The 144179-nt window shown below is 44.3% G+C and overlaps 5 protein-coding genes across 26 annotated transcripts in view; 1 reads left to right on the top strand and 4 right to left on the bottom strand.

Annotated features, from left to right (window-relative positions):
* LOC127582198 (tubulin beta chain-like) overlaps positions 1 to 5469 on the bottom strand; it is an 11886-nt gene extending 6417 nt beyond the window's left edge. Inside the window, exon 1 of one of the 2 annotated variants that reach the window (XM_052037292.1) lies at positions 5448 to 5469. Coding sequence is in view for 1 of the 2 variants with exons in the window: in XM_052037291.1 (XP_051893251.1) it covers positions 4051 to 4107 (57 nt within the window). In the remaining variant the exon portion in view is untranslated. Of the gene's footprint in view, positions 1 to 4050; positions 4223 to 5447 lie in introns of those variants that run through there. The other variant, XM_052037291.1, reaches the window with a different exon arrangement.
* Positions 5470 to 8972: 3503 nt separating this feature from the next.
* On the bottom strand, positions 8973 to 44834 carry LOC127582195 (tubulin beta chain-like). 5 transcript variants are annotated; one of them, XM_052037283.1, is made up of 5 exons: positions 44746 to 44808; positions 43354 to 43435; positions 14076 to 14186; positions 10408 to 10449; positions 8973 to 10124 (listed from the first exon to the last, which is right to left on the bottom strand). In XM_052037283.1, exons 3-5 carry the CDS (start codon positions 14155 to 14157, stop codon positions 9067 to 9069), a joined length of 1182 nt encoding a protein of 393 aa, XP_051893243.1. In that variant the 5' UTR covers positions 14158 to 14186; positions 43354 to 43435; positions 44746 to 44808; the 3' UTR covers positions 8973 to 9066. The 5 variants fall into 5 exon arrangements, with proteins under 5 accessions (XP_051893243.1, XP_051893240.1, XP_051893242.1 ...); XM_052037280.1 differs by lacking the exon at positions 43354 to 43435 and adding an exon at positions 26658 to 26766 and having other exon boundaries at positions 44746 to 44803; XM_052037282.1 differs by lacking the exon at positions 43354 to 43435 and having other exon boundaries at positions 44746 to 44834.
* A 6415-nt stretch (positions 44835 to 51249) lies between these two features.
* On the bottom strand, positions 51250 to 83308 carry alad (aminolevulinate dehydratase). 7 transcript variants are annotated; one of them, XM_052037299.1, is made up of 13 exons: positions 77297 to 77386; positions 74788 to 74903; positions 71810 to 71951; positions 71539 to 71589; positions 66203 to 66299; positions 64537 to 64672; positions 62630 to 62713; positions 59881 to 59969; positions 58808 to 58863; positions 58120 to 58207; positions 56218 to 56304; positions 54619 to 54748; positions 51250 to 51888 (listed from the first exon to the last, which is right to left on the bottom strand). In XM_052037299.1, the coding sequence occupies exons 3-13, from the start codon at positions 71920 to 71922 to the stop codon at positions 51827 to 51829; spliced, it is 993 nt and encodes a 330-aa protein (XP_051893259.1). In that variant the 5' UTR covers positions 71923 to 71951; positions 74788 to 74903; positions 77297 to 77386; the 3' UTR covers positions 51250 to 51826. The 7 variants fall into 7 exon arrangements, with proteins under 7 accessions (XP_051893259.1, XP_051893262.1, XP_051893261.1 ...); XM_052037302.1 differs by lacking the exons at positions 74788 to 74903; positions 77297 to 77386 and adding an exon at positions 83245 to 83308; XM_052037301.1 differs by lacking the exons at positions 74788 to 74903; positions 77297 to 77386 and adding an exon at positions 78722 to 78812.
* ndor1 (NADPH dependent diflavin oxidoreductase 1) lies at positions 83016 to 121217 on the bottom strand. Of its 10 annotated transcripts, none has more exons than XM_052037269.1 (17): positions 121130 to 121189; positions 113970 to 114119; positions 112444 to 112494; positions 111564 to 111698; positions 109525 to 109602; positions 108420 to 108517; positions 106093 to 106191; positions 104968 to 105069; positions 100280 to 100489; positions 98555 to 98682; positions 95788 to 96008; positions 94904 to 95011; positions 92957 to 93071; positions 90104 to 90250; positions 87823 to 87941; positions 85630 to 85724; positions 83016 to 83422 (listed from the first exon to the last, which is right to left on the bottom strand). In XM_052037269.1, the coding sequence occupies exons 3-17, from the start codon at positions 112444 to 112446 to the stop codon at positions 83278 to 83280; spliced, it is 1803 nt and encodes a 600-aa protein (XP_051893229.1). In that variant the 5' UTR covers positions 112447 to 112494; positions 113970 to 114119; positions 121130 to 121189; the 3' UTR covers positions 83016 to 83277. The 10 variants fall into 10 exon arrangements, with proteins under 10 accessions (XP_051893229.1, XP_051893235.1, XP_051893233.1 ...); XM_052037275.1 differs by having other exon boundaries at positions 98555 to 98676; XM_052037273.1 differs by having other exon boundaries at positions 112444 to 112490.
* Positions 121218 to 127525, top strand: tmem203 (transmembrane protein 203). 2 transcript variants are annotated; one of them, XM_052037309.1, is made up of 3 exons: positions 121244 to 121369; positions 121890 to 121962; positions 125703 to 127525. In XM_052037309.1, exon 3 carries the CDS (start codon positions 125828 to 125830, stop codon positions 126236 to 126238), a length of 411 nt encoding a protein of 136 aa, XP_051893269.1. In that variant the 5' UTR covers positions 121244 to 121369; positions 121890 to 121962; positions 125703 to 125827; the 3' UTR covers positions 126239 to 127525. The 2 variants fall into 2 exon arrangements, with proteins under 2 accessions (XP_051893268.1, XP_051893269.1); XM_052037308.1 differs by lacking the exon at positions 121890 to 121962 and having other exon boundaries at positions 121218 to 121369.
* Positions 127526 to 144179: the final 16654 nt, after the last annotated feature.

Here is a 144179-nt window from a genome sequence, read left to right as displayed (position 1 = left end):
TAGGCAATTAATTGCCATAAGTTCTGTTGATAGTACACACTACAACCTCAGTGTGCCAACAGCACTGATAATGAATAGATACCAATCAATCAAGATCTGTCTTGCATTGAACTTCTTGAATGCTTTTGGAGCTGCATTCATCCAGGCTAAACAGGAGTATTCCACCACAGTCCTAACTTGTCTCTTGTACTTTGTGGAATGGCTTTGGGCATCAAGCGAGCAATGGAGAATACCTGGCCTCTGACCTGCTCTTTTAGCCATAGTATTCATGTGGCTATCCATACGAATTCTGAACAGTATTAAAGACCTGCCCTCCAGGACTAGTTGCAGGTCTAGTCAAATTATTCTGTAACAATGGCACCTTTCTGACAATGTAAAAAAAGTCAGGAATACCATATTCATGAAGTGGTTTGCCTAGTGCTGCTCCTGGCATACTAAATTACTACGTAACGAACCTACTGTTTTTCCAAAGTGATGGAATTGGCACAAATGTAACTCACCACATCAGCCCAAGCATAATTGTCCAGGTCTTGCAGCATACAGGATTAAGAGCGTTTCAGTTACTGATTTACCAACTGAATCAAACACTGTTCCCTGATCATTGCACATTCTCTCTTCTGCGCCTACACTGGAACAATCATTGATGAAACTGATGACAGGGCCCAATACACTGCCTGAAGAATTCTGCATGAATGTCCTAGGCTGGAATGATTGAACCACAATCACTTTCCTTTGTGCAAGGTATAGACTGATTTTTCATAACTCACTAATTTTACCTCATTTTTGAAATTCAGCTTAGTCTATTTTTGGACGAATGCTCTGATGAGATGTGAAGCCAAGTAGTCCCGGTAAAACACATTCACCGATGCCAAATTTGGGTTATTAGTGAGTGACGCACTGTTAACTACAAGTTCATAACTTTGTTTATGAATGACTGTAGACTGATTAGGAAGTAATTTAGCATGCTAGGAACAGCACTAGGCAAACATGCTCTTTATGAACATGACATACCTGGGTAATTTTTCATTGTCAGAAAGATACCATGCAGTTGCACAGTAATAAAACTATTTGACTAGACCGGCAGTCAGTCCTGGAGAAGTCTTCAGTACTGGCCAAGATACTGTGCAGTCCCTTAGCCTTGTATCCAGCTGTTTCTGGAAATCATGTGAAGTGAATCAAATTGCTCGAAAGACTGGTTCTGTGATGACAAGTGAGCTCAAGAGGACACCAAGATGGATCTTCTGCCTGAAGATAGTGGTTGCAAGGGCTTTCGCATTCATATCCTATTGCCTCACCATTATTACAGATGGAGATATCCTGTTAGTTGTATAATTATCCCCCATTAATCATAAGATGTGTCAGAACTAGAACTTTAATTTAAGTTGAGAGATCATTCAGAGGTCTTTAGAAATTTAACAAACACTTAGTCCTGTGTTGCATCTTCATCAGGTCAGTATTTCATTTTCAATCATACCTGATGCGGCTTCTCACATGCCCTTCTGCATTCTTTGTTGAACTAGCATCAATTTCAGTTTGGAAATATTTGTAGACCAAATGCCAGGTAATAAAGTACATCAATGTGACTGATAATGCACAACACCACATTTGCCAGTTCTGAGTTTAAAAAATTTAAAGACTATTTATTTCAACTTTCCAACATTTATAAAGTGTTGATTTGGTCCCACAGACATGACATATCCAGGGATTATGGAGTAATCTGCCACACTAGCTACATGGTTAGGGTTAGACTATCATGTTGTCTGTGAACCTGGTTTGCTCAATTTAGAATCTAGTTTGCTGCTCCAGAATTCAGTGTCTTAACTACTTTTGACAGCCTATTTATAATCTTTTAAATGTAGGTGTTATGATGTAACCAAATGGCATGTACAACATTGTGTGTTTCAGTTCAATCACATTACAGCAGCTGTGGAGTTGTATACTGTATAGGCCAAACCAGAGGAATCAAAGTGAAACACTAAGGTTTCTGAGTATCCAGTAGCTTTGCCATGAAACTGTTCAGATGACCAGAACCTTCAATATGCACTATTCTCCCATTACCTCTGGATCTCACTCATATACTAGTCATTTAAAAATAAAAATCACTACTAAAATTTGTCAAAACTCATCAACATTTAAAGCTAATGATGGAAGCCACGAGAAGCATTTTGACAAATCCTTGAACTTACAATTGCTACAAAACAAAATGCAAGTTCTGTTACAAAGTCAGCACCAAAGAACCTATTCCACTAGACTCATGTCGACCACCAAATAACCTGCTGGTCCTGATGCAGGAGTTTGACCCAAAATGCCAATAATTCCTTTCCTCCCACAGATGCTACTTGATCTGCCGAGTTCCTCCAGCAGATTTTTGTTGCTCCAGTGTCTGTAGTCTTTAGTCTCTCTCATGCTGACCACATTGACAGCCCAGAATATCCTTCCATTATTTGCTAAATAGCATATGGAACCAGCAAAAAAGTTTTAATGATACCAAAGAGAAACAGGACTGCAGATGCTGGAATCTAGATGAAAAACACTGATGCTGGAGGAACTCAGCAGGCCAGACTCCACATTGTTACCGTGAAGGGCCGAGGCCTGAAGAAGGGTCCTGACCCGAAACACTGACCACCTGCTTTTATCCACAGATGCTGCCTGGCTTGCTGAGTTCCTCCAGCATCATCATGTTTTTAATGATACCAAGTTTGTGTAATGTTGGCTTTTAATAGTAACCAACAACTCAGTAACCCTGCTTGCAAAAACTCTTGCTTGGCTTTCTTGATATCCTCAAAATCATGAACTTAGACAGCAGGAAGCACATTTTGAAATACTGAATATTTACTTGATTACCATGTTGTCATTTGCTCGAGAGAAGTACAAACTCTTCATTAAAACCAAAGATCAAAAGTTTAAAACACTATAAAAACTTAATTTTATTATTGAAATCAATGGGAGGGGAGTTGTGCCATTTCCATCATGGAGAACAGATCATTCATACCACAGCACATTAGTTCACCTATCAAGTTAAAAAAAATTTAAATCAACTAATTAGTGGTAATTGTACTGGGTAGTGGCAGTGAACTGCACCTCTACTGTTGTCAAGCCAAGTCCAGCGATATTCATTGATGGCAGTCAGCTGGCCAGTGACAGCTGGAACTCTACTGGGTCATTGGTAACACCTACATTAAAGCCCATCTCTAACGGCCATAAAGTATCCCAATCAACCTTAATTCCAAAAATCTATCTGAGAAGGCAGTCAGAAGTGCTGTACATCTGTGACTCTTTTCCTCTGGGGAGGGGAGTCTAAATCTAGGACATAGGTTTAAGGTGAGAGCAGGAAGATTTAAAAGGGACCCGAGGGGCAACTTCTTCACACAGAGGGTGGTGGGTATAGGAACGAGCTGCCAGAGGAAGCTGTAGAGGTCAGTACAATTACAAAGTTTAAAAGACTTTTGGATGGGGCCATGGATAGAAAAGGTTTAGAGGGATATGGGCAAACGGGACTAACTGAGATAGACATCTTGGTCGGCACGGACACGTTGGTCCGAAGGGCCTGTTTCCATGCTGTATACGTGACTCCACCCACTTCTGCAGCTCCGACGGATGTGTCTCCGCGCCCGCTGAGGGTTCCCGCCACGTTTCCCAGCCCCACCCCTTTGCTCCGCCTTTCCCCGGCGACGACCCACGGCCGTTGGCCGCACGTGGCGGCCCATGGCAACACGCATGCGCCGCCGCTGACAGCCCCGCCCGCGTACATGCGCAGACGGCACTGAAAGCGCGCGCTTTCTCAACCGTCGCCCAACCGCCGGGCGGGCAACAGCCAACGGTCGCGGGGCCCGGCCCCTCACGGTAACAGTGTGCAGCCAGGTCGGCCCTCGATGAGGATAAGTTCCCCACCCGAACCTGGACGCCACCACGACAGCGGCAGCCAGCACATGGGTGCGCGTCCCTCGCCACCGAGGTGCCTGCAGCCTCTGCCCCAATAACCGCTGGAGGTGCAGCCCCTCATCAACCCCAGTGGGCCAACTTCCTCACCCCCTGAACAGCAGTACAAACCTTAGCTCCAATCTGGTTCCCACATTGGCCTGCCTGAAGATGGACGATCTCCCTCATCCTGCCAAACCTCTCCCAACCAGCACACACTTGGAACAGCACGACCAGACTGAGCGGTCACTGCCCGCGCCCTGATTTATATACCGCCTGCGTCATCACCGGGCATCTAATACACGATTGGTTTGACGTGTGTCAATCAAAGTAAATACCCGCCTACTCCGGGAGAGGCGTGTCTCCATAGGATCACTGCCAATGTCTGTTGGAGTTTCATTGGTTGAGTTCGGGCCAGCGCTGCCCGCCAGGCAGCCCACGTGAGGGGAGGTGCGGCGGGAAAGTTGCGCCGATGGTCTTCGTACAACGGGAACTGGCCACTACTGAAGGAGCTGCAATTAAGAAATAAACTCAGAAAATCCAGCCAGCATCAGTGGAGAGAGTTAACGTGCAGTATGCTAAATCTCCATAAATACTGCCTCGCCAACTAAGTAGTTCCAGCCTTGCTTTTAATTCATAAATGATTACCTGGTTATTAAAATCATATTCTGCACTTGTTCCAATTGTACAGTAAAATGAAATAACAGCAATACCACCTGATTTCAATGGTGTCGCAAGCAGTGTTGTATAGTCGCCCTCAATTCTTATTCAAGTTACAAAGGTGTCTCAGAGTGTGGACTGCAGGGAAAGAGAGCCTAATGGCTGTCACACACACAAACACCTGTACAGTGAGAGCCCACAAATGTTGACAAATATTCCTGTGTGATGTACCGATATCTTAATTATCATGTGTGCAAGAACCAGGCTCTACATCTGTGGGAATCCAACCACAGTATTAAGCATCCCCTCACTATCTGCTGTCTTCACAAGCAGTGTTTTCATAACTAGTGGGCCTGGCATCAGTTACCTCTCATTTGCAGACTACAATTCTATAACTATATTCTATATGATTCTGCTAGAGTTGTGGAAGGATCTAAAGGCAGAAGATTTGAGTGTGGTCATAACAGTCATGGCCATTTGTGAAGCACTGCCACCCAGCCTGAGCTGACAGAGGGAATGATGGCACAAGTCTTTAAGTTATTAAATACCAAATCAGTAATCCAGAGGCCTGGACAAACAAGCTATCACCATGACCGTGACAGTTGTGCAATGTAAATTCATCTTTTTTTAAAAAATCTAGACTATTTAGTTGAAAAAAGCTAGCCTTAAGTAACAGTGACAATAAAACCACTGAATCATTGTACAAGCCCATCCAGTTCAACCTGGATACTGAATTCAGACCCAGCAAAATTGTTCCTAGCACTGTAGACATTACAAAGTTCTCCTCAAAAACATCTGGGGACTGGCATCTAAACTGGAGAGCTGAGCCACAGACTCGTCAAGCAACAGTCTGATAAAGTCATACTCACAGTATCATTCACTTTAGGCGCAGTGCCAGCTTCTTCCATCACAACCCCTGGGTATGGTTTGTTGCTCTGGCAGAACAGAACCACTAGATCAAGGGAGTAGGACTTGTATTCCTCAACCTCGACTTTAGACCATATGACATCAGGTAAAACACGAGCCAGGATACCTCCTCCTGATTACCACCTCCCATCCTTCCTTGATGAATCAGTGCACCTCCTATTGAACAACAGGCAGAAGAAATACAGAGTAACAGGAATACGCCCTAATATGAACATGTCAAAAGCCCTGGTTTGCACAACGGCATATAAAAACTTTGGCTGCTGCTGAACATGTTTATACATTTAGTGCAACACACTGAGTTCTGTATTTTCTTCATCCAACTCAGTTTTTGCACTAATCCCGCACTCATTTTGTATTCTGTATATATCGTTTTTTGCACTATTTGTACTTGCAAATTTTTTTTGTCTGCGTTTATTGTATGTCGTCTGTTCTATGTTGTGTTCTGTTGTGTGAGTCTGGGGGAAACGACATTTTGTTCCTCCGTGTGTTTTACAGCATGTGGGTGAATGACAATAAAGTATAACTTGAACTTGATATAAAACATACTCTGGGTGGGGAACCAAGAATGGCTCAGCAGCATCACCACTAACTGAACTGACTGAGTCATGAAGGAATTCACTGCTAGATTGGTAGGTAGTGAGCAAACAAATGGGATAAACCTACTTGACTTTGTCCTCACCAATCTGTCTATGGCAGATGTACCTGTTCATGACAGCACTGGTAAAAGTGTCCACTGAGCTGTTCTCATGGAGACAAGTTCCTGTCTTCATGCTAAAGGCATCCTCTATCCTGTTGTCATTACAATCATAGCAAATGAGATAGACACAAAACAGATCGAGTGGCTCAAAACTGGCCTTCCATGAGGTGTTGTGGAACATCAGCAGCATTGTACATTCATTTATAAGCTCACATCCCTCAACTCTGTCATCATAGTTATGACAAAGGACCTTCCCTGGTTCATTGAGTGCAGAAAGGTGTGCCAGGAGCCAGGCTTACCCCAAAACACTGTGCTACCTTGCTGAAGCTACAGAGAAAACAGCACACAATAGACAAAGCAAAGCAATCTTAGAACCTTGGATCAGGTCAAAGCTCTGCAGTCCTACCACATCTGATCATGAATGGTGGGAGGAAGGGACTTTGAAAACAACCCCATCCTCAGTGGTAGGGCCCAAAATGGGTGAAAAAGGCTGAAAATTCACAACACATTTAGCCAGAAGTGCTATGTGGATGATAACTTTCAAATTCCTCCCAAGATCCCTATCATCACAAAGCCAGTCTTCAGCCAATTCAATTCAAAAACAGCCAAGAGTGCTAGGTACGACAAAGCCTACAGGACGAGACCACAGCCTGGTTGTAGTACTGAAGACTTGCTCTCCAGACCAAGCCATGCCTTTAATCATGTTACAATACATTTACAATGGTGGTATTTGCCTGATAATATGGAAAGTTGCCCAGGTATCTTGACCAGAAAATAAAATGCTGGAGAAGTCCAATTAGTCTACTCTCAGTAATCAAGTAATAGAAGGTGTCTTCAAAAAGGAAGTATCGAATGGTACTTACTCTCCAATAACCTTCTCACCAACACTAAATTTGGGTTTTGCCAACACCAGGCTCTTCACAACCTTGGTCCAAGCATGATGAAAAGAGCTGAGGTGAAGTGAGGTGAGAGAGACTATCCCGGACATAAGATGGCATTAAATCAAAAGAACACATCAGGAGGTTGATGGAATATTCTCCAGTTCCCCAGATGGTTGCAGCTGCAAGTGCTCTCAAGAAGCTTGACAGCCTCCGAGACACAGCAGCCCACTTGATTAGCACCTCATTCACCAAGCTGTAAATTAATTTTCACCACCACTGGCATCCTGTAGCTACAGTATGTACCATTTACAAAAGGCACTGCAGTGCTCACAGGCTATTTCCATTGCACCTCCTAAAGCCACAACCTGTACCATTGACTGAAGTTCGACGGGAACTCCACCCCCTGCAGCTTCCTTTCTAAGTTTTCATGAACTTTTTGTTGTTGGAACTCACTACCCAACAACACTGTGGATGTACTTCAACATAGAGTGTGTGCAGGAGTTCAAGGCAATGACTCACCACCACCTTCTCAAAGACAACTTGAGATGGGGCAATAAATGTTAGTTTTGCCAGTGACACACTTCTCAATTTTTTTTGAGCTGCAAATGTCTGCCACCACCCCACACAAGATCCTTACCCACAAGGCACTGGTACTCAAAGATATATCAGTGAATAAGGAAAATCTTCTACTAAATAGAAGAAGATTTGGTCCTTGAACAATGGTACTTGAAAAGACAGGACTCTATAAAGGCTACAATTAGTCTAAACACCCAAATTGAGCCAGGGCTTTCAGAAGGACCTCAAGAAAGGAGTGGCCTCTTATGGACCTTTTTTTGCATTTGTGATGCTAGCTGGCAAACAGGAATATTCTTAAATTATTGAAAGTAATTCATTGTCAGAGTATATTGCAGCTTATTGACTCAATGATGATCAAATAATGGTCTACGTTCAGCTTGGAGAAAAAAACAAACTACACAATTTCAATCACTCATGGTCTTCCACAGAAATTAATCCCTTGCGAGCTCTCTTTAACATATCCCATCATAAAGACCATCTTTCACATGAGCTCCTAGCTAAAGCAGGAAAAGGTGAACTGTGTAATATGACCTGGTGCTGTGGATCTATGTTCCTTTGAAAGCTATTTCCAAAAATGGATACTGCCCTCAAAGTCACCAAGATTTATTTTCACCTAGGCAATGTTTAGCTACGAGGAGAAATGTAACCTTCAATGCAGTTGATGATCCCTTAATTGTGACCCATAGTGAAATACTCAAAATCATAATCATATGTGACCTACTGATAAAACATATAGAACACTGGAGTAATGTATCTGAAAACTCACTGACACAATATGAGGCAGCAAAGCAAGCCTACTTGCTCACTTGGGAATGTTCATAGCTAAATTCAGCTACTTCACCTGGTTTAGGAGCTGGGATCCATGTTAAGGGTGACTGCATGTGGTGGACCCCATTCAACAAAATCTGGGCTACATTTATTAGCTTACTTTTGACTTTAATGAATCTGGTTAAAAATATTAGGACAAATATCCAGAAAATGTTTTGAAAGGTTTGTGAGAAAGCCACTCAGTGGCCAAAATATAAAATAGCCAGGTGACGGGGTTACATCGGTGAATTTTGTCTACCATTCTCTTAAGTTAGGTGAGCACTAATGTTAAATATAATTAAAGTACCTCACAAAGCTTTTTTACGTTTTATTGAAATGTCCAATTTGGCCACTGATCATCATCAGGGGATTGAAGATTTCCCATTAGATAACACATTGTGCACAACATTGTGGGTTGAAGGGCCTGTTCCTGTCCTGTACTTGTTCTTTGTTCTAACACAAAACAGGCACCATCTTTGTAAACAACACTTCAAACAAAACTGTACTGCAATTATTTAAATTTATTCCTTTTAAAAGTAGCATTTGATATGAAAACATAAAAGTGCAGAATGGCGATAGACAAAATGCACAATATATAGCTTAATTTTCTTCTCCACCTAATTCTTCTTCTTCAGCCTCCTCTCCAGATGTGGCATCCTGATATTGCTGATACTCAGACACCAGGTCGTTCATATTACTTTCAGCTTCAGTAAATTCAGTCTCTTCCATGCCCTCACCAGTGTACCAATGCAAGAAAGCTTTCCTTCGGAACATGGCAGTAAACTGCTCAGAGATGCGTTTAAACAGCTCTTGGATGGCTGTTGTATTGCCAATGAAGGTGGCAGACATCTTGAGCCCTCGAGGTGGGATGTCACAAACAGCAGTCTTAACATTGTTGGGGATCCACTCCACAAAGTAGGTACTGTTTTTATTCTGTACATTTAACATCTGTTCATCCACCTCTTTCATGGACATACGGCCACGGAAAACAGCAGCAACTGTCAGGTAACGGCCATGTCGAGGGTCACAGGCAGCCATCATGTTTTTAGCATCGAACATCTGTTGGGTGAGCTCAGGTACTGTGAGGGCACGGTACTGCTGGCTACCACGGCTGGTCAAAGGAGTAAAACCTGGCACAAAAAAGTGCAGACGGGGGAAGGGAACCATGTTTACTGCTAGTTTTCGCAAGTCAGCATTCAGCTGCCCTGGGAATCGCAAACAGGTTGTTACACCACTCATGGTAGCTGACACAAGGTGGTTCAAATCACCGTAAGTAGGAGTTGTCAGTTTAAGGGTACGGAAACAGATGTCATAAAGAGCTTCATTATCAATACAGTAAGTTTCATCAGTGTTCTCCACAAGCTGATGGACAGATAGAGTTGCATTATAAGGCTCTACTACAGTGTCTGATACTTTAGGTGAGGGTACAATACTAAAAGTGTTCATGATTCTGTCAGGGTATTCTTCACGGATCTTACTGATAAGGAGTGTACCCATGCCAGCACCGGTACCACCACCCAGTGAGTGGGTGAGCTGAAAGCCTTGGAGACAATCACAACTCTCAGCCTCCTTCCTCACCACATCCAGAACAGAGTCAACCAATTCAGCTCCTTCAGTGTAGTGACCTTTGGCCCAGTTGTTGCCAGCACCACTCTGACCTGTAAGAAATTAGAACACATTAAATTCTTACATCTCTTAGGCAATAGAACAATAAGCCTGTATTTTGTTCTTTGGAAATCTGTTGCAACATTACTGGTATACCAAGTTTAAAGCTGGTGCCTATCTGTATGATCTCACAGGATATCATTCTGAGTAGCATTGGTGACCGTCTTGAATTTTACAAGCATAGATGAGTGTAGTCCTTCTCAATGAACCAAATTTTTGCTATTTTATCAATGACCACAAACATACCTCACAACAATCTTTCCGATGTCTACATACCTGCAGTCCAGGACTTTCTTTTGAATAAACAAAATTCCTTTTCTGTAATTACAAAGACAGGGTTCATCTGATGGAAAAGTTACAAATTAAAGAGGAAGGACAAGGTAATAATGCAGTTTTTAATACAGATAAATGATAAGCAGAGTGTGACAGAAAGTGAAGTGCATAAAGGTAGCAAGTGCAACCGCAAATCTAACATCAAAAATAAGAGTTGTTTGAATATACAAGATATTCATAACACTGCTCAGTCTCTTCCTCATTGAGAGTGCCGGGGTGTGAGGTCACAGACGGTAGATAGGTAATTGGTGAGCATTTGTCTTTAATTTTTAGTAATAACTGTAAAAATCAAAGCTTAATTGTCTTTGAGTGCACATAGCATTTGCAATAGATAGACGAGCTGACAGCAACACATGAGAATGATCTAACAGCTGTTACAGAGACATGTTGCAGGCTGACCAGGACTGGGTGCTCAGTATTTCAGATTATACAATGTTTTAAACAGACAGGTTAAAACAGAAAGGAGGCATGGTATCAGAGCTGTGTTGAGTCATGATATAGGGGCAATGGGTATTAATGTAGGATTGGTTTGGGTTGAAATCATGAATATCAGGGGAAAGACACAGTTGGGTGTAGACAATAGGGTCCCAAAATGTGACCTCTCAATAAGGCAGAGCATAAATGGGGAAATATCTAGGGCATGTTTGAAGGGAACTACAATTATTATGGGAGATTTTAATCCACATACTGATTGGACAGTCAGTAGATGAACAGTGGTAGATATTCAAATGGTTGGCCCATAACACTCATTAGGAATTTATCCCAATTAGAAGAATTGCATGAGAAAGAGGCACAATCTGTGGTTAACAAAGATGTCAAGGATAATGATAAATTGAAAAGTAGGGCATACAAAGTGGCAAGGGCAAACAGTAAGAATTTCTATGTACAGTATATATAAATAGGAAGGCAGCGGCTAAGGTAAGACTGGGAGCTCCAGAGAATGAGTGGTGAATTGATAATGGGAAACAGAGAAAAGGCAGATATGTTGAATCAAAGTTTTGCATCAGTCTTCAAGTTCAAGTTTATTGTCATGGGCATACACACCCAGGGCATAAATGCCATGAAAATTAGTTATTTGCAGCAGCAGCACAGTACATTACAAACGTAAATTACATAAACCTTGTAGGACCCTAAGAAAATAGATGGACTAATTTCAAATAACATGGAGGAATATGTAAAAGTATTAGTGAAACTCATGGGGCTAAAGGCAGTCAAATTGCTGGGACCCAATGGCTTAAACCCAAGGGTTTTAAAGGAAGTGGCTGCAGAAATAGTGGAAATCTTCAAAACTCACCAAGTTCAGGAAGGGTACCAGAAGATGGGAAAACAGCCAATGTGAGTTCCTTGTTCAGAAAGGGAGGAAAACAGAAGGCAAGGAACTATAGACCAGTTAGTTTAATATCTACTGTTGGCAAGATGCTGAAGTCAATATCAAAGAGGAAATAACTAATCATGTAGGAAAGCAGAATATAATCAAACCTAGTCAATGTGGTTTTATAAAAGGTAAATCCTGGTTGACAAATTTGCTCGAATTCTTTGAGGATGTGACAGGGAGAGTTGATAGAGAGGAAGCTGTAGATGTAGTGTGTTTAGATTTCCAAAAGGCATTTAACAGGGTGCCACATGAGATCCTGGTGCATTAGTTAAGAGCCCAAAGTATTGGACAAAGTGCGTCAGCATGGATTGACAACTAGCTGTCACACAGAAAGCAAAGAATTGGAATAAATGGGTCCTTTTCAGGCTGGAGGGATGTAACTAGTGGAGAATCCCAGGGATCGGTTCTTAGCCCTCAGTTGTTTGTTAGTTACATCAAGGACAGAACATAGGGTTTCATAGTCTGCTGATGATACAAAAATAGGTAGAAGGGTATGTTGTGATGAGGACGTTGTGATTCTGCAGGGGTATACAGCTAGATTTAATGATTGGGCAAAAATCTGGCAAATGGAGTTTAATGTGGGGAAGTGTGAGGTTCTGCACTTCAGTTAAGAAGAATTAAAAGGCAGATAAACTGCAAATGAGTGAAGTTCAGAGGGTTCTAGGTGTCTGAGTACATGAGTCATAAAAATTTGTCAAACAGGTCCAACAGGTAGTTAAGAAGGCAAATGACATTTTGGCCTCTATTGTAAAGGGATTGGAATTTAAGAATAAGGAGGTTTTGTTACATTTGCACAGGGTGTTGGTGAGTCCTCACAGTTTTGTCTCCTTAATTAAGGAAGAATGTAGTAGCATTGGAGGTAGTCTGAAGATTAACTGGGCTAATTCCTGGAATGAAAGGGTTGTCCTATCAAGAGGCTAAACAATTTGGGTTGTTATTCCCAGGAGTTTAGAAGAATGAGGCATGACCTTATTCAGACCGATAACATCCTAAGGAGGCTTGACCACGTAGACGTTGAGACGTTTTCAGTAGTGGGAGAGTCACAAACAATGAGATATAGTTACAAAATAAGGGGTTGGCCACTTAAAACTGAGGACCATAGAATTTTTTTCTCTCAGACAGTAGTGAATCTCTGGAATTGTCTGCCCCAAGGGTCTTGGAGGCCAGATCATTAGGTATGTTTGAGGTGGAGATAAATATTTTAATGATCGAGGAATTGAGTGTTATGAGGAACTGGCACATAAGAGGTTGGCATAAGTCAGCCATGATCATATTAAATGGCAGGGCAGGCTTGAAAGATAGAAAGTTGGCTTTTATTACAAGGTGGTTAGAGTACAAGGGTAAAGATCCTTAGTGGGAGTACTGCATCCTCTTTTCTCAGGTCTTGGCTTCTAAGAACAGATACTTGTTTTCATTGAAACATCCCTGTATCCCACCAACAAACCACATAGCTGAGTGCATAATCCAACATTTCTTTGACAGGACAAACTGAAAACCAGACAGTAAGCTAAATGGAAAACCAAGATTTAGTGGGTTTGTGATTGGTTGGATGAGCTCCTCCAAGATCTGCTTTGTTGCAGAGTGCTGTTTAGTTACTATATTTTCTGCACAATGACCAAACAAGGACAACAAACATTTCAGTAATATTCTATTCAGTAGGGAATTGATCTTGAGTCCCAAATTTCCTGCTCAGTCTTTACTTCAATGGTATTAAAATGACACTAACTGAGAATTCTTACTCACCCACCTATACTAGGGGCAATTTAAAATGGCCAATCAACTTACCAACCAGCACGTGTTTGGCATGTGGAAGGAAACTGGAGCACCCAGCTGAAACCCACATGGTCATATGAGAACATGGAAACCTCAAACAGCCAGTGGCCAAAGTCAGAATTGAATCCTATTGCTAGAGCAGCAAGACGGCTATATTACCTGCAGTGCCACTGGGCCTCACTCTCTTAAATGGGACCTAAACATTAAACCAAATGCCTTACTGCCTACATGCAAAAGGTCCAACAACCTTATTTAAAAATTGCAGAAGAGTCCTCAATATCCTAGTGGGTACTTATTATGTTGGTGTAAAGTCACAGCTCATTACTTGACATGCATTTGACGACACAATAATGATACAACTTCTTAAATACTGCATTAGCTGTGAGGTATACATGGATATCTTGAGAACGTCAAAGGCACAATATAAATGCAAGTCCCTTCTTGCTTTATAAACTTTACTTACCAAACACAAAATTATCAGGCCTGAAAATCTGTCCAAAGGGTCCAGACCGAACAGAGTCCATAGTACCAGGTTCCAAATCCATGAGCACAGCACGAGGCACATATTTACCACCTATATCAACAGACTATATGTAAATAACCCATCAAAACTCATATTAAAGTTTAGAAATTTGTTACAGGAAATTCAACCAAAAATCAATTTTTGTTTGCAATTTTATCAAAAAGCCTAACTATTGACTGTAGATTCATGTTGAAGCGTTCCTGCAACCAGCAGGGTACCTCCTGAGCGTTGTTGTCTGAACACCATACCTTGCCATTAGTGCACTGCACTCTATCAGCTAGGTCTGGAATCCTATACTCAGAAAGTGTAACATGAAAATTTAAGATTCTGTTTTAAAAGAAGGAAATCAATCTGTTGATGTTTTAAGCATCTTTGAATGTAGTTATGAAAATAAGATTTATAGAAAGAGTCCAAGAGTCATCTCTCAAAAAGCTGTAGCAGTCTAGGTCTCGCCTGCCATAGGTGCCTCACAGCCACACTATAATCACTGACAATTTTTATGTCTGGAGTAATTCTGGATTGTCTTTGATGATATCAATGACATTAGCCAAACAGCTATGCACAGATGCAGCAACTAGTGCGCAAATGCACTGTTTAGAGATACAGAATACCCAAAGAACTAATGTGGGCCAATTTGGTCCCCTTTCAGTGGGCCAGTTTACCAGAACAAAATGATTTCCACATCCATTATCTAAATAAATCCTTACTCTTCCTTGAAGCTGGAACACCTTCATTTTACCTCTGTCAGTTATCCAGCTATTAGAGACAACTAGTGTAACAGATATTCATTTCCACCCAAGTGGAGATGGTCGGCTGTGCCTGTTTCTGCCTCACCAGGCATACTGGGCATTGGGTTATCATGGCCAACAACTCAAGTCAAGACAGATGCAGTGGCCAAAGAGATCAGTAAAGGCTTGTAATGTCTGTCTGAAGTTCAGTCATCAACAGAAAACCTCCTTGATTCTGGCATTTCAGACCACTAAGGCAGCTATATGAGTATCTATGGAGGAGGCACAGACTAATCAGGATTCTTCCTCAGAGAACCTCAACCACAGACATTCCGAGAGCAACTACATGCTCCATGATGGATGGTAGGTTGGAAACCTGTACTCTAAAGCACAACGTAATGTAATCCTTCACCAAAGTCATATGCACTGCAACCAATGCAACGCATCAACACCCGATTCCATGCAAGCATCATTTTTCCCTGATAAACAGAATTCACCTGGTAATATTTTGCTGTAATGGAGATCGAAATGCAGCATTTGTTCTGGGAATCCCAAAGTAAAAAGTAACGTACAAAGTGCACTGCACTTTCTCTGTAGCTGTGACACTTTACTCTGTACTGTTATTGTTTTTACCTGTACTACATCAATGCACTCTCTACTAACTCAATGTAACTGCACTGTGTAATGAATTGACCTGTACGATTGGTTTGTAAGACAAGTTTATCACTGTACCTAGGTACAAGTGACAATAATAAACCAATACCAATTATAACAATTGTTCATTCCGGTCTGGTGCAAAAAAGGTGGCGCAGTGTTGGATTTCAAAACGAATTAGGGTTAGTACTAGATCCAAATAAGAGAAATATAAAACGGTCAGAAAAAGTAGCAAACAGGTAGCCCGTTACAGGGAACCCGGACCCCATGTTCCTTTCCTTCTCCTTCTGATCCACACAGGTTCTCTTCCCACCCCCCAGCCCCTCATTACCCAGCTTCGTCCCCTCTTCCACCTGGTTCCACCTGCTGGGTCTCCTATCCCCTCCCACTACAGGCTCCATCTGCCCATTACCCGTCCATTATCTGGTTCCACTAATCACCTTCCTTACGTAACAGATTCCAGCATCTTCAGCCTCTCATGTCTCGATTTATCACCTTCCAGCCTCAGTCTCTACCTTCACCCTCCCCTCCCCATGCCAAGACTCAATCAGCTCCTGTTTTTTTTTCTCTCATCATCTGTTTCCACCCATCACCCACCAGCTGCAGTCTCCCACTCCACCACTCTCCCTCCCCCACATGGCTCCATCTGCCCATCACCACCCGGTTCCCCTATCACCTACCAGCCCTTGTCACTCCTCCCCCTACTTCTTTATACAGGCTTTCTCCCCTCTACACTCCAGCTGTAGGGTCTCAACCCAAAACCTTGACTATCCCTTTGCCTTTACAGATTCTATGGAAGTTTATTTGCCAGCAAACCCGAGGATTGGCAGCAGTTTAGAACTCAACAAAGGAGGACAAAAGGATTGATCAGGAGGAGCATGAGAGTAAGCTTGCAGAGAACATAAAAGCTGACTGCAAAAGCTTCTATAGATATGTAAAGAGAAAAAGGATGAGTAAAGACAAAAATAGGTCCTTTACCATCAAAAATTGTGGAATTTATAACAGGGAACAAAGAAATGCCAGACCAATTAAATTCATACTTTGGGTCTGGCCTCACAAAGGAGGACACAAATAACATCCCAGGAATGTTGGGGAACACAGGGTCCAGTGAGAGGCAGGGACTAAATGAAATCAGTCTTAGTAGGGAAATAGTATTAGGGAAACTGATTGGATAAATCTCCTGGATCTGATAGTTTGCACCCTGAGTACTTAAGGAAGTGGCCTTTGAAATAGTGGATGCTTCAGTCATTCTTCAAACCCTGGAACAGTTCCAATCAACTTTAGGATAGTTAATATAATTCCAAAATTTAAAAAAGGCAAAGTGAAAACAAAGAATTTTCGACCTGTCAGCCTGACATCAGTAGAGGGGAAAATGCTAGAGCTTTAAAAAGATGTGATTGCACAGTACTTAGAAAAAAAGTGACAGGATCGGACAGAGTCAACATGGACTTCAGGAAGGGAAATCATGCTTGACAAATCTAAAGGGATTTTCGGAGGACGTAACTAGCAGAATAGATAAGGGAGAACCAGTGGGTCTGATGCATTTGAATATTCAGAAAGCTGTAATAAGGTCTACAAAAGAGATTAGCATGCAAAATTAAGACACATGGGATTGGGGTAAAGTGCTGACATGGACAGAGAACTGGTTGGTCAACAGGAAACAAAGAAACATGTCTGAGTGGCAAGCAGTGACTGGTGAGGTACCGCAGGGATCAGTGCTGGGACCCCAGCTATTTGCATATATAGATATGATCTGGATGAGGGAATTAAATGTAATACCTCCAGGTTTGTGGATAACACAAAGCTGGGCCAAGGCAAGCTTCGAGGAGGATGCAGAGAAACTCCTGGTTGATTTATGGGCAGATACATGGCAAATGCAGTATAATGTGGATGTGTGAGATTATCCACTTTGGTGGCAATAACCAAGGAAGGCAAATAATTATCTCAATAGCAATGGACTGGAAAAGGTGGAGGTGCAATTGGACTTGGATGCCCTCGTGCACCAATCACTTAAAGTAAACGTGCAGATGCTGCAAGCAGTTAAGAAGGTAAATTGCATATTGGGCCTGATAGCAAGAAGATTTGAATATAGGAGTAGGGATGACTTGCTGTAATTATACAGGGCCTTGATGAGACCACACCTCGAGTATTGTGTTTTGGTCTCCTCATGGAGGAAGGATGTTTTGCTATGGAGGGATTTCAGTGAAGGTTCACCAGACTGATTCCTGGGATGGCAGGAATGACGTATCAAGAGAGATTGGGTCAATTAGGCTTATATTCACTAGAGTTTAGAAAATTGAGAGAGGATCTCAGAAAACTACAAAATTCTAAGAAGACTAGATAGGTTAAATGCAGGAATGATGTTCCTGATGGCTGGAGTGTCCAGGATCAGGGGTTACAGTTTAAGGACAAGAGGAAAGCTATTTAAGACTGAGATAAGGAGAACTTACCTCCCAGAGTGCGGTGAACCTGTGGAATTCTCGACCACAGAAAGCAGTTGAAGCCAAATCATTAAATAAATTCAAGGAGTTGGATATTTTTCTTAGGGCTAGAGGGATCAAGAGAAATGCGGAGAAAGCTGGAACAGGATATGGAATTTGGATGATCAACCATGATCATACTGAATGGCAAAGCAAGCTCAAAGAATTGAAGGCCTTCTCCCGGTCTTACTTTCTATATTTCTGTTATTATTCATTGAATCATCACACCTCCCATCCTAATCCCACACTTCACCGAAATCCCACAACTGCTCCTGAAGTTTCTCCCAACCCCATGATCTCTCTCTCACCACACCCAATCCCCTCCCTCTGAGGCCCAGGCATTGATTTCCTGAGTCAGCTGAGACCCACGACGCAAGTGTTAATCATCAACCAGCCCCTTTCTCTCATTACTTCATTTCTCTCCCTGGTTGCGTTCTTCAGCTGGTGATGGTCTCCAGATACCACATTCCCTACTACAGTACAAGAATCTGATGTCTCACCATATCAACCCCTCCAACTCTTATCAAAGGCCCAGCTCCCCAAACCAGCCTCAGGTAGCCCAACCTGACTAGAAAATGTGTAACACTGTTCAATTTTGCCCCATGCCTCAGGTTTCAGGCACAACCAATTTGCAGCTGAGATCCAATGGCTGAAACAGCCAGTAGCATCCCACAGCAATGCTCATTTGGTACATACCTGTAGGTTCACCAGAACTTCCAGACCATAATCTTGAAATGAGAGGCAAGTTATTCAGGGGTGCTATAACAATACAATTTTACATGCAAGGACAGTGGAGGTCTGAAAATCCCTCTACTAACAGATGAGGATGGAGGTGTGGGTCAATGAAAATTTTAAAAAGCAAAATATTGTCAATGCTGGACACTAATAACAGAAAATGTTGGAAATACTCCGTGAGTCAAGTGGCATCTGTGTAAAGTGGAAGAGAGTTAACATGTCAGGTGAATGTTAAATCAAAACTCTGGGCAGTCATGCTTGTGGATCTTAAAGGGGAGGTAGAAGTGGAGCACGATGTGTATAACTGCAGGACTAGGATGTTAGAGGTTGTGTGGGGAAGGACTCCAGGTCATTAGTAGGCTGGGAAATAATGGCTTGATATTTGATGGTAGTGTCATGGTCCAAAGGGAGGTTCGAGGAGGTGCTAGAGAGCTGGCACCAAGCCTCTGCAAGGCAGTAGTGTGTTCTCCAGCAGGTTTAATGGAGTGCTGCAAATTCATGGGACGGAGGTTAGTGAGTGATTAAAGAAAAAAATTGAAATGGCTGATGTCACACCAGGAGTTTGCAATAATCGCGGTTATAAGGCCAGATATAGGCCTCCTAGTAAATCATGAATTCCAGAGATGAGAGAAAATGTTTCAAAATTGGGACTGAATCATTTTTTGTTGGGTTGTGATATTAAGGGATATAGAATCAAGGCTGGAGTTAACCAATGGATCAGTGATGATTGAACTGAGAGGGAGGAGCTCAGGTCTGAATGGGCCATTCCCATCCTGAGGTTTCTGAAAATATGTGTCATCTATAGGAGGGGATGAAATCATACCTGAGATTTAAAGGCGACAATGTTTCAACCAGTTCTCAGAGTGTTTGAAATTTGCTTTTTTCTCTCATGATAATGCATCACTAAAGGCAGTTTGAAAGAAGTGTGTTAGGCAAAGATATTAAAGATTACAAAACCAACCCTGGATAGTTTAATAATGGACCAGCCAGGATCTAAATAAATGGCAGAAAAAGTACTATTGATTTGTCAGCCTCAAGAAATTTCAAATATAAAGTGGAGGAAGTTATATTCAGTTGTACAGAATCTTGACTGGGCCCTATCTGGAGAACTTCATTTAGCTTGTGGTTAAAGATTACAGAATGAGATAGAATTTGCCTCAATGACACTGATAGTAAGAAATCAATACTTTGCAACTATTTGCAACCAGAAGCATCAAGCGACTACCCTGAGATTCCTGCTGTGCCATATGCTAATCTTCACTCCGTTAAGTCTGTTCCTCCAATCTGGAAATTCACCAGGGCCAGCAAAAGCCACAGGCCAGCAGTACTGAAACCATGAGCTTCTGAACTAGCTGCAGTTGTAGTCAATTGCATCCCAATTGGAAAATTGCAGGTATGTCCTGTGCACAAAAAGGACAAATCTAACCAGACCTGCTCCCAAATCATTAGAAAAGTGATGGAAGGAATTGACAATCAATGGCACCCATTCACCAATAATGTGATCATCAAAGTTGACTTTGAATTCCGACAGAACCTCTCATCCTTATTACAGTCAGTACAAACATGGCTTGCCTGTAATAAGATTGTAATGCAATATAATTGGAGCTGATTTCCAAAGATAAGGCAAGAATGGCTCCCCCTGGCACTAAAGAAGAACTTGAGGAAGTGTGGCCAAAATTTGTAGTAAACCTTAAATCACAAGGTATACTTTGTGGAGTCATGCCTTGTCTAAGAAAGGTGGCTATTATCATTGAAGGTCAATTATCTCAGTCCAAGTAATTTTTGCAGGATTTCCTCATGGCAGCATTCTAGGCTCAAGTATATCCAGCTGCTTCATCAATGACCTCCTCTTTGATGTATTGTCAACTGCTGATGATTACACGCAGTTCAGCACAATTTGCAATTCCTCAGGTAATGAAACAATTCATGGTCACATGCAGAAAATAATGGACAACATTTAGGCTTTATTGATATGTGGCAAGTAACAATCACAGCACCCAGGCAATAACCATTTCTAACAAGATGTGTTCAACAACTCAGCAAGGTGTTTTAACAGCACCATCCATACCTGAAACTTCTACCACCTGCCTGGCAGGTTCACAGCAACATATCATATCCACGTTTCTCTCTATCCTGACAGCTACTTACCTCATAGGTAGATACCTTTCTTTAGCACCTTGTGACTACAGATTACCTCCAGGAATGCAGAGTGGCTCAGCAACATTATCACAACACTTCACTCTTCTGCATACCACCACGGAGATGAACAATAAAAGCCATATTGTGGGAATGCCACCAACTCCTATAGCATCTCAGTTTGCACAAGTATCACTGTTCCTTCAAAACTGCAAGATCAAAATCTGGGAACTCACAACCCCACCTTCACAACATAGACTTTAGAAGTTCAAGAAGGCTCATCCCCGCCTTCTCAAGGGAACTTCAAATGGCTATAAACATCACCAAAACCCACATCCAGAGGATGAAGTTAATAAATTACTTTCTTAGATTGTCAAAGCACACAAATTTTTGTACTTGTATTAGATATGACTGAAGATTAAGGAGTTGAATATCCTATGTACTGTGCTGTCTGCATGGTGTGATTGATTCCTAATACCTTGCTTTACCCAAAAGGGTCATTAAACTTCTTTTTGGCACTGGTTGGTTTTACTACAAGGTAGTTGCCTTGAGATTCATTGCCCAGGTTAGCTCCTGTTGGGTATCTCCTCCTTCAGTTGTCTTTGTCAAAAAAAAATCTCTCCTCTGCTCCAATTCCTACAAAAGGAGATGTGCTGCTACTTCTGCAGGTTTGGAGATTCCTTGCCTTCTCGCAAAAGATCTTCAAAGAATTGAATAGTAATATAAACAAAGCCTCTCTAAGCTGTTGCAAACCTTTAAATCCTACACCATGAATTCCCAAACAGAATTATAAGATTCATATGGTTGTCTTTCTGAGTGGCATGAATAAGATTAGAATTAGAAAAAGGCAGAGGTGCTCCAGGGTGAGAATGGAATAATGAAAAGCAAGGAGGTAATGTAAAAAAAAGTTATGTGTTCAATTTCTTGAAAACAGGTTTGGCCGTCAGTAGAGTATTATGTCCAATTCTGTTCACTGCACGATAGGAAGGAAGTGAAGGGCCCAGATATGGTACACAAAAGATTTAGTAGAATGGAGCAGGAAGGCGGACTTCAGTTACATGGATAGATTGGAGAAGCTGGAATTCTTTTTAAAGGTCAAGAAAGTTGACAGGTTGAGAGGAATTCAAAACCATGAAGGGTCTAAATACCACATAAAAAGGAAAGCCACTTCCACCGCAGAACACTGAAAAGCCCAAGTACGTGGATTTTCTTTCCTCGGAATTGAGGATGACTTGCTTTCATTCCATTTCTTTGGATTCCAAGGAGGCCAAGATGGTGCTTGCAGGTTTTGCCACAGTTGGGGTAGTTTGGATGGTGGTGCAGCTCCTGCCATTTTCTATGTGCTCCCAACGATGGACTCTAGGTTTTCAGTGCCTTTCCAAATGCCCCCTTCTCCATTCTGGGCAGGCATGGGCCAGGGATTTCCACAAGTCAATGTGGATATTTCACTTTTCCATGAGTCAATGTCAATATTTCACTTTTTTCAAGAGGCTTTGAGAATATCCTTGACTCACTTCCTTCTGGTAATCTCTTGTGTGTCAAGGCTCAAAACAGTATGTCCATTTTGGGAGTCTGCTGTCAGGCATGCAGAACACATGACCCGACAATCAGAGCCAACTGAGTGTAATCAGGGCTTCAATATTGGTGACTTTGGCCTGGAAAAGGCACTGAAGGTCACTTACTTATTCTGCCAACGGATCCGGAGGATTTTGTGGAGACAGCTTTGGTGTCTTTGAGATACCTACTTGTACATAGTCCATGTTTCAGAAGCTCCAGAAGGCAGTTACAATTGCCACTGCCCAGTAGACCAGGGGCATTGTGCAGGGTTTGAAGTCTTGCTCTTCAAACATTTCCTTAGAAGGCTAAAGGCAGTGCTGGCATATTGAAGGCGATGATGAATATCATCAATGTCCGCTTTGTTGAGAGTTGATTCCCAAGATATGGGAAGTGGTCTTTGGCCTCCCCAGGATCTCATTATGGATCCCTATTGTCAGAGGACAGTGTTCTACAGCTGGGGCAGGTTGGTACTAGTCCTTTGCCTCGTGGAGACGTATTAAGCCCACTCTTTCATAAGGCAATGTTGGTTGAATGGTTTCCCATTTGTCCTGTAACCTAGCTCCACTCCAACAGGAAACTCGTTGGTGGTGAAGATCAGCATTGTGGTGTAAAAAAATCAAAAATATAACCCAGTCTTGCTTGGCACCAGTCTGCACCGAGATTAGGCCTGTTGCAGACCATTGGTTGAGATCTTAGTCTCCATCCCATCACACAGCAGACATAACATGGAGATGAATTTCTGCAGGCAGCTAAATTTGAGAAGGATGCTCCAGAGACATTCTTGATTGATGGAGCCAAAGCCTTTTAGTGAGGACAAAAAGGCCATGTACAGTATAGCAGTTGATGCTGCTCCACACATTTATGTGTTGATGCAGAGTAAAGATCATGCCTGTCGTGCCTCTGGATGGATGGAATTCATGCTACAATTTTTGGAGTAGCTGTACAGCCACTGGGAGGAAGTAGTTAAGGAAAACCCTTGCAAAGACTGTCCCTTTTTCAGATAGCAGGGAGAACCCTCTGTAGTTACTGTAAATCTATTTGTCTCCTTGAAGTTGGTAACAAATATGGCATCTCTGAAGTCCCCTGGTACATCCATTCCCTAGACGTGGGAAATGAGATTGTGAATTTGTGACTGAGAATGCTTCAGAACTTTGGCAGGGGTACTATCTACTCTGGAGGTCTTGAGGACTTTTGGCCTTTTCAATTTTTTTCAGTCACAGTAGGTAGTGAGGGTGGACCTAAAGGCTTGTCTAGGAATGGAAGCAAGAGAGATGCACTTACTGCCTCTCTGTTGTTGATAAACTCAGCTGTGTTCTTGGCTCTAAGCTGAGAGGGCCCTTGTGTGTTTATATCATAGATGGCCTTGACAGTGCTGAAGAACACGTACACTCCAGGTTACCAGTGAATTGCTGGATCTTCTGCACTCTTCCCACCCTCAATGTATTCTTTAGGTCAATGGTTTTCTGTTGAACCTCGGCCCCTAGGAGCCCTGTAATTGCAGTTATTAGTTTCCAGATCTCCTGGTCAATCTTATTAAACTAGTCCTGATGTTTCCTGATAGAGAAGCCAAGAGTCCAAATGCTGCAAAGACTCTGCAGCTCCTGCTGGTAGAGTGTCATCAGGTTGTCTGTGTGGCTCTCTCTGACAACAACTACCTTTGCACGGTTATTGAGACCTTGAATGCTGATTTCCTTCCAGCAAGATTTCTACTGCCACCAGTATTTTCAGGCCACACTGGTGAAAATAACATGAGCAGCTGGTCTGTGATCATTCCAATAGGAATCAGTAGCTGTCATGTCACAGGTGATGCAAACATTCTTGTTATTTGGATTCACAAGAGACTGCAGATGCTGGAATCTGGAGCAACAAACAATCTGCTGGAGGAACTCAGGGGGTCAAGCAGCATCTGTGGGAGACTCTGTTATTTCTTGCTTGGATGATGATCAAATCTAACACTGCCCGAGTCAGGGGTGTTGCCACGAAGTCTTGTGGTTGTGTGGTTGTTTCTCTGATGAAACAGTGTCCAGCTATGGCAAGATTATGCTCCACTCATTTTGTCAGCTTTGGAGTTATCTTTCCCTACTTGCCAATCACGCTTTTCCAAAGGAATGCACTCAGGGAGATCAGTTTGTCTCCCTATGGGATGTGTATCAGGGATTTTTTTTCAGGGTTGGAGTGCAAGTCCTTCCTGGGATGTCCACAGTTTGGGGTATGACCATAGCGTGCTAGTTCCATGTTAGAGTGAGCCAGTGGGTCATGAGACATTCACATTCCACAGGGAGAGGTGCTGAGAAGTCAATCAGGCTCATTCTTGACAGCATTCTTCTTTGCCCCTCCAGAAATTGTTCCCATCATCCTGTTCATTGAGCTGACCATCTGCCTGTTGTGTCACACTCTGGACAGTGTCATCAATGCCAAAACACCTGAGTTCTTAGGTTAAGGTAGCCGGGCAACATTTAGGACTGTCAGTGTTGTGTCTGTCCACAAGGGTCCTGATGGGTGGGATAAACGTTGCACACCAGCAACCACACAAGCTTGATAAATCAATGTCATGACCAAGTGGCAAGAGTGTCCCAGATGACTGAAGACCAAGCTCTGCTGCCTGGACTTTAACACTTCTGCTTAAGCAATCCCTTGGGATTGATGATGACTTACGCCTCTGAGAGTTCTGAGGTGGCTAATGAAGCTAATATGGGAATTGCAGACTCTCCCACGGATGGGACAGATGGTGGCTGAGGGGTATGCAGATGGGTGGTTTGTGAAGAGGTCTGCTCCTTCTGTACCTATGTGGAACCTCTGTATGCTGCCGATACTATTCCAAGTGCTCCATCTTTATTTGGAGCAGCCATGGGCCAGAGATTCCCCGGAGTCAGTAGGGATCTTGCATTTCTCCAAGTTGTTTTAGAGCACATTCTTGAATCTTTTCCTCTGTTTGCCAAGGGTTTCTTCCCGTGACAGAAGTCAGAATAGGACATCTGTGTGGTGTCAGGCATGCAAGCAAAGTGGCCAGCCCAAAGTAGCCAAACGAGTGTAATTAGGGCCTCAATCTCAGGGATGTTGGCCTGAGAGAGGATATTTGTTCTCCAAATGAAATATCTGTAACTCTCACATATTTGGTTAGGATAACAGACTAGAAGCATACATGAACCTGAAGGGTTTTTTTTTGCTTAAACCTATTCTTGAAGCCTCTTGCAAGACAACCCATGTCTGAGATAGAAGCTGTGTAAATAGGTAATCATATTTCTGTAGTTTTAGGATACAAAGGGACATCAGGTTTTGCAAGGTGAATTTTCTACACTTGTAGTGCAAGCTTCAAGGTTGCAATGATATTGGGCTTAGGGGCTCATGCACAGAAAGCAAAGAGTTAATGACGATTGGATCTCCTTTGCTCACACAAAGTCTCAGCAAGGGTCAATTGATCTGGGACCATGCAGCAGGGAGTGGGGGCCCAAGTTCTCTAAATGTGGAGTTAGAATGAGCTCCACATACATGTCAAAGAAACATTCTTCAGTATCAGGTGGTCCTAAAGTCTGATTGTACTGTGTGTCTCACATCAAACTTAACCTGTAATGAAAGCTTCCAATAGACCTAAGGACTCTTACTGCATGTTTATTACTGCCTTACATCCTGATTTACATAGACATCACCAAGTATTTTATTTCTCTACTCACCAGACTGAGGGTGAGAGGGGGCAGGGAAGGAGGCCAATCAGGAATCAAAGACAGAAAACATCCCCAAACTCTTTGCCTTCTGAGGATGGTCTTCCATACTTGCTTGAACTTAGATATACTCTGAGTTGGTTAGTGCTTCCATTCAAACAATAGACAACTAAGCAAATTATCAAAAGGTATTACTTCCCAATTTGCACTACTTACAAAAAGCCCCATAATTTGGGGCTGTTTATGGGTAATGGAAGAGATTTTAATACTCGGCCTCTCTTTTCAAACCGAGTGTTAAGAATAATCTCTGTGAATTTGGAGGCTGTTTGATCGATTCCACAAACCAGGAACTCCTTAGGAAATTATCCTTTCTTGTCCTGAAGTACCAGGTTTGCACCATTTTTATGGGATACAAACTACCAAGTATGCTAGTGGCAGCAGAAATTTTTTAAAAATTCTGAAAAAGCTAGAATGTTAAAAGGTGGGATTGATCACAGAGTGTGACATAGGGAGAAATTACCATTCTTATTCATATTATACAACCTAAAATATGTAAAATATGCCAATTAATACCTGTAGCCTCATTATAATAGACATTAATTCTCTCCAGCTGGAGATCACTGTCTCCATGGTAGGTTCCGGTAGGATCGATGCCATGCTCATCACTGATAACTTCCCAGAACTAAAAAAAGTATAAAGTCATTATTAACATATGTAAATAAGTTAGGCATGTTTAAGAGGACAAGATCTCGTATGCATGGACACCATCATTAATTGGAGATACATTCATCCCAGATCCCTGAGTGATTTTACTGTTTTAAAGTGGTACATTCTTAATAGAGCCCACTTGAACTAATGAAACAATTTGTGTATTCTTCAACTTTGAAATAAAATCTAATAAGCATATGTTAAATATGGTTGAGATACAGTTAGATCAGTATGTTATTAAGTATTTGCTTATCCAGCTGGAATTTCTGATAGGAAACTCAGACCAGAACACTAGCTTCATTAAGCAAAAATCTTTGAGAATAGTCACGGCAGTCTGAAAGGTAAAATAGACTGAAAGGCTTTCTTCATCAAAACTAATTCTTAAAAACCTAGCAACTAAAACATACAACAATGTTATCAACTTTACAGTTACAGACAATGGCAACTGAAAAGAAACTCTTTCTTCCAGGGGAAAAAATATCAAATTCCACTTGAATATACGGGTTAGGGTATGATTAGTGTAAATGGGTCCATGATGATGGCACAGACTCAGTGGGCCAAAGGGCCCCTTTCCATGCTGACACACATGGGAAGCGCTCTTCACTTACTCTCCAGCAATCTGCTCAGTTCACGAGCCATGAGCTCCCAACCTCAGTACACCCATGGAAAAAGAACCAAATTCAATGAGACTCAGGGAAATTCTTCAATGGCTAGAGCCATTCTTGCAGCAAAGAAATATGACTGTAGCCGTTGATGACCAACCATATCAACACACGAACATGACTGTGGGTGTTCCTGAAGGCAACATCCTGCATCCAGTTTTCTTTACCTACTTTATCAATTGCCTTCCATTCATCATAGTCAGAAGTGGGGCTGTTGGCTGATGACTGCAGCATTCAGTCCATTCCTAAATGCAACAGGACCTGTACATAATCCAGGCTCGATGCTGAGTACTATTCATCTCATAAAAGTGCCAGGCATGAACTATCACCAACAAGAGTAAGATATCTCCCCATGAGATTCAATTACATTATCATATTCCTGAACATCAACTTAATCTAAGTGTTGTGGTTACCAAGGCAAGTCAGAGACTTCATATTCTATGGCATTGTTCAGCTTCTAATACCCAAAGTCAATCTATCATCTACAAGGCACAAATCGAGACTGTGATGGAATACTCTCCACTTGCCTGCATATGTCAAGCTGAACAGCATTCAAGACAAAGCAGCCCACCCACATGGAGATTGCTCCAAGTACTTTTCTGAAGGATAAGATCCATAGAATTACTACTTTTTATGACAATTTGTGACAATAAATTCATACCTCAGCTCACAATACACAATTTGAGGATGCTGTTTCTAAAGTTCAGCTTCCAAAGGAAATGATGATCTTGAAATACATACAAAAATGGTCAGGAGGAGACCCAATGTCAATATGATGGTAAGTACCTTATAAGACAGATATCACCATAACATCCACCACAAACACACACCAACCCATGTTATCTCTCCTGGGAGAAACAACATATCAGATTAGAACTTCAACACAATTAGGGGAAAAACCTAGAAAATCCCTCCTTGACCACCTTCAGGTAATTAGAACTGGTTCAGCAGATCAAATGCACCCCTATTTATATTATTGGCAAACGTACACAAAATACAAGGTAATCTCCACCCTAGCACAAATAAACCCAGTTCCTTCCTGGAAGGCTACAGTGAATCAGCATACACTGCCTGATCCCTCATCCACAATCCTCTGAGAAAAAAGATCAAATGGCTACTTCATAATTTAGTTTATCCATTACATAACATGTAAACTAGACCCCTGGCTTATCTAATCTATTTTCTGAAATAACTGGTCTGCAAAAGCATACATCGCTTCCTTACTTTATCAGCCTCATTCAAATCTCCTCTTCTGTTCTTTATCTGCTTTAGTTACAGCTTCACGGCATGATAGTCACAAAACTTCCAAACAAGATGAGGATTTGGAAATGCTTAAAAACAACTGACACTTTGGCCCTCTCATTGGCCCTACGTACTTGTGTTACAAATGAAACTTGTCAAACATGGGTCCTATTCTTCCAACACATTGAGATCTGTTTTGCAATAATATACTAGGCGTTAATAAATTGTTATATAATACACAGGATAACTTGAGGTGGATTTTATATATTAATTATTCTATTCATTCACTTCATTTTTATAATATGCTAATTAGTCAAGTAATTACACTCTGCTGGAATTTTGAGTTATTAAATGGTTAATTTACTACAAAAGATGTCCAATGACAAGATATACACAAATAATCATAGAATCATAGAACAGTACAGCACAATACAGGCCCTTTGGCCCACAATGTTGTGCCGACCTTTAAACCTCACCTAAGACTATCTAACCCCTTCCTCCCACATATCCCTCTATTTTAAATTCCTCCAGATGCCTATCTAGCAATCTCTTGAAATTGACAGATGTATCTGCCTCCACCACCGATAATGATATACAGAGTTCAACTCTAATTACAATATGATTTCAGCTATCCAGCAACGCTTAAGCTCCGAGGAAAGTTGGGCTTTTCTTTTAGTTCAAAAGGTTGCACTGCAACTATGTTTGCCTGGTTTAACATTGAACATGTATAAATGGAAAGCCCAATTCCGATGACACCAGCAATGAAGAGCTAAATAATGAAAATTTTAAACTGCAGTTATGGTCTCTCTCCCACCCTCTCTGCAACTTAAAACCAAGTTGTTTCTCTCCTTCCCAGTTCTGATGTAGAGTCTTTGACCTGAAACATAAAACTGTTTATCTTCCCACAGATGCTGCCTGATCTGCTGAGTGCTTCCAGTGTTTTCTGTTTTTATTTTACTTCCTTCTTCTACATCATGAGGTCCTAAAGTCCTGTGTTGTCATATTCTAGATGTAACCATATGGTTCAAAACTGCTGAAGGTTAATTGGAATTTTACACATTAACTCCGTAATTTTAGCTTGTGAACAACTGGGAGAGCAGGACTTCCAGTCCAGACCTAAATGCCTTTACAATACTCAGGTGGATGTCCCTTGCACTGCCTTCCAGAGTGCGGCCATCACTGGCAAGGCCAGCATTTATCGTCTTTTCCTTTGCTCATTGTTCTTGATACGACTGCTACTTCAAACAACAATTAAGAGTCAACTGTATTGCTGAGTCACAAGTGGAACAGACTGGCAGGTTTTCCTCCCTAAAGGACATCGATGAACCAGTTATATTTTGATTGGAATCTCAAAGCTTCATAGATACTTTTATGGATACCAGCTTTATATTTATAGATTTTTAACCAAGTGTCTGTTTTGCATACATGCAAGTCCATGCAAATGGCAACTTAAACATGCTATTATAGGAATCAGTACCAATTGCTTCAATTTCCCAATGAAACCTGTTCCACATATTGTCCACCCACTCACAGAAATGCTTCTGCAGACAGATTTTCAATTTAACACTCCTTGCTGATCAAATCCCGAGTCATTTTTGATAACTTTTAAGAAGTAACATCTGTTGTTCCATCATCCTTGAACTGGGAGAAAAGTACCTTCAACTTCCTTCTTTACATCCTTATGGGTGCTCTTGAGAGCCTTTCATCAAGTTTGCAAAGCGACAAATAATGTTGACAGTAATCTGAATTTTTTTTTTAACAACCTCACCAGTTTTTTTGCCGAATCAGTTAAGTTGCCCATTTCCAGCTTAGTAAAAATTGAAGCAAAAGAACTGAGCACTTTTGCAGTCAAATTCTATAAAACAATATCTTAACCATCTTGATGTCTTTTCATTCCCAGGTTATGCTTTTTGGAATCAACTGAATCAATTCTGTGCCATTTTCCTTTGTGACTTTAAATTCTCTTCTTTCCTCTCATTGAACCAGGCAGAAATCCCTATTGTTTGGTAGTTTTGCTTTGCATGGGTGTATGGTGGTCCACTGAATTTAGAATCACAATTTGGAGGATCTCCAGAGGGGCTTTACTCTTCCAGCTGTATTCAAACTTCCAGAGTCCACTCTGGCAAGATTTCAAGTGCTTAAATTTGAAAAATTCTGTTGTTTTTAATGACCTCTCCAAATCTTGTTATGTCAAATGCAACGATATCACAGATACTTAATCTTAATACTAACCCTGTAGAAGAGAAATTCAGTTCAGCCTCCAAAGTGAGAGGTGATTCAACTGGAGTTCATCAGCTCCATTACTCAATTAAATCCAGGATGTTTTCTTCTTTTGTTGTCTCCTATACAACTGACAGATATTCCTTCCTGTCTTAACAGTGCAAAGCAGTATTGTGTCTATCAATTTTTAATAAATTGAAATCTCCAGCCTTTAATAGTTGAGCCCTTATGAATTGTCATATCTTCCCACATTCTGTCACCTTCTTCTGTGTATTCTGAAAGTGTACCTGCACTCAAGGAAGCCTGATGGATCACCTGAGCTAGAGATACATAAAAAAAATCACCTCTCACTTTGGAAGCTGAACTGAGTTTCTCTTCTTCAGGGTTAGGCCATTGGCCATGAACAAACTGGCTACCTCTATGCAAAAATACGTGGTCACTTCAATGTCATTCTCTGAAATTTGGACCTAGACACAGATTAAAGTCATTGATTCCTTCTGGAATAAAGGAAGGCACTGAGTCTCTGTCAGAGCCCGAGTTTCCCACTCAGCCAGGAAGTCCAAATTCAGACATTGGAGTATATTGGGATCTTTCCAAGTGGTACATAACAGATGAATATCTTAAGGCAACCCTATTACAGCAAACCACAGCTCAAACAGAGTGGTGCACTATTGGGTAATACTAAAGATTTGCAACCTGGTTTCTTCCATCAGTGGCTCATTCTCCAATGCAATCACAACTATTTCAGCAGACTCTTCCAGAGTAGTCAGCTACACATGCCTGGTCTGGTGGCTGTGGCTGTTGCAGAGACCACCTCTTACTGAAAGAGGTAATTAAAGTCTGGGGCACACTGAATAATGGTGAACATAAATTAATGTCATCAGACGCATTCATTACCCACATGCCTTGCTGCCATATCCATCCAGCGTGTACCAGAGGGAACCAGTCACTGATCTCTTGCTCCTGACTCCGATAGGTGTACAGTGGAAGCTTAAATATGTGGAGTTATTCCATCTGATCACATATCCTGTCTGGAGTGCAGTAAACTGGATTTTTAAAATTTAAGATGGCTAAACTTTTGTGAGATAAGGATATGAAAAATAACAAAGTGGGCACAGATCAATTATTTAATACAGAATTATTAATTCCACTATTTATGGCGCCATCTGGTTAATAGATTAATGAAGCCAGTTAGATGGAGAGGAAACAAAGGGACATGTTGAGGCTGTGAAATTCAGGTCAGAGCTGTTCTGGAGACCTGAAACCTACAAGAGAATGCCAAAAATGTCTGCAGATCAGTCAGTGTCTGTGGGAAGGGAAAAAGTGAGTTATTTGAGTTACACTTGGATAACCTCACAGCAGAATTGATCAATTCTGATAGTAACAGAAAAAGCAAGTTATCTAAAATTGCTGAATTTGGTATTAAGCCCAAAAGGCTGCCAATTGTCTGCTGTTTCTATGCTGACAATCTTTGCCTCAAAACTTTAATAATCTCTTGGAAATTCCCATTGTCATTCCATTCTGCAAAGTCTTTCCAAATAAGCTACTGAGTACTCCCTTCCCTTTTCCTCAGCCTTTCACCAAAAGGTGCACAGTTATTTCAAGATCATGGTGTTTTTTTTTCTTATTCTAAAGACTTGTGTAGGATCTTCAAAATTAAGAAAAGACATATGCATTGAAATAATTTAAGCAGGAAGTCTGGGATGATGAGTAAATAACACTCAACTGTCCCAAGATAGGTAAAATTTGACAACCTTTTCTTTTAATAAATATGCCCATCAGCTAAATACATTGATCTCCCTATCTGTCAAGTACATCACGTGCATTCAAATGAAAATCTGCTAAAAACAAGTTACAGACACTAGGAAAAATTGCTGTAATATAAAGGACACCAAATGTTTGCCGAACAAGTCAAGAAAGACCATGTAAAGATTAGAATCACACTTACGTCATGTCTTTACTATACAAAAGCTGTTACATTATTTACTGAATACATATTCAACCCAGTTACAATGCTTCTCCAAGTATTCAGAGGACCAGCCACAAAGCTACGAGTTCATGCTTTATCCGACAGTTGACATATACCTGTGACAGTACATAGATCCACCTTCTACCAATTTCGATTAAAAAGTTGCTTACTTATTACAACACAGGAGCCCACTTGGCCCATCAGATCCATGCTGGCTCCTGATAGAGCAATCCCATCAGACCCCTCTTCTTATATTCCCTGCAGCCCTGAAACTTATTCTCTCTGACATGCCCATCAACTCCCCTTTTTGAATCTTTTTGCCATTTACCTATAGTAAGGGGTAATTTACAGAAGCCAATTAATCTACTAGCACAGATCTGGGGAGAGGAAATGAAAATATTTGGCAAGACCCCACACTGTTACAGGGAGAACTTGCAAACTCCAGACAGGCAACACCCAAGGTCTGAAATGAACCTGGGTCCACGGAGCTGTGAGGCAGCAACACTAAGTGTTGCATCACCATGCCACCCAGCTTGTGTGCATTTTCAGTTTGTTCTTAATCATCTTTGGTGAACTGAACATTATAATTTTTCTCCTCAGAGGATTTTAGCTGCCAACCTCCTTCAGGTCTCCATGCCCCAAGGGCTGTCTTTACTGCCTAAGAGTTAGAAATAAGTCTGTCAATGTTAGTTCCATTGCCTTGAATTATTTTACTAACACCATGGTCCTGACCCTATTTACCTCTAAACAAAAGGGATAACACTCATGTAGATGGAGGACCATCAATTTCTACAGTCTTGTGAATACAGAGCTAGACTTGGCCCAAAATGTTTTCCATGACGATGATTTTTCCTCTGTTCCATAGAGTCAGAACATTATCTATGATCAGCATCAATCATCCACCAAATATAATAATCTGAACAGCAGCTATAGCAGACCAACAGCAGATGTGTGTCAACAGTACATTTCCCAAGCACTACCAGGGTCTCTCGTACCCGAGTTAATAAGAGGCAACCTGCCCTGTAAAACCTTGTGACTGTTGGTGTTTAAACTAAGTCAGTTCCAATCAAAAGCATAAGTAGGTCATTAGTTTCATTCAACACCAATAAACGTTTTAAGTTGAAGATGTCTCGGATTGGGTCCACAGCATTCTTAAGGAGGAGGGATAGTAGCCAGAAGTTGTGGTACATATTGGTACCAATGACACAGATAGGAAAAGGGATGAAGTCCTGAGGAGGGAATATAGGGAGTTTGGAAGGAAGCTAAAAAGCAGGACCTCAAGGGTGGTAATCTCTGGATTCTGCCTGTGCCACACGCCAGTGATGATAAGGATAGAAAGATATGACAGACAAATGTGTGGCTGAAGAGTTGGTGCAGAGGGCAGGGTTTCAGGTTTGTGGATCACTAGGATCTCTTCTGGGGAAGGTATGACCTGTACAAAAGGGACAGGTTACACTTGAACTCGAGAGGGACCAATGTCCTTCTGAGCAGGTTTACTAGAGCTGCTGGGAGGGTTTAAACTAGGTTGGCAGGGGATGGGAACCAGAATGTTAGGTCAGATGATGGAGCAGTTGGTATAAAGGTAGATACGTTATGCGGAGAGACTGTGAGGAAGGATAGACAGTGGATAGGTAATAAATGCAGTAAGTGGATAGACTGAAATGGCTTTGCCTTAATGCGAGATTAAGAATAACGGTGATGAACTCAGAGCATGGATCAGTACGTGGAATTACGATGTTGTGGCCATTACAGAGACTTGGCTGTTGCAAGGGCAGGATTGGCTGTTTGATGTTCCAGGGTTTAAATGTTTAAAAGAGGGGTGGGGGGCATTGCTAATCAGGGATAGTATCACAGCTGCAGAAGGGGAGGACATTGTGGAGGAGTTATCTACTGAGTCAGTGTGGGCAGAAATTAGAAACAGCAAGGGAGTGATCACCCTATTGGGAGTATTCTATAGGCCCTCCCCAATAGCCACCAGAACACTGAGGAACAGATAAGTAGGCAGATTTTGGAAAGGTACAAAAATAACAGGGTTGTTGTCATGGGAGACTTTAACTTCCCTAATATTGATTGGCACCTCCTTAGTGCAAAAGGTTTAGATGGGGCAAAATTAGTTAGATGTGTCCAGGAAGGATTCCTGACACAGTATGTGGACAGGCCGACTAGAGGAGAGGCCATACTGGATCTAGTACTAGGCAATGAACCTGGTCAGGTGACAGATCTGTCATTGGGCGAGCATTTTAGAGATAGTGACCACAACTTCCTGATCTTTCACATAGCCATGGACAGGGATAGGAGCAGACGATATGGGAAAGTTTTTAATTGGGGGAGGGCTAATTACGATGGTATTAGGCAGGATCTTGGGAGCATAAATTAGGAACAGATGTTCTCAAGGAAATGTGGAACCTGTTTAGGGAACACTTGCATGGGGTTCTGGATAGGTTTGTCCCACTGAGACAGGGAAAGGATGGCAGGGTAAAGGAACCATGGTTGACATGAGAGGTGAGTGTCAGGAAGCAAAAATCAGGCAGGGCTCTGGAAAATTGTAAGGTAGCCAGGAAGGAGCTTAAGAAGGGACTTAGGAAAGCTAGAAGTGGACATGAGAAGGCCTTAGCGAGTAGAATTAAGGAAAACCCCAAGGCATTCTATGCATACGTGAGGAACAGGAGAATGACTAGAGTGAGGGTAGGACTGCTCAGGGATAAAGGGGAAAAAGTGTGCCTGGAGGTGGAGGAGGTAGGAGAGGCCCTTAATGAATACTTTGCTTCAGTGTTCACCAGGGAGAGAGACTTTGATGAATGTGAGGTCAGCATAGAACAGCTAATGTGCTGCAGCATGTTGAGGTTGAGAAGAAGGTAGTGTTGGAACCTCTGGAAAAACATTAGGATAGATAAGTATTGGTACTGGTATTGGTTTATTATTGTCACTTGCACCAAGGTACAGTAAAAAACTTGTCTTGCATACTATTCGTACTGATCAATTCATTACACAGTGCATTGAGGTAGTACAGGGTAAAAACAATAACAGAATACGGAGTAAAGTGTCACAGCTACAGGGAAGTGCATTGCAGGTAGACAGTAAGGCGCAAGGTCATAACAAGGTAGATTGTGAGGTCAAGAGTCCATCTCTTTGTATAAGGGAACCATTCAATAGTCCCCGGGACTGGATGGGATATACCCCCAGGTTACTATGAGAGGCAAGGGAAGAGATTGCTGGGGCACTGACAATTATATTTGCATCCTCCCTGGCCACAGGAGTGCTACCAGAGGATTGGAGGATGGCTAATGTTGTTCCCTTGTTCAAGAAAGGTAATAGGGATAATCCTGGGAATTATAGACCAATGAGTCTTACGTCATTGATGGGCAAACTATTGGAGAGGATTCTTAGGGACAGGATTTATGAACATTTGGAGAAGCATAGTCTTTTTACACACAGTCAGCATGGCTCTGTGAGGGGCAGGTCGTACCTCAAGAGCCTAATTGAGTTTTTCGAGGAGGTGACAAAACAAATAGATAGAGGTAGAGCGGTGGATGTGGTGTATATGGACTTTAGTAAAGCATTTGACAAGGTTTCTCACGGTAGGATCATCCAGAAAGTCATGAGGCATGGGATCCATGGAGACTTTGCCGCATGGATTCAGAATTGGCTTGCCCACAGAAGGCAGAGGGTGGTGGTAGAGGGAGAATATTCTGCCTAAAGGTCGGTGACTAGTGGTGTTCCGCAGGGATCTGTTCTGGGACCCTACTCTTTATGATTTTTATAAATGACTTGGATGAAGAAGTGGAGGGATGGTTAGTAACTTTGCGGATGACACAAAGGTTAGAGAGGTTGTGGATCGTGTAGAAGGTTGTCGAGGGTTACAACAGGATATAGACAGAATGCAGAGTTGGGTGGAGAAGTGGCAGATGGAGTTCAATCCAGAAAAGTGTGAAGTGATACACTTGGGAAGAACAAAGGCTAATGGCAGGATTTTGAGCAGAGTGGAGGAACAGAGGGATCTTGGGGTCCAAGTCCATAGATCCCTCAAAGTTGCCACGCAAGTTGATAGGGTGGTTAAGAAAGTGTATAGTGTGCCGGCATTCATTAGTTGGGGGATTGCGTTCAAGAGCCACAAGGTAATGTTGCAGCTCTGGTTCGACCACACTTGAAGTATTATGTTCAGTTCTGGTCACCTCATTATTGGAAGGATGTTGAAGCTTTAGAGAAGATGCAGAGGAGATTTACCAGGATGCTGCCTGGATTAGAGAGCATGTCTTATGAGGAAAGGTTAAGTGAACTAGGGCTTTTCTCTTTGGAGCAAAGCAGGATGAGAGGCGACTTGATAGAGGTATATAAGATTATGAGGGGCATAGATAGAGTGGACAGCCAGTACCTTTTCCCCAGGGCAGTAATAGCAAATACCAGAGGACATCTGTTTAAGGTCAGAGAAGGAATGTTCAGGGGAGATGTCAGAGGTAGGTTCTTTACACAGAGAGTGGTGGGTGCCTGGAATGCACTGCTGGGGGTGGTTGTAGAGGTTGATACAATAGGAACATTTAAAAGGTTCTTGGATAGGCACATGGAAGTAAGAAAAATGGAGGGAAGGGTTAGATTGATCATGGAGGAGTTGTTCATATAGTTCAGCACAACATCATGGGCCAAAGGACCCGTACCGTTCTATGTTACTATTCCTCTGTGATGATGATTTTGCTGCAGTTAGTGCCTGCCTGGGTTCAACAACATCCAAAATGGACATGGCATCATTTCTATGGTTTAAATATTGGCTAGGCTCAGATGACAGCACCCTTGTGCTTCTATCAAGCCTTAATTCTTAATTGACTGAAGCATCAAAGGAAGACATTTGAATGACATATGCTACATTTTCTCTGAAACAGTAAAGAAGGTAGCTATTAATCAAATATAAAACATTACAGCCCTGTTTGAAAAGCTTGCACTTGGCCAAATTTCCTCCTGCAAATAGCACAATTTAACAATTTAATCATTCAACTCCCAACTATTAAGATAATGAGTGAATGAAAAATGATTTGTAGTTACCTGCAATGGAGTGGTTTTCATTTTCTTACTCATCAGTCTGGTTCTAAATAACATACGTCCCATACTTAGACAGTGACAACAAATGGATACTTGTATTTTCCTCAGTTCACGCTAGTGAAGGCACAATTACCCAGTTACAAAGGTACAGAGTTTTACCTAACAGAGCACATTAAAAACAGGGGTAGACACCACAATCCCCAGGCCTGCCCTGCCAGAAGGTTAGAAATGATCTGTTCAACATTTCAAATTCAATTTTCCCAGAATTTGAAAAAGTGTTCCAAATTTTACCATTCTTTGCCTGGGGAAAACTGCTTCTCAATTTTCCTTTTTAGTGGCTCAGCTTCTAGTAGAAATAAAATCCTTAATCTCTTTTATTCACGGTAATAAATATCAAATTTCTGCGTCTTGTGCTAACACTAAGTTCCAATATTACTTAGATGGATCTGCGCTAAACTCCTTCCAACACTAACATCCTTGCTGAGATACAATGCCCAGAACTAAATGCAGCACTCCGGATGGAATGAGCAAACTGTGTACAATTGAAACATAACATTCTCTCTCCTGTAATCCGGTACCCTTGAGATAAAGGCCAACATTCCATTAGCCTTCCCTTGACTGGATTTAGTGCCCATGTCATGGCTTTTAATGTCACCTGCATATGAACATCTAAATCCTTCCTCCACCACAGTTCTAGATTCTAAGGCAAGAAAAACTGAAATTGTACAGACCTAAGATTTCTGGTTTAAACAACCGACACAAGCATATGTTATTCAGTTTTAATATTTCCTAGAAACTAAATAAGTCTGCAGAACTTATCAACTTCATTATAATTAGATTCTATACATGGTATGTGCATGCATCTTAATATTAAAAATCTTGTGACATGACCACTCAGATCCAATGGAACCTGTCTTCCCAGAGATGAACATATTTCCCATCAGTGCAGCCATATTAAAAACTACTGGCAGTTGTACTGGCCCGGATTTCACGTCAGCAATGAGGCGACTGCAACTACACTTACATCCGACTGAAGAAAACGCTTCACAAAAATCTGATGATTTCTGTGACATCAGCTTTGTCTTGTCTAACAGCCACTACAATCAGCTCAAAGAGTCACGAATGCATCAAGTTAGCTGAGCAGTAAATCGCAAAAGAAATCTCATGTCGAATTGGGAAGAGAAATCACAACTTTTATCACGTTTAACAAATAATAAAGAACGAAATAAAGATTGAAATAAATACAAAATTAAAAGATTAACTATTATATACACACAGATTAAAACATTTTAAAATCCAGTATAGCTTGAAATTTGTAAGAGAATTATAATCCAAATGTGTAACATTAGAATTATGGCTAGAGAACTTGCAAAGTAATCGAGGCATGTCATTAAAAAATCAATTAGACCACATGCCACAGAGTACAGCATTTGCAGGATATTTTACAGCAATACAAGTTCATAAATACTTTTGTCAAATTTAACCTTTTCTTTGGTTGCAGTACAAAAGGCTGGGTAACCCTTCTGCTAATAGTTGAGGACTGCATCACTGACAGCAACTCTGGGATTTCCATGTTAAACTAAGCATCTCGAGAAATGTTAAAGTTGCTGACAGCTTCTTAGTGAACAGTGAACCCTGAGAGTTTCATATCATTACAATTGGAAATTCTAGGCCCTTTCAAAGAACTGATAAATATAAATCGTGTATTTTGTTCATGTCACGGATACCACCAAGCTACTTTTAACTTAACATAAAACCCATTCTCAATCTGCACCTAAACCCCATCTGTGCCATCTCCAAATTCTGTCACTCTCTCCTTTCCAGTTAACCCTCTTGAGGTCTAATTCAAACACTCAAATGTTTCCATTTCTAACACTGGCGACTCAGCAATTGTTGCCTCAGCTCTGGTTTCAATGCTCTCGTTCCCATAGAGTCACTCAGTCTGCTGCTTACTAATGGCATCCTCATGTAACCCAGTATTTCAGTATCATTCTAATCCAAGGCTTCTATTCCCCACAGCAATCTGCCTCCTAAAACTTCTTACCTTTTAACATTCCATCCACATACCAGTCACAAATTCCTTAAGTGTGTGATTAGCTGTGCAGCCAGCTTTGGCACCGGCTTTCTAATGATATTCCATTTTATTCAGTCTTCCTGCAATGTTTCTGTCCCTTTTAAAGTACTTTCAGGATTATAAAAGCAGTACAGTAAAATTCCAACAAAGTGCTATCTGACTATTCAGAAATCCTGATCGTTCAGCATTTCAATCACTCAGTGATGGTTCTCGCCCTCCCTAACAACTCACCAGGCTGCCATTTCCCACGTTCCCTGTACCCTCCCCAGGGCTCCGATTTCCCCTTCTCCCTTTCCATTCACTGGGGCACCAGTTCACACGTTCCCCTTCCATTACCAAGGCCCCAGTACCCACACTCCCCTTCCATTCACCCAGACCTCAGTTCCTGAGCTCCCTTTCCGCTTACTGAGGTCATGATTTCTGCACTCATTTTCCACTCACTAGGTTCCTGGTTCCAGCACTCCCTTTAAACTTACCTGGTTCACTGGAAAATTTAGTATAATACAGAACAAAATCGAAAAAGAGTGAATTCAAAGTGTGTAGGGGTATTAATAGAGTAACATTGAATAAACTGGAAAATTTGCCAGTCTTGCACCACAGTCCTGAGCACCCTGGATTATTGGAGTTTTACTGTAGATACATTCACACTTTGTTCTGCACTCTAACTTAAATCTTTGCGATCACATCTTCTGGCATTTTGACCACTTTTACCCAGCTATCATTCCCCAGCTACTCAAAAAGAACTGCCCTAACATTTTTTTCTCCACATAACTAAAATCATTCATCCCTGGTGTCCACAATAGCAAGATCACAACTTGAAAATGTTTCTTGGAAGAGATTTCTTTTTATAAGTTCTGAAGATCTCAAATATCCAGACATGTAAAGTGGATGGGTCATGCATATTCTGTACATGCTAGTGCACACGTTCTGAAAGATTCAGGTTACACACTTAAGGGAATATGGGACTATCAGGGATGGCATGGAAAAGCATGGGTCTGACTGGAAAAAAGATCTTAATAACGGATATGGTTAACTATTGATAGTTTAGATTAGGCTGGAAAGGACATCGTAGCTCTCTTTGGTGATGTCACAGTTCTAGATGTTGCTGAGACATTCTGTGGATTAATGACAGTGGAAATAAAACAGAATGTAGTACCAGCTGCCTTTGTTGAAGCCTATGCTCATCATTCCAGTTCCTCTCAAACCTTGATTCCTATGACTGCTCCCGCTATTTCTTCACCTCTTATTCCTAGTTCCAGATTTTCCTCTATTAAAATTTTCCATTATTCTAACCTCATCTCAGATCAATAAACAAGAGAGGACCATATAATTATCAAACTACTATCCTCATTACTGCAGCTCAAATAGCTCAAATGCACCTGGCCTTTGATTTCATCACCTTACAAAGTAAACTAATCCTACATTTAATTATCTTTTTCTATGATAGCTTACAATCTCATACTGGATCAAATGAAATATATTGCTACATTTTAACTGTGTACAATTGAACACTTACATTGGGAATTACTTTGGGGATCTCCAGTATAACTTTGTGAAAGATTGGAGTACACCCCAGATAAAGTTTTAAAAGGGTATCTGTCATATCAATGGTTGCTAACACCAAGATATATACCTGATGTTACTATCTACCACACTTGCTTGCCTTCTTCAGTTTCATCGATTGCATTAAAAAAAAACACGACACAAATTAAATATCCTAATAATAAAATGTGTGTGTGTTTGTGTCTGGGGGGGAGGTGGTGGAGCAGGAAGGCACAAGTAAGCTTTTTAATACTTGCCTAGAAATTAATTTGCTCCATTAGTAAGCACTATAAAATCTTTGGATATTGTGTCCATGCCCAGTGAATTCCATTGATAATGACCATAATCTTGTGCAGGAAGGTGCACAGGTCCCGATGGCTCCTTTGAACTCAAGCAGCTGCCAACAATTAGCCATGCAGCAATGATGGCAGGGCTCAAAGGGGTGCTCTCCACAACAGCAATAGGCACAATGGCTATCGTGGAGAAAAGAGAACCAGGAAAGGTAATACAGCAGGCCCTTTGCTTTACTTGTTTGGGAGGAACACACTTTGTGCCAGTGGGGTCAGACAGCCTACAAAGGCAGCCATTCAATGCAGATGGCAGAAGGTCACAGAGATCCTAACTTCTATATACAACAACCCTTGTGTGCTCAGGTGAGAGATACAATATTAAAACTCGTTAATGATATGCCACTCACACACTAATACCCACACTGCCACCTATACAAGATGCCACGAGTTTAGAAATGTCATTGAAAAACATTTAAATTGGGGAAAGTTCCAACCAATAGAGGAGGCCACTAAGATAACGTGGGGGAAGAGGCAGGGGAGTATTCTTGAGCTCACTTGTGGAGGATTGTTTCTGTGATTGGGAGGCTATGATCAGTTGTGTACTGTAGGGATCAATGCTGGGACCCTTACTGTTTGTCATATTAATTAACAACTTGGATGTGAATGCAGAAGGAATGATCAATATGTTCACAGATGACACAAAAATTGGTGGCGTTGTTGATGAGGAACAATAGTCTTAGGCTACAGAAAGACATTGATGAACTGGTAACATGGACAGAGCAATGGAAGATGGAATTTCATCCTGATAAATACAAGGTGATGCATTTTGTAAGGATTAATAAGGGTAAGACATACAATGAATGATAGGGCCCCAGGGAATATCAAGGGAAAAGGGATGTTGGTGTACAAGATCTATGGATTTCTGAAGATGACAGCATAGGTAGATAAGGTGGCAAAGACAACATATGGGACACTTGCCTTCATTAGCTGGGGCACAGAATAAGAGCAGGAAGATTATGGTACAACATTATAACACATTGATTAGGTCACAACTGGAATATTATGTGCAGTTCCAGTCGCCACACAGTTAGGATATGAGACCACTGGAGAGGGTGTTGTCTGGGATAGAGTTTAATTTTAAGGGGATCAGATAGGCTGGATTTGTTTTCCTTGGAGCAGAGAAGGGTGAGGGGGGACCCAATTGTGATGTGCTAAATTATGGGGACAATAATATGGTAGATAGTTTTGGGACTTCCAGCATCTGCAGACCTTTGCTTTTTGATTACTGGGAGAGTTCTCCACCACCCATCCCAACCCAACCACCTGCACAGGAAGAGGAGGAGCAAGAGGAGGAGGAGAAGCAAGGTGACAAGAGCAAGAATGACTATGATGGGCAGCAGAATATTGCATTATTCTGCCTGTCCCCATTAAGCACCACCTCAGATGTTGGCAGCACAGGGGAAGAAGAATGTAGCTGAGAGAGAAGCATGGCACACAAGAACAACCTCCATGCCAACCATCAAGTACTCACCTATATTAATCCCAATACCAGCACTTGGTCCATAACCTGCTACACCATGTCAATACAAGTGCTTGAATTTATGTTGGCAACACTGTACAAGGAATGATAAAATTCATGTCACATACATTGGCATGGGTCACTACCAAAAATACCTGCTCAAATTTCTAGTTGTGCATGAAACCTGGAAGTGATTATCCTCGTATTCTACTCCACTTAAAAAATATTTTCCATCACATGGGACTGAAACAATCCCAGCCTGGGAGAAAAACTGGCATGAACTTAATGGTCTGTATGCACTCCTACATCACAGAAAATATGAAAAAGCATTGTGTGATTGAATAGGCATAATATGGCATATTATTGAGGATCATGGTCAGAATCTTTCTCTTTTTGTGTTTCAGATTTCCAATGTTTCTTCAAGAATGTTATATTTGATTAATCTCATGGGATATTTATAACAAGCAACATTCAGACATTAAAGTTACAAACATGTCACAAAGAAATATTCAAAGGAATATAGGAAAAGCATTTATTATTGCTGGATCCCTAATCCATGGTGTTGACAATACTAAAGCTTGGGATCAGCTTCCTATCTTCCTCTCCACAAAATTGTGCACTCAACTATTCTCCTACTTGTGCATCTATTATTTCAAGTCTTATTTACCCGTTAAACAGTACTTGATGCACACACCTCCTTCCTTTATGGTGCTCCTTAAACCCTAACAAGCTGGGCGCAATTCTGGAGCTGATACAGGTTCACAGCCTCCAGGTCCAGTGCGTTCGTCAGTTGAAGGTGTAAAGTTTACATGGTTCTGGGGGCAGGGCGGCAAGGGTAGGGATGGGGACAACTGTGCAACTCAAGGATTCTACCCGTCCTATTTCCTCTTTTGCAGAGGTTCAGTGTCAAATATTAATTTGCTCATACTCTTGTTAAGCACCTTCGACATAAATACAATCTGTTCGTGCATATTTGCGGGCCCTCGGGGTTTTCCACAGTAGTTCTTGAAGTGCAAACAACGCCCCAGCGTAAGGAATGGGGCGAGCTGGTCCCCCAGACACCCTCTGACAAAGATGCTGGAGCTGTTGAGGTCACTGGACTTTGGCGCAGCTGCCGGAGGGACCTCCCCCGGGCTTCTGGAAACAGACCGCGGGATCCTCCGTGTGCACCGGTGCAACACACGGGCCGAGGGCTGCACCGTGGCCGCGCACTCGCCGCTGTCTGAAACGGCCCGCAGCCGCCGGCGGTCACGGGCACGCCGGCCGGGTGCGCGCCCAACGGTCGGCGCGCACGGCTCAAGTGGCCGCCTCCGACTGAGGAGGCCCCGGGCCGGGCACCGCACCCACCGCCGTCTCCCCACGGGCTCTACTTTCCCTAATCCTAAGGCGGCGAACGCTACAGACCTTGGCCCCGATCTGGTTGCCGCACTGGCCGGCCTGCAGATGCACGATTTCCCGCATACCGAAGCTCTCCCTACACTACTCCAGCCGGCCACCGGTCGCGCAAATGAGCTCCCAACGCCCACAACATGGCTTATATAATTCGACGTCATCGCCGCGCATATCCTATTGGACATCTTCCCCCGTCAATCAGCTGCATCGTCTTCCCATTGGCTTAATCTTACCCGCTCGTCCTTGCTTAGTTTTGAGTGGTTGTTGCCTGGTGACGGACAGGCGCCGGCCTGTCACAATGGCTCCTGTCACCTCACAATGTGCTTTTCATTGGGCCATAAAGCAGCTCAACCGCCCCGACGTTCAAATGGTCAAAACAAAATAATACTTTAAAAAGATCATTCTTTACAGTCCCAGGAGCTGGTTAGGATGTGGTCTGTAATGAAAAGCCCGTTGAACACCCCTCTGCTGATGATCTCTTAAGGCATCTCTGATTTGTTGTCCAGGGGTTAGGAGGCTTGATGAATCCTCAACAGAAATAAAACGTGCACCAAGATCAGTTTTGCATTACAAAGTGAAGTAACGAGGCATGAAACTGTTTCTTTCGCTTATGGATTTATATGCACTGAGCAAAACAGCACTGCATCAACCACTCTGGTGTTTGTCCACATTTCACAGAACGAGGTGGAACCCAGGACTATGGCACCAAGCGCAACACATAATGGCTGCTCCGCTTGGCACTTCTTGATAAAGTGCTGCATTATTCAAATTGCCACCCTTTGGGATGAATTGTTACACAGTGTTTATTCAGGTTAGACACCCTTTCAGAATCAGGGAACCATCCTGATATCTTCGGAAAAAGTTTCCCTCCACCAACAAAGAGATGTTATGAGAGTCGATACCATATATTCCATGTATACATCATAATTAAATAGAATGTACAGGCTGTTTTTGGTACTATTGATGTAGCAGATGTATGCCCCAGGCTCACCTGCTTCCACTGTGCTTACTCCAATCTATTCTTTTTCTTTCTCCCTCATGTATTTATCTATCCTGTTAAAGGCATCTATGCTATTTACCACTGGTAGCAGGTTCCATTTTCTAATCGTTCCTTTGTGAAACAGGTTACTCCTGAATTCTTATTGTATTTATTGGCTATTATTTTATATTTACGGCCCTTAGATTTGGTGTCCCTACACAAGGTAACATCCTCTGTGCCCCTTCTTTATTAAACCTTTTCACAATATTACAAACTATGAGATCATCCTTCACCCTTCTCAGTTCTAGAGAAAAGTGACTGATGCTGTTGACTCTTTTGCAATAGGTATAAACTTTCAGTTCTGCAATCATCCATGTAAATTGTTCTTTGCATCTTCAATGATGTATCTATATTGCAGGCGACCAGAACAGTCCATATTTTAAGCATGATCTAACCAAGGTCCTCTATGAGAAGGATATAGTAGAGGGAGAGATTGGGGAGGGGAATGGTTATGTTCTGGAGCATGTTAGCATTAAGGAGGAGGTTACTGGGACCCTGACAAATATTTTTGCATCTTTCTGAGCAATGGGTAAAGTACTGGATGACTGGAGGATAACAATCGTTGTTCCTTTATTCAAAAAGAGCAGCAGGGATAAACCAGGTAACTACAGGCCTTTGAGTCTTACATCAATGGTAGGGAAACATTTGGAAAAAAATTCTAAGCAACAGGATTTATCTTCACTTGGAAAAGCAGGGGTTGAATAGGGATCGGCAGCATGGCTTTGTTAGTGGGAAATCATGTCTCACAAATTTGATTGAATTTTTTGAGTAGATAATTAAGCATATTGATGAGCAGACTGCAGTAGATGTTGTCTACCTGGACTTTAGTAAAGCCATTGAGTCTTTAGTAGGGTCCTGAATGGTAGGCTGGTCCAAAGGTTTAGAGCCCATGGGATCCGGGGCAGGCTGGCAAATTGGATCTAAACTTGGCTTGGTAATAGGAGGCAGAGGGTGATGGTGGAGGTGTGTTTTTCTGATTGGCAGTCTGTGATCAGTGGTGTACCACAGGGATCGGCTCTGGCACATTAATGACTTGGATGCAAATGTAGGAGATATCATAAGTAAATTTGTAGCTGATATGGAAATTGATAGTGTTGTAGATAGCGAGGAAGGGAGTAGGCTGCAGTGTGATACATTCATCTGGAAAGCTGGGTAGAGCAATGGCAAATGGAATTTAATTGTGGCAAGTGTGAAGTGATGCATTTAGGAAACCATAGAACCATACAGCACAAAACAGGCCCTTCGGCCCACCATGTTGTGCCATCCATCAAACCGCCCTCACACTACCTAACCCCTTCCTCCCGCATATCCCCCCATCCCACGCTCCTCCATAAGCCTATCCAACAAGCTCTTGAACCTGTGCAATGTATCTGCCTCCACCACCACCCCAGGCAGTGCATTCCATGCACCAACCACTCTCTGGGTGAAAAACCTCCCCCTGACATCTCCCCTGAACCTCCCACCCATAACCTTAAAGCCATGACCTCTCGTCTTGAGCATTGGTGCCCTGGGAAGGAGGCGCTGACTGTCTACTCTATCTATTCCTCTCAGTATTTTATATACCTCTATCATGTCTCCTCTCATCCTCCTCCTTTCCAGTGAATAAAGCCCTAGCACCTTAAGCCTCTCCTCATATTCAATACTCTCTAATCCAGGCAGCATCCTGGTAAATCTCCTCTGCACCCTCTCCAACGCCTCCACATCCTTCCTATAATGAGGCGACCAGAACTGAACACAGTACTCTAAGTGTGGCCGAACTAGAGCTTTGTAAAGCTGCATCATCACCTCGCGGCTCTTAAACTCAATCCCGCGATTTATGAAAACCAACATCCCATTGGCCTTCTTAACTGCTCTTTCCACCTGTGAGGCAACTTTCAATGAACTGTGAATATGAACCCCCAGATCCCTCTGCTCCTCCACACTGCCAAGTACCTTGCCATTCACCCAGTACTCTGCCCTGGAGTTTGTCCTTCCAAAGTGTACCACCTCACACTTCTCCGGATTGAACTCCATCTGCCACTTGTCAGCCCAGCTCTGCATCCTATCAATATCCCTCTGTAAGCTCCGACAGCCCTCCACACTATCCACAACACCACTTATCTTAGTGTCGTCCGCAAGCTTACTAACCCAGCCCTCCACCCCCTCATCTAAGTCATCTATAAATATCACAAAAAGTAGAGGTCCCAGAACCGATCCCTGCGGGACACCACTAGTCACTGCCTTCCAATCCGAGGGCACTCCTTCCACCACAACCCTCTGCTTTCTACATGCAAGCCAATTCCTAATCCACACAGCCAAGCTTCCTTGGATCCCTTGGCCTCTGACCTTCTGAAGAAGCCTACCATGAGGAACCTTATCAAATGCCTTACTAAAATCCATGTAAACCATATCCACCACACTGCCCTCATCTATCTTCCTGGTCACCTCCTCAAAGAACTCTATCAGGCTTGTGAGGCAAGATCTTCCCTTCACAAAGCCATGCTGGCTGTCCCTAATCAGTCCATGATTCTCAAGGTGTTCATAAATCCTATCCCTTAGAATCCTTTCTAACAGCTTACCCACCACAGACGTGAGACTCACCGGTCTATAATTCCCTGGCCTATCCCTATTACCTTTTTTGAACAAGGGGACAACATTCACAACCCTCCAATCCTCTGGCACCATCCCCGTGGACAACGAGGACTCAAAGATCCTTACCAGCGGTTCAACAATCTCCTCCCTAGCCTCTCGAAGCAGCCTGGGGAAAATCCCATCACGCCCCGGAGATTTATCTGTCTTAATATTATTTAACAACTTCAACACATCCTCTCTCTTGATATCTACAACCTCGAGAACATTACCCCTACCAGCACTCCCTTCCGCATCATCAAGACCCCTCTCCCTGGTGAATACCGAAGAGAAGTACTCATTGAGAACTTCTCCCACTTCCGCCACCTCCACGCAAATTCTCCCACCTTTGTCCTTAATCAGATCTACCTTTACCCTAGCCAAAGGCAAACAAAGGTAGGACATACAGTACACAGTAAGTGGTAGGGCGCTAGGGAGTGTTGATGAAGGACCTTAGGCATATGGGAGCTTGCCTTCATCAGCAGTGGCATAGAATATAAGAGCAGGAACATCATGCTACAACTTTGTAAAACATTGTTAGGCTACACTTGGAGTATTATGTGAAATTCTGATCACCATGCTATAGATAGGAAGTGACTGTGCTGGAGAGGGTGCAGAGATGATTCACCAGGATGACATATAAGAAGCATCTTGACAAGTACTTAAATCACCAAGGTATAGAAGCCTACATAACTAATGCCAGTAAATAGAACTGGCGTAGTTAGGTACAACAGGCAGTATAGAGACATGGTGGGCTGAAGAGCCTGTTTCTACATTGTATGACTTGATGACTCTAAGCGTTTAACATAACCTTTTTTTGGTTTTCAGTCTTATCCATTCTTTTAGACAGAACCTGGGAGGTAATGCATAGGGGGTGAGTCAGAGGGAGGTTTCAAATGATTGGCTTTGAGAGGGACTCCCTTCAGAAGATGGCCATAAAGGCTGTAAAGTCTGCTTGGGCAAAAGATGAGTACCAGCCCAATTTAACACCTGTATCTGAAGACAACCCAGAAAGAAAGATATGTTACTATCGCAAATAAATCTGTTGTTGGCACACTTATTTGAGTCAGAGTAAGGGATATGGTAAAAGGGCAAAATTTAAGGCTCATCATTTGAATGCCTTAGCATTTGTAACAAGGTAGGTGAGTTAATGCAACAAATAGAAATACATGGATACGATCCAATAGCCATTATAGTATGCAGTTGCAAAGTGTCCAAGGCTAGGACTTAAATATTCCAGGATATTTAATGCTTGGAAAAGATGGGGTAGCCCTAATATTGAAGAATGGGATAAAGGTAGGATTGAAGAAGAATCTTAGCTCAAAAAATCAAAGTAGAACCAGGGTGGATCAACTCAAGAACTAATTTGCTGGAGATATTACAATGATAACTATATTAATCTTAAATGCTGCATCACTGCAGAACATTAGGTAAATCAATCAATTATGGTTTAGAAAATATCACTAGGTGCATCACATAAGAACAAAACAGATTGCCTTTGGTCTGTTGACAATACTGCATTGTTAAGAGATGATGCTTCCCATGATTTCTGACAGAATGCTGTACCCAACCTCTCCAAGCTTATTATGAGAGAGCTAATGGCAACTGTCATTGGGCCAGAAGGTTAAATTGCATTGTATCCAATTATATAAGGGATTACACTCCAACTCAGAATTGATTGATTTTGCCCTGGGAGTAATAGACTCCTTCTTCCAATGCTTTCCCTTATTTCATCAGGTGAAACATGCTGGACAGACTATATTACAACATTCAGCTATTATATTTTTTCTGCCCCCTCATCAGTACGCAAGAACATGAGAAACAGGACCGATAACCAAGTCTGTGTCACCACTCTACGACCATGGCTGATGTTCTGCCTCAATTCCACCTTTCCACACTATCTCCTTTCAAGTTGCTCTAGTATCCAAAAATCCATTGCACTGCTGCCTTGAACGTACTTAAGGCCACAACCTTTAGTGTTGCAGCTAGTGGAGCCACTGCCTCACAGCACCAGAGACCCAGGTTCAATCCTGGTCTCGGTTACAGTCTGTGTGCAGTTTGCACGTTCTCCCTGCGGCTGCATGGGTTTCCTCCGGGTGCTCCACTTTCCTCCCATGTCCCAAAGACATACAGGTTAGTATGTTAATTGTCCAGTATAAATTGCCCTGGTGCGTAGGGAAGTGGTAGAATCTAGGGGAGAGTTGAAGAGAATGTAGGGAGAATAAAATGGGATTGATGTAGGATTAGTGTAAATGGCTGGTTGATGTTCAGAATGGACACGGTGGGCCGAAGGGCCTGTTTCCGTGCTGTATTGCTCTATAACTCTCGGGGGTAGAGGCTTTCCAAGATGTAGAATCTTTCGAGTAAAGAAATTTCTCACTATACTCCTAAATAGTCACCACCTTATTCTGAAACTATAACTGCCAGTTCTGGACCCTCCAGTTACAGAAAACTGCCTCTATGCTCAAGGCGTGAGAGTGCTGCATCTTCTCTCGGAATGCTCGATACTCACTTTGCAACGATAGGTCTAAGATTACTCATTTCTCTGCAGAACCTGTGATGCACCACCTTCAATCTATCCGCACACCTGCCCCAGAGTCTGTAGTTACCACACTGGCCTCATCAGCCACCTCAGAACCTGCACAACTGGAGTGGAAACAAGTCATCCCTGATGCCAAGGAGCTGCCTGAGGAGACGAGAACAACTGATAAAACGAGATAGAGGTGTCTGACTTGGTACACCTTTACCTCAATGGACAAAAATACACCATCCAGCCAGAATGAATATTTAATCTACAGCATTAATTATACCAGTGTATGGGCACTACATGGAAACACCATGCAACTTAAAGGAACGACTCTCACTCCAGCTTGTACTTGTTTAGTGTTTGCTTTATTAAAACCAGAGGATTCCATTTTATTTGTTCACAGGGTTTCACATACAGATAATACTCATAAGATGTGTTGGAGAGTCTGTACCCATAGAAGGGTCAGATTCAGGAAGGCACGTGGCAGTCATTACACAGTACATTACCATCCCCAGTCACATAATTTATTGACAAAACCTTTGCAATTGTTCATTTTACAATCCCTGAGGTTCTGTATACTGCAACAAACACAGATCCTTTGCAAAATCAGATACCTGCAGAGTCTCTCAGACATTATTCACCTGATTCCTTGAATCTTTTACATTTTCTCTTGGTCTGATGCACTCCAAAACATGATGCAACTAAATATCTGATAGGTGCTAAACATCTGTGAAAATCTATTTTTGGTTGAACACAAAAGTTCAGGTTTAAAAGCTGGTCTCTCTCACCGTATTTGATATACTGTCAGGTAGAGGATCAGACAGAAATTGGAGCAGGCCGGAGGGTGTGGGATGAGGAGAGCAGGAGTTGTGTAACATTTCTTCAAAACCCAGTGTGTCCTGTGCCCAGGAGGAGCAGCATCAAATGTCCTTCAGCCAGCTCAGGATCTGCGGCACATAGTACGTGATGATGATGTCAGCACCTGCAATAAACTGCACATCAGAGGGAAAACTACACCCAGCGGGAGCTGCCTGCCCGTGCACGCTTCCATCCACGAGGGTGGGTGGGGTTACTAATGGGACTATCATTGTGCGAATGACCAGCAAGTGGACACATAAAGGATCAGAGCAGTCCAATGTGGATCTCAATATAATCACGCACCAACACTAACTCCTCAAGAACACTCAAAGAACAGTCTCCACAGAGCCCCACACCCAGGGAAAACCTCTCCCATCAAACACCCAAGTCAGGGCAGCCCACTACAGAGACCCCACAACCCAGGGCAGCACCCCTCCATGGAACAGCCCATCCAGGTCCACCAGTGAACACCTCAGCCAGGGCAGTCCCCACTGAACACCAACACAAGGCTACACCCGGGGCTTTCTTCTATCAGTGCCAAATTCCCCACAGAATGCACCACCAGGGCAAATCATATGCAGAATACTCCTCGTACTGGCCCCCAGTTTGAGGCAAACCCCCACCCAGGGCAATGGTCAACAAAATCCTTTCTGGGGTAATCCCCCAATAAAATGCCACACCCATGCCAATCCCCAACAGAATGTCCCACTTGAAGCAATCCCCAGTCAAAGGCCCCGCCTAGGACAATTCCCAATAAAATACTGCACCTGGAGTAATCATACACGGAGTGGGACTCATGCCACAAAAAAAGCCAAGCAAGGAACATCTCCAAAAAGAGACGTCCAACCACCTATCCTTGACGTTCAATGGCATTCCCACTGCTCAGTCCCCCACCATCAACGTTGTAGACTAAACACTAAAAATGCTGGAAACATTTAGCAAATCGGATTACAGTTGTGGAGAGAGAAAAATAGTTAACGTTTCAGGTCGAAGACCTTTCTCTCCAACTTCAAACTAACTTGTTTTCTCTCTTTCCCAGTTCTGAAGGAGGAACTCAGACCTGCAAACTTAACTCTGTTTCTCTTCCCACTGATGTTTCTTGACCTGCTGAGTGTTTCCAGCATTTTCTTTTTAATTTCAGATTTACAACAGCTGCAATTCTTTGATTTTCAGTCAATATCCTGGGGTTCACCACAAAACCAACTGGACCAACCACTGTGGCTACAAGAGCAGCTCAAAGGTTGGGTAGTCTGCAGCGACTCACTGACACCCGAAGCCTTTCCACCATCTACAAGGCACGAGGGAGAACAGTACACGGCCTAGTTGCCTGCAAGAGTGCAGCTTCAACAGTACAACTCAGTCACCCTCCAGGATAAGGGCAGCAAGTGGACTGCAACATGTCCAGGATCCCCCCACCTGCCCCACCACCCCCCCAGCAAAGCACACACCATCCTGATCTGGAAATACACACCTGTCCTTCATTGTTGCTGGATCTAGATCCTGGAATTCCCTGTGCAACAGTGTCACGGGAGCCCCTTCATCTGACGGACAGAAATCAAGGCAACAGCTCACTGCCGCTCTATGAGGGATGGGCAACAAATGCTGGCCCTCCCCACCCTGTGAATGAACAAGAAAAACACCCCCATGGGGTGGTCTCCTGCAGAAGACAGCCACACCCGGGGACAGGCCACAGTGGAAGACTCCCCTTGTTCCTTGGGGAAATCCAACATCCGCTCCTCCACTGCCCTCCCTGAAACATCGCAGGACTTCACCAACCCTCCTCGCACATCCCAGGATCCCTCCCCTTCAGGGGAAAAGACCTGCAGAATGCTCCACAGAGGTATAAACGAGATAGAAAAGCTTCCCAGTGGGGACTGAGTGAAGAGTAGCTTCTATATCCAAAGCGTTGAGCGTGTGATCAGGAGGAAGGCAGGGCTGTCCCGGCTCCTGAACCAGGTACACCTCAGAGTGTGGTTCAGCTTCACACCCATGTGTCAAATCTCAACTTCAAATCAACAGCTGGGAGTGTCTTCCTTCCCAATCATATCCACAAACACTGGCCATAAAATTCACGTCAGTGGTAGGTTGTGGGCAGATTGTGATGACCCCACATCTACATAGCCATTCACCTCTGTTGTCCAGGTTCTCAGATAGAGTGACTACTTGGCCACGGTACCAGAGGCCTGTCAGAGGCACTGAACCACAATCCAACAACACCTGGTGCCGTTAGAGAGGGGACTGGAGACAGTAGGGGCCATCCACACATCAGCGCCATCCAGAACTGGCTTACTGTACGGCAGGCACCCAGACAGCTGTACTTTGCACTGGCACAGTTATTCTATCTTCTTAGAGCGATTTGGTGCTGTTGCCAATTGCTCAATGTTATGGGACACGTTGTCCTTTTTAAAGAGCTACAGGTAACAAAAAACAAGTTCATTTCCAGTACAGACACAACCAGCCAAATGGCCTCCTGTGTCACAAGTGATAATATTGCTCATTAAATATCCAGTCCCTGTGGTGCCCTCACACACTTCAGTAGACAACCAAGTTTTCCCTTTCCAATACCCTAGTACACTCCTTGCTGCAGAGGAGAGAAGGCAGCCACAGTGACCACCGTGCTACCAGCCTGCTCCTTGGAAATGGCCAACTTGGTCAGGTGCAGCAGCACACACGTACAATACGGCCTCCGGCCTGCCAGCCCAGGAGTGTCATAGACAGGTCACAGTGCCCGGATTCCTGGGGACAACGGCTGCACAGAGACCTGGAGCAAAACGTACCGACGCATTGCTGGGACCCTGTCTGAGGCAAGGTACAAGACAATGGAAGAAGTGTTTAGTCTGGTAAAGAGTACTACCTGCCCTCCTGAGGCTGGTCAGCACCTCCATCACAGCTGTCTTGAGGTCAAACGCTCCAGCCTGGGCACCGTGCCACAGCATTGCAAACTCTCCTGAGACGTGGTAAGTTGCCAGTGGGTGACAAGGGTACTGGAGGGAGAGGCAGAGGGGGAGAGACAGAGGGGGAGAGACAGAGGGGGAGAGAGGGAGAGGCAGAGAGAGGGAATTAGCAACTGCAACAAATCATCGAATTCACAATGAGCAGAACATTTATTGTTTACTTCAGGTTGGTGTCTGCTTTATGCAGGCAACATACAGGCTATCACAGTGGGTGTGGACTTTACTTATTGTCAATTACAATTGCCTAAGTGCAGAGATGAACCAAACTGAAGTAGCTGATGGGAGCCTGGAATGAAACTCAGAACGACTCTTCTCTACAAAGGGGACTCTCCTGCCATTGCCATTAACAAGCTGATACTACAGCTCACCCTTAAAGAAAATACATCCATCTCCACTACTCTGACACCACCAGTGAGGACAGGACTGGAAGGTAGCACTGACAGGCTCTTGACCAGCTGACACATGAGCTCTCTCCATCCACCCAAACACTTGGATAACATTCTGGTCTGAAGACCTTGTGGGCAGGCACGGCCACTCACACACCTGGACACACTGGGTACACCTGCTCAGACACCCTGACATGCCGAGTATGGCCACTCACACACGTGGACACGCCGGGTACGGCCACTCACATACCTAGACACGCTGGGTACAGCCGCTCACACACCCCGACGTGCCGGGTACAGCTGCTCAGACACCCGGACACGCTGGGTACAGCCGCTCAGACACCCGGACATGCCAAGTACGGCCGTTCACACACCCGGACACGCCGGGTACACCTGCTCACACACCCGGACACGCCGGGTACAGCCGCTCACACACCCGGACACGCCGGGTACAGCCGCTCACACACCCGGACACGCCGGGTACAGCCGCTCACACACCCGGACACGCCGGGTACAGCCGCTCACACACCCGGACACGCCGGGTACAGCCGCTCACACACCCGGACACGCCGGGTACAGCCGCTCACACACCCGGACACGCCGGGTACAGCCGCTCACACACCCGGACACGCCGGGTACAACTTCATGTACAGAATGATCATTGAGTGGGCTGACCCAGGCATTAAACTCCCCACTTGGACAGGTAAGGAACGGTTGGTTACAGTGACATGAACACCTGTTTGCCCCTTGCCCAGGTGTCATTGGCCAAGGTCCCCATCACCACATGTGTCATCATCACCGAAACCAGGGATAAGGAAGTTCTGGATATAAAACCCCATCATCAGGTAACTCAGCTGAAGGGATTTCAGACACTAGAAACTAAACCAACCATCAGTTAATTGGGGAAGGGGCGACAGATGTAGAGTTGCAGATGCCACAAATCACACCCAGATCTGTAAACACTGAGGGGAGCTTAATATTAAACCCTCTAAACTGAAATTACAACAGCAATGTGGTCTCAAATCACACAAAGCCAGCTTAGTTCTTGCACGAAATTGCTCCACCTTGCCCCCAGCCCCAGCAGACAGGTCGAGGAAACGTGCACCAACTTACTTTGTTCTTCACCTCTCGGACAATGTCCAGGTAAGGCATGCCAGGTTTGACCATCAGCATGTCCGCCCCCTCACGCACATCACGGTCCTGCAGCAAGGTAGCGAACAGAGTCACCATTTACAAGCAGCTAAAGAGACAGCCCAAACACTCACGAGCGCAACTATCAGCAGGGTTTGCTGTGTGCAATCTCCTGACCCTGAGAGCAAGAAAGAACGAGTCCAAGTATGCACTAGGGATTACTGACAATCCAAATCTGCCAGCAGAGAGAGAGGGGGAGTGGCACAGGGAGAGCGCCAAAGAGACAGAGCTTCCCCGAAACATGTGGTGGGATGTTTGCTAACTGTGTTGATGTTTGAAGGAGTGAACACGTAGACACCATGGCCATGAAAACTCACCAGTGCCTCTACTTCCTCAGGAGGCTAAAGAAATTCGGCATGTCCCCTTTGACCCTCGCCAACTTTTATTGATGCACCACAGAAGGCATCCTACCTGGATGCATCACTGCTTGGTATGGCAACTATAGCAGAGAGGTAATGTTGCAGCTCTATAAGACCTTGGTTAGACCACATCTGGAAATATAGTGTTCAGTTCTGGTCACCACATTATAGAAAGGACGTGGAAGCTTTGGAGAGGGTGCAGAGGAGATTTACAAGAATGCTGCCTGGAATGGAGAACATGTCTTATGAGGAGAGGCTGAGCAAGTTGGGGCTTTTCTCCTTGGAGAGACGGAGGATGAGAGGAGACTTGACAGAGGTATACAAGATTATGAGAGGCATAGACAGAGCATCTTTTCCTCAGGGCGGTAATGGCCAATACTAAGGTGCATGGAGGAAAGTTCAGGGTAGATGTCAGAGGTAGGTTTTTTTTTACACAGGGTGGTGGGTGCCTGGAATGCACTGCCGGGGGGGTGGTGGTGGTAGGGGATGATACTATGGGGTCATTTAAGGGACTCTTAGGTCGGTGCATGGATAAAAGAAAAATTGAGGGTTATAGGAGGTGAAGTAGAGAGGAGGATAGATAGAATGTGGAGAATGTGGAGTTTATACAGGTCGGCACAACATCGCGGGCTGAAAGGCCCATACTGTGCTGTACTGTTCTATGTTCTAACTGCTCTGCCCCAGACCACAAGAAACTGCAGAGAGTTGTGGACACAGCTCAGCACATCACCGAAACCAGCCTCCCCTCCATGGACTCTGTCTACACTTCCCACTGCCTCGGTAAAGCAGCCAGCATAATCAAAGACCCCACCCACCCCAGACATTCTCTCCTCTCCCTCCTCCCACTGGGCAGAAGATACAAAAGCCTGAAAGCACGTACCACCAGGCTCAAGGACAGCTTCTATCCCGCTGTTGTATCCCCTAGTACAGTAAGATGAACTCTTGACCTCACAATCTACCTCATTGTGGCCTTGCACCTTTTTGTCTGCCTGCACTGCACTTTCTCTGTAACTGTAATGCTATATTCTAAATTCTGTTATTGTTTTCCCTTTTACTACCTTGATGTACTGATGTAATGAAATGATCTGTCCGGATGGCAGGTAAAACAAAGTTTTTCACTGTACCTCGGTACATGTGACAATAAACCAATTTATCAATTTTTGCACTGTGCCACAGAGTGGTTTGCTTTCACCAGAAGGGAAGTGACTAGCAGCAGGTTTCCTTCATTGGGGAACAATGCAACCTGCATCTCAAAGCCTTCTCCACCCAATTGCACTACTGTAGTCTGCAGCTAATTGTGAACGTCACTGGCAAGGCTGCAGATTATTGCCCAGCCCGAATTGTTGCATTGTCAGGTAGATGCTCCAATTGTTCACATGAATGCAGCTCATCTCCACCTGAGACACTCCCTCCAACAGAGGGTCCCAGTGTGCTGACTGCTCCAGCCCTGCAGCCCTAGACTTACCACTGCTCGGAGAGCAAGTCCCCTGGCACCTGGAGGCAGCTGGTAGCACTTGCGGTCTCCGAAAGCTGGCTTTGACTGGGCAGCGTCTCTGATGGCGAAGAACATGAATCACACAGAATCTGCAGCTACAGTTCAACAAGTCAATCCAGTTCCAACATGCACAGAAATCCCATATTCCACTCTCCTTTCTAATACATGAAGCTCCCTGCCATTGCCTCCCACCATGTCAAAGGAACTGCTTCCTGCAGTCCACGTGGCAGCAAACTCCACACGAATGGTGGAAGGAAGTTCCCTCAAGGTTATAAACAGGAATAGAAAACACTGGGAGATGTTGGCAAGTTGAGCAGCAGCTGAGCCAAGGGTCTTCTCCCCATAGTTGCTGCTTGACCTGCAGGGACATTCCTGCACTTTCTATCTTTGTTTCAGATTTGCAGAGTCTGCAGTTTTTTGCTCCAATTCCTCCTAAATTAGATCTTTGAACTCCGCTCCCAAACCAGCAGCACTGCCACCACCCACCGTGGCACCCCCACCCTAAACACACAGCCTTTGTTGCATTGACACTACCCCACACAGCTCTCAACAATATCCAGCAGGAGAGCAGAAACAGGTTGGTGCTGAATGGACAACTGTTCTTTAGTTTTAAACACCCTGCAGATCAACCCTGTCCCAGTGAACAAGTGAAACTCACCGGAAAGGTCCATAAAAACAGGAAGCAAACTTTGCACTGTAGCTCATCACTGAAACCTGATGGAGATAGCAAACTCAGGTTAAAAATCTGACAAAACTCATGTTTTTTTTGTTTCAAACTCCATCACCCCCTCCCCCCCCCCAACCCATCTTAATGTCTCCTCCACATCCAAATCACCCCTTCGCCATATCACCAGCAGTGCAGGAAGGCAGGAAACCCACAGGACACAGGTTGGATCCTCAATCTGTGCGGAACAGTGTTTTTGCCTGGAATTGTTGACGGGGTGTGTTCACTGGGCTGAATGCAAGGAAGGGTAAAAACGGACAGGAACTGCAGTCTCCAATCATTGAGTTCACTTCAGTGGAAGGTCAACAGTGTAAGTTATTGTTTGTTAAGGTGCAGTTTGGAGAGATGAGCTCCACAAATCACCTGGTGATAGACTGAGAACCTCTGGTCAATCTAGTGACATAGTGAAGGGTCTTGTATCTCATCCATATGTTTAGGAGAGGAGGAGACAGGTGCAGATTGAAGAATTGACATTTCAGACCAACCAGAGTATACTGTAGTGTTTGAACATTGTAAAAGAAAACCAAACTGCTGGAGGAACTCAGCAGGTCGGGCAGCATCTGTGGAGGGAAATGGACAGTCAATGTTTCAAGCTGGGTCCTTTCATCTTCCCCAGTCCAGATGAAGGGTCTCAACTCAAAACATCAACTGTCCATTTCCCTCCACAGATGCTGACTGACCACCGAGTTCCCCAGTAGTTTGATTTTTACTCCAGATTCCAGCATCTGCAGTCTTTTATGTCTCTGTTTGAACATTACACTTCACCGGGAGAGAACTCTCAGAATGAGAGGTAACTGTAATATAAACAAAAAATGCCAGAAACACTCAGCATTCAGCTTCTTCAACCTGAAACACTAGGTCTGTTTCTCCACCAACAGACGCTGCCTGACCTGCTGAGTGGTTCCAGCATTGTCTGCTTTTATATCAGATTTCCAGCATCTGCAGTCCTTTGATTTTCATGGATAACTGTGTACACCAAGCTCAGAGCTGACTTGTTGCAGCTTTACCTTACTTCCCAGGTCATTGGAGACAAGAGCCTGCTTTATGGATCCAACTCTGCCATCCATCATATCCGAGGGAGCTACAATATGGCATCCTGAAACAAGAATGACCTTCAGTCTCAGTGCCCAATTGGACATTTGGCACAAATGTTTTCACACATATAAGAATTTCATTGCAGCCACCCCCACCTTCCCATGGGTTTGCTATACAGACAATGGAATCCATTCTTAACATCATCATGAAATAACACAGAACGATCAAGGCTGCCTTGGGTACTTAGGAAGGAATGTACAGACAATTGATGGATTAAATCTTGATCCAAGTTCATTCGGTGAATTAACATGATTATTGCTGACTAGGCATCTCTAAGCAATTGAATTGCACAGTTTATTTAATGCTTTCTGTAAATGATAGAAGTGAGTACAATAGTTTTATTCCCATGAGAATTGGATTAAGGCTGTCCAATTTCATTTCACACCTTTACAGACGGTAATCTCCTTTATAAATTCCAGTCCTAGGTCTTCCATCAGACACCAGCAAGGTCTCAGAGTTCACAATCTGCCACACACTATTTTTGTACAAGATCACCTGTAGGTGGGCCCAAGTTCTGAAACCCCCGTACTAAACCTCTTCACCCCTCTTACCTCCTATAACATGCTCTTTAAAGCCACCCTCTGCATCCAAGTTCTAATACCTCCTTGGTGTCAAATTCTGTTGGATCACATTCCTATGGAGCACCCAAGAACGATTCACTATGTTCAGTTAGTGCTGGTGTCCCTCTGAGCACCAGGGACCCTCCCAAGTCTGTTCGACCTCTGCGATAGAGTTTCCACGGTGTATGACTCTAACTCATCTCCCACAGTTTAACCTCTGGGCTTGCTCCAGTCTCAGAGTCATGAGTCATACAGCATAGAAACAGGCCCTTTGGCCAACCATAAGATACCTATTTACACTAATACCATTGTTTTTTTAATTCTCCTACAGCCCTCAATTGTGTCTCACATCCTCAGAGCATCTTCCTAGTTAAAGGCAATACATGTCCATCTTCAAACAGTTGTACCCATGGTGATGGCACTAACCCATGGAGAGCAGGGGCTGGAGGAAGGAAAGAAGCCACCCATTAACCATGGAGCTCTTGACTGGAGCTCTTTTATTTCCCGTGACTGCAAGACCTAAGGGCACACTTGGGCAGGAGAGTTCTGCAGCAAAACCAGTTCACTACTGTGTCTAATCCTGGGATCACAAAGATCTTGCGAATGCAAAGAGTTTAAATATACAAAAGCAAAATAATACTGATGCTTGAAATGTGAAATAAGAACAGAAAACATTGGAAATCTATGGCAGATCAAGGTATAGCTAAAATATTAGTATGGATTGACAACTGGTTAACTGACAGAGAGAAGGGATAAGTGGGTCATTTTCAGGTTGGCGAGTTGTAACTAGGGATCAGGACTGGAGCTTCAAATAATTTACAATCTATATTAATAATTTAGACAAATATAATGTACAAATTTTCTGACGATACACAAATAGGTTAGAAAGCAAAAGATGACACAAAGAACATAAACAAATTAAGGCAGTGGACAAAACAATGGCAGATTTAGTAAAATAGAGGAAGTGTGAAGAAATGTGTGCACTGGATGAAAAAATAGAAAAGCAGAATGTTATTTAAATAGTGGAAGAAGAGAATGTTGGTGTTTAGAAAGAGCAAGGTAAAGGAAACACGGGTTAATGTGCAGATACTGCATGTAATGAGAAAGGAAGACAGAACGTTGACGGGAACTCTGCTGCAGGGTTCTCGTGAGACCACTCCTGGAATACTCCGGGATATACCTGCCTTAGAGGCAGTGCAGGGAAAGCTCACTGTTGATCCCTGGGATGAGAGGATTGCTTCAGGGTGAAGGGTTGAGCCAACATGCTCTGGAGTTTTGAAGAAGACAAAAGAGAGGGGGTTGGCAGGGTGGATGCTGTGAGGATGTTTCCCTCGCTGGGGGGACCTGGAACCTGGGGCACAGTCTCAGGATGCAAACTTGGCCACTTATGTTGGAGGTAAGGGAGAGTTTCTTCTCTGAGGTCAGTGAGTCTTTGGAATTCGCTGCCCCAGATGCTTGCGGCTTCTGAGACGAAGTACATTCAAGGCTGAAATTGACCTTTGGGCTTTAGATGAATGAGGGGTAGTGGGGGCCAAGCAGGAAAGCAGAGCTGTGGCCAACTATCAGATCAGTCATGATCTCATTGGGAAGTAGAACAGGCTCAAGGGGCTGAATGGCCTTCTCCTGCTCCCACTTTTAATGTTTGTATATCAGGCGGTATCTGTGGACTGAGAATGACCCTTAAAGGTTGATAATGCTTCCCAGAATGTTTATTTTTCTGATATAACTTTGTTAGGAATATTAAACGAGGTTAAGGTTACTGCTTGGGGAGCAGCTACTCCTGCACTGTTGCCAGAATTAACCACAAAATAAATGATTCGTTCCGTCTAAACCAACCTCACCGCCTGACGGTCCAGCCCCGGTCCCACTGGGTCAACCCTGTGGAAGCTCACTTCACGTCCTGACCATGTGATTGGTTACCTCTGTGTGCTGGGTCAGAGGTTAAGGCCCACACTTGACCTTGGGTTGCCTTTTCAGTCTGTAACTCGATTAACACCTGTACAATAATGGAGAGGTTTCCAGGTCTCCCTGACCCTCCAGCCTTCATCACTTCAAATATATAGCTCTTGGAGAAGTTACAGCTCCTGATTTCTGCACTCACCTGCCTTGGCGTAAGCAAGTGCCACCTCTGCCAGCCGCTGGCAGCTTGCTTCATTGTTCAATGTTCCATCCTCCCGGAGTATCCCTGGAACAAACAAACTAAGAGCCATTATCCCCTGGCATTGTGCCCTTTACTAGCCAGGATCTCCACTGTCAGAGGTGTTTCCCACAACAGCGGCCAGCTCACTGTGCCCACCAATCAGATGTTGGTGAGAGGGAGGGAGCCAGTGAGGGAATGGGAAGGAGATGAGAGATGGCCGCCCTCATCTCTACCACAGCCGGTGCCTGCACAACCCCTGACCCCCGCTGCAGCCCCCCCACCACTGTCACCGAGCCCGATATGACAGCACATCAGCCAAAATTAATTTTCAGCATCTGAGTGTTGTGGGCATGGCCAGCATTTACTGCATTTATTGCCCTGAGAAGGTAACGGTGAAGTCCCTGCGTGATCTGCCAGGTGTTCCCACAGCATTGTTGGGAAGGGCATTCCAGGATTTAGACTCTGCGATGATGAAGGACCTGTGATAAATTTCCAAGTCAAACAGATGATCAATGGTCAGCATGGATTTGGTGGGCTGAAGGGCCCATTTCTACACTGCACCTCTCTGCAGGTGGCGGTGCCCCCCTGCCCTCGTCCTTCTTGGTGGCAGAGACTGCGGGTTTGGGAGGTGTTGTTGGATTAACTGCAGTGAATTTTGTTGGTGATACACACTGCAGTCACTATGCTCGAGTGATGAAGGAACGAATGTTCTGGCAAATGAACATTGATGGGTGCCAATCAACCAGGTTGCTTTATCCTGGAAGGTATCGGGCTTCTTGAGAGTTGTTGGTACTGCACTCGTCCAGGGAAGTGGAGAGCCTTCTATCACACACCTTTCAGACGGTGGAAAGGCCTTGGGATGTCAGGAGGTGAGTCACTCACCACAGGACACCCAGCCTCTGACTTACACTTATAGCCACTGTATCTACGTGGCTGGTCCAGTTGGGTTTCTAGTCAATGGGTATTGATGGTGGGGAACTCAGTACCTGTAATGCCATTGAAAGCCAAAGGGAGGTGGTTAGACTCCCTCTTGTTGGAGATGGCCCTTGTGGCACAATGTTACTTGCAAAGATACAGTGGAAGTTCTGGGGCTGTGGATCCGGTGTTGAGCTGGGCTGGGTCTCTTCCTCCTCCAAACACCTCAACTCACTATTCCTGCTGTCACTTTTGAAAAGAATTAGCAAAACTCATTAGCAGTCATTCACAGTTTCAACAGTGGTTATCTGAGTCAGGCGGATGAAGGCTGTGCAGATTATACATTTCTGGCTGGTTGCATCACGGGCTGGGACGGCAATTCGAACGCGCAGGAATGTGAGAAGCTGCAGAGAGTAGTGGACTCTGCCCAATACATCACGGCACATCCCTCCCCACCATCGGGAGTATCTACAGGAGGCGCTGCCTCAAGAAGGCAACATCCATCATCAATAATCCCCCACCATCTGGGCTGTGCCATCTTCCCGCAGCTCCCATCCGTCAGGAGGTGCAGAAGCCTGAAGCCCCACACCACCAGGTTCAGGAACAGCTACTTCCCTTCAACCATTCGGTTCTTGAACCAATCTGCACAACCCTAATCACTAGAGTTTAGCAACACTTTGATCACTTTACACTAAAATGGACTTTTGTTTTTGTTCTGTTCTAATTGCGTTTGTTCTTGTAAAAATTGTATATAATTTTTGTTTAGTTTATGTTTTTCTTGTGAATGCTGCTTATCTGATGCTGTGTGCCTGTGATGCTGCTGCAAACAAGGTTTTCCATTGCACCTGTGCACACATGGACTTGTGCAGATGACAATAGACCCAACTTTGATTTTGAAACTAGAATCCGAGAGGTGGAGGGGTTTGACTAAGGAACCTTATCTGTTTACTCACCACAGTGCCCGTGAACAGTATATGGGCAGAGACAGACATCGCAGACAATCACCAGCCCTGGGAAGGTGCTGCGCAGCTTTTTAATAGCCAGGATGGCTGGGGTCTCCTCCAGGTCTGCTCCAGACCCTCTCTCATCCTGTCCGAGAAAACACAGCCTTAATAAAAGCAAGTGGTGGCGTTCAGGAGTGACTATCTTTAGTCTCTAATTATAGTCACCCAATGGAGCCCCCAAACAATATAGAAAACACTCGCAGCCATGCCCAGTGAAGCTCCCTCTACACTGTCCCATCATGTACTCCTGGGGCAGGGACAGCTCAGGTTTAACAGAGACAGATTATGCTTTCTCCAGACTCCTGCATGGTGTTCTGTAGAGCTTCAGAGGGGCAGATTGTGAGCAGCAGGCAGGAGATTAAAATGAAAAGCAGTGTTGTGCCAAAGTCAGACTGAGCTCAGCTTTAGCCCATTGCCCAATGATTTGGTGCTGCCTCAGGAAGCAACTGAGGTACCTCAGCATGTGACAGCACGTGAGAAAAAGCACTGAGAACAGAGTCTGCAAATGACAAATTCTACTCAAAACCTCCATGCTGCCACAAGCAGGGGCAGTAAAGCCACGCTTAAAGTGTTCAATTCTCCTTCGTCAGTAAGTCATGAATAATTCCTTGTGAAACCCTTCAGAGAATTTAAACAACTGTCACGTTACGTTGGTCCATGAAGTGTGAAGCTCTCAATGCTCAACCAATGCCAGAGGAACAGACGGTCTGGCTCCCTGCTCTTCCTGAGTTTACTTCACCAGTGTCTGAAAACAGGATTGGGTTGACCGGCTCTGAAGTGAGCAGGGACTCCCCCCGAGGGCTGAAGGTGAACTATAACCGTGTATTCATTCTTTACTTTAGGCTGCAGTGACTTCTCAACAGCACAGAAGAATTGTTTTCCCAGGGGAAGCAGATATACCACCACTTGCTGGTTGCCCTCCAAGTCACCCGATCCTGATTTGGGAATATACTGTGCAGTTCCTTCGTTGCGGTTGGGTCTAAATCCTGGAACTCCCTCCCCAACAGCACTGTGGTACTACCTTCACTGGAAGGACCGCAGTAGTTCAAGGAGGTGGCTCACCACCACCTCAAGGACGCAATTAGGGATATGCAATAAATGCTGGCCTTGCCAGCAACAGCCAGATCGCTGAAAATGAATGTTAAAAAACAGTGATGGAAAGCGTAACGCTGGAGCCCAACTCCTGGAAAGGAAGGTCACTCTTGGCGCAATGGTGCTTTTGTAGAAGTAACTGGAAATGTAAGGGTTAATAATGTACAGCTGTTATTGCTTCAAACATGGCGTGACCATAGCTGTGACTGCAAGATGTGCAGGTGCTTGGGTGAAACGAAGTGCTTAAGGCATATCTTGTTTTGCTAAAGTTTGCTGTAAGCAACTGCCCAAGTATGTGCAACTCTGCACGTAGGCACCTTTAGATTAAGTATAAAAGGAGGAACACAAACATGTAAATCTCTGAGTGGGGATCAGTACAGAGCACGGGTTACACTGTTTACTCTTTCTCTGTATCCCTCACTCCCACTAGCGTTAAATACTAAAGCACTAATCGTACGCTCCTTGGTTCTGCAGTTGTCTACTTTATTACAGTGCGGACTGACTTCCACACTTTGAATCCTACCTTGGCGAGTTTGGTTGGAACGCCAAAGATCAACACACAAGCCAGACCCTGGTCGACGAGGGGTTGCAGCATCCCCTCCAGCTTATTGACCCCATACCTGGAGAGGCAGACAAGACAAACATCCTCATTACACCACATCGTCACTGTACAACCCAAGGGGGTGATGGAGGAAGCCGTGCGGTGTACCTGACCTGCCTGCTGTCTGAAACCCACTGCATTACAATGACCAAAAACACAAAGCAGCCTGGTTTTCCAAATGAAACAACTTCCTATTTTCCCTCGAGAGATTTATACATTTCGAGCTGAGGGAGGTTGGTCCAGTGTCGGGGAAACCAGCCACGTCACGCTCTGCATCAGAGACTCCCAGATCAGCTCCAACAAATGGAGTTGCTGGTCAGACTCCTGTCTCTCACCCAACAGCGTGCCTCACTCCTAGCACACTCGCCCCAGTGCTATGCACCAGTATGATCTGAAGGCCATGGAGTGTGAGAGTGGCAAACAAGGTACATGTTGGTGGTGTGGAGTCACCTTGGCAGTCACTGGTTAGTATCCTTACACCCAGGTCGGTTACTCAAGCCTCCTAAGTACTGGCTTCAAGACTAGGAAGCTTGGTTTCAAATTGGGGAAGAGCACTATCAATTTTCATCTTGCTGTTGTGGATGTAATTCTCCAGTCTGCACCTCCTGAGCCTCCACCCAATTTTTAATTCTCTATGGTTGGCCACTGCACTTTCAGCCCTCTCCCTGCGCCCTCCTCCCTCTCCCTACACTCTCCGCCCTCTCCCTGCGCTCTCCGCCCTCTCCCTGCGCTCTCCGCCCTCTCCCTGCGCTCTCCGCCCTCTCCCTGCGCTCTGCTCCCTCTCCCTGCGCTCTGCTCCCTCTCCCTACACCCTCCGCCCTCCGTCCTCTCCCCGCGCCCTCCGCCCTCTCCTCATGCTGCTCCTGAACAACCACCATTCGCACAAACATTCAGCCACTGTTCAGTAACTGGGGGCAAAGCACATTCAAAAAACACTTGTCTGAAATACCTTAGGATGTTTCATCATAAAATAAAAGAATCAGAATCAGAGGCATTGATGCAGGAGACCATTCGGTGCATTTCACCCATGCCAGCTCAAAATGGGTTTAGCCTAGGGTTACTCTGACATCCCAGCTCTCTGTCTGAGCCCCAGAGATTACAGCTCAAGTGCTCACAAGATATAGAACATAGAACTGTACAGCACAATACAGGCCCTTTGGCCCACAAAGTTGTGCTGACCTTTAAACCTCGCCTAGGACTATCTAACCCCTTCCTCCCACATATGCTTATCTAGCAATCTCTTGAATTTGACCAATGTACCTCCACCACCACTCCAGGCAGCGCATTCCACACCCCAACCACTCTCCGAGTAAAAAACCTTCCTCTGATATCTCCCTTGAACTTCCCACCCATTACTTTAAAACCACGCCCTCTTGTATTGAGCCCTCTTGTATATCTTTTAAATGTGATCGGAGTTTCTGCCTCCACCACCTAGCCAGAAAATTCCAGAAATTCAGAGGGTGAAAAAAAATGTTTCCTCAATCCTCTTCTATTCCCAGCAATTAACTTCAACCTCCTCCTGCTCCAAAAGGAAAGAGACGGGCAGCTGGGGAATGAAGCCCATCAGGCCCTCCAAGCCTGCCCCACGATTCAGTGTCATGGCTGATCTGTGCTGGTCCCAACACTGCCAGTTCTCCACACCCCTCTATTCCTTGATCTATCAGATATTTATCCACTTCCACTTTAAATACTTCTAATGATGCAGCTTCCATCACCCACCGGGGCAGAGAATTACAGAGATTCACCACGCTCTGCAGGAAGAGATTTCTACGTACCTCAGTTTTTAATGACCGACCCTCATCCCAGAGTTATATCCCCTTGTTTGAGACTCTCCCACTTGTGGAAACATCCCAACATCCACCCTGTCTCTCCTTAGGATCTCATATGTTTGAAAAAAGTCACCCCTCATTCTTCTAAAGTCCAAGGAATACAGGCCCAAGGGAAACAGTTACTTCTTGTTCATCCTATCTCAGCCTCTCACAATTTTGTAGGCCTCAATTCAATCTCACCTCAGTCAGCTTTGCTCCAAAAACCCCAGCCGAGACAGCTCGCTCTCATAACCGTATCCCTCCATCCTTGGCAACGTCCTCCTAACCCTCCCCTGCACCTCCTCCAGTGCTATCACCTCCGTTGTGTTGTGTGGTCACCAGAATTGTGTGCAGAGCCCCAAACTTGGGTCCAACCAATATTGCACACAGTTCCATCATGATCCCCAAGTTCTTGTATTCTGTGGCTCAGTTAATTAAGCCAATTAAACTCACGTCCTCTGAACCACCTTATCTAACGATCCGGCGACCTGTATCAGCAGGATCCCTCTGCTCCTCTGCCATCTATTGTGTCCTCCCCTGCCTTGTTTGCTCTCCCCAAATGCACTGTCTCCAAACTGAATTCCACTTTCCACTACTCTGCCCATTGGACCAGTCTGTGGACCTTTTCCTGCAGCCTTAAACTTATCACTGTCAACCACACTGACCATTTTGGTTTCATTAACAATGTTCTTTATCATGCCATTACATACAAGTGCAAAATCTTGATATACATTGCAGGAGACCAAGCACAGACCCTGTGGCACCCCACTGCACACAACACTCCAGTCATTAGAATTCCCATCAACCGTACCCTTCACTTGCTCACAATGAAGCTAATTGTTGCAGGAAACTGCAAGGTTGAGGAGTCTGCCTGAACCAGTCAGGGGCTGCCCAGGGATTGTGTAAAAAGAGAGTTACTTTTATAGCTAAGTTTGAAATAGCAGAATTACTTAAAATACATTTTCAAAATATATTTACAGAATAAGTTTTCTTGCTGTAAGTTTCAGTTTACTCCTTAAACCAGACTGGTGAACTAATCCAGGGACAGTTAATCCTGACCAAACATCAGTTTGCCTCCTGTCTCTGCACAGGCCTGAACTCCAGGAATACCTCTGTGTAACGGGACCCTGCATCTCACTGGGAGTGAGCCACACATACAACCTGGTGCTGCAGGACTTGATAAGACTGCTCAGCTGCAGGGAATGAAATCCTGCTGTTTCAGTGTCCACAGCTATCTGCAGGGAGCGACAAACACACCACCCTGGGAACCCCTGCCCTGCCCCAACCGTTAGTGTATCAGCTTCCATACAGGCAGTCACTTCAGCTGGTGGAGTGGGTGGGGTGGGGGAATCAGCCTCCTTCAATGTGCCGCTTAGTTTCCCCAGGACCGTCACTAAATGTGTTTTAAGTGATGCCACCCATTGTAGCAATTCCAGTCGGGGAGGGTTGGCTCTCTCCTGACTGGTATCACTGCTGTGGCAGTGTCTCTTAAAGCAAACAATTTATTCACAGTAAACGTGCAAATCCCAATGCTGCCCAGTTCATGAGAAGTGATGCTGTGCAAAGCTACCTAAATTGAATAGAACATCAAAGGCAAATGGAACGTTTGCCCTTAAAACTGGAAAACTGCAAATAGAAAGTCACTAAGGTTTAGTTACAGCTGTACAAAGCCAGAGTTTGATGTACCTGGAGTGCCATCTACAGCTCTGGGCACCGCACATAGACGTTACTTAAATAGTCCCCTATCATTTGGAATAATATGAAACAGTGAATAATTTGCACATTCCCAGCACTTTGAAATAAACTGACAAGGTAGGCAGAAGAAAACTTTAATCTTGAGTAAAGGTTTGTAGAAAAAGGGTGATGAAACTTTAGAAGTCAGGGGCAAGGCACTGAGAACGTTCGGAAGCATTTCAGTGCAGAAGGCCAGGCGGAGGATGGAGCTCAGTTCCATGAAACACTGCACATGCTCATAGCCGTTAACGCAAGGCTAGACAAGGATACTCAGGGGCAGAGAGGCAAGGTAAGTGAATGGAACCAGAAAACTCATCTTGCAGAATAGCAGAACAGGTTGGAGAGTCTGAAGGAACATGAGAACTTTTGAAATAGGACAGGGTTAGGCCATGCTGAACGGGTTGTGAAGTCAGGGCTGACAGTTAGCTCCATCTGTTCCCCAGAACCCTGGCTCCACTATTGACCAAAGATTTGTCCATCTCTGCCTGAATAATTCAATGGCTCTGTCTCCACAGCTCTCTGGGGTAGAGAAATTCCAAAGATTCACCACCCTTTTAGAGAAGAATTTTCTCTACATTTCTATCTGAAGTTGGCAATACCTTTTTCACGGAACTATGCCCCCTGGTTCTAGATACCCCCCTGTGGTGGGGGGAGCACTTTCTCAGCACCCACCCTGCCAATCCCCCTCAGAATCTTCCTTGCTTCAGTAGATCACCTCTCTTTCTCCTAAACCCCAAATGAGCACAGTTCCAATCTGCCAAATCTTTCTTTGTAACACAAGCCATTCATCTCAAGAATCAGCCTTCTCTGAAATGCCTCCAGTGGAAGTCTAACGCTGCATAAACAGGGTGACCAAAACCGCCAGTGATGCTCCAGATGTGGCCCGTCTCATTCAGGTGTTCCTCAGCACCCTTACAACTTTTCTAGTTGTAGAGCCATTACTAAACTGAGCTGTTTCAAAACTTCTCTGGTTGTTCTGTTACATGTTGCGCAGGTGAGTGCCTGTAAGTGTGCAGGAAGAGAGGGCATTGTGCATGGAGGGGCTGGGGGGAGAGCTGTGGCAGTTTAGGGCATTGAACACCAGATAGAAGGGAGAAAGTGGCCTGACCATACATGAGAGAGCAAGAGGCCCACACTGCCTCACCTTCCCTACATTTTATGCAAAGAAGTATTAATAATTCATCATTTGAACAGGCAATGGGCACCAAGCGAGGGGCCAAGAAATACAATACAGGTCCTCCCCAGCTTATGAACGCCTGACCTACGTACAGGCTGATGAATAGATGTTTGGGAGACCGACGGGATGGATTTACTGGGTTGCAGGCATCTCCTGCCACCTGGAACTCGGTTTGCGGCCGCATTTCCAATGCGCACTGTTTGGGTTAGGAACAGTTCACAGGAACGGAACGCTGCCGTAACTCGGGGCGACATGTATGCTTTGACCTCTTGTGCAAGGATCCGTGAGGGAGAGCCCACCTCCGTGCTTCTTCCACTCCTCTCCACCCAACATCTTCTGTCTTTCCCCTTCCCTGTCTCCTTCCCTTCCCCTGGACCCTCCCAAACCTCCCCTTCCCATCACCGTCTGAGCTCCCTCTTCCTTCCCTTCTCCTTTCTTACTCCAATCTACTCCTTCTCGTCCTCTCTTTCCTTCCCCGCCCTCTCCTCTGCCCAGCCACAGCCCACCACCAACAGGGACACATCACTGGGTTTGCCTACCTGGCCTGTCCTGGGAGGCTCGCAATAGGCTCCACGGCATTGGCGTCGTCACTGAAAGAGCAGAGAGATGGTGTCAGTCCCACAGGTTCCGAGGGCAATAAGGTTAGACCGAAGGCCGTCCTGGGCCTCAGCGTCCTCCATCTCCAGGCCCAAACACATTATCAATGAGACAGTAGAATTAGTTAATCATTGCTGTAAATGTTTGTCTTGCACCCCCCCCCCCACTTCAAAATTCCCTCTCGGGATCATGCTGCCCTCTGCCAGCACTTACGTTACAAAGATGGGATAGATGAGGTTGCTTGCAGTGAAGCTGGTGGCACAAGTCTGCCAGGCTCGGAGCAGGGGGTGCGAGTAGCCACAGTGTAGGAGCGATTCCGTCTGCATCGTCCTTCCCCTGGTGGATACTCAGAAACCTAAAACCCAGAAGAGCAGGGAGAAAATGACACCCAGAACCCCAACACACACTCAGGAGAGAATGGAATTCAAGGCAACTGAATGCTTCAGCCAAAAATTCAGAACCTAGAGGGAGGATTTCTTGTCTCTGAGCTCCAGAGCGGAAAGCAATGAACTAATCAGCAGCACTGAAACTCCACCTCCCACATCACACCCACTTCTCCCTCCCCCAACCACCTCCGCTGCAGGCAGACAGTGGGTCAGAACTGATCCAAATGCTCCAGGGAATTAAGAGCTTGATGTGGTCCAGGGGTTAGGGTTACCCTTGTGGATAGCAATGCATCAAAGGGCATGCTACTTCTAATTGACCCCAGCCCACAGATCTGTGGGTTTAAATCCCACCACAGCAAGTTATCAAAATAAACTCTGGCCATTTACGGTCTGGCAGCAAAAAACTGCAACTGTAAAACAGATGCAGGGGTTCACAGTTGCTCCACAGGGACATGGTTGTTGGACAAATCACAGGTGGGGATGAGCCAGCGTACAGGAGTGAGGTAGGACACCCGGTTGAGTGGGCCGCAACAACAACCTCTCGCTCAATGTCAGTAAAACTAAAGAGCTGATTGTTGACTTCAGGAAGGGGAAGGAGGGTGAACATGCGCCAGTCTACAGTGGGAGATCAGCGGTGGAGAGAGTTAGCAGCTTTAAATTCCTGGGCATTAACATATCGGATGACCTGTCCTGGGCCCAGCACATAGATGCAATCAGAAAGAAGGTGCGTCAGAGGCTTTACTTTCTTGGAAGATTAAGGAGGTTCAGCTTGTCACCGAACACTCTAACAAACTTCTACAGATGTACTGTTGAAAGGATCCTGACTGGCTGCATCACGGTCTGGTACGGTAATTCGAATGCGCAGGAACATCAAAAGCTGCAGAGAGTGGTGGACTCTGCCCAATACATCACGGGCACATCCCTCCCCACCATCGGTAGTATCTACAGGAAGACAACATCTATCATCAAAGATCCCCACCATCCGGGCCATGCCATCTTTTTGCAACTACCATCGGGCAGGAGGTACAGAAGCCTGAGGTCCTACACCACCAGGTTCAGGAACAGCTACTTCCCTTCAACCATTCGGTTCTTGAACCAACCAGCACAACCCTAATCACTGCCTCAATATAGCTACACTAATAACCACTTTGCACTTCAGTGGACTTTTTTTTGAGTACTAATTGTGATAATTCTTGTATAATTTTGCATAATTTATGTTTAATTTATGTTTTTCTTGTGAATGTTGTGTATCTGATGCTATGTTCCTGTGATGCTGCTGCAAGTGAGTTCTTCATTGCACCTGTGCACACATGGACTTGTGCACATGACAATAAACTCCACTTGCTGTCTCTGTATCTGGCCGTTCCCTCCCTCCCCAACTGTCTACACAACATTGTACCTGCACTAATTCCCTATTAGGTGCACTGTACTTACAGTTTTTGTACCGATACCAAATTGGTTACATCAATTTTACCATTCCTGTGAAAACTCCGTTGGTTATATTTTTGTTACAAATATCTGGTTATACGGTAGTTACAGCATCTCCATCAGCTTCCAATTGGTTACACTTTAGTTAGAATACCTGTGCCAACTCTCTATTTGCCATACAGTAGTTAATATACGCATTTACAGCTTCCTCTTAGTTATTCACTGTTGCAATATCTGTATCATCTCCCTGTTGATGACACCATACATTCACTTTCTGTACTGACTGCCTATTAACTACACAGTAGTTCCAGGTACTGTACCAACTTCCCATTGGTCACAATTGCAATGTTTGTTTCACTTCCCATTGGTTACACAGTAGCATCACTTACTGTGCAGATTCCCTACTGCTTATAGTGCAGTTACATTTTCTGTAACAGCATCCTATTGGTTACACTGTAACCAGTTTCCTTACAAACTTACAGTTGGTTACAGTACCTGTACCAGCTCCCTGTTGGTTACACTCTGATTGCAGAAACTGTATCAGCCCCAATTGGTTACACTGCAGTTATGGCCTCTGTGTCAGTTCCCAATTGTCTATAGTTACAGCATCTGTACTTGCTCCCCATTTTTTACACTCTAGTTTTGCGAAGATAGACTGGTGGTACCTCTGCAGTGCTTTGATATATCTGTCGAGGTTGCCCATGACTCTGATATGTAGGGGTCACTGCTGCCTGGTAGACTATGAGCTTTTTGCTGGGTCTGAGGTCCTGACCTTCAAACACCCTTTTCCTTCGATGGCCAAAGGCAGAGCTGGTGCACTGAAGGTGATGGAGAATTCCATCGCCGATCCCTGCCTTCAGAGAAGTGGCTCCTGAGATACAGAACACAATCCCTGTTTTCCAGGGTCTGACTGTGAACCTTTATCTGCTGTAGTTGTTAAGCCAAAAGAACTAAGGAATTTGTTATTCTTGCAACGCAGGATTATATCTGAGTGACCGAATTCCATCCAGATCCCTTACTTGAATAAACATTGTGACGAATCATTAGATAATTGTCCCCTTGAACAATTAATACCACAGGCATTGATAGTTTGAATTAGGTCATTCAATGGGTCAAATCCTCCAAATCCATTGGCAGGACAAACAGATCGACATCAATGAGTAGTCCCATCCCCAAGCCTGAAACAATTTCTTTGTCCCCCCCCACTCTCTCTTCTGATCTACCCAGCTTGTCCTACACACACCCCAATGCATCTCCCCCCCAAGCCCCCACCTCGCCCAGTTTCTTTCCCCTCCCTGACCTGCTCCAGCTGCCCATCAGCCACACACTCCACCCTCTGGGTCCCCTCCCCCCACTGTTCCCATCTCCCCATCCTACCTCACTGAGCACCTTTGCTCTGTCCACCATACCAGCTGTGGCCAGTCATTTTCATTCCACTTCCCATTCCCACACTGACATGTCTGTCCACGGCCTCCTCCATTGCCAAATGGAAGCTAGATGCAGATTAGAGGAACAGCACATATTCCGCCTTGGTAGTCTCCAACTTGGCAGCATAAACATTGATTTCTCTGGTAACTTTCGGTAACCACTCCCCTCTGTCCCCCTTTATTCCCTTACCCACTGGGACCATCGCCCCTTCTCTTTCCCCTCCCCTGCTCTCTCGATCTGCCCATCACCCACACATTCCTTCCCCCAGTTCCCCTCCTTCCCTTTATTCCATGGACCACTATCCTCTCCTATCAGATTACATCTTCTTCAGCCCTTTGTCACTTCCACCTATCACCTCCCAGCTTCTGACGTCATTCCCACCCTCCCTCCTCCCTCACCTGCCTTTTAACCCACCCCCCCCACACCTCCCAGCTCTTGCTCCACCCCTTCCCCCCACCTTTTTATACTGACTAGCTCTCCTCTTTCTTTCCAGTCCTAATGAAGGGTCTCGATCTGAAACATCAACTGTCTATTTTCCTCCACAGATACTGCCTGACCCGCTGACTTCCTCCAGCAGTCTGATTTTTGTTCCAGATTCCAGCATCTACAGTTAACACCCCCCCCGTCCCCAAGAGCTTCCAACATTTTCTGTTTTTATTCTAGAACCAACCTCAACATCTTCTTTCAGGCCAACATCCACAACATTGAGACTCAAATCACCTCATACACCTTCCGTATCTCAGGAACTACCACTCAGCACATGCAGACATTGATGATGAAATTTACCATCTACTTCAATATCCCAGCACAGTTTTTAGCCACCTGAAGAAAAGAGTGAAGTTCAAAATACCAAACCTATCATAGGTTATTTTTATTTACATTGTTTTTTTTAAAATATATCTACAATGTCAAATGACGGTGCCAGGGATTGTGTAAATGGATTCTTTTCTCTACTTTTGTGATGTATGCGTTCTTTTTGGGTGCCTATCTTTTGTAATACTTACAGGTTATCCAGTCAATGCTAAATGATAGTTTGTGGAATCCATTGTACTTATGGTCCACCAGGACACATGATCTCTACCCCCTTATGCACTTCTATACTTCTATGGCATGAGCTACATACAGCAGACACCTCAAAGGTCTTGAGAAGTACAACTAGTGCTGTCTCTGCAAAATCCACTGACAGGATAATCAAACCTGCTCTCTTCACCCAACAGCATCAATGCCTCAATCAGGTACCATTCCTATATTTGAGTATATCCAACAAAGAACTAGTACAGATACTATAACCAGGTGTAAATAATAGTAAATGAAAATTTAAAATAAATCAAATAAAAACTGCAGATACTGGAAATCTGAAATAGAAACAGACAATGCTGGAAATACTCAGTAGGTTGGGCAGCCTCTGTAGAGAGAGAAGCAGGTTAATGTGTCAGGTTGATGACCCTTCATCAGAACAGAAACAAACAAGCTGGTCTGGTCAAGTAAAGCAACATTGATGGGCGGGCCTCAGTGCCCAATCCTCTGACCCCCATACCCCTAACCCACATCATCATCTGACCCCCACCCCCAATCCCCTGACCCCCATCTGACCCTAACGCATAACCCCCATCTGACCCCCACCCCAATCCCCCGCCCCCATCTGACGCCCAATCCCCCGACCCACATCTGATCCCCACCCCAATCCCCGACCCCTATCTGACCCCCACCTGACGCTAACCCCATAACCCCCATCTGACCCCCACTCCCAATCCCCGACCCCCCCTCTGACCCCCCACCCCAATCCGACCCCCATCTGACCCTAATCCCCGACCCCCATCTAACCCCCACCCCAATCCCCTGACCCCCATCTGACCCCCACCCCATAACCCCCATCCCCCATCTGACTGTAACCCCCATCTGATCCCCACCCCCAATTCCCCGATCCCCATCTGACCCCCACCTGACCCTAACCCCATAACCCCATCTAACCCCCACCCCCAATCCCCCAACCCCCATCTGACCCTAACCCCATAACCCCCATCTGATCCCCACCCACAATTCCCCGACCCCATAACCCCCATCTGACCCCCACCCCCAATCCCCCGACCCCCACCTGACCCCCCAATCCCCCAACCCCCATCACCATCTGACCTCCACCCCCAATCCCAACCCCCATCTGACCCTAACCCCCATCTGACCTCCACCCCAATCCCCCGACGCCCATCTGACCCCCACCCCCAATCCCCCGACCGCCATCTGACCCCCACCTGACCCTAACCCCATAACCCCAATCTGACCCCCACTCCCAATCCCCCAACCAATCCCCATCTGACCCTAAACCCATAACCCCATCTGACCCCCACCCCCAATCCCCCGACCCCCACCTGACCCCAACCCCATAACCCCCATCTGACCCCCACTCCCAATCCCCCGACCCCCATCTGACCCTAAACCCATAACCGCATCTGATCCCCACCCCCGATCTCCCGACCCCTAGGGGAGTGCCAGCCGGTGACCCCGCCGGCCACTGCCCATTGGCTGCCTGACCGCCTTCGTACCACCGCCGCTGCTGTCAATGAAGGGAAAACCACACAACCTGGAAGGAGTATCTGGCCCCGCCCTCCGGCGCGCAAACGCGCATCTCGGCGATCCTGATTGGTACATTTTTCAACCGTGGGCGGAGCCTGTGGGCGGGCGGAGAGGTCGGGGCACGTGACTGGCTCAGCGGAACCAGCCTTTGGAATTTGGCGCCGGACAGCAGCCAATCCGTGGCCAGGGTGCAGGTCGGGGGCCCCGGGGCGAGTGACGCAGGGAGGGAGGGGCGGGGCCGGGGCGAGTGGCGCGAGGCAGGGGCGGGGCCGGGGCGAGTGACGCAGGGAGGGAGGGGCGGGGCCGGGGCGAGTGACGCAGGGAGGGAGGGGCGGGGCCGGGGCGAGTGACGCGAGGGAGGGGCGGGGCCGCATCCAGCAGCAGGGAAGGTGAGTGCGGCCGTTCAGCCCGTCCGGGGTGTGCTGACGGTTTGGACCCAAAGTCATAGTTTCTGAACACAAAAGGGGAATTGGAAGTTATTAACATAACTACTTCCACTACCTTCTGCTTGATAATACATCACTGGTGCCGCTTTGGTCAACTACCTTCCATCGGTGACCTTTGGTTAGCGACTCTCCTGCCGCTGGAAACAATTATTCTGCAGGAAAAACATCTCTTTTCCATCCTTTAACCTTCGCCCAGTCCTGGTACGAGCAAATCCCCGCTGCATTCTCTGTGGGGCCCAGCGCACTGCCCGAATTGTGGTACCCAAACTGAATATTCAAACTGGGACCTAACCAGAGTTTTATAAAGTATTAGCACAACATCCTTGCAGTCCAAGCTGCTGCTTTTAAAGTCACATATTTTCTCAACTTGCACTTCAAAATGTGTTGCACGTATCCCACATCTCCCCTGCACATCTTTTATAATTCTACCATTTATCAATCATCTCATCCTTCCATCTCTCAACAGGGTTTAATAACTAAAAATAACCTCTAAATTAATTGGCAGGATAAGCAAACCAATGCCGTGTTCTCTACTAAGCCAACATCCCCAGCATCGAGCTCTGACCACACTCAACAGTAGATGGGTCACAACCACATCAGCTACCAGAGTCTCCAAAACTGGCACCCACACAGCAAGTGTCTTCCAGGAGTAGGGACAGAGAGAGAGAAAGTTTCCTTGAAAAAATTGTAACATCCTCACCAATTTGTGGGAATCGCTGGCCCACGATCATTCAAAATAAAGAAGGAACATCCAGGGAAGCACTTAGAACCCTCAACCTCTACAAGTGAATCACAGAGAGGCCATTTCACAGACAATGGAAGCAGTTCAATATCCCACACACCCCATCAGTCACCTCCTCCTTCACCTGTAACCACGTTTGCTGGTCCCACGTAGGACTCTTCAGAACACACAGAACAAGTGGAAGCAAGTTATCCTTAACCCTGAAACCTCCTTAAAGAGAGATTTCCCATGGCTGCCTGAGCTGCATTCCAGAACTTTTTTCCATTTTTGGCCTCACCCTTTCTTGTTGCTGCAACTTCCTTCAGCACCACAACACCAAACCTGCTTTCCTCCAACTCTGGCTCTCGTACATTGGACACATCCCATTGTTTGCAACCACTAGCACGTGAACTCCAGAATTCCCCTCTCCCCAACAAACACTCTCCCCTCAGATTCTTATTAAAAACATAAGTTTTTAATTAATCTATCCTACTGTGCCCTGTTTTGTCCTTGTATCAATGTCTAGCTGGTAACGCCACTGTGAAGTGATTTGGAAATACCTTGCAATATTAATGGTACAATATAAGACTGGAATTCATATAATATTTCAATCAATGTCAGAATGCCCCTAAAGGGCTTTGCAGCCAATTAAATACACTTAATATACAGACTCTGTTGTAATTCAGGAAACACCAGAGAATGTGCACACAGCAAATTCCCACACAGAGCAGCTTGACAATGCTCAGATAATTTTTTTTTGCGAGTTGGGCGTATGCTGCATTTTTTTAATATTACTCTTAATTGACATTTATTTCAATTGTTGATCTTGATGGTTACATGCAAAGCAGTCAAAGCGTTAGTTGATTTGTGTTTGGCGTGGATTTTAGACAAAACAACCCAATCTTCACAACTTGCGTCACTGAGAGATTGTGAATGTTAAACTTATAATCAGTGCCTTCCTGGATGTTCCTTCTCTACATTCAGCGGACATGGGGCAGGGATCACCATGGATTGGTGACAATGTTACCATTTTTCAAAGAAACTTTTCCTTCATCCTCCTGGAAATGCTTGCCATGACAGAATGACAATCTGGTACATCTCTGCTCTGGATCAAAAGAAGTCACTCTTAATGTAACTCATTATTACTGGGCTGACATTCAAACCCCAGTAATCAATTGTGAGGCCAGCATGTACATGGTGTCTTTTCTAGTTCCAGTGCTGACCCATTACAGCTTTCCCACTTTGACAATTCGAGCCATTTATCCGTCTGATTGTGAATACACCAGCCAACATGCTGGCATTTACAGGCTGTGATACTTACCAAAGGGGGTGTTACTAAGTACTGACCATGCAGGGTGCCCAAACTTTTGCTTCAGGCCCTTTTCCATTTTTGTTATTTTGAAACTGTAAAAGGTGTAAATAAAAAAGTAATCTTGCTTAAAATATTAAAAAAATGTGTCATCTTTAACTTTATGCCTTTTGGAAATCAGGTCATCTTTTACTCGCTTAGTTATTCACAGTAACAGAAATTTTGACCAGGGGAGCCCAAACTTTTGCATGCCACTGAAACTCCTTTCTATCACCTCCTCATTCTCCCTGACCATACAAAGGTTATCAAGCTGCATCTCCAGTTCCCTAACATGGTCCCTTAGGAGCTGCAGCTTGACACACCATGTGCAGATGTAGCCTTCCCGGAGGCAGGGAGACTCCGGGAACTCCCACATCTGACACCGAGCACAGAAAACCGCACTCATTCTACTTCCTTTCCTCAAATCCCCTACCTCGCCTTGCCCCTTGAGCCAAAGCCCAATCGCTCTGCTCCCCGTCACTCCACTGCCCGCTGGATATGGCAGTCCGCTTTTTAAACTACCCGCGCGCTACCTGCTGATGTCACACGCCTAAGCAGTCCTGCCCCACTATTCCCGATAAGAATTAAAAAAAAACTTAGCTGTTCCGAAGTCCCAAAGCCTGCCAAAACGAAACCAACGAAACCTGTTGGTCAATGCAAATTAGCCATGCATGTCTATTGCACATCTACAAACACACATCAGTGTCCCAGTGTCATGCAACACGTACCATCTGATTCAAGGAATTTTGGGTATTTTAACCAAAGACTGGGGAGGTGGATGGAGGTCTTTGCTTTTCTCCCTCGCATGGACCTTGCGCCTTTGCCAGAGGGCCGGCAATTAAATACAATTTCCTTAAGTTGGGGAAGCAAGGACACAACTTCCCCAAGAGAAAGCAACCAACGTCATTGTTTTAATTTATGAATTTCACAAGCGTGATTGTAAATGCCAGATTCTTATCTTTTTTTTTGTCACACGCCTAAGCAGTGTGATTTATCCAGATGATTTATTCCAACTCGCACAAGAAATGAGTGTAGAAAAAATATACTTTTGATGGTGTGACTTTGTTCTTTCTGTTCTCATCTTTTTCCCTAATTCAAGCTTACATGGTTCCAGAAATACTGCAGCAATTGCCACAATGGGGAGATTGTCCCATGAGGACAGATGGAATAAGATGGGCCTGCATACACTGGAAGTTAGACGAACTTGAGATGATGTCATTTGAGGCATACACAATTCTGGGATGATGGTCAGAATGGTAACTGAGAGGTTACTTCCCCTAGAATCTAGAACTTGGGTATAGGTTTGGGTAGGGCCTAGGCCATTTATGACTGAGAAGATAAGGAGAAATTAGAGATTGCAAATAATTCATAATTTTCCATTCAAGACAACTGAAGACATTCAGTTGCTAACTAGAATAATATAGAGATTCAGCAGGGATGTAGGCTCTTCACAGAGTCTGTGCCAACCATCAACAATCCATTTACATCTTCTCGCAGCTACCATCGGGCAGGAGGTACAGAAGCCTGAAGCCCCACACCATCAGGTTCAGGAACAGCTACTTCCCTTCAACCATTCAGTTCTTGAACCAACCGGCACAACCCTAATCACCAGAGTTTTGCAACACTATGACCGTTTTGCACTACAATGGACTTTTTTTGTTCTAATTTTGTTCTTTCTTGTAAAAATGTGTAATTTATGTTTAATTTGTTTTTCTTGTGAATGTTGTGCATCTGATGCTATGTGCCTGCGATGCTGCCGCGAGTAAGTTTTTCATTGCACCTGTGCACACGTACTCGTGCATCTGACAATAAACTTGGCTCTGACTTTGACATGAATCCTACATTAATCCCATTTTATTTTCATTAACTCCCCCTAGGTTCTACCACACACCTAGGGGCACTCACACTAGGGGCAACTGCAGTGGCCAATTAACCTACCAACCCACTAGTCTTTGGGATGTCGGAGAAAAATGGAGCACCTGAAGGAAATCCATGTGGTCACAGGGAGAACGTGCAAACTCCACACAGACAGCACCCAAGGTCAGGACTGAATACAGGTCTCTGCAGCTGTGCCACCCTCAAATGTATTCCAGGCAGGACAGGTTGTGGAGAGGATCAGCTATGGTTTTACTCCAGCAAATATGACTGATTGCTCCATTCTCACCTGCTCTAATGCAGTATCCTGAGACTGGAGAGGTGGAGGATTAGAGGGGAAGACCAGTGAGCGAGTAGAATACTCTAATGCAGCTAGTATGATGTGAATGGCACGCTTGCCTTCATCGGTCGGGGTATTGAGTACAGAAGTTGCGACGTCATGTTACAGCTGTACAAGATGTTGGTTGAGACCGCACTTGGAATACCATGTGCAGTTCTCGTCACCACACTAGAGGAATGATGTCATTAAGCTCGAGAGGGTGCAGAAGAGATTCACAGGGCTGTTGCCGGGACAGGAGGGCTCGAGAGACTCGATCGGCTGGGACTGTTTTCCCTGGAGCGAAGGAGCCTGAGGGGTGACCTTATAAAAGTTTATAAAATTATGAGGGGCATCGATAGGGTAGATCCTCCCAGTCTTTTTCCCAGGGTAGAGGAGTCTAAAACTAGAAGGCATAGGTTTAAGGTGAGAGGGGAAATATTTAAAAGGGATCTGAGGGAGAAGTTTTTCCCTGCACAGAGGGTGGTGGACTCGTGGAACGAGCTGTGGAGGAAGAGGCAGAGGCAGGTATAATCATAATGAAATGAGTGGATCTGCTGAGAGCAGTTCGCAAAGAGTCACCATCTTGTGAGGGGAATCATGTTTAAAAGATATTGAGATGGGTACATGGATAGAAAAGGTTTAGAGGGATATGGGCCAAACACAGGCAAATGGGACAAGCTCAGGAAGTCACCTTGGTTGGCATGGATGAGTTGGGTCGAAGGACCTGCTTCTATGCTGTATAACTCCACGACTCCAGTGAAGTATACGAGGGGCACAAGAATTGTGAGCTCCATCAGCAGTAACAGGGTACTTCCCACAGCTGTGGCCTCAGAGCCTGTGATCATGCTCAGCACATTACAAACAAGGGAAGTAGAATCTGTCCTGCAGCCTATTGCCTGCTTTTATCCATTTTATTCCATTAAATTGTCACATTCAGTGTGGTCACAGTTAATTCTGGGTGACCAGTGATCTCATGGGGCAATGTTTTGTTTGATAAATTATATTACAACATACAATCTCTTTCGCTTCAGCAGTGACTGAGTAAGAGGAGCAGGATCGTGCTCCAGAGTCAAGTGCCCCGTGATCAGATGGCGCTCACTGACGCCTCATTCCAGAAGGCACGTACTGTGGTGTGGGCTCCGAGCCCAGATATGTAACTTCAAGACCAGGTCTCCGTCTGGAATCTTTTGCATCGTTCCAATTCCACAAGAAGGTGCTCAGAGTCGGCATCGGAAAGTCCTCCCTCTGACTGGAAAACTGACTTCAAGGCATCGGTGACCTGTGCTGGCATCATCTTGGCGTTGCTGTGAAGAGAGAAGACAGGATGAGATGAAAGAGTCACAGAAGCTTGGCGATGTTGTTGATAGTGAGGAAGGCATCGATGGATTGGCAAGAACGGTAAAGCAAAACAAATCGGAATTTAATCCTGAAAAACGTGAGGTGTTACACTTTGGAGGACTAATAAGGTGAGGATATAAACAATGAATGGTAGGACCCTAGGAAGTACTGAGGAACAGAGGGACCTCAGTGTATGTATCTCTGAAGGCAGCAGCACAGGTAAATAATGTGGTTAAGAAAGCATACAGATTTTGCCTTCATTAGCTGGGCAATAGAATACAAGAGCAGGATGTTTATTTTACAACTTTATAAATCATTGGTTATGCCACAGCTGGTGTACTGTATGTAGTTCTGGTTGCCACACTATGCAAAGGACCTGATTGCACTGTAGATGGTGCAGAGGAGATTCACCAGCTTGGTTGTCTGGGATGAAATGAAACGCTCAGCAGGCCAGGCTGCATCTGTGGGAGGAGAAACAAGTTTCGGTCAAAAGGTCCTTCGTCAGAACCTGGGATGGATCATTTCAGGTATCAGCAGAGACTGGACAGGTTGGGTTTGTCTTTCTTAGAGCAGGGAAGACTGAAGGGTGACCTGATTCAAGTACACAAAATTATGGAGGATGCAGATTGGGCAGGTAATTGGCAGAGGTGTCTCTGACCAGAGGGATAGGTTGAAGGTGAGGGGTAGGAGATTCAGAGGGAACATGGAAGAACATTTTTTTTTCCCCACCCAGTGGCGGCTGAAAGCTGGAATGAACTGCCTGTGGGTGTCATGGAGCAGAGACTCTCACAACGTTTAGGAAGTATTTGGATGAGCATTTGAATTGCCAAGGTGGAGACTGAGTGCTGGGAAATGGGATTAGTACGGATGATTACCTGATGGTTGGCTCAAACATAGTACCTGTAGGGCCTGTTGACTATGACTCTGAGTAAAAATCAAGGCCATCGAGAAAGTTGTGGATAAACTCCCAGCAAAGGAGGAAACAGAGGAGGAAAGTGAGTTATTCCATTCATACTTATGAAAGTTCTGCTCTCCATATTACAAAAGAGACACTAAGAGCCTGGAGAAAGAGATTTGCAACATGGTACCAGAAAATATAGGATTATTATCAGAGAAGAATGAAAAGGTGGGTTGTTTATCCTAGAAATGAGAAGAACGATCTAACAGACGGCTTCAAAATTATGAAAGGACTTCCAGAGTGCTTGTAGAAAAGAAGTTTTCACAGGAGGAAGTGTATTGGTATTGGTTTATTATTGTCACTTGTACCGAGGTACAGTGAAAAACTTGTCTTGCATACTGATCATACAGATCAATTCATTACACAGTGCAGTTACATTGAGTTAGTACAGAGTGCATTGATGTAGTACAGGTAAGAACAATAACAGTACAGAGTAAAGTGTCACAGCTACAGAGAAAGTGCAGTGCAGTAAGGTGCAAGGGCACAACGAGGTAGATCGTGAGGTCAGAGTCCATCTCATTGTATAAGGGAACCGTTCAATAGTCTTGTCACAGGGGGGTAGAAGCTGTCCTCAAGTCTGGTAAGACTAAAGGCTACAAATACAAGGCAGTCACCAATAAATCCAACAAGGAATTGAGGGGACATTGTCTGCTCAAAGAACAGTAAGCATATAAAAGTTATTACCACAAGTCTTTCTCTTCACAGATGTTGCCTTACCTGCTGAATATCTCCAGCAATTTGTTTTAATTCAGATTTCCAGTGAATATTTTTATGATTTTGTTGTTTTTAATGACCAAAAGCAGTGGCTGCAAGCGGAATACGGATGCCTTTAAGGGGAAGCTAAGTAAGAGAAAGGAAGAGAAGAATGTGCTGCTCTGAGCTGGGAGGGAGGGAAGGGGAGGAGTTCCATGTGGGCTTCATTTACTGGCATAGTTCAGTGGGCCAAATGACCTGCTTCTGAGTTAAAATTTCATCATCTCAGATGTTGCAGCACAGACCAGTGCAAAATACTGAGGTATAACATGATTGAAACAGGAGTGTAAAATATATAAAGGGAAAGCAACACAATGTGGAATATCTTTCCTACTCAGAGATGAGTGTCGACACAGTGGTGTAAGGACAGGGGAGTCTCACTGTTACCATTCTCTCAGCCACTCACCCTGCTGTACTGGGATAGGGGAGTTTGTCAGTGATGTTGCTCTCTGGCCCACTCACCCTGCGATGTAGAAGTATGCCTTTTTGTTCTGAATCAAGTCCCAAACCACAGCTCCATTCTCCTTTATCCGATGTTGGACGTATATTTTGTGATCCTGCATTGAAATCACACAAAACTACTGTTATTTTAAAAGAAATAAAATTCATCTACAAGAAAGAACTTTCTGATGTAATAGCAGTTCAACCCAGCAGTTCCTTCCAGAGGCTCACATTCTCATTACTGATAGTTATATCTTTCTTCGATTGGCTCTTTTTGGCAGTTTTGGTTGGCCAGAGACCTTCTCACCCGTGTTAGATGGTTGTATGTTCACGTTCCAATTAACAACATGAACCATAATTCAGGCTGATACTTCAGTGTCAAATGGAGCAAGTGCTACGCCATTGTGAAAACTACAGATGAGATGTTAATCAAAGCCCTCATCTACCCTTCCTGTGGACATATAAGATTTCAGGGGCATTATTTTCTGCAGGATAAGGTCTTTCTGCCGAGTGTTCACAAATTAATACGATGTATTTAGTCATTAATCTCACAGGCATCTTACTATGTAAATAGACCACCTTCTTTTCAATACAATATTGAAAAAACCTTCACAAAGGCCTCATCACAAGGCTTGCAGCTCACCAACACTTTCTTAAAATACACTTTGTGTTTTTATATACATATGCTGTAATCTAACTGAGATCTCCCTGTACCCACCTCTTAGTCTGGTCCTATCTAAAACTTCTTTGTTTCTTGTTCCAGTACTGTTTATCTCTGTGGGCCTTTTTTCTTCTCATCAGTCCAACATACCAGTACCCATTCCCCTGCCAAATTAGTGTAACCACATCCCACCCCCCCCAAACCCCGCCCCTGCCCCCCCAACTAGCACTAAAGAACCAATGAGGACATCATGTTGCAACCAGCCCAGCCTGGGCAGGCCCCATTTTCTCCCAAACTTGTCCTAATGCCCCAGGGATCTAAAGCCCCTGGACAATCTCTCCAGCCACACATCCATCTGCACTATATTCCTGTCTCTATATTCACTACTGTATGGCGCCAGGAGTAAATCAACTGTCTTTGAGGTCCTGCTTCTTAGTCCTTCCCAACTCCTAGAATCCACCAACAGGACCCCCTCTTTATCTTCCTGTGTCACTGGTATGATGATCTCTGACTGCTCACTCTCTCCCCCTCCAGGATATTCTGTAGCCTCTCAGTGATATCCTTGAACCTGGCACTAGGAAGGCAACATCCAGGAATCTGCAACCGCAGTGACACTCATCTGTCCTCATTTCCTCCAACCATTGCTCTCCTGATCTTTGTCCTCTCTCCTTGCACAGCTCAGCCAACCAGAGTGCTATGACCTTGGTTCTGACTACAGTCCCCAAGGAATCCTTTCCCCCATCAATACTCAGAACTGAATACTGGTAAGAGAGCAAAATGGCCTCAGGGTGCATTGAACAACACGCCTGCTCTTTTTTGTCTGTCTGGCAGTCTCTCATTCCCTCTCTGCTTATACTCAAGTATCAGGGTGACCACCTCCTGTCCATGGAACACACTGCTTCATGCAAGGACTACAGTGACAGCAGCTCCAAACCCTGAAACTCACTGCCCTCCAGTTTCCTGCATCTGCAACCATCCACAGGAAGCACCTCGGAGTTCCTGTGGCACAGGATGAACATTCCAGAAGTCTGAGTTGCCCTACCAGGCCACTCTGTATTAGTTTAACATAATGAGTAGATATAAACTGAATTAAGAAACTTTCTTATGGATCTCCCACTTGTTAAAACTGTCCGCCGATCTCCCAGACCCTCGCCCTCCTGTGGCTATTTTAGACTCACGGAGTCACGCTTTCTCACGTCTGTTTGTGATTCATTAAGAACAATGTACATCATCACTTCCAGTTTCTTCTGACACTTCATGGTTAGGGTCCTTTCTGTTCCTTACCTGACATCCAGCTCTCAGTTTCCTGGGTTACTGCAGTTTTTTGGTAATAATCCCCGCCTAGTTCTGCAAAGCAGATTTGCGTTCTGGTTTGTCAAAGACCCAACAAACTTGGAAACAGATCATAAACTACTGAACCGTGGCACAGATTGGAAATCAGATAATTCTAGTAACAAATGATTTCAGAAAGAAAGGGTTTTTTTTCCATATGAGTCACTGTTCCATTCACAAAGTCCCAGCCCTTCCCCTTACTGTCCGTTGCCCAGCCTCACCTGATCCTGGGAGAAAGCAGTGAAGAGGGTCAGCAAGCCTTTCTGGTGCAGATCCTCCCACTCGGCTTGACAGAAGAAATCCTTTGACTTCCCTCGGCAGCCAAAAAACAGGTAGTTGCCTTATGATGGAAAGAAAAGTGTCACAATGCAGGATTTTGTGGCGTTTTCCACTCCCGCCTTACAAGGAAGGCTAGGACATCAGTGATTACAAGTAATTTTAGGGCAGTTTTGCCCATTCAGCCCTCATTACTGAGTGTGGTTGTCAACAGACGAGAGGAGGTTTAAATATGGAGCAAGGAGCAATTTTGCACAGACTACATTTGCAGGAGAAAATGGGCCCCTTACTGTTGAATCCTTTCATTAATCTCTGCGAGACTGCGGGGAGAATCAACAGAAAAGCCCAGTTGATTCAGAAAGAGAGAGGAAACAAGCAGAGAGGGGTAACATCTTTAGGCTAAGGAGAAATTGAAGTGGACATAGCAATACAAACAGAAGTTGAACCATTTGTTATAAAGTCAATTTTCATCACAATCCTGAAACTGGTATAAAAAGTAACATTAATCAAAGCAAACAACTTGCTGCAAATATTAAATAGGTGATTGAAGGGAGGGAAGGAGCATGCATGGGTGAGACAGAGATTCATCCCAAAGTAGGGGCTGCTGCCTTGCAGTGTGCCCTGCAGTGTGCCCAGATCTAGCTGTTGTGCCAGGACCACCCAGTGCCCATAGTCAAAGATCAAGTCTCCAACTCCAGTGATGTAAACACAGGGTCTAGACTGACACTGCAGCACAGCACTTAGTGAGTGCAGCACTGCCTGAGATGCATCCTTTGGTTATGATATTAAATAAGATCTTGTCTGCTCTCTTGTGGATAAAATATTCTGAAGCAATATTTTGAGATAGAGGGGGTTTCTCCATGCCCTAACCAATTACAGAGCAGAGGATTTAAGGGAAGTTGACCTACACATTGTCAAGAATCAGAATTAAAATTAGGAATGGAAGGGAGGGGGAGAGACGTAAAAGGGACCTCAGGGTTTTCCCCACACAGAGGGCAGTGGGTATAAGGAACAAGGTGCCAGAGGAAGTGGTAGTGGTGGGTAAAATTACAGCGTTTAAAGGACATTTAGACAGGTACATGAATAGGAAAGTTTTGGAAGGATACGAGCCAAATGCAGGCAAATGGGACTAGCTCAGGTTGGCACCTTGGCAGGCATGGATGAGTTGGGATGAAGGCGATTTCTGTGCTGTATAATTCTGTGACTCTAATCTGCATTCCTCAAGCAACATCATTTATGAAAATATCAAACTGCCTGGTCAATGGACTGAATGGCACTAGGCACAGCACGTTGCTCCAAAAGCTACAGCTGGAGTTCAGCCATTCACCCTACAGATCCCAGGACTCTGCACACTTGCAGTGAAATGTGCAGATGTCCAGGACTTATGGGTTTGGAAGGTCATATCTGTCTGTTCACCTTCCGTCAGACCCTGCATAATACTGGGGGGTGGGGATAATCACCTCTTGGATTCTGCACCAGATCAGACCAGGCACAGAATCAGTATCAGCCTTAATGCAGACTCAAGCCCTGCAGAATAGGAGGCATGGGGGATGGAGTTACTTTTTTAAAATATTATATTACTTTAATGTCTTTAATTATTCTCATGTACTGTATTTTAAGATAAGATCAGATATCCTTATTAGTCACATGTACATCAAAACACACAGCGAAATGCATCTTTTGCGCAGAGTGTTCTGGGGGCAGCCTGCAAGTGTTGCCATGCTTCCTGCGCCAACATAGCATGCCCACAACTTCCTAACCTGTACATCTTTGGAATGCGGGAGGAAACCTGAACACCTGGAGGAAACCCACGCAGACACAGTGAGAACGCACAAACTCCTTACAGAAGCAGCGGAAATGAACCCGGGTCGCTGGTGCTGTAATAGCATTATGCTAACCGCTACACTACCATGCCTGCTTCATAATATATCCTGGGGCAGGGCCTCTGCACTGTGCCACTCACAGCCCAGTTGCTCTGTAGACCTTGCCCTGGACTATGGACCCTCTGCTTCAGGCCCAAGGCAGTGCTTGCTGCATGTGGCACCACCAATGGTGACTGCAGGAAGCAGGCCTGAGACATCCTGGAATGTCCTATGCAAGTTGAATTTCTTTTTTACGATCCATAAAAAGGCAGATAGTGGGTGCCACTGGAGGAGGTTAAAAACAAATTCCGTGGGACCTGAACTCCAAAGCAGTAAACTTTAACTTGAGCCAACAACCTCTGACCTGTTCTCCCCTTTGCAACACGTTCTTGTACTGCTGCTCGGAATGGTGCCACGCCTGTGCCTGGTCCAACCATGATAATGGGCGTTGCAGTGTCTGTGGGAAACTGCAACATCCCCTTCTTCACCCACAATGGCACATACACATCACCTGCAGGAGGAAAACAAGGAGATTTAGTCACAGCAAATGATCTTTCCAAAGGAGGTCAGTGACCGAGGGAGATGATGTGAGGTTGCACCAGGCAGCACCAACAGACATAGTCTCCTAAACAATTCATTAACACCAACAACATCTGCCACCTCTAATCGCTCCTTGTGAAGGCTGCACATTCAAAATACAACTTTATTTTCCAGCACTTTACTAAAATAAAGACAAAGGGTTACTGCAAGATTTTTGGGTAAGATACAGCATCGCAGGTTGGGAAGGTTGTTAGCTTGAGTGAGCATCTGCATGAAGCCTCTCTGAAGCCCCAGCACTCAGGATAAAAGATCTTGAATATACCATGAAGCAGTAGCTTACTCTACCAGCTATATAGGAAGAATTTTTGCAGGGATGTTTGCAGTTAACATAGATTGAAAAATATCGAAAAGAATGTTCATTTTAGACAAACATCTTGATATTGATCAAAAACAGAAATTTCTGGAAGCACTCAGCAGGTTAGGCAGCTGGAGAGAGGAAAAAAAGAGTTAACTTTTCAGGTCAATTACCCTTCATCAGAACAGATGCTGCCTGACCTGCTGCGTATTTCAGGCATTTTCTTTTTTGTTTTGGATTTCTTGTTACAATCTTGGGAAGGATCACTCCTTGTGGCTGTGTGAGTTTAGCAATTTGTGCGATGAACTGATGTGGTAAGGTGACCAACTCAGTGACAAGGATCCCAAAATAAAGCTCAACTGAACTTAACTGAACCTTAAAAATTACAACTGTGATAATATATAGTTACTGAAATAACTATAAAGTGGCAAAACAGCTACTGCGATCTGTCACTGGGGAAATGAGACAAATTCTAAACCCAGCCAAGATCTCCTGCTTAATCATCACCTGTAACTGGTGCACTTACTGACTGTTAATGTAATGTCTCATTAAGTTCACAAGGTTTTTGGCTAAAAATTAAAATGCCGCAGTGAAATTTCAGTTAATTAGTACCTGGCATATCCTAAGTAAAGAGCCTTAGGCAGCTGCACTGAATGAATCACCTGTCACTTGTCCTACTCGTTGCTACAATTAGTGAGACAGGATTCACATTCAGAGGAAATCACACAGAGCTTTGCCTAACCTACCACTGGTGTGAAGAGATTCGTGAGTACTTGAACGAGGAAACCAGTGCAAACAGCTTGATTCTCCACAATCATAAAAAGAGAAAACTGCTTTAATCTGTTAAAGAGGGAAGTTACATAGAAAATAGGTGTGGTTATCCATTTGGCCCATTGAGCCCTGCTTCACCACTCACTGCATTCATGGCTGATCCTCTATCCCAATGTCATATTCTTGCTCTCTCCCCAAATCCATTGAAGCCTTTTGTGTCTGGAAATCTGTCTACTTCCTGCTTTAATACATTCTGTGACTTGGCCTCCACCACCTTCATTGGTAAAGAATTCCACAGGTTTACCACCCTCCGAGTCCTAACTGTCTATCCCGCTATTCTGAGACTGTGACCCCCTTGTTCTAGAAACCCCAGCCAGGGGAAACATCCTCACCAGTTCTGGGATGCCAGCCAACTGGCTCTGTTGGCAGCTCTCGTATCTCAGATTCAGAAAGCCATGGGTTCACATCGCACTAAGCCCACAACACAGGCTGACTTCACAGTGCAGTACCGAGCATCCACTGGCCTGCATTGTCAGATCACCTTTCAGATGAGTCATTAAACCAAAAAAAAATTCTGACCCTTCAATTGGATGGAAAGGATCACATGGTGCTGTTTCAGAAGGCAGGGGGATTTTTCCTAGTGCCCTGGCTTTGGGATGGAGGAGGAAACTCGAGCACCCAGGTGAAAGCCTTGTTGTCAAAGGGAGAACGTGTAAACCTCACACCAGGTGAGGACTGAATCCAGGCGACTGGAGCTGTGAAGCAGCAGCTCTACCAGATGCACCACTACACAACATAGACTTTATTGCCCATTTTTGTTTTACTGTTCTTGAGAAGGCAGTGGTGGTGAGCTGCCTCCTTGAACCACTGAAATCCTTAGAGGGGAACCTGTGGGTGGAGGTATTCCCACGTGCTTGATTCCCTGTACCTCGTGGCAGTAGCAGTCACAGATTTAGGAGGAGCTATCAGAATAGCTGGGAGGAGTAACTGCAATGTGAATGAAATACTCTTAAGACTGAAGGTTTAAACTAACAGCCAACAGCATTGGGCGTTGTTACTGCACCCTTGAGGTTGAGAAACACTGCAGACTTTTCACAAGCCAGTATAATGAAACTGATGCCCAGCAAGGAAGGGAGGGATTAGAAGGGTGATTCACAGCTAGGTCAGAGAGATGGGTTCTGATGAGGTTTTACAAGTGGGGAGAAAGAGGAAGAATGAGGTTGGGAGAAATTTGCTGAAGGAGTTTGAGACAGTTGAGCAAAAGCAACTGAGAGCCTCCTGACCAACAGCAAGCCAATGGAAGATAGAAGGTTACAGCCGTTGCATATCTGGGGTAGCAACACGGGAGTGGAAAAAAAAATCACAGAGTTCAGGCAGGGAACAGTCAATGACGGATCAAAAGGACAAGGATTCCTAGTGCCAAGCACCAACATCGAATGGGATCCAGGAGTGGCGTCAACACACAGCAACACAGCAAGAAAGAGCCAAAGTCTTCCACAACAAAGGGCCACAGGTCAAAGTGTATCACGGGGTCACCAGGGTGAGACTTACCCTGCTGTGGGTTCTGGGATGCCAACCAACTGGAACACACGCCACACCTAGGCTTCTTCAACTTGGTTTTGTACTGAACGACTGCCATCAGAATCTGTATCTGTCTGGGATGAGCCTGGGAACCAGGAAAAAGACTGAGAATATGAAATTCACGTTGATTTCCATTCAAAATTTGATTTTCACTGTGATCACAACTAAATGAGGCCGAAGCCCCACCTATCCTCCAGCTTGAGACCTGGGTGACTGAAGGACCCAGGACCCATGCCCTGGTAAACCTCACACAGATCCAATGCCACCATGATCTCCTACAAGGGACTCTCATTTTCATCAACACTGCATTTCTCAGGCTGCAATCTGCTACACAACAACATCAAACCATCAACTGGAAATTGTTAACACAAGGTAAAACTTGAGAGTGATGAGATTGAGTGGCGTGAGGGGAGGGTTAGGCACAGACAACACACCAGTCAGAGAAGGCCACTCGGCATCACTTCCAATGACTTGTTTGAAGGGCACCCAAGACAATAAGAATGGACTTAGCTTGGAAACCCTTCATGTAGTGGCACCCCATAGACATTAACTATTGGATGTCTCACATAGGTTCACGCATGACTTGCGGACACTGTCTGGGATCACACGATGTTCTAAAACCACCAGACACAGTCTGTGATCGCACAAGGGATGACCTGTAGTCTGGGAGCACACATGAAGAACGGCCTGTAGTCAAAATGCTGGAGTATTTTTTATTAGCTTTGGAAGTAAACACCAGGAAGTCATTGCCTGGGATGTGGCAGCATTCTTCCCCACAGTGACTTGGCAAAGGGCCCTCAAATCTTGGAGGTCCCCTGCTTCTCACAGATCCACTCTACACCTTGCAGCCAAACAACCACAGCATAGCAATAACATACAAGCCAATGTAAGAGACCAGAACCGGTTCCAAAGTTGGTAGCACTTCATCGTGCTGGTGCAGTCGATGCTTGGCACCGACGACGTCTGGAGATCAGAGTGTCTCTGCTCTGCTAGTAAATTAAAGTTTAATAGAAAACATTTATAAAAATGTGGAGATACTATTTTCAAATTTTACTCCTCTAATACTTACATTTTTGGCCCGTGGTGGTCATTATCAAGGCTGTCGTTTGTCGGCCCTAAAATATGAGACACAGGCTAGACCATCCCTTACACCAGCTACTCCGTTCAATCACATCTTGGCAGATCTTCAACATTAACTGCACTCTCCTGCCTCATCCCCACAGCCCGAGGACAACAGGCTTTTTCTGTACCAATTAGATCCTTTCCATAGTCTGACAGCTTAATGTGGTTGCTTTTAGAGCCTTAGAGGGATACAGCTCAGAAACAGGTTCTTTGACCCACTTGCACGTCGACATCAACCGCCCATGTACACTCCCCCTACATTAAGCCTGCATTTTATTCTTCCCACACCCTCATCAACTCTCCCCAGATTCTACCACTCACCTACACGTTAGGAGCAATTTACAGCGGCCAATTAACCTACCAACCCACACACCTTTGGGATGTGGGAGGAAACCCATGCGGTCACAGGTAGTTAATGCAAACAGCATTGAACCCAGGTGTCTGGCACCGTGAGGCAGCAGTTCTACTAGCTGAGCCACTGTGCTGCCCGCTTTTAGTGAAATCTGCTTTTAATTTAAAGGTTTATTAAAGTGACCTAAAATTCTGAAATTCCAGCGGTGGGATTCAAACTCACATTGTCCGAATCATGAATCTAGAAACAGAATCATGACCCTGAGAGACCTCAAACTCTCCAATCGATGTGATCACGGGGAGCAGCCCATCACAAACAGTCTCAGGTGTGACAGCGTCATGGACAGCCTGTCAAGTTTGACGCTGCATCAGCACATTGAAAATCTACCCCATTTTGTGCAACAAGTCTCCCAAATAAATCCAGTATGGAAGTGAGGTCCTTACCGACTGGGAAGAAGCGATGGAAAAAGCCCGAGGTCGCATTTCAGGGATGAGGTCAAAGAGGTAATTGGCTGGAACAGCAACTGTGGTCTGTGAGAAATCGAATAGAACCTAGGAAAAATCCCAAGAAATTAAGAACTTTACAGAGCTCAACACTCGGTCAGTGACCAGAAACAAGTACAGTGGTGAGGAATAAAATCACGCTGGTTTTCTAAGGTTCCAGGAGGTGCCTCATTGATTTGAAGCTGTGGCAGAGGGTTGCCATAGAGCTGTCGCTCATTCAGTGATGCCTCCACCGCATTGGCCACCACAGGAAGAATGACCTCTCCTCCACCCTCGGGTTAAGCTGCTGCTTTCAGCTACACGCTTGAGGGAAATCTGGAATTCCAGATCATTCCACATCTTCTCTCAGTGTTTCCTTGGCTCCAATATACCGGCTGAAAGAATATCACCCCACCTCTCAACATTGGCCAGCTTCACCCTTCTCATCAGAAAGCTATACAGGCAGCACTCCCAGTGAACAAATTATTCACCTCGCACCTGATACAGCATGGCTTGTCGGCGCCCAAGGTTCATCTGCCTGAGCACATTAACCTTCAGTGTGATCCCTGGCTCCCACTGCCCTTCAAGATCCCTAAGCTCCTCCAATTTTAATTACTTTAGCATTGGCAGCCATACCCTCACCTGCCTGGGCTCCAAGGTTTCCAGGTTTCTGCCTGAACTTCTTCCACTCTTTACTTCTTTCCCCTTTAAGATGCTCCTTAAAACCTGCTTGCTTGATCTTTTCATCGACCGTCCTTATACATTCTGTTATGGTGTCAAATTTGGTGGCTGCTGTAAGATGCAGTGGGACATTTTATCACATTAAGAGCTGTTGTCGGGCCTACCTCCAAGGAGGTCCTGCGAAGTCTGTTGCAGTAGCTGTACAACTCTTCTTGACCCTCGGCCGAGCTGAATTCCTTCAACTTCTCCTGCTCTAACTCGTCGGGAGAGAAGTACGACAGAAGCTCGAAGAAGGAGCGCCGAGGCACACAGTTAATATCCAGGTATCGCTCAACCAGGTATTGAACTGTGCAGGGTTGTGGCAGTCGAGCAGGAAGTGGTGTTGCTGGAGAGACAGAATGGGATATTGGTCAGAGCAGGACAAGGGAAGGCTGATAAGAAAAGTAGGCCAATTAACTTTCAGTTGATTTTCATTCAGTGAGATCATGGCTGTTCTGTGGGCACAACTCCACCTACTCACCTTTGCACCATATCCCTCATCATTTAAAAAATACTTTGTACTACTCCCTTTAGGTCCATACTTGTCTATAATGAAATCACTGTGCCATCATTTTGCCCATTTGCTTAATCAACGAATGTCACTCCACTCCCTACAATGCCATCTTTGTGTCATCACAATGCCATCAAGGAGAAAAGGCTTCTATCCCATCATGTGTAAGTAGGGTGAATCTGGTGAATTACAAATTACAAGACTCTAATCTCACTTCATGCAAAATTAATATCCTTACAGCAGGCAGTGGCTGATTTTAACAGAGTGAACAGCATTTTGGATAGAATAGGAAGTGTGGCACAAGGAAGTATAAGTGGCTACCACTTAATTCCATTAGACAGCTTGGGAACTTGAAGCTGGATTTACCTCAGTTCCTTCTGGGAAGCATGGAAACTGCTGAGGGATGGGAGGGAAGTGAGTTTACTCAAACCACCCAACGTACAGCAGCTCTGTGCATGCAGATACCAACATGGGGAAGCACATGCTATTTGCTCTCCATGCGCAGGACAATGGAGCTTACGCATCAGTCTCCTGTTGGTGGAAGATCAGCACAAGCATCAGCATTATCATCGATAGAAATGGCCAGAAAAAGAAATTAAGTCTCCAGAATTTCATCAACTTTACATCAATGTGAGGTGACCAGGTATTCCATTTCCCGATGTGCGCAGGACAGTCCCAGGGCTCAGAAATTGCTTCACCAAAGCTGAAATATTGCCGAACAGTTGGGCAATGCCAGGGATCACAGTACAAACACATCATGCCTATAAACACATCACTGTGTAAAACATGCAAGCTGCTTGCAATGAGAGTGGAATTGATGCACGGTTCTGGTGCTGTATCACAGCAGTCCAAAGAAACTTAAGGGCTCATAGATTATTAAAATATTGTGGACAGGTAGAGAAAATAGAAGGGCTTAAGGAACGCTGGCCATTATACAGAGAATGAGAATAAATGGGGACAGATGTAATGCCATAGCTATTGCAATGCTTTGGTTAGACCATCCGGAGAATTATAAGCATTTCTGGTGCCACACATTAAACACATAAGAAACAGTAACCAGGGCATACGGTCTCCTGAGCTGTCGCACCGTTCAGTGTGATGATGGTTGATCCTGTACCTCAAATCCACTTCTTTGCCTGATTTTCATTTCCCTTGGTTCACTTAGCACGGCCCTCAGCCTTGTGAGGGAGTGCAGTGTAGGTTTACCTGAACTCCATAGGTTAAATCCAAGGAAGGATGACATAATCAAAGTTAACTGGAATTTAAGAGGTGCAGGGATACAAGGCACAGGCAGGTACATCATGTAAGTCAGCCAATGTATGGCAGAATTGCCGAGAGGCAAGTAAATACTAGAATATAAGCATATTGTTGGAAACAAATACAAACCTTCCACGAAAATACACAAAGTGCAGGGAACTGGATTTGGTTTATTATTGTCACATGTTCTGAGGTACAGTGAAAAGCTTGTCTTGCATACTGCTCATACGTATTTAGGTAAAGTAAAATGTGTTAGTTTATTACTTTATTTAAAATAATCAGTTAACAGAGCTGTGCATAATAAATGGCAAGAGGATGCTAACCTACACTTGCAAGAAGTATAATGAATAAGGCAGATAAGGTAAATGCACTTATAGGCACGTGGAAATGTTATTTTTGCTTTTATGGAAACGTTGCTTGAAAAGGGAAAGGAGCATTAGCTTAATGTTCCTATTTACAGGAGAGAGGGGAATTTAAAAAAAGGTGGCTTTTTTTTATTGGTTAAAGAATTAATCTCACCTCTGAGAAGGAAGGAAGTATTAGAAGGATCATCAAATGCTGCAACACGTGTTGAAGAAGAACGAAAAGGGGGCAATCACTGTTGGCAGTGTACTATAGACTGTCAAACAATCGGAGGGAGATGGGAGAGTAAATCTGTGGCCATATTTCAGACAATAAGACATTTAATAATGGAGGATTCACTTAATCTAATATTAATTGGGATACCAGAGAACTGGTAAAGGGGCATAGAATTTTAGAATTTCAGCTATGGGAAAAGATTTGGTAGGTTCAGATTATTTTCTTTAGAACAGAGAAGGTTAAGGAGAGATTTAACTGAGGTACATAAAATATTGAGGAGCTAGATAGAGACTATATGATAGACCAATTTCCCTTAGTTGAGGTGTCAAAAACAAAGGAGCAGAGATTTAAAGTAATTGGTAGTAGATTAGAAAGGAGGTGAAAAGAATTTAAATAAAAAATGGTGAGGGTCTGGAACTCACTGCCCGAGCCCAACCAGGGTGACCTCCTGTGTCATAAACTGTCTAGGATTCTATGAGGAAGTGTTCTTTTTAAGATGTATTCAATAGCAACAAACGATCAGCTGCAAAAAACAAAAATCCAACCTGAATCATTGGGCTTCAGGATAAAACTTTTATGTGGATCAAGACGAAAGAGTTGACAGAACTGCTCCACACTGTCTGGTGAGTTTCGAGGTTGAATCATCGCTACGTCCCCTGCTGAGTACCTGCAGCTCAGAGGGTAAAATTAAATCAAAGAGAAGGATCACAGCTTCAATGCCTCCTTACAATAAACCTGTTCGAGTTGTGAAAACTAAGGTCACTGCTTAGGCCTCAGCTGGAGTAATATGGTCGATTCTGGCAGCACACTTCAGGGAGGACATCAGGAGCTTCAAGATGTGCACAGGAGATCAACTAAAATGATATCGGGGTGAGGGACTCCAGTTATGTGGACTCACTAAAGAAGCTGAGCTGGAGCAGAAAAGGTTAAAGGCAAATTAATGAAGTTCAAAATGACAAGGCTTTGAGAGGAAAAAAAAGAAAATGTTTACATTTTCATTGTCAGTAAAGAAGGCCACGCATATGGTGACATAAAGAGCAGTTATTTTAAATAACAAGTTGTTATAAGCTGAATCGAAATGCTTGGAACTCTAGTGGAATCAAATTTGATAATAACCAGGATGAGACCATTGCTGGAAGGTGTAGATTTTTCTGGCATTCAGGTAAAGGTCAGAGCTGTTGGGCTAACCTTAAAAGACAGCATATGTACTATGGGCTGAATGGCCTCCTTATACATTTCCATGACCAAACCTTCTCAACTAAAACCTTGTATTTAACCATTAGTAAATGTATGGTATGAAAGTCACAGTCACCAGCTAAGCCTCTTCATACATACAAAAGTTTCAGAGGTTACGTTCAGGAAACGTGAATCATTGAGCAACAAACAGTCTGCTGGAGGAACTCAGTGGGTTGAGCAGCATCCGTGGGAGGAAAGGAATTGTTGGCATTTTGGGTTGAAATCCCGCACCAGGACCTGAAACATCGACAATTCCTTTTGGGTTTTGATCCGAAACATCGACAATTCCTTTCGTCCCACAGATGCTGCCTGATCTGCTGAGTTCCTCCAGCAGGTTGTTTGTTGCTACAGATTCTAGCATCTGCAGTGTCTTGTGTCTCCATGTAAACCACTGATCTTATTATCATTTTTGTAGACCGCAAGTACAATTTACTCACTAGGATTTTCTGAACACAAAGTCCAGTGCAGTATTGAGAGATGTTGCACTGTTAGAACTACTTTCTTTGTTGATGTGAAACATGTCTTGACACTCTGTGAAGAGCATGTGAGTTTCCTTAGTGTCTTGGCCAATATTTATCCATCAAACGTGACAAAACAGATGATCTGGCTGTTTACCGCACTATATCAGGGATCTTGGTTTTTTTAATATTAGCCACCATTCTTCCTAAATTACAAGTGACCGCACTTTCACTGGGATGTGCTGAGGTCATAAAAACTAAAAAATAAATGCAAATCTACCTTTCTTTCTCTTATCAATATTTAGGAGTTCCACAAGCATACCAGAGACCAGGTCTCACCCCTAATTAGCAACGTCTAAGGGAGACCTTAAATGGTGCAGACAGGTGGGAAAGCAGAAGGGATAGGAAGGGATAACTCTTCCGATTAACTGGGAGCATTAATAGCAATCAGCCATCCTACAAAGATGTTACTGACAGGGCAAAGGCCAGATACTGGGGTGTCTGCCTGGTTTAATCACAGCAGTCTATTTACAATTTAATCTACTTGCTTGGAAGACAGATTCAAACATTTCTTACTCAATGCCAGAGTCAGTGATATCGAAGGTGATGAGTCGCACATCCTGGAAGTGGTTTTCGTCTGTGACCCTTTCATTGGCGATCATCCGAGCGGGGAATGGGTGGAGCTGTGAGGGTGGGCCTGGAATTTCTCGGTTTGTGTTAAGTGGTCCCACTGCTAAACCATTGGTGGCATCCTCCTCGAATTGGAAGCGGTACTTTGATGGTAATCTGCACACGGATTTAGATGTTACGTGAAGTACGTCACATTCAAAAAGGTTTTTGGACCTGAAGCACACAAACTAAAACAATCCCTATAATGCCAAGGAAATGAAAACAAAAGTGCTGGAATTTCTCAATCTATGAAGAGAGAATTATCTTTCCAGGTCAATGAGCAAACGTCACTGACCTGAAATATTAAGTTTTTCATTCTACAGATGCTGCCTGATCTGCTCTGTCCAGAATTCCGTGTCCATTAGATATTTCCAGGATTTATAGTATTGTGCATTAGAACCAAGAAAGTGGATCCCACCAATACTGCCATTCACTTGACCTGTAAGCTGTAGTAAACAGTCTGCTAAAAACCATAGTTTACAAGAGATACATCAGTCTGCAGTATATTGCTGAACGAGTTCAATGCTTGTCCCTGAGACAAACAACACTGGGTTCAACCCCTACTCCAGAGACTTCATGACAAAGTCCAGGGGAACAATTCAGTGAAATCCGTTTATAAGCCATCAAAACTGAACATAGAAGGTAGCACAACATAACTTGAAGAGGAATAGGGATTCCTCCTCAGGATCCTGCACAGAGAGAGATACTGCACAGAAAGAGGCCTTTCAGCCCACTGAGTCCACGCCAACCATCAATCACCCATTTTACACTAATCCTACATTAATACCATTTTTTATTCTCTCCACATGCCCATCAACTCCCCCCAGATTCTACCATTCACCAATACACTAGGGGCAATTTACAATGTTCAATTAACCTGCCAATCTGCACATCTTTGGGATGTGGGAGGAAATCAGAGCACCTGGGGGTAAACCACATGTTTACAGGGAGAACATGCAAACTCCACAAAGACTGCACTCAAGATCAGGACTGAACCCAGGTCTCTAAAGCTGGTAGGCAGTGGCTCTACTAGCTGTGCCACTAGTCCAGGCCAAGATTAATCTCACAAATACCAAAGCACACGTTTTCTCTACCACCACTGCAACAGTAACTACACAGATACCACCCTCAACTAACCAAAGTACCTAAGTGCTTCACAGGAGAATTATCAAATCAAACTTGACACCAGTCGACACAGGGATATTAAGACAGATGACCAAAAGCTTGACCCAAGAGCCCTCTTATAAGAGCATGCTAAAGAGGGAAGGGATGTGAAAAGGCAGTTAGGTTAATGAGGCAAAAAGTTGCAAGTGAAGCGAGGATGCTCAGAGGCCAAAAAGGAAATTCGCACATGGAGACATAGGGCATCGTTGTAATAATAAATGAGGACTTTTCATCGATCTTCACCAAGGAAGATGCTGCTGCTGGAGTCTCAGCAAAGCAATGGGCTAACATGTACTGTGCTATACTGTTCTATGATTCTACGATTGATAAAGAGGTGGTACTAGAAAGGCTAGCTGCACTTACAGTAGATAAATTATTTGGTCCGGATGGGATGCATCCTAGGTTACTGGGAGAATATTGCAGAGGCTTAGGCCACCACCTTTCAAACATCTGTAGACAGAGGGATGGTGACCAAGGACTGGAAAATTGCAAATGCTACGCATTTTTTCAAAAAAATGGGTTAAGGAATAAACGTAGTAACTACAATTTGGTTTAAAATGGATAGTGGGGAAACTTCTAGAAACAACAACCAGGGACAGAATCAGCAGTCTCTTGGACAAGTGTGGATTGATTACAGAAAGCCAACATGGATTTGTTAAAGGCAAATTGAGTTTAACTAACTTGATAAGAGTTTTTGTGAAAAAAAATAGAGAACCAATGAGGGAAATGCATTTATCTGGTAAATACAGACTTCCAAAAGGTGCTTAATAAACTGTCATCCAGATTGAAGGCTGTGGGGCGGAAAAAGAAAGGGGTTGCAGCAGCAAGGATAGTTAAGTAACAGGAAACAGCAGTGAAAGAGTAGTGAGTGATAGTTTTTTGGACTGGAGGGAAATGTTAAGTGGGTGCAGTGCTAGGACTAATGCATTCTTAAGATTATTAATGATAAGGAATGGAAGGGTTGGGGCACAAAGGTGGAGTGATTAAACTCAGAAACTCAAGAGCACAGACCTGGGCAGCAGGGATAACTTGGCAAATGATAGAGCTGGAGAAGACAGTCGAGACAGGGAGTGCAGCTGCCTTGGAATGATTTGAAAATAAGGACAATAATTTTAAAATCAAAGCATTGCTTAACCAGGAAGTACAGTAGGTCAGCAAGAATGGAGTGATGGGTGAACAGATTGAGGTGTGAGTTAAGACACAGGCAGCAGAGTTTCGGAGGATGACGTCAAGTAGAACGAGGGAGACAAAACATGCTGAATATCCATCTCAAACTAGCACAAATGAGGAGTCAATTTTCAGCAGATATACTGAGTCAAGACTAGTTCAGATATGTGGTTCAATGCTCACTGCAGGGTGAAATGTGACACCAGGGCAGATTCAGTGTCAGGGAGGTGGAATTGCTGGAGAGAAATTACATTCGTGGCAGAGACTGAAGGCAATGGCTCAGTCTTCACAAAATTTTGTTGGAGGAAATTTCTGATCATCCAGAAATGGACATCAAACAAAAAGTCTAACAATTCAGAGAAATTTTGGATTAGGAGACATGGTAGTGAAATAAAGTTGTACATTATCGACTCACAAGGGACCAGCAGAGACAATGGTTGTGAAATTAAGCCAGGTATTGTTAGTGCACGAGTGGTCAGTAGAGAAGGTGGTGATTGTAAAATAAAGCTGGATAACTTCACAGCATTCAAAAAAATGAATGCTGTGTTTTTGGATGACAGTGCCAGGGAGCAGCTGGTGAGTTAGAGATAGGAGGGAGCCAAGGATAGATCCTTGAGGAAGACCAGAGGTAACACCAGGAGTGGGAAAAGTGGCTTTGCTGATGATTCTCGCACTATAACTGGAGAGATAAGCACAGAACCTGGGATCTATGTTTTTCCCTAGCCTGAGAATGGTTGGAGACAGACAGGAGAAGAAGGATGTGTTCAAAGGCTGAAGACATATCAGAAAGGACAAGGAGGGATGGATTCCTTTAACCCCATTCATATAGGCTGCCAAGAATGACGGGAGAAGTTTTCGTACTGTAGAGGGTTAGAAACCTGACCGGAGGGATTCAACATTCTGACAAAGATAAGCACGGATCTGGGAAGGTTGAGCACATGCAAGGACTTTGGAGAGGAAAGGAAGTCTGGACATGGGGCAGTAATTTGTAAGGATTGAGAGGTCAAGGGCTTTTTATTGTAGAAACTGGTGGTGATAGCAGATTTAAAGGAGAGTGACACATTACCGAGGGAGGGAGAACCACTAAGAGAATCAGCCACGATGTTGGGACCAGAAAAGAACTGGAATGGTCATTGCTGGGTGGAATAGGATTCTGTGCCAGAGCAGGGAGAAACCTTATTCTGGCCATATGAGCCAGAGGAAAGGAGGGAAGCAGCAGAGGCAGAACACCAAATTATCTAAATCCCAGTGCCAAAGACCATGAACTTGTTACACTTGGTGAAGATGAAGTCAGGGGAGACCCCATTCACACTCTTGCCAGCCAAAGAACTCACAGATTTTTCTCTGACCAAATGTACTACCTTGCACATTGATATCGAAAGTAATTTGATTCAAAAGACTAAGTGACAGTTCCCACAACCATGATGGTAGAAGTCGGAGGATCCACGGGGAGGGGGGAGAGGGAGGGGTTCTTTTTGAAGCATCCCTTCCTAGATGTCCAACGTAGTGGAAGATGAACCACTGCAGCACAACCAGCCATCATTGTCCTGCAGACGTGGGTAATGGATTCCTCCAAATGCCGCACAGCACTCCAGATGGCCTCCAGGATCTCCACCAGAATGAATGATCTTTTAAACAATAGTGCTGAGAGCTGGATTTCAAACTTCGAGCCAAGGGGTAACATACGACCATCTGCTGATTGGGGAGACCTGCTCACCCACTGATCTTCAATATACTGCCCTATTTCCGGCTCCTTCCATGACTTCTGTCCAATGGATCTATGTTGCCTCCTTCATATTGTCAGGGTCATACATTTTGCAACCCACATTTACGTTACTCATAGACAACTCAAGATTGTGAAGGGATGCAGGCAAATGATTGAAAACTATTACATTCTAACAAATGCTTTGTGTTTCCCAATGTGGCGAAGGGCAGGGAGTTTGTTGGGGATTTGGACTTGAATCAGCTATAGCTTAGCTGTGCAGCAGACGTAGAGGACTCCATTACCCACCTTTGCAGGGCAATAACAGCTGGTTTTACATAACTGCAATCCATCTGGCACTGTGTGAGATGTCCAAGGAAGGGAAAAGACTGTAGGTGGATGGGGGAAATCCACAACTGAAGATCTGAACCACCACATGACTTCTTTCTTAGTCCAAACATTCTCTCCGCCATTAGGAACTAACTAACTTTACTTTGCAACAGGGAAACCCAAGCACAAGACACATGCCTCCCTCCTGAGCTGCCCACTGTTCTGTACTTACATGACATCATCACCAAGCACAGTTAACCCTGGCGGGAGAGGATAGATTCTTAAAGCATGATCCCAGAATTCTTTTAACCATGGATCAATGACAGCGTCTGGTCTGGATGGGGAAAAGCATTTACATTAGTTTTGAAATATTACTCTGGAGAAAACTCTTACGTGTCACAGTGCCAGCTGATGTGAAGATTCCATCAGAAGACACTGCAAAATACATGGACAATAATGTATGGCAGCTGCAATCTGCAGTAAGTAGCTCAAAACATTGATGGTTTATTGAGCTTAATAGTTGTTTCAGATAATTCACATAGAATAATGGCCACTTGAAATTACTTTGTAGGCAGGAACTTAGTCAAGAATGTGAAATACTGAGTAACATAGGTTACAGGCTCGAGTTCAACTACAATGTGATATCATTAACTATGAGCTCCAAGGTCAAACAGGCAAGGAGATGACATACATTAGCTTTGTTGTTTGATCAATAACCCACATATTCTTTGCTCTGAGGCCTGTGGTTTTGTCCGTACGATATTGGCAACAGGGCAGAAGAATCTCTACAGAAAAACAAAATGTTGCCGAGTTCTAGGTTTCTGAAGAGTTAAGCTGTTTCTAATATTGCACCTGCTGTACCTTAGAAGTAGCTTGACTCTACAGAACTCCAGTTTCCTTACTGTACGTTTGCACTCCACAGACAGCCTTTCTCCCCGCCATCAGATATAAAAAATTGCCCTGGGAGTAAAAGACTCCCAAAAAACCACAACGAAGCACTTTTAAACTGGGCTATCAATTGCCAGAAACAAGTTAAAGCAAAGTTCATTTGCGTGAAAAATGGAGAAGGGATTACAACAGGAAGACCAATACTGAACATGGTTAAGCTCCCAGGTTTTAAACCACGCAAAACACCTTTAGTTAAAACTCATAGAAGCAGTTATTATCCAACAGAACTTGAAGGAACAGTTATCAGGGCTTAAGCAGAAGTCGATCAGCATCAAGTCAGTTTTAAGAAACAACACAGGCTTGAATTCAACAGCTACATTTTTACAAGTACATGGACACTGTATTGCTCCATTAACCAACCAAAGCATTTAAGAAAGGTCTTCAAGGGAAATACAGAGAGCACTCTTACCCCAGATCATGTTGGTCATCACCCAATCCCACTGGCAGCAGTTTGTTGGCTCCTAATTGCATCAAACGCTTACTCAGCTTCTTGGCAATAAAGTTGAACCTTTAATTAGGAAAAAAAGTTAAAACAAATGGCCTTCATTTTGGAAACTCATCCATTTAAAAAAAATGTATTCAAGTACAAACTAAGTCCCTAACTGAACACATTCGCTCCATTTCTCTTCCCACAGATGACACCTGACCTGCTGAGTATTTCCAGCATCTTCTGTTTTTTATTTTAAATTTCCTAACTGATTCTGTTACTGTCACATTATACCTAAATAATTCTGGCTTAATCAAGAAGGATCAGATGATGTTGTTATGGTCTCTTTCAATCAAGATTCTCATAGGTTAAATACTACACACCTACTACAGTTGTTTCCGTACATCCAGGTTAAATGCATCAGTTTGATTTGGTTTAGGAATGAAGCAACTGCCCAGGGCTCATAAGATGAGATCAGTTGCAAGGGGTTAGACTGGTTTAATGAACACAAGAAAATAGGAGTAGGCAATTTAGCCCCTCAAGCCTACCCCATCATTCTATATTATCATGGCCGATCCAGTTCCCCATAACCCTCAATTCCTCAATCTTTCAAATGTTTATACATCTCCACCTTACAGGTATCTAATGATCTGGCCTCCACCACATTCAGGGGCAGAGAGGTCCAGAGATTCGCTACCCTCTGAGAGAAGAAGTTTCTATGCAATGGACGAGATCGGTCATGCACAGACCAAGTCATAAATGTATAATCTGGGCAGATATTACGATGTTGAACTGTAGGAGTACACCATTGGCCCATACATCCTTTGGATTGGATGTTAAACCAAGGCTGGTGTCCTGAACTAGAAAGTGTGAAAAGCTGGAATTTGTGGGAGGATGAGATGAAATGAGCCAAATCACCACCTGGATCAGAATCAGTCAGACAGGTTATGGAAAAGAAAGAAAACTGAAGATGCTGAAAATCCAAAATTAAAACAAAGTTTTGGAAATAGCCATCAGGTCAAGCAGCACCTGCAGAGGGAGAAACAGTTAACATTTCACATTAACTATAAAAGTTAAAGGTAGTATCAAACAAAGAAAATAAATAAAAAATATAATTGCTCACAGGTGGGTGACAGATCAGAAGATTGGGCAGAATATAAAATGTAGCAAATGATTAAAAGATTAATAAGGAAAAAAATAAGTATGAAATTATGCTAGCGTGAAATAGAAAAATAGATGATAAAAATTTCTTCAGCTATTTAAAGAAGATAAAAGTTAACAAAGTGAGCACTAGTGCTACAGAAAGTGAGTCTGGGGAATTAATAATGGAAAACAAGGAAATGGCAGATGAATTAAAGAAGTGTTTTGCAACAGTCTTCACTATGGGGGATACAAGTAATACCCTAGAAATAGCAGTAAGTTGGGAAATGGAAGGGAGAGTGGATCTTAGGGAAAATTACAATCACCAAGGTGGAGCACATTGCCAGAGCTGTGGACAGACAAGTCGGTGGGTTCTGATGTAACGGTAAAGAGTCATCCATTTAAGACAGAGGAGGAGAATTTTTTTCTTGGTGAGTCACGAGTCTTTAGAACTCTTTTCCTGAAAGGGCAATGAAAGCAGGATCTTTGAATATTTTTAAGGTGCATACTTGATGGGCAAGTGGATATCATGGGTGGATGAGAAGGCAGTGTTGAGATTACAATCTGATTATTTAAGTAGTGGTGCTTACTTGAGGGGCCTAATCCTGCTTCTAATTGTATTTTCATAGATAGGTTGATGATCCTTCACTAGACAGGAGGTCGTGTGCAATTAGTCAGGTGATCAGAAGTCAGGAGGGTGAGAGAAAATATTAATCAAATCATTTAAAGGTGAACCCACTTTGATGTTGTAAATCTTGCACTCCCCAGCTACAAACCAGGTCAGGTTAGGACCCTTTAACTCATGCTAATCCATGCCTCAACAATCCAGTTATGGTGTACCATTTCCAGAAGCTGCTAAAGTGCCAATGAATTTGGCACAAGTGAGATCAAGGCATGTCTTGATCATTGTTTGACATCACTGCATGGGGCTGGGGATCACTGTGTGTGTGCATGCCATATTCATGGAGCACTTGGAATAAATGCCTGGAAGTGTGCCACTGGTGCGCTATGGATCCCAGAACACTGAGCAACTTTTTGATTTTTGATAAAATTCAATTATGCTGCAGAGAAAAACATTAACCAGCAGGATAAATTCTCACTCATCATTATGATCCATAAAAATGATTATCAGTTAAACCTGCTCCTTCCAGATTCATTAGTCCACTTACTTGGGGTAGGAAGAATCTCCAAGACCAAGGACAGCAATATTCACCATGGAGAGAGAGGCAGCAGGAAGATTCCGTCGGAAGATAAACCGCCAGAATTTCTACAGGCAAAACGAGAGTCGGCGTGAATCAGGGAAGGGATAGCTTTAGGGAGCACTCAGGCAGCTCAGGATGATTTAACCACAACTGTACATACTCTGTATACATGAAAGTTGTAGGGAAGGATATGGGGAGGCAGAAAAATGGGTAGAGTGCAGGAACAGAGAGGAACTGTTGATATTGACAGTCTGGCTGTCCACTAGTGGAGGGGAAGAAACTTCACGGCTGCTGTCTGACCACTATGAGACTGACAGCTGAAGACAGGAGCTTGACAGGCTTTTGAGGGGATAAGGAAAAGAGCTGGGGTTTGGGGTGGAGCAAGTGAGCCAAGAATGGTCACGTGGGGTGAGAGAGCCAGGAGAGGTTGGAGGCAGGGACAAGGAAGGAGGGGGAGAGAAGGGAAGGTGCTGAGGACCAGCAAGGAGTGTAGGGTGGAGAGGAAAGGAGAGGCCAGTAATCGGCACTAATGAAAGTAGGAGAGCGAGAGAGACCTTTGATCAACAGATGAAGATCAACTGAGGAAAGACTGAGGGTCCTCTTCTCTCCCAGAAGAGAACTCATGCTCATGGCCAAACAACCAGTGGTATAAAAGTCACTTACCTTCTTTGTCTTGTTTACAGAGGCCTGGGGAAACCGACCAGCTCCTGTTAAATTTAAATTAGGTTCCCAGCAGCACTGATATGAATGATTTATTCCTCCTCTCTCCATGAGATATTGTAAGGCCTTGTCACCCAATGTACCTGTAACCACACTTGTAACAGACTGCATCCGGAGGACACCCTGTGTGCGTAACACTTCCCTCTAGACCATTAATATTCTGCACACTGCAAGACTTATTCAGGTTTTATTCCATCCAAACAGTGAAATAACTTCCAATGCTATAAATACTTCATTAGCAGCATTTTAATAAAATCTGTTCTTATATGCTTGCAGAGATCCATTTCCCTGCCCCCAATAAGTACAGGCACAGCATACTGGCATGAGGAGACTTTGGCTGATGTTACTCTACCTTCATATTGTCTGGAGGTTCACCCTGGCCTGTGGTGGAACACACGATCACCACCAGAGGCTCCTGGATCAGGTCAGCCTAAGGGGGTAGAGAAAAGGGCTGTCAGAACGTCAGAATAAAAGGTGCAGCATAGGAAGATTCTTTCTGATGAGCAATCCATTTTCAGTTACTGTACTATAAGAGAACCATCAAACTGCTCTGTGAATCTGTACCTTGATCCCTATCCATTATATTTGGAATATTGGCAGAAACAATTATAATCATTTTTTTTATATATAGAGTTTTAACAAAAACCAAGGCACTTCTAGAAGCAGGATCAGATATACACTGAGATACACTAATACCTTTATTTGTAAGTGGCAAGAAAGTTGGCCAATGCAATTGAGTTAGGGATTACCATAGAACAGGAGAGAGAAATAGAGAGGAAAGGGTTTAGAGAGAATTTCAGAGGCCTGGGCTCAGGCAGCTGAAGGCTGTCAATGGTGAAATACATGAGAACAGTAATGGAAGGTTTATGCAGAAGACGACAGAGAGAAATCATAGAGTCATAGAATTATATAGCATGGCAACAGGCCCTTCGGCCCAACTGGTCCATGCCGATCAAGAGAGAGTGCGCGAGAGAGGGATGGTACGCGCGGGTGAGAGAGTGCGCGAGAGAGAAACAGTTCACGCTTCAGGTCAATGACCTCCACAGATGTTGGTTGCCATGTGATGTATCTCAAGCAGTTTCTGTTTTTATAGAGAATTTGAAGATAACAGAAGCATGGATGTGGGTTTCAGCAGGATTTTACCTGAGGTATAGGCAGAATGTTAGGAAATATTTATGGAGGTGAAAGCTGGAAGGCTTAACGATGGTGTGGATATGTAGTCAGAAGCTCAGTTGAAGGGCAAACGGGCTGCCAAGATAGCAAACGATTTAGTTCAGCCCCTCGAGGCTTGGGAGAGGGACGAAGTCAATGAGCTGGAAATGGAATTCCTGGCAGGGAACAAAGTCAATGGCTTCTATATTCCCAATATTTAACCGGGGTAAATCCAATACTTGACGTCACGTAAGCAAAAGGACAAATCAGACAATTCTGATGAAAGGTCACTGAACCGAAATGTTAACTCTATTTCGCCCTACACAGATGCAGCCTGACCTGATTAGTTTTTTTTTAAATTTCAGAGTTCCAATATCTGCATTTGTTTTTATTTTATTTTAGTTACTATCTTTTTCACTAGCTTATTGCTGTTTGTGGGATCTTGCTATGTACAAATTGAACACTGTGCTTCCTATGTTACAAGAAAGGCTACAATCCAACAGCATTAATCGGCTGTAACACTCTTGGGATTCCCTTTGGTCGCAAAATGGATTCTTTGTTGCTGTGTTTACATCCCCAGGATCCCAAAACGCTTCACATGTAGAAGACAGTGGGAAGGGAGCTCTGGTGGACAAAGGGTTACTCTATCTCTACTGGTAAACAGCTTGAGCCACCTACTTGTATAGTCTGCTTGGCGTGATAAGGAGTTGCTGAGCTGTGGGGTCTCAAGGAAACAGAGATGTGACAGACTGTGAAAGATGTATTAACCTGTCTGGCTGCACACAGCAGCCTCGGCTTGACCAATGGTAGCGTGAGCTGGTCAAGCATACCCAAATATGGGTATGCCTGCGCCGTAGGTGGACACCCACCTGAGAACAATGTATTTAAGTTTGTTAGCACCCTGTATTCCTTGAGTCGAGCCACATGCAGGGAAGAGCAGCATTGACTGTTTGCTCCTCCATGTACCCCCTAGCGTTAAACAATAAAGAACTTTTTGTACGCTCCTTGGTTCTGCTGTTGTCTGCTTTATTAGTGTGGGTCGACTTTCACACACAAACACACACACACACACACAACTGTTGAAGTGCTGTAACAGAGGCAGACCTATTTTTTGAGGAAGCATTCCACTAATAAACCATGGGACTGTTAGTATCTTAACCAGTGATCACAGCTGAGAAAACATATATTTGACAGCACTTAAAGTGAAGGTCAGCTCAATCACCGCCCACTGGTACTCACTATTGTGTAACTATCCAAAGGCAACACCCTACACACAAAATGGCGCCGCACTCCTTCTCTGCCAATCCGCTCGGCCACATCCTGCGCTGTGCCGGTCTGGCTACCAAACAACACCAAGAGCTTCCGCTCAACCATCTGCAACCCAAGAGTGAAGCACAGTATTAGAGGCCAGAAGAGGACAAGGCAGAACTTAAACAGCCTCAAGCTACTGTCTGATGCCATCTATTTTCGATAACCAAAATATACATCACACTTGATACAAGAAACAGAGCAGTACAGGGGGAACCGTCTCACAAATGTCACCAGTAGTAGCATATTGCAACACAACATCTTTTACCACACACTTTAAAATAATTTTTTTTAAAATCCAATGCATGAGGATATACCAGTAAAAAAAAACGACTGTCATCAGAATTATCAGCATGGATTACTGAAAGTTCTCCCTTACTGTTGTGTCATTAGAGTCAGAGTTATACAGCACAGAAACACGCATGCCCTTTGGCCCACCGTGTCTGCACAGCCTGTCAAGCACCATTTACAGAAAACCATTTTTCCTCTCACATCCCCATCAGCTCGCCCCATCCCACTCCTGATTCTCCTGCTATCCACCTACACTAGAAGCAATTTACAACAGCCACTTAACGTACAACCCAATCATTGGTGTGCGAGATGAAACCAGAGCGACTGGGGGGTACGCGCATGCAGTTACATGGAGAACATACCAACTCCACATAGACAGCACCGAATGTCAGGATTGAACCTGGATGCTCAGAGCTGTGAGGCAGCAGCTCTAAACAGTGAACAACTGTGTTGCCATGCTGTGAACAGGATACAGATTTAATTACAGCTACAGAAAGTGACAATATAATGAAACACCTACCATACATCAGCACAGTATCAACTTCAGAACGCAACTTGAATGAAGTCCTGCCTGAGGAAACAATAGAAATGAATAGATAGTGGCAAAGAAATTACTAGTTCAGGAAATAAACAACAATCTGTAGATATTTATCATCAGGCAACATTTGTGGAGAGAGGCATCAAAACCACAGATGAAAAAACAAGATGCTGGAGGAACTCAGCAGGCCAGGCAACATCCGTGGAGAAAAGCAGGCAGTCAACATTTCAGGTCAGGACCCTTCTTCAGGACTGAAGATAGGAAAAAGGGAAGCCCAATATACAGGGGGGAAAAGCAGAGCAGTGATAGGTGGACAAAAGAGGGGAGGTGGGGTGGGCACAGGGTAGTGATAGGTAGATGCAGGTAGGAGATAGTGAAAGGCAGGTATGGGGGAGGAGGGGAGAGCAGATCCACCGGGGGATGGGTCAAAGGTATGCAGGGAGGTGCCCCATGCGGGGGGGGGGGGGGGGGGGGGGGGGGGGGGGGGGTGGTGGGAAGGAGAGGGAAAAAAGGGAAATATGCAAGGAGAAAAAAAGAGAGAAAAGAAGAGGTGGGGCGGTTTAGTATACTTAAAGTAGGAGAATTCGATGTTCATGCCATTAGGCTGCAAGGTCCCAAGATGGAAAATGAGGTGCTGTTCCTCCAGTTTGCACTTGGAATTCTCCTGGCAGTGGAGGAGGCCGAGGACTGACATGTCAGTGATAGTGTGGGAGGGGGAGTTGAAGTGACTGGCAACAGGGAGATGCAGGTCGCGGTTACGGATGGAGCGCAGGTGTTCCGCGAAACGGTCACCTAGTCTGCGTTTGGTCTCACCAATGTAGAGGCTACACTTGGTGCACTGAATGCAGTAGAGGATATTAGGGAGGTGCAGGTGAATCTTTGCCTCACCTGAAAGTACTTGTTTGAGTCCCTGGATGGAGGTGGTGTAGGGGCAAGTGTTGCACCTATGCCGGGGGCAGTGGAAAGTTCCCAGGGTGGGAGCAGGATGGGTGGAGGGGGAGGAATAAACTAGGGAGTCACGGAGAGATTGGTCCCTGCGAAAGGCAGTAAGGGGTGGGGAGGGGAAGATATGCTTGGTGGTGGGGTCCTGTTGGAGATGGCGGAAGTGGCAGAGAATGATGTGTTGGATACGTAAACTGGTGGGATGAAATGTGAACATCGAATTCTCCCACTTTAAACCACCCCCCCCCCCCCGCCCCACCATGCCTCTTCTTTTCTTCCCTTCCCTAGCCCCTCTCTCTTTTTTCTCCATGCATATTTCCCTCCTTTTCCTCTCCTCCACTCCCCCCATGGGGCACCTACCTCCATACCTTTGACCCATCCCCTGGTGGATCTGCTCTCCCCTCCTCCTCTGCATCCGCCTATCACTATCTCTTACCTGCATCTACTTATCACCACCCTGTGCCCACCCTGCCTCCCCTCTTTTGTCTACCTATCACTGTTTACCCCCCCCCCCCCCAAATACTGGGCTTCACCTTTTCCTATCTTCAGTCCTCAAGATTCCTTACCCGAAAGGTTGACCGCCTGCTTTTCTCCACGGATGTTGCCTGGCCTGCTGAGTTCCTCCAGCATCATAGTGTTTTTCATCTAGATTCCAGCATCTGCAGTCCTTTGTTCTTCTATCAAAACCATAGAAACCTGCTGCAGTAGAAAACGGGCTGAAGCAGGAGAGGAAGGTAGTCAGTTTTAAGGTAGAGACGAATTGGGGATTGGAAACCCATCCCACATTCAAAGAGAATGCTACGTTGCAAATAGTCGGATTCAGTCTGACACAGTAAGAGCGGTAGAAGGGAATAGCAAGAACAGAGTCTATGCCAGAGACTGATGACCACAGTGTCGATTTCATCAACGTTTACTTGGAAGAGACTGAGGCATTGGTGGGGGGGGGGGGGGGGGGGGGGGGGGGGGCTAATGTGAAGTGACAGAGAACCAAGCATTGTTGTGGGAAACTGGCACTGTTTTTAGATGAAGTTGCCAAGGGGCAGCAAGTAGTAGAGAGAAAGAGCACGTTCAAGAATAAATCCTAGAGCAAATTGCAAAGGTAACAGTGAAGGAACACCAAGAGGAGCCATTGCAATTGAATCTCTGGCAACGAACAGCAAGAATAGAACTTTGTGGGTGCTTTCCCACCCAGCTGTACAATGAAGAAGAATGGTATGATCGTCCGTGTCAGAGTTGAACAAAGTCAAAGGTAATGGTGGGGTGGGGTGGGGTGATGCACAGGTTCAATCACAGAGTTACGAGAAAATTAGACCCCAATCTGGCTCAAGATGTTGAAGTAATTTGAAGACGGATTGGAGATGGCCGATAGCTGGCAAGGAGACACTCACCATGTTTTTCCATGGCAGGGGCTTGACAATGTTTAGGACCAGTGGAGCTGCTCCCCACGTGCCATGTCAGTGACCTTTCCCACTGGCTCGCTAACCCCTGGCAGCTGAGAGCAATGAATTGCCCAGCCTTTGTGCCAGTGGGAGAGTTGTGGTGGCAGTGATCTGGGCTCTGCCAGGATTTTCCATCAGACCTGGAGTGCTGTTCAGTGGCCAGAGGTGTCAGACTGAGTGAGGCCCCAGGAAGGCCAGGTCCCTGGCTCAGAAAGGGACTCAGGATGGGAAACCTCATTTAAGTTTTCACTCTGTAGTTCCTGTGACAGAGATCAGCAGAATCCAATATATATTCACTGAGGGGACCTTGAACGCCAGCAATGGGCAGAAGGGTGAAACCTCTGTGTATTCATGGAACAGTACAGCACTGTTGTGCCGAACTAATTAAACTAGTAATTAAATGACTAACTACACTAATCCCTTCTGTTTACACAATGTCCATATCCCTCCATTCTCTGCACATTCATGTGCCTACCTAAGAGCCTCTTAAACACCTCTATCATATCTGCCTCCAGCACCACCCCTGGCAGCACATTCCCAGGCACCCACTGCTCTCTGTGTAAACAAAAACTTGCCCCACGCATCTCCTTTGAACTTACCCCCTCTCACCTTAAATGCATGCCCTACAGTTTTGGACATTTCGATCCTGGGAAAAAGATCTGTGCCTCTTATAATCTTATAAACCTCTATCAGATCTTCCCTCAGCATCTGCCACTCCGTTCATCCAACCGCTCCTTATAGCACATGGCCTCTAATCCAGGCAGCATCCTGGCAAACCTCTTCTGCATCCTCTCCAGAGCCTCAACATCCTTCCTATAATGAGGCGACCAGAATTGAATGCAATACTCCAAATGCAGCCTAAATAGAATTTTATAAAGCTGCAACATAACTTCCCAATTCTTGAACTCAATGCCTCGACCAATAAAGGCAAGGATACCATACACCTTCTTTACCATCTTATCAACTTGTGCAGCCACTTTCAGGGAGCACAAGGGACTTGCTCCCCTAGATCCCTCTGTACATCAACACTGTTAAGAGTCTTGCCATTAACAGTGTATTGTCTCTTTACATTAGATCTCCCAAAGAGCAACACATAACACTTGGCTTGATTAAACTCCATCTGCCATTTCTCCACCCATATCTGCAACTGATCTATATCCTGCTGTACCCTTTGGCAATCTTCTACACTATCCACAACACCACCAATCTTTGTATCGTCTGCGAACTTACTAACCTGCCCACCTATATTTTCATCCAGGTCATTTATATATATCACAAACAGAGGTCCCAGTAAGGATCCCTGCAGAACACCACTAATCATGGACCTCCAGCTAGAATAAGTCCCGTAGAACACTATCCTGTCTTCTATGGGCAAGCCAACTCACCATGGATCCCATGCACTTTATTCTTCTGGATGAGCCTCCCATAAGGGACCTTATTAAAATCCACGTAGACAACATCCACAGGTCTAGCTTCATCAATCACCATAACCTCCTCAAAAAGCTCAATCAAGTTGGTAAGACATGACTTGCCCCACACAAAACCATACTGACTGTCCCTAATTAGGCCATGGTTTTCCAAAAGCTCATAAATCCTATCCTTAAGAATCCTCTCCAATAGCTTCCCTACCACTGACGTGTGACTCACCGGTCTAGTTACCAGTATTATCTGTTTCTCTTCTTGAATAATGGAAAAAACATTAGCTACTCACCAGCCCTCCAGGACCTCACCTGCAGCTAAAGAGACAAAGATCTCGGTCAAAGCTCCAGAAATCTCATCTCTTGCCTCTCTCAACAACCTGGGGTATATCCCATCCAGCCCTGGGGACTTATTTACCTTAACGTTCTTCAAGAGACCCAACACCACCTCTTTCTTTTATCTCAAAATGCCCTAGCATATTAGCACACTCCACACTTATCTCTCTATCCTCCACTTCCTTCTCCTTGATAAATTTTGATGCAAAGTACTCATTTAAGACCTCTCCCACATCCTCTGCCTCCAAGCACATATTCCCTCCTTTATCCTTGAGTGGTCCTACCCTCTCTCTAGTTATCCTCTTCCTCTTGATGTATGTATAGAATGACTTAGGATTCTCTTAATCCTACTTGCCAAGGACTTTTCATGGCCCCTCCTGGCTCTCCTAACTCCCTTTTGATTTCTTTTCTAGCTTCTTTGTAATCCTCAAGGGTTCCATTCAATTTTAGCTTCCTAAACCTTACATACACTTTGGTTTTCTTCTTTGACTAAATTCACCACTCTCCTGTCATCCAAGGTTCCCTTACCTTGCCATTCTTGTCCTTCCTTCTTACTGGAACGTGCCCGTCCTGTTCTCCATGCAGTTGGTCTTTAAACACCCTCCACATGTCAGATGTGGACTCATTTGCCCTGCTCCAATTCAATGCTCTCCCGCAAGGTCCATGCTTATCTTTACCTATAGCTATCTTAAAACTTAAAGAGTTGTGGTCACTGTTCCTGAACTGTTCTCCCACTGGAAGGTCAGTCACCTGGCCAGGCTCATTTCCCAACACCAGGTCCAGTACAGCCCCTCCTCCTGTTGGACTGTCCACATACTTGATTTAAGAAATCCTCCTACATGCACCTAATAAATTCTCCCCCATCCAAACATCTTGCACTAAGGAGGTCCCAGTCTATATTAGGGAAGTTGAAGAAACCTATGACAACAACCCCGTTGTATTTACACCTTTCCCTAATCTGCCTATTCCTAATATCTATTCCTCAATGTCCCAATGGCTATTTGGGGATGGGGGTGGAGTGGGGGAGGTGAGTCTGTAGTCTAATCCCATCAGAGTGATTGCACCTTTCTTACTTTTAAGTTCTACCCAGATAGACTTTGTGGATGAGCCCTGCATTAGGTCACCTCTGAGTACAGCTGTGATATTGTCCCTGATTAATAGTGCAACTCCCCTACTCCCCCCCCCCCCCCCTTTACCTCCTCTATCTTTTCTAAAACATCAAAACCCTGGTATCCAGAATCCAGTCCTGTCCCTCTCTCAACCAAGTCTCTATAATGGCCACAACATCATAGTTCCATGTACTAATCCACACTCTAAGTTCATCACCCTTACCCCCAATAGTCCTACCATTGAAATAAACACACTTCAACCCATCTGGCCCATCATGTCTATTACCTTGCTCCTATTCTTTCCTCACAGACTTACTGGTCACTCCATCTACCTTCCTCTCAACCCCTCCACTTTCTGAACTGGAGATTCAATCACTGTTCAGTAAGTAAAATAACCTTGGCCTACGTTCCCTTCTCTTATACCACAGGAGCGCTGTCAGTCTGTTGTGGGTTAGAAACTGTTCAAACCAGAAGCAACACCCAGGGGTCAGTCTTCTTTCATCACCCAGACCCTGTCGGTACTGTATACATCACTTTGCTGAATCCTTGCAGAACAGTTCATATCAATAACTCCTGCTAATTTCTGTCAATGCCCCACAATCTTTGATACCACTGAACATCATAAAGTGATTTCACCTCTCATCATGCAAAGCCCACAACTGACAGGGGTACCAGAACAAGTAACACCATGGACAGGATCTGGATATTTGTAGTGTAGAGCTGGCCAATCACCTATAGGCCATTAACCATCTCTGAATTAGCTACACCCGTTGCTTGAAAAATGGCTTCTATAATTAAGGAAAGTTATGTCTTAGTATAATTATGGCATTCAGCACAAGAATACAAAATCCTTAGCAGGATGCCCACTTTATTAGACTGTTCTTCACAATGAACAATACAATGCCCCTTTCTGAAGCTCCAGTATATCCCACTGCAAATTTTCAGATACTACCACACGTTGGTCAAGGTACCATTTCACTTAAGATTACAACTGAGATTCATTTTAGACATTTATTTAAGATCAAGGCTTGATTGTAATCATTAAAGAAAATTAACACTTGGAATTTTAGCACACAGTTTTCAGCTATCGAGATGAAAGACATGAATGACTCAGTTGAGCTGCATCAACCTTCTGATCATTTCTTCACCTGAAGACCTGATATTTTCAGGAATGTGGCTTTAATTCTGAAGTCATCAGTGCATGTATGGGCCCTGCAATCTGATGAGACCAATGTTGGATTCATTGGGAGGGGTAATTGCCAAACCCCATCAAGAATTCGGCAGGATCAGCAAGGGCCATCGAGCTGTGGGAGCTGCAACCTTTACTGTGAATAAGAAGCCAGCAAACAGCAGACAAGTCCAATGTTAAATATGGAGGGCCAAAGGATAGGTGATCAGGCATTTTAAATTCTCATTGTAAGTGACTCCAGGGCACTTTATAAAACAAAATTGAGACACAAATACAAAAACAATAGGATTAAAGCAGGAATGTAAGGTGACAAGCAGCTTTGCCAATAATCAGTTACTGGAATAGAGAAGCCTTGGGGTATGAAAAAAGCCGAGGACTGTCCTTGAGCATGGCTGGAAGAGTTTACATGGGGAGAGGACAGGAGGGTAGTGAACCAAGAGCAGAAGAAAGAGGAGCTGAGATGGAGGTTTAAACTGCCAAGGATGAGTTGTTTGCAGCAGATGGTGGAGTGAGGTAACAAGAACAAGTTTTTATTTTGGTGCACATTAACTCCTGGCTGTATATACCAAGTCATAAACGTACACACTGGCTGAGACAGTCACGCAGTACAAAAGTGGACTCTTCAGCCCATCACGTCCTTAGGTAAATTTGACCATAACAATTACAAAGCATGATAATTGCTAAAACAGCCCAATAATGTCATATATAATATCGAAATCACATTCACCACATCTTAAAACCACTGAACACAAGCCCCTTAGTGTTGCTACTAACTTTCACACTGTACTATTTAGCTCCATAACTATGCCTAGCTGATTGAACTTGTCTATTTCTGCAACATTTATGTTCACTCTAACTCCAGTGATTATAATCACAAAGGGGTTCCTTCCCACTACCCTTCAATGATGCTGTAACTGTTTACACTAATTGCTTACAACATAATAAATGCAACAACTCACTGTCTCCCATTATCTACATAAGATCACAGCTCCCTTCACAATTGGACACTCATTGTTCATTTCTTGTTCAGAAACCAAATATGTTTGCAATATTATCCTGTCACTCACAATTTCCAGATTACATTGATGGATGCCCTCTCTCCTCATGTTCCCTTTCTTTCCACACATCACCTTCACTGGCCACACCATCCTAAACCTCTCTGCCCTCCCCAACCACCCACCCTCAAAACCCTTGCGCCCCTTTACTATCTCAACCTCCCTCTCACTCTCATCCCCAACTCCAGGACCTCTTGCTCTCCCTCACCCTCAATCTCTCCAAGACATCCATCACTCTTCTTGGCACTCTCTTTACCCTCCACAGCCACACACTTTTCTCACCAATCCCACACCCACCACCCTTACTATCCTCACCTACCTGGTCTCCCTCACTCACCCCAGAAGCCCTCAACCTCACCCACCCTCCAGGCCCTCAGCCATCCCCGTCTCACTTTTCCCAACCCCCAGGACTCCCTCACTCACCCAGCCACGTTCCCTCACTCACCTCAACCACCCCTGGACAGCCCTCACCCACCTCCAGGCATCCCTTACTCACCTCAGATCTTCACTCACCACACCCACCCCCAGGCATCCCCCACCTACCATCAGACAAACCTCATTCAACTTAGACACCCTCTTACTCACTCCTCCACCACACCTCCTCACTCGCTCCTCCCCCACACCCCCTCACCACACCCCTCACTCACCCCTCCCCCACCCCCTCACTCACTCCCCCTCTCACCTCCCTCACTCCTCCCCCACCCTCAGACTCCCCCTCACTCCCCCCAACCTCAGACTCCCCTCACTCACTCCCCCAACCTCAGACTCCCCTCACTCACTCCCCCAACCTCAGACTCCCCCTCACTCACTCCCCCCCAGACACTCCCTCACTCACTCACTCCCCCCCAGACTCCCCTCACTCATTCCACCCACCACCCTCAGACTCCCCCTCACTCACTCCCCCCAGACATTCCCTCACTCATTCCACCCACCACCCTCAGACTCCCCCTCACTCACTCCCCCCTCACCTCCCTCACTCCTCCCCCACCCTCAGACTCTCCCTCACTCCCCCCACCCTCAGACTCCCCTCACTCACTCCCCCCACCCTCAGACTCCCCCTCACTCACTCCCCCCACCCTCAGACTCCCCCCACCCTCAGACTCCCCCTCACTCACTCCCCCCAGACACTCCCTCACTCACTCCCCCCCAGACACTCCCTCACTCACTCCCCCTCACTCACCTATGACCCTCACCCGGCACTTACGAGGCCCGAAGTTTTGCGACGCCGCCAGGCCCTGATCTCGCGAGAGGCGAGGTTTCCTGTGCGGTTGCGCAGTGAGGCTGCTGTCCGGCCGGTGGACGGGCGGAGCGCTGGTCAGCGGGGGGAAGGACCCTGGTCACCGAGGGGGGAGAGCCCGCACCCCGCCGAGTGCTGGCAACCGGGAGAGAACGGGGCCCCGAGCGAGGAACCGGACTCTGGGTAAGGCACTGGGCCTGGGAGAGGCCCGGGGAGGCACTTCGCCCCACTGCAGGGCCGGGGCCGGAGGGGCCCAGCTGGGCTGGGGATGGGGATGTCCTGGGTTGGTGCTGTGCTGGGCTGGTGACCCGCGGCCCCTTGGCCCGCTCCCACACTCAACAAGGTCACGGCTGATTTACCTCCAATACCACTTTCCCGCCCCTTCCCCATATCTCGTCATTGCTCCAATATCTTGTGATCCATCCATCTGAGCTTCGCATAAACTCAGTGACTGAGCCTCCACGCCCTCTGGGATACGGATCTCCACTGATTCACCACCATTTGGGTCTGGAAATTTCTCCCCATGTCAGTCCTGCCCCAGATTCTGAGCTGTGACTCCAGGTTCGGGTCTCCTCAGCCAGGAGAGACATCTTCTCATTATCTACCCTGTCAAGCCTTCTGACATTTCCACAAGATCATCTCAAATTCTTCTAAACGCTTCAGATTACAGGACCAGCCTTCTCAATCTTTCCTCTTTTGACAGACCTGCCATCCCAGGAACTAGCTGGGTAAATCTTTGATGTGTTGCCTTTAGAGCAAGTACATCTTATCTTTGGGTAAGAAGGTGAAAACTGAACACAATACTCTGTGATTTCACCAAGATTATAGTATAATTATAGTAAAACATTTTTACCCTTGTATACAAATTCTCTTGCTTTTACCAGCATACCATTGCCACCTTAATTGTTTGTTGTATTGACATGTTAGGCTTCAGTATCTCAGGTACAAGGACAACCAGGTCCCTTTGAACACCAACAATAGTCTCTTACCAGTTTTTAAAAAAAGTACTTGACCTTTCTACTAAAGTAGATGATATTACATTTTTCCATATTGTTTTCACTTTACCTATATTGCCCATTCACTTTACCTATCTAAATCCTCTGCACAGGTAAAGGGTTTGTTAGTCACAAGCATGAAAATATTGCACTTGATACCTACATCCAGACCTAGACCCATGAGGTTTCGGGGGCTGGAGCCTGGCATAGGTTGTGCTCTGTGGACAGAAGCCTAGCATTGGGTGGGGATGAGGTAACAGTGGAGGGAGTTCTACCTTTTAGTGTTCAGCTGCAGTTTCCACAACTTTCCTTCCAAATCGTATGCACTGCTGCCTGTTAATGTCACTGCAGCTCCATTTTAGCAGATGGAGCTGTTCTGAGGATTCCTGGCACTATGCCCATAATCTCTTGGTTATGTAGGAAAGTTGAAATCTATCATTAATCCCAACTGAAAAGCTAATATCCCTTTCAGATGTGAGACTGTTGGTAATCCCAGCTGGTGGGCAAGCAGCCATTTGGGACAGAAGCAGATTTCCTGAGACTCTGAGGATGGCAAATGCAGGAAGACTGAATGAGTCCCTCCATTGGCTAGATTGTTGTACATTGTGGTTCCTGGTCTCTCAAGCCAGTAGAAACCCTGTCAATCCCTCTGAGTTTTTTTGTGTTTCATCAATATTATTTCTCATTCTTCTGAACTCCAGTGAGTCTGGGTTCCTCCCATTCAATCTCTCATATTGCGCAAATCCTAGATCCCAGGATTCGTACTAATGAACATTTGTGTCAGTTCAAAGGAAGTGTATCCTTCCTAAGTCCTTGTAATTGCATTTGGTTCTTGAACCAACCTGCATAACCATTTGCTTTCTTAATTGCTTGCTACAAACACATGTTAGCTTTGTGTTTCATTTGATAAGAACACCCACAGCCCTTTGAAGACCAAGATTTAATATTTTCTCACCATTTAAATATTTTTATTTTCTACCTTTTTCATTTATACAAAATCTCAACTTTACCTTCCATCTGCTACTTTCTTGTCCACTCATTTAGTCTGTTGATATGCCTGTTCTGCCCCCTACTTACAGTTTACTTTGTCACCGAACTTTGCAGTGTCGGTAGACTTGGGACATTACAGTAAGTCTTTCCATCTGTGCCCTTAATGTTGATCGTAAGTAGCTGTGGCACCAGCTCTGATCCTTGGTTTACAGACTGAGTATCTGAAAATTTCTACTTTCTTTTATCCTTTGGCCTACATGAGAATATATAAAGATAAGGTCTCTTTATTAGTCACATGTACATTGTAAACGCACAGTGAAATACATCTTTTGCGTAGTGATTTGGGGGGCAGCCTGCAAGTGTTGCCACACTTCCGGCGCCAACATAGCCTGCCCACAACTTCCTAACCCGTATGTCTTTGGAATGTGGGAGGAAACCAGAGCACCCGGAGGAAACCCACACAGACACGGGGAGAACGTCCAAACTCCTTACAGACAGTGGCCGGATTTGAACCCCTACTTTGCGGGAGCAATGATCTTTCAAATAATCAAACAAATTCTTAAAAACCACTGCTTCTCCTTTTACCATTTTAGCTGCAGCCTCAAAATACAACTCCCATTAGCTTCATTTGCTCTGTCTATTGCAGCTTGCTTCCACAATGTAGCACGTGTGTGGTTGCTAGCTTTGTGAGATTGGCACCCCATTTTTGGGTATGCCTGCTGCTGCTGCTGCTCTTGGCATACCTTTCTACACTACTCTTTGTCCCCGGTCTTGATAGTATTGGTAGAGTGAAGAATATGGTAGAGGGTGAGAGTATGGTTCATGATGGATTACAGTTCTTCTGCTAGTTGCCAATGGTGCCTCATGGTGTCCAGCTTTAAGCTGCCCAATTTGTTCTGAATTTATCATATTTAACACGATAGTGATGTGGCACAGAACGGGACCTTGTTTTGACTAAGACTGTGCAGTAGTCACTCTTGTTAATACTACAGATGCATCGCCAGCAGTTAAGGACAAGTGCCTTTCTCCCTTGTGTGGCTTCTTTCCTCACCTGCCATAGGTCCGGCTGTGTCCTTTGGCATTTAGCTGGCTTGGTTAGTGGAACTATTCTAGACAGTGAAATCTCCCACCCAGAAAATGTTCTCTGCTCCATGCTTCTAAGTATTTTAAACATGGAAGAGTACTAATTCATCAGCCAAGGGAAGAGTGTAGGTGACAATCAGCAGGAGATTTCCTGGGCTCTGTTTGATCAGATGGTATTGATGTTGAAGACTTCCAGGGTTGCTGCCTCCTGACTCTGTTCCTCTGTATCACTGCATCCTGTTCGTCTGTACTGCTGATGTGACAGGATATAACCAGGCAAGGTTCACTGAAAAGTGTGGTTTTATGAATATGACTGTTTCAGTTAATTGCTTGATTGATCTGTGGGACAGCTGTCCTAATTACTATAAGATAAGATTTCTTTATTAGTCACATGTACTTCGAAACACACAGTGAAATGCATCTTTTTGCATAGAGTGTTCTGGGGCAGCCCGCTATGATTGGACAAAGTGACTTGATACATCGGAATGGCTCGCTAAGCCATTTTAGATGGCAGTTGAGATTTGACCACATTGCTGTGGGTCGAGAGCCACATTTAGCCCAGACTATCCAAGAATTTGAGATTAAGGACATTGATAAATCAGATGTATCTTAAACTGGTATTTTAACGGTTACTGTGTTTATGCCAGTTTCTATTTAATTGAACTTAAATTTCCCAAAACCAATGTATTATTTGAAGTCATGGCTTAGGAACAGTAGTCCAGAAACTTACAACTGTTCCTATTTTGATGACTAGCAGGACAATTTTCCTTGGTGCTTTGCCAGATACAACATTTGCAAAAACAGATAATGAGAATGTAATAAATCGAAGCAGAGTGAGCTGCATGGCCCCTCAAGCCAGCTCTGTCAATCAATACAATCAGCTCTTTGTCACATTTGTTTCCAGGAGTTTACTGTGCATATGTTGACTGCTCTGTTTCCTAAATTAGAACACTTACTAAATTTCAGACTATTTAGTTGGCTGTAATGTGCTTTGTGACATTAAAGTCATGAAGAAATAGAGGATGGAAACAGACCCTTTGTCCCACAAGAGTCCATGCCGATCATCAAATACCCATTTATACCAATCCTGCATTATCCCATTTTATTTATTCTCCCCACATTCTCATCAATTTCACCCAGATTCTACACTACACGCTAGGGGCAACTTACAGCAGCCAGTTCACCCACCAACCCACACATCTTTGGGATGTAGGAGGAAACTGGAACATCCGGAGGACACCCACACTATCACAGGGAAAATGTGCAAACTCCCCACAGACAGCACCCGATGTTGGGATTCACCTGGGTCTTTGGTGCTGTGAGGCAGGACTCCGCTCTGTGAGATTGTGAAAGTTGTTATAGAACATTTTACTTTAAAAATGTTATAATCTCATGCAATTATTGAGAGGAATGATATGTTAAAACAAAATGTTTCTGTTATTTTTCAGAAATTGAATGAAAAGTTTGTTAACTGCAAATCGATGCCAGAAACTGCAGCTGTACCGATGTAAGCTGTTGGTTCCCATTGACTGACACAGGTCCTCTCTGGGGCCTGGGCAACACTGGCACCAAGATGCTGTTCTCACTGCGTGAGTTGGTACAATGGTTGGGCTTTGCCACATTTGAAATGCTGTTGCATCTGGCAGCTTTCCTGGTATTTTCAGTGCTGCTGGCCGTGAAGGTGGACAACTTTGTGGGGCAGCTGGACTGGTGGTATGTCTTCATCCCACTTTTCACTGCTGATGGGCTGAGTACCTACTTCACCATGATTGTATCTATCCGCCTGTTCCAGGATGGTGAGAAACGCCTGGCTATCATGCGCCTCTTCTGGATCCTGACTGTTCTTAGCCTCAAGTTTGTCTTTGAGATACTGCTGTGCCAAAAGCTGGTCGAACAGAGCACCCACCTGTGGTATGGCCTCATCATGTCACCGGTCTTCATCCTCCTCCAGCTGTTGATGATACGAGCCTGCCGTGTCAACTGAGCCCTGAAACCACCTGCTCTGCCTTTCACGTTAAAGCCAACAGACTCCCAGATATACAAGTCCCAGGGATGTTGGGTGATGGTTGCAAGGAGGGGAAACTTGGGTTAAACGAAAGTTCTTGTCTCGGTGATGTCACGATGTGTTACTTTATTATGCACAGTACAGCCAGATGATGGAACTGGTGGCTGGCCTCTGTGAGGAGAAGCACAAAGAGCTCAGCAAGGAAACAAGTGGAAAGCAAGCATACTTTGTGTTCATGACTAACCTTCAGCTCCAGTGGCCAGGACAACCCTCGCGTGGTTGTGGGGTCCTGCCTCATTGTTTTTTTTAATCAGAGTCCACTGTCGGAAAGGATGCAGTGATTCCTCAAGACTGAGACGCTGTCCTCCGAATGTTTTGATGAAACTTCCATCAGTGAATGTCTCCACAGGTTTACTTTCACTGGTATTTGGGATGTTGCGTTTGGGAACTTATCATTCAAGTTTCCCAAAGGTTCAAAATACAGTGGAGTTTTTTCTGTCCCACAATTCTTACAGAAATTTGGCTGATATATTCGTTGGACCAGAAGTGATGGAAATAATCCAGGCTGTTGTTAAATTAAGTTTGGAAATTAGTCCAGTTCCTCCTCTCTTTCTGTTTCTCCTTTTCCTAGTTGTTGTCCCAACAACATCTGATGGCTCCCTATGCTATGTTGTATTACAACGTCACCTGGCTGGACTCCAGGAGAGTGTAATAAATATTTTGTAAGCAAACAACCTTTTATAGATTGAGTTTCAAATCTTTCATCTGAAAACTACTTTTTATTTCGAGTCACTGAGGGATGGACTAGTAATTTGTTTCCATCCTAACAGAGCTCACAATTATATATCTGCAATGGAGGCATTTTAGTTACTTGTATTAACGACTCATGTTGCCCGTGTCGAGGGACCCTTCCAATGTTTGCAGTTCAAATACAGTCAATCAGTTTGTTGTTGCCAGCATAATCAGCTTCCTGTGCTCTGGTGAGCTGAAGGTTTTAAGATCGTTTGTTCAACCATCTGTGTGTGTTGTGTGTCTGTTTAGTGAGGAAGGTGGTCATCCTGAGGAGGGCTTGTTAGTTCTACTCTATACCCTGAGATGGGGTTTTCTCAGATAGCTGCCACTTATTGATTTCTGTTGTCATCCAAAATTTACCTTTCTAGCACGCTTTTAAGGAGCTTCCGGGATGGTTTGTTATTTTCCACGTTATCTGGAGATTGACTAAGGTGCCTCTCCAAGAGCTGGCGAGAAGTAGTACAGTTAACAGCAATAGCGTTGCTCTGCAGAGCATTGGGACAAAGCCCGTTATCAACATTGCCTTGTAGCAGTTCCCGATACTGAGTGGGAAGAAACTGAGCTAACCCAAAGGAAGGAGATGTACAGACGATTCACTTCACCTGATCTCGTGTACCTTGCACTCACCGGATGAAAGTTAGGATTTACAGAGCTGAGAGCACACAGCCTAGATATTTTTAATGGCAAAAATTAACAACACAATAGGCTAGGAAATTATTAAAAATCAAGGAGGAGAGAATAATTGACAGTTATAAACAGAGAGCTTAGCCTTTGGTAGCACTGTGTCTTAAGTGGTCTTTCACATTTGGGACTAGAGTGTGAACTTGTCAATCAGAAGACTGAGAGTACAAAACCCACTGCATCATGCTTAAGTCTGATCCACCCTTTATATGTCAGAGGAGTGTTGCATGGTCAAAGGTGTTGTTACAGATGCAATGTTAAACCAAAGTCTTGTTTGTCTTTCCAGGTGAGTTTTGAAGAGCAGTAGGTTTGCTTTTCACATCCAGTGTTCCTTTCTCAATCAACAACAGCTAAAGCAGTTGGTAGTCATTCATTTCATTGTTTATTGTGGGATTCTGCTGTGTGTGTAATGGCTGACCTGTTTCCTAAGGAACAACAGTAACCAATTATTAGTGATTCATTGTGCAATGCTTCAGGTGTTACTGAGAGGTCTGATCAAATATTTTGTAAATACAATTTCAAAGTCCCTTTTTCAGCAACAGGCTCAGCAAATGATTCACAGTTTGTGTTGCGGCAGTTTTGTGGGATAATGGGCCTGTGCCCTACTAGCAAAAAAATACTTGCCTTGTACTGAGTTCAACCTGATAGGAGTCCAGGACAGATAGCAGCAAGAAGAGAACACAGCGTCCCCTGAAATTATTGTGGACACAGGACCAGCATTAAAAGAGTCACAATGGCACCTGGTACATTATCCCACTCCAGTCACAGTTATCTTGCTCAAGGCAACTTTCTTCTTCATGATGCCATGCAGTACTGCCAGGGAGCTGAGTGAGACTGACTGCCTGGAAGTTTCACATTGTCTCTCATACCCTGTTCTAGTTACATTCTGCAATTCAGAGACATGGAGAGAATGTTATCTGTGCTGTGACAGGAATTTTATTGAGATGATAAGTTTTACTTGGAAATGGATGATCTTACTGACATTTAATCATGATTATCCATGCCATTGTATTCCAGACAGCTCACCTTTCTAACCTTAAGTAATAAAAATTTGTTCCTCATTATCTTCCAGCTATACATCAACTAAATTAAAATTCAACAAATGTCACAATACAGCAGAAGTGATACAATCCATCATGCCTCCTCTCCCAATCAATAAGATTGTGCCTAATCAATTAATTTCAATTCCACTATTGCTCCCTAACCCCATTAACTTAGTGCTCAAAAATCAATGAATCTCAGTCTTGGATCCATTGAACGTAATGGAGGGAATATTCACCAATTTCATTATTAAATGATGATGAAGCATCCACAACTGTATGAGGTGGAGAATTCCAACTTTTTTCCTGACCTGTCCTAAAGGGATGACCTTGTGCCGATTCTGGGCTCTCCAGCCAGAGAGAGCCCCTTTCCTGCATTAATCCTATCAATCCATGGAAGAAATTATTGCAAGGGGAACATCTGCCATTCTATACTACAATGAATATATGGCACTGGAATTCAGTCTCTGGTAATGGGACAGCTTTCTCATCCCAGGGGTCTGTCGAGTGAACCTTTGTTGCTTTCTCTCTAAAACAAATTCCTTGAGTACAGAGACCAAAATGGCACATAGTACTCCAGATGTGAGCTCACCAACACCCACGTAATTGCAACAAAACTTTTTTTTATGCTGCTATAAAAGCTGATGGTACTATTTTCAACAACCAGAAGACAACTGATACGATACTTGAAAAGAATGAAAGTGATAGACTATATAAGTACATGTCAGTCAGACTAATGGCAGCTCTGCGAAAGTACTCTGAGAGGACTAAACAGACATAGTGTGTGTCCAGGTGTATTTGCATCTATCTCAACATTTGAAGAGGCACCAGTTAATCAAAGACTGCTGTAGGTTTGTTAAGAGGTACTTCTGTGTGGATTGAATTTTTCGTAACGTGGAGGATCCATGGGATTGCCAAATGGCATGTGGAATGCCTGGATTTACCAAGCAAGGTGTAAGACAAAGTTCCATGTGGCAGACTGCTCAAGAAATTAAAGGCCCACAGGATCCAAGGAAAAATGGCAGCTTGAGGGAAAAAATCAAAGGGTAATGGTTATGAGTGTTTCAGTGACTTGAAGGCTATATTCATTGGGGTTCTTCAAGGCTCAATGTATGTCTCCTGATTTTTGCGGTATGTGTTAATAATTTAGATTTAGATGTAGGGGCAGTATTAAGAGGTTTGCCAATTGTGGGTAAAGTGTAGCCTGCACTGGTTAAGTGGGCACATAAAGGAAAAATGAAGTCCAAATGTAAAACTATTAGTTAATGCATTTGAGGAATACAAACAAGGCAGGGAAACTACACAGTAATTGGTAGGATACTAAATGTAGAGAAAGAGAGGGGTCTTGTTGATTGTGTCTATAGATCCCTGAAAGAAGCAGAATAAGTTATTAGGGTGATGAATATGGCAGGGAGGTAACTTGTTTTTACGGCCCAAGGCATAGAATACAAGAGCAGAAAGGTGAGGATGAAATGTGTAAAACACTGGTGGGAGCACTGTTCCATTTTGGTCACCACAAGACATGGAGAGAGCTGCGGAGATTTAGCATGTTGCCAGGTTTGGAGAATTTTAGTTATGAAGAGACAAAAGGCTGGGATTGTTTTCTTTGGAAGAAAGTAGATGAAGGGGAGAGTTCATTAAGGTTTATAGGATCAGGTAATATGAACACATTGGGGACACATCAATAACTATGGGACAGATTAAGGATTAGGGGAAAGAATAATTGAAGTGGGGGGGGGGGGTCAAGAACTTTTAAATTCTCATTCATTTACCTTTTTAACTCTTCCGGTGATTTGCGCATAAGGACACAGAAACTCTATCGCCAATATTTACTTCTCCATCTTCAAAAAAAATTCTGCTTCCTCCATCCTAATGACCAGCATGAATAGTTTTGAACCTCCCCTAATTATATATCCCAATGCACTTTCCATCTAAATCTGGTTAATTGAAGTTGCATGACTAAATGTAGTACTTCCTGTGAAAATATATCTGTAGGTCCAGCTGAAAGATTTTGAGTGATGTTTGGACAACTGATAAAATTAAATAGATTAAGTAAAGAAATGATTTTAAAACAGCTGTGGTGGGATAGGTAATGTGCTGCAACTTGTAAATGGAAGTTCATGGAAACCATTGGGATCCACAGTGAACACAACTCTCAACTATAGCAACTGCAGCCTGAATGCATATCTCTTTAAGGCAAAATGAAAACGCCACAGAAAAATGGAGCAAGAAACACCCTGCTGGAGGACCTCAGCGGGTCGAGCATGCTGCTTGACCCACTGACTTCCTTCAGCAGGTTGCTTGTTGCTCCAGATTCCAGCATCTGCAGTCTTTTCTCTCTTCATAGAAAAAGTGTTCCAGCTGTGATCATCAGAAGAGGTTAAAAATAGATTAAGGAAGAAGATAGATAATGTTTCCAAAAAAGCAGCAAGCCCGAGGATTTGAAGAAAATTGGAATTCAGCAAAAGACCAAGAAAATCATAAAGGGAAAGTAAACAATGAGGAATCTAGTGAGAAACATCAATGTTTCTGTAGATATGGAAAAAGGAAAAGATTAGCTGAAGTTAAGGTGTGTCCCTAACAACTGAGACAGGAAAAATTATATTGGGAATAAAGAAAAGGCAGAGAAACTAAAATATTTCAAGAGTGTCTTCATGGAAGAAGGCACAGAGAACCTCCTGGAAATAGTGGGGAACTCAAAGAAATGAGCACTGGAACTGAAAGGTGATAACTGCCTGATGACCTGCATCCCAGGGCATTGAAGGAAGTGGTCATGGAGATGGTGGATGCTTAGACTGTCATTTTCCAAAATTCCATAGCTCCCAAGGACTGGATGGTAGCAAATGCCTCACCCCCCCCCCACCTAAATTTAAGGAAGGAGGGAGAGGGAAAATATGGAATGCTAGACCAGTTAGCATCAGCAGTGTGAAAAACACTAGAATCTATTATTGGGGAAGTGGGAACTGAGCACTCAGAAAATAGAATTGTTCAAAGTCAACATGGAAATGAGAAAGGGAAATATATTTGTGGAATCATTTTTAACAAGTCTATGTCTCGAAATTCGTTATAATAGTTTGAGAATGTTATTGGCAGAACAGGTAGCGGGGCCTTACAGCTCCAGCAACCCTGGTTTGATTCTGATCCCTGGTGCTATTGGTGTGGAGTTTGCACCTTCTCACTGTGACTGCATGGGGTTCTCAGGGGGTTCCGATTTCCTCCCACATCCCAAATATATGTTGATTGATAGGTTAACCAGACAGAAAGAGATGAAGGGTCCATGATCTGAAATGTTGTCTTTGTTTCTCTCCTAATGGATGCTGCTTCACCCGCTGAGTGCTTTCACCATTTGTTTTGGGTTTACAGTATCCGCAGTTTTGCTCCAGAAATTATGGATGGTGTTGGATTGAACAAAAAGGTTCGCAAGGAATAGCGGTCACCCTGAAGATTGGAGAATTTTAGAAACAAGCAAAGGATGACTAATAGATGATAGAGGGAGGAGATAGAACATGAACTCAAACTAGCATGAAATATAAAAACAGGTTGTGATGGTTTCTATGTACATCAAGGAAGGATGGGAAAAAGTATATGTTGGTCCTTAAGTAGCAGAAAGTAAGGAAATACTCAAGAGATTAAACAATTATTTTGTATTGTATTCACAGTAAAGGTACTAAAGATATTCTGAAAATAATAGGTAACCAAGTGACAATAGAGATTGAGGAACTTAAAAGCATTTTTTAAATATTCAATTTTTAGGATGTGGGCAACACCGGCAGGGTCAGCATTTATTGCCGATCTCAAATTGTCCTTGAGAAGGTGGAGTTGAGGCACCTTCACCAACCGCTGCAGCCCTTCTGGTAAAGACGGTTCTAACTTACTATTGGGAAGGAGGTCCAGAGATGGTTAAACTGTGGTGATTATATTCCCAAATCAGGCTGGTCTGTAACTTGGAGGGGAACCTGTAGGTGGCAGTGTTCCCATGCACATGCTGCCCTTGTCCTCTTTGGGTCATTCGGAGTGGTCGAGGCACTGTTGGAGGGAATGAATTGTAGGACGGTGGATGGTGTGCCAATCGCATGGACTGTTTTGAGCTGGATTATGTGCTTTTTAAAATATATATATTCACTTATAAGGATATAGGCATCATTGGCACGGTCAGCATTTATCCCCTGTCCCTAATTCCCCTTGAGGTTATGGTGAGCCGCCACCTTGAACTGCTGGAGTCCTTCTTGTGAAGGTATCCCTTAGTGCAGGTGATCAGGAATTCCAGGACTTAGACCCAGTGAAGATGAAGGAATGGCGATATATAATTCGAATGCGCAAGAACGTAAGAAGCCGCAGAGAGTAGTGGACTCAGCCCAATACATTACGGGCACATCCCTCCCCACCATCGGTGGTATCTACATGAGACGCTGCCTCGAGAAGGCAACATATATCATTAAAGATCCCCACCATCTGGGCCCTGCCATCTTCTTGCAGCTACCATCGGGCGTGAGGTACAGAAGCCTGAAGTCCCGCACCACCAGGTTCAGGAACAGCTACTTCCCTTCAACCATTCGGTTCTTGAACCAACCTACATAACTCTAATCACTGCCTCAGTATAGCAACACTATGACAACTTTGATCACTGCATTACAATGTACTTTTTTTTTGCTCTAATTTTGCTCTTCCTTATAAAAGTTGTGTATAATTTATTTTTAATTTATGTTTTTCTTGTAACTGTTGTGTATCTGATGTTGTGTGCCTGTGATGCTGCTGCAAGTAAGATTTTCATTGCACCTGTGCACACATGTACTTGTGCACATGGCAATAAACTTGACTTTGACTTTGATATTTCCAAGTCAAGCTGGTGTGCGACTTGGTGGTAGAGATCATGAGTTTGGGAGGTGGTGTTGGAGTATCTAAAGGAAGTAACTGCAGTGCATTTCGTAAGTGGCAACACATTGTAGTCTTTGTAGTTTTCTTCTCTCTGTTACTAGGTTAACTAATGGAACCAAAAGCTGACCTGGACTTGAAGGCCCACATCTGAGGGTGCAGAGCTAGCTGATGGAATAGGTATGATTTTCCAAAATCCATTGAACACTGGAGAGGTTCCAGCAGATTGGAAAACAGCAAATGTAATTCAATAAAGGAGGTAGAGAGAAAACAGGAAAATTCCAGCAGATTGGAAAACAGCAAATGTAATTCAATAAAGGAGGTAGAGAGAAAACAGGAAACTATAGACCAGCCATCTGCCAGCAGAAAAATGCAGAAAACCATTATTAAGGATTTGGCAGCAGGACATTTGGAATGTTGTAAACAGATTCGGCATGGGTTCGTGAAAGGGAGGTCTGGTTTGACAATTTTGTTAGTTCTTTAAGGATGTAATAAACAGGTTGGATAAATGGGAACGTGTAGAAATGGTGCATTTGATTTTCCAATAAGGTGCCACATAAAAGGTAAGAGCTTGTGGCATTGGGGTAACAGAATGGAGGATTGTCAAACAAACAGGAAACAGATTTGGGATAAATGGATCATTTTTTAAAAAAAATTTTTTATTTACAGCGTAACAGGCCCTTCCGGCCCAACGAGTCTGCGCCGCCCATTTTAGACCCCCAAATTAACCTACCCGTACGTCTTTAGAATGTGGGAGGAAACCGGAGCACCCAGCGGAAACCCACGCAGACACGGGAGAACGCACAAACTCCTTACAGACAGCGACGAATCGAACCCCGATCGCTGGCGCTGTAATAGTATTGCTACCATGCCACCCCTTGTTGGCAATCAGGTTGGCAATCATTAACTGAAGAATCATCAATACCTAGAAGGTTTGTCTATTAAGCCTTCAGAAAGTGTTGGGAGTGCTGAGTAATATAACTAGAAGCTGAAAGACGAAGCTGGGTTAACGTTTTGGGTGTAACCCTGTTGCAGAAGAGTGGCATAGAAGAGTTACACCCAGGCCATTAGTGAAACTACATCATTGCACATCATGAAACTGAAATGGAATGCTGACCAGTCAGCTGCACATTCTCAGCATTTTCTGTTTCTTGGGCATTACCATTGACGCAGGATGAAGAGGTCAGGGGTAGGACCACTCAATTCTTTGATCTTTCACCATTCAATTAGACCATGTTGATCTGCACTTTAACCCTTTGCCACAATAAGCAGAGTAAGGTTTTCAGTCAGGTTTCTGGACTACATTAGGGAAGTGGTTCTGTTAATGGATTGGAGAATGTGTTCTAGTTCCAAAAAATATTTTGGGAAAAATGGTATCAATAAAAGGTACAATGAAGGTTGGTAAATTAATTGGTAAATTGGTTTGTTATTGTCACATGTACCAAGGTACAGTGGAAAAACTTTTTTGCATTTCATGCATACAGATCATTTCACCACATCAGTACAAGGAGGTAGTACAGGGAAAGCAATAACAGAATGCAGAATAAAGTGTTAAAGTTACAGAGAAAGTGCAGTGCAGGCAGACAATAAGGCGCAAGGCCATGACGAGGTAGGTTGTGAGGTCAAGAGTCCATCTTGTCATACAAGGGAACCATTTAATAGTCATATAACAGCGGGATAGAAGCTCTCCTTGGGCCTGGTGGTACTTGCTTTCGTGCTTTTGTATCTTCTGCCCAATGGTGGGGGTGGGAGAGAGAATGTCTGGGGTGGGTGGGGTTTTTGATTATGCTGGCTGCTTTAATGAGGCAGTGAGAAGTGTAGACAGAGACTGGAGGGGAGGCTGGTTTTTGTGATATGCCGAGCTGTGTCCACAACTCTGCAGTTTCTTGCGGTCTGGGGCAGAGCAGTTGCCGTACCAAGCCATGATGCATCCAGATAGGATGCTTTCCATGGTGCATAGATAAACATTGGTGAGGGTCAACAGGGATATGCCAAATTTCTTTTAACTTCCTGAGGAAGTAGAGGCACTGGTGAGCTCTCTTGGCCACAGTGTCTACGTGGTTGGACCAGGACAGGCTATTGGTGATGTTCACTCCCAGGAACTTGAAGCTCTCAACCCTTAAGATTTACTTAATAGTGCAAATAATTCTCCTATGTCCATTAAAGAAGAGTTAAGGAAGGAAAACTGCTGTCATTGTTTGGTCAATGCCCACTGATGTGGTCAAGGAAGGTAAATCATTGTGAGATCCAACCTCTGCCACTGGGAACTGGCGAGAATTGCCCGCTGTGCCCACTTCTCAAGAATGAGTGCAAACATGTCAAGGCTTCCGTGTATGATGCTGATGCCACTGTTAGAACTAAAGGAATAAATTACCTCCATTGATATTTCCACACCTCTGCTGTATCGAAGCTGCACTGCAACCCTAGCCTGCAGAACAACAAATTACTATCATTGCTGCAACCTCACCAAGCAAAACTCATTGTGTGGGAGGCAAACCTCCCATGAGACAGACAGCATGTTTCTGTGAGCCTTTACCTTTATTTCCTGCACGCAGTATCATCCCTCATTTAATATGTTGTGCCTACAAAGGTTTGTGTGTGTGTATGTTTTTCACCATACTCATCTCACTAACATGCTCAAATCCAAGTAACCAGGCACAGCTATCATGGACCATAGATTCTACTTATAAACCAGCAGGTGTGTCTTCTTACCCTTTAGTACAGTAGTTAACAATTCAATCCCCTATTTACATTTTCTGTTCATATATTAATCAGTTTATCAAGCTAAACTTAAAAAAAGATCGTTTGCATGTTATGGAAACAAGTTTTAGTAAATACCATGGAGGGCGTGGGATGCAGATGTCAGTGGCCTGAATATCATAAGGTGTGGAACATGCAGTACAAGAGCTTTCTGCATTCCAGTGTGTGCATATGTAACTATAACGGCATTATTTTGGTAATATTTAAAGAATAGAAAAGAGGGTGGATAATTTCCATGTAATGGAACCACACCACTCCTACTAGGAGACCAGGAAGTTTTGGATATGTTGCTGACTCAATAGTAACATACAAAACAAGAGCAGGAGCAGGTTATGTGTCCCTTGAGCCCACTCTGGTACTCAATAGGTGGCCACATTTCTGCTCATTCCCCATTAGCCTCAACCCCACTATGGTCCAGAAATTAGTCTATATCTGCTTTGAATCTATTGAATAATTCAGCTTTTTTTGCAGATAATTCCAAAGATCTGTGAACCTCTTGAAAGAAATTCCTCCTCAATTCAATTTTAAATGGATGACACCTCAATCTGAAACTATCGCCCTGGTTCTTGATACCACTACTAGGGGAAACATCCTCTCAGCATCTACAGACAATGTTGGAAACACTCAACAGGTCAAAGACACCTCATCAACTCTGTTTCTCTTTTTACAGATGCTGCCTGACCTGCTGAGTGTTTCCAGCTCTTTCAGATTTCTAGTATCTGCAGTTTTTTAAAATTTTCTCTCAGCACCTAGCTTGTCAAACCTTATTGGAACAAGATCACCTCTCATTCTTTAAGCTCCAGTGAGTATTTGCCCAACCTACTCATCCTCTTCTAATAAGGCAATCCCTTCATCTCAGGAATCAATCTTGCAAACCTTCTCTGAACTGCCTCCAATGCAATTAATTCCTTCTGTAAATAAGGAGACAAAAATAATGTACAAGTTTGATAGCACCAATGCTCTGTACAGTTGTCCACCAATAGCAAGACTTCCCTACTTATATAATCCAACCCCCTTGCAATAAGGGCTGCCTCATTTCTCATTCAAGGCTGAGGTTCAAGCTCTCTTCTAGGCCTAGGCACACCAGTTAGGCTGGCACTGCTGCCGTATTGAAGGAGTGCATCACAGTTGGAGGCACCATCAAATTTTTTTGGCCGGGACCCCATCTGCCTGTGCAACTGATGCAGAAGGACCTGTGTCCCAACTTGAGAAGAGCAACAAGTCCTTTGGTCAACTTCAGCACTCAGACATAAAATGCTTCTTATTTGCAACTGTGTCCAGCTGCACAGAAACTGTTATCTCACATCAGCAGTGGTCCATTGATTGTGAAACACCTCATGACATTTCGAGAATGCAGGGAGCATATACAAAAAAAAATACACTGTCTCCCTTCTCCTTTGGAGACCACCACGAAACCTAGAGTGGCAAACACTTTTGGACACTGGTGCAGCGCCAGCTTTTGCCATCTCACTCTGTGTGAAAGTGGGAGGACAACTCGTACGGTTCGGCATCAAGTCATTGCCTTCAGTCCTTCCCACAAACTCTTATCACTGACCACCAAGTCACTGGCTGTGGAGTGCCGCAGAGTGTTATATGAGCACATGAGACATACTGTATATAAATGTAGTTTCTTTGTTTGTTTGTACATATCCCCCCCTGGGCTTTTTGACAATGCATGCCTGGCTGCCCTCCCACTTTCTATCCTCCGACAATATCATCTAGGTCTCTGCTAACAAAGCCCCACCTTGCTCCAGGTTACATTCACCCATCAGCCTGTGAGTGATGTCCAATGAAGCAACATCTCATCAGTGTTACATCTCTGCACCTCCCTCCCTTATCTCTGTAATCACTAGGCTTACAACTATCTGAGATACTTGTGCTCCTCCACTTTAATTGCCCCATCATTGGTGGCTTTACCTTAAGCTGTCAAAACCCCGATTCATAGAATGTGCTCCCTAAATCTCTTTGTCCTTCTTACTCTTTTCTCCTGCACATTGCTCCTTTACACTTCCCTCCTGTTCAAACCTTTGACCTAGACATCTCCTTGTATACCACCTTTTGCTGTTAACATCTCTTGAATGGCAGAGGAAATACACTAGAAAAGAGCTGAACCCTGCCTTTGTGTGCTGCTGGCTTTCACCTGATGTCACAGAGCAAGCCTTGGGATAAGAAATGAAAAAAAGAAATGGAAAATGTTGGAAATCTGAATTAAAAACAAAAAATTCTAGAAAAACTCAGCAGGTCAGGCAGTTTCTGTGGAAAGAGAAACGCTGCTTGGTTATTCCTTTTTTTGCACTATTTATTTATTTTGTAATTTATAGTAATTTTTATGTCTCGCACTGTACTGCTGCCATAAAACAATACATTTCACGAGATATAAGTGTGATAATAAATCTGAATCTGATTCTAATTCTGCTTACCATTTCAAGTTTGAGACCCCCTCATCAAAGCTCAGTTTTGATGAAGAGTCTCAGAGCTAAAACGTTAACTTTCCACAGATGCTGCCTGACCTGTTAGGTTTTTCCAGCATTTTCTGTTTCTATTTTCGATAAGGGATAGCATTCATGACTCAAAAATGGTAGGTACAGGGTTCAAAGACTCAGCTGCCGGTCTTGATAAGTATGTCACCACCATCACAGACTTTATCAGCAAGTGTGTTGAGCACTGAGTACCCCAAACAGGTGTTCCCAAACCGGAAATCATGGATGAACCGGGAGATCCACTCCCTACTGAAGTCGAGGACTGCTGCATTCCATTCAAGTGACCCTGACCTTTACAAGAAATTGAGATATAACCTCTGGAAAGCTATCAGGAATGTCAAGATACAATACTGGTTCAAAATGGAGTCCCAGACCAGCCGTCAGTTGTGGCAGAGCTTACAATGTTATAATGGGCTACAAAACGAAGTCGGGATGCATAGTCAACAACAGTGCATCCATTCCTGATGAGCTTAACGCATTCTATGTGTGTTTTAAACAGAAGGGGAGTGGATTGTCACCACCCACCCTGACAGCCTCCGATGCAACTGAACCCGTAGTTACCGTCGAGGGTGTAAGATCAGTCTTCCGGAGAGTGAACAGGAGGAAAGCATCTGGCCCAGATGGTGTCCCTGGCCGTGTGCTCAGATCTTGTGCTGATCAGCTGGCTGGGGAATTTGCAGACATATTTAACCTCTCCCTGCTTCAATCTGAGGTTCCCACCTGTTATAAGAAGATCACTATCATCCCGGTACTTAAGAAAAGCAAGGTAACGTGCCTTAATGACTAATGCTTGGTGGCTCTGACATCCAGCATCATGAAGTGCTTTGAGACGCTGGTTATGGCACGCATTAACTCCAGCCTCCCAGACAACCTTGACCCACTGCAATTTGCCTACCGCCGTAACAGGTCTACAGCGGATGCCATCTCCCTGGCCCTATACTCATCTCTGGAGCATCTGGACCGTAAAGACCCCTATGTTACGCTATTGTTTATTGACTACAGTTCCGCCTTCAATACTATAATTCCAAGCAAACTCATCGCTAAACTCCGAGACCTGGGACTCAACACCTCCCTCTGCAACTGGATCCCTGACTTTCTGTCCAACAGACCGCAATCAGTGAGGATAGGCAGCAACACCTCCAGCACGATTATTCTCAACGCTGGTGTCCCACAAGGCTGCGTCCTCAGCCCTCTACTCCCTATATACTCATGACTGCATGGCCAGATTCTGCTCTAACTCCATCTACAAGTTTGCAGATGATACCACCGTAGTAGGCCATATCTCAAATAACGAAGTCAGAGTACGGGAAGGAGATAGAGCGCTTAGTGACATGGTGTCATGCCAACAACCTTTCCCTCAATATCAGCTAAACAAAAGAGCTGGTCATTGACTTCAGGAAAGGAGGCGGTGTACATGCATCTGTTTATATCAATGGTGCTGAGGTTGAGAGGGTTGAGAGCTTCAAGTTCCTGGGAGTGAACATCACCAATAGCCTGTCCTGGTCCAACCACATAGATGCCATGGCTAAGAAAGCTCACCAGCGCCTCTAATTCCTCAGGAGGCTAAGGAAATTTGGCCTGTCCACTTTGACACTCACCAACTTTTATCGATGCACCATAGAAAGCATCCTATCTGGATGCATCAGGGCTTGGTATGGCAACTGTTCTGCCCCGGTCCACAAGAAACTACAGAGAGTTGTGGACGCAGCCCAGCACATCACGGAAGCCAGCCTTCCCTCCTTGGACTCTGTCTATACCTCTTGCTGCCTTGGTGAAGCAGCCAGCATAATCAAAGACCCCACCCACGCGGGTCATTCTCTCTTCTCCCCTCTCCCATCAGGCAGAAGATACAGGAGCCTGAGGGCACATACCACCAGGCTGAAGGACAGCTTCTATCCCACTGTGATAAGACTATTAAACGGTTCCCTCATACGATGAGATGGACTCTTGATCTCAGAATCTACCTTGTTATGATCTTGCACCTTATTGTCTACCTGCAATGCACTTCCCTGTAGCTGTGACACTTTACTCTGTATTCTGTTATTGTTTTTACCCTGTACTACCTCGATACACTGTAATGAATTGATCTGTACGATCGGTATGCAAGACAAGTTTTTCACTGTACCTCGGTACAAGTGACAATAATAAACCAATGCCAAAACCAATGCCAATACCAGTACAACTCCTGCTTTACACAGTCCTGGTGAGTAGAGGCTGCACTTTGGCTCTGAATTCTATATTGACAACTAACTGGTACTTGTGACTGTGATTATCAGTGGCTGCTGCTCATTATACGAGTTGTGGGAATTCATAAAATCGTTTGGCAGTCTGGCAATTAATCTTCACATCAAAAAGAAGATAGTTATGGCCATGGAAAGAGCATTTACTTCATAGCCTGAAAAACAAATCCTTGCAATTTCTTGCTATTGTTGAAGGAAGAGTGAAGGCACGAAAACAAAAGCCTGGCATAACTTCTGGTGTCTCCAGCAGCTCCTTCTCTTGTGATTTGCTCGTATGCTGTGGTTGTCTTCAATACTCTTTCCCTGCCTTGCTCTGTTGTCCAGGAGTGAGAGATGATTGGGCGTGGAGTTTGTGGTGGGAGTGCAGGCGGCTGAGGGTGGTTGCTGGAAAACCATCAGAAGCAGAACTCCAAGAGCTGTTTAGTGGAACAACAATGATGTTTAGCGTGGCCTCAGGGAGAGGGGGTTGATGAGAAATATGAAAGGGTGCAGAGGAAGATCGACTACGACTGCAGAATATTGCTTATGATACTGGATAAGTAATCTGGTAATCTGGACTACGGATTCAGAGTTTGAATCCCACCACGGCAGTTGGGTTCTGCTATAAAAAGGCTGCATCAGTAATAGTGACAATGATACTATTGGATTATATTGAAACCTTTCTGTTTTACTAATACTCTTTAGGCAAGGAAATCTGCTCTTCTTACCCAGTCTGTATACAGATGTGACTTCAGACCTGCAGCAATGTGATTGATATTTAATTGCCCTTGGCACAAATCGCCTAGCCATGTCGGGCCACATCACAGCACGAATAAAACCAGCTATGACCTGCGTATCCAGCAGATCTTCCTCCACTCCCTTTCACAGCTCTCATCCACTGCCTCTCCCTGAGGCCACCCTACACGTCACTGTTGATTTACTGAATGGCTCTCGCACTTCTGATGGTCTTCCATCTGCCCTCCTCAGCCACTGCCTGTACTCCCACCACAAACTCCACGCCTGCACGTGGCAAGTGCCCTCTCAGCCCGGTCAAACCTGCAAGGCCTTTTTCATGAACATTTGGGGTCTTGTACTGACATTCGGGCAGCTGATCCTCAAGCTGGTCAAGCAACAGTCTGAAATAGAAACAAAAATAGCTGGAAACATTTTGCAGGTCAGGCATTATCTATGCATCTCTAGATCTCTGATAGGGAGCTGTGACGGCTCAGTAAACCGTGGATCCATCTCAGTAAGTGAAAATCCCTCATAAAAGTGCAGATATGGGAAATCTAAGCAGAAAATGCTTGAAATACTCAACAGGTCAGGCTGTACCTGTGGGAAGAGAAACAGAGTTAATGCTTCAGGTCAGAGACCCTTCTTGAATCACCTGGGTAACCCTGGATTCACCCTATTGAAGTTATTCCCTTTGTCCTATCACCCCTCCTCCACCCTCTCTGCAGGTTAAAAATGAACTTTTCTCATTTTCCTAGTTCTTATGAAGAGCTTTTCACTAAAACCTTAACTCTGTTTATTCTCTCTCCACAGATGCTACCTGCAGTGCTGAGCATTTCCAGCACATTCTATTTTTATGTCAGATTTTCAGCATCTGCATTTTATGAACTTTCAAGATTGGTCTTACATAGTTGGGCTCACAGAATTAGACTTTTCGGGAACAACAGACTCCTGGATCACAATAAGGAGAGAAAATGCTGGAAATACTCAGCAAATTGGGCAGTATCTGTGGAGAGAGAAACAGAATCAACGTCTCAGGTCAATTACCTTTAATTGGGGTTCTGAAAGATCATTGACCTGTAAAGCCAGCTTTCTCTTCCCACAGATGCGGTCTGACTTTCTGAGTATTTCCAGCATTTCCTCTTTTTGTTCTAAAATCTCTGACATCTGCAGGTTTTTTTTTTGCTTTTTGATTCCTTGTATTACGATCACTGGATATATTCTGTTCCACTGGCTGCTCAGACCCACCTGAGGTGGTGACTCAATGGTATTCAGGCAGGGGAGAGTGGTTTCTGGGAGTTTTTTTGCTATAAGATTAAACATGGGCAAGGAAACCTCCCTTTGATTACAATATCAATTGACAATTGTTTTCCACCAAGATGAACACTAATTGGAGGAAGCTCTAGGAATGTACAGAGTGTACTTTGGGTGGGGGACTTCATTATCCAGGGTTGCCTCAGTAGCACTATCAATACAGCAAGAGCTAGCTGTTGGACTAATTGTGTAGCAGGTGATGAGACAACCAGCACATGGGGTAAACCTACAACCTCATTCTCACCAATCTACTGTTGCAGAAGAATCTGTCCAGGTCAACATTGGTAGGAGTGAACATCACACAATTCTTGTGGAAAACAAGTTCTACCTTTGCACAGAACACTCACCATTGTGTTGTGTGGCATACTGACTGTGCTAAATGGGATAAAATCAGGTCAAATCTAGCAATTCAAAGCCAGACACTATTCGGTGCTGTGGGCCATCAGCAGCAGCAGAATCACAAGGCACCACAACAGTAAACTCACATAACTGATGAAGGGTCTCTGATCTGAAATATTAATTTTATTTCTCTTTCCACAGATGCTGCCTGACCTTCTGAATATTTGAACATTTTCTATTTTTATTTCAGATTTCCAGCATCTGCAGCTTTGTTTTTTGATTTTTCAAGTAACCTCACAGTCTAGTATATCTGCCTATTAATAGCATCAAGTCAGAGGACAAAGCAGTTCAATGTGTGTAGAAGAGTATGCAGGGAGCAGTCAGTGCTTCAGATCAATGACGGTGTGCATGCAGAGGACATTTGCTGACTTTTGGATGAGTATTAACTGGTACAGTGCCATTGGGGACAAACGTGTGTAGGTGTGTCTATGTAGATATTTTTTGAATGATTATTAGGGTGCTGTACCCTTGTACACCCCAGTCCATTGCCTTACTGAATTGAAACATTAACCATGTAGATGCTGTGTGCAGAGAGAAAGTGTTTTGCTTTATTTACTCAGTATCCTGACTTAATTCCTCCTCTGCTGCTGGATGTAGATGCTGAAGCTCCCAATCCAACAGCACACTGGAA

The sequence above is a fragment of the Pristis pectinata genome, chromosome 23, assembly GCF_009764475.1.
Source record: "Pristis pectinata isolate sPriPec2 chromosome 23, sPriPec2.1.pri, whole genome shotgun sequence".
Taxonomy (NCBI): domain Eukaryota; kingdom Metazoa; phylum Chordata; class Chondrichthyes; order Rhinopristiformes; family Pristidae; genus Pristis; species Pristis pectinata.
This window is presented reverse-complemented; position numbering and strand designations above follow the sequence as displayed.

Bases quoted from the DNA above. Each gene is read 5' to 3' on its own strand.
- LOC127582195 (XM_052037280.1), bottom strand. From the start codon at position 44,802: ATGCGGGAAATCGTGCATCTGCAGGCCGGCCAGTGCGGCAACCAGATC. The intron at 26,767-44,745 runs GTCTGTAGCGTT...TACTTTTTTTAG, and splicing joins GCAACCAGATCGGGGCCAAG to TTCTGGGAAGTTATCAGTGA. The intron at 10,450-14,075 runs GTAAGTAAAGTT...TTGTAATTACAG, and splicing joins GCCTGATAATTTTGTGTTTG to AAAAGGAATTTTGTTTATTC.
- alad (XM_052037302.1), bottom strand. From the start codon at position 71,922: ATGCAGACGGAATCGCTCCTACACTGTGGCTACTCGCACCCCCTGCTC. The intron at 58,864-59,880 runs GTAAAGCTGCAA...TATCTCCATCAG, and splicing joins CCAATGACCTGGGAAGTAAG to GTTTCAGTGATGAGCTACAG. The intron at 51,889-54,618 runs GTAGTACTCTTT...AGTTTATTGCAG, and splicing joins GACCAGCCTCAGGAGGGCAG to GTGCTGACATCATCATCACG.
- ndor1 (XM_052037272.1), bottom strand. The intron at 100,490-104,967 runs GTAAGTACAGAA...ATCCGTGTGCAG, and splicing joins GTGCTTGGTGATGATGTCAT to ATTACCATCAAAGTACCGCT. The intron at 96,009-98,554 runs GTTGGATTTTTG...CTGTCTCTCCAG, and splicing joins CCTGAAGCCCAATGATTCAG to CAACACCACTTCCTGCTCGA.
- tmem203 (XM_052037308.1), top strand. From the start codon at position 125,828: ATGCTGTTCTCACTGCGTGAGTTGGTACAATGGTTGGGCTTTGCCACA.